Source organism: Salvia hispanica, chromosome 5 (assembly GCF_029641045.1).
Source record: "Salvia hispanica isolate PSC_SH4W2 chromosome 5, Shi_PSC_v1, whole genome shotgun sequence".
Lineage (NCBI taxonomy): Eukaryota > Viridiplantae > Streptophyta > Magnoliopsida > Lamiales > Lamiaceae > Salvia > Salvia hispanica.
The window spans coordinates 22846918-22989214 of NC_142696.1; the positions used below are offsets into that span (position 1 = coordinate 22846918).

Sequence of the window (142297 nt, forward strand, 5' to 3'; positions counted from 1 at the left end):
TACTCTCTTCACTTAAACTAACACATTAATTACTTAAATCACGTGCCCAAAAGAAATGCTCCATTACCTTAGGACGGAGGGAGTATGTTTGATGAAAATATGATTAGAAGTTTGCATAGTTGTGTCCGAGCCCAAGTTAATGGAGATGTGATTAGAAATGTCGTATTGTGTGTGGTGTAACTGGAATGTAGTAAAATGGGGTTAAATGTTGCCGAATGGAAACGAATTTGGCTCTTTCCTAACTCTATCTTCATTCACTTTGCTGTCTGTATACATGTTTTTGAGCTCCTGGTTTATATTAATCATGTCATCCTTAGCATCCTGTCATTACTTTACTCTTTTTAGTATAATAAATGTAAATGCATGGGAAATTGTCTGCTCAAGTACTTTTTTGTAACTTTACATGCTATGAAACATTCTTAGTATATCATTAAATTGTTGTATCTATACTGAGGGTCATATCATATTTTGTGCCACCATTCTTGTTTTCATCGAATGAAAATTGTCATTTACGATCCAAGAAAATATTATTGCTTTTTATTTAGGTCATTGGCTTAATAATTAACGTACGTGTCCTTTAATGAAGTGCTTATCCTATCACAACAATTTGACCGATAAACCGAACTCCATCTCTAAGCCATTTACCAAGAATAACAAAAAAGAATCTTGAAACCTGCTCCTGTGAAAACTAAACATAAATAAGTTTCTAATTTTTGACAGGTCCCCTTAAATGTCTCATATTTCTTTATTTGTACGATCTCCAATAAACGTCTCATTTTATTAGATCCAATACTTCGCTAATTTATTCTACTCATAATTATCTTACTCTCTCCATCCTATTAAAAATATGGACTTTTTCCATTTTGGATCATTTGATAAAAATAACTCTTTCTATTTTTGATGGTTTCTTTCACTCTAAAAAGGTGGTCTCCACTAACAATACTAAAATTACTTTTTCTTTTTATCTTTCTCTTACTTAATCAATTGTGCCGTCCCAAATGCTCATATTTTTATGGAACGGATGACTCCTTCTGTTCCTTTATGGTTGAGTTATTTTCTATTTTGAGAAGTTTCTTTAGAGCATCCGCAATGGTCGGTAGGCCAGCCATAGGCCAGCCATTCTCTCCTCTGCCACGTCAGCAACACTAAAAAAACCACCTGCCACGTCAGATTTAGGCCAGCCATAGGCCAGCCGCAATAAAAACAATTCAAAATATACTACATTTACGGAATTAAAATTACGATTAAAATACGAAATTAAATTTAGACACGTGTACGGGAAAATTCATTAATTGCATTTTAAAAAGTTACATAGATAAAAAAAAAGTACATGCATAATAAAGAAAAAAAACTATCGTCGTGCAGTCCTCCGTGCCCACAACTCTTCAATTATATCCTTTTGGAGTTGAATATGAGCATCAATCACTGCTCGGTGGTGGACAACTGGTGGAGGAGGGCGAGGTATCGCCTGCTGTTCCACCATACGCATGTACCGCTCCATCCCGCGGTTCATGTAGGCCTCCATAGCCTCGTTCATCCTCCGTTCGTACTCCTCAGGATCCCCACCACTACCGCTACCGCTACCACCCGCGTGATCCATCGCTCGATGATGCTCTTGAACAGAAAGTTAGAGAGAGAGAAAACTCGTTAAAACAAGTGGTGCAAATGAAAATGAAACGAAAATCGCGTTTATATAGGTTTTAAAAAATAAAAATAAAAAAAAAATCGGAAAACACCGCTGGCCGATCGCTAGCCGATCGGGCCCCTGCAATGGCGGCTAGCCGATCGGCCAGCGGATCGGCTAGCGACGAGCGATCGGCCAGCCCACGCCGATGCGCTCGCCGATTTCGCGCTGGCCGGTCGCAATGGTTCGGCTAGCCGATCGGCTAGCGCGACGAATCGGCTAGCCGGTCACTAGCCGACCATTGCGGATGCTCTTATGTCTTAGTAATGCTTAACTCACTTTTTCTTTCCTACTATATTCTCCCTCTTACTTGATTCTCTCAATTTTTTTTCTTTCTATTACGTTATCTACTCTTTACCTACTCTAACACACTAAATATCAATTTGAGTTGAGGAGAGATATCAAAATGGGTATATATCATTTTCATCCCTACGCTAATAATCGTACACTTCCGAATTACTACTACAATTAAACATTCAAAATTTAATTCATCTTGCATAATTCATAGTGTATTATCTCTGATATGGAGTATTAGGAAGAAGCAATTAGGGCACATATCTACCAGATCATGCAAAATATGCATGTGTAAAAATATAAAATTTATGAATCGACGTCGTCTTTAAATATCAAATTCATTTTCTGCCCTCTATCTGGACGTACTCAAACTTTTACTATCTTTTTGGATCATGTTTAAGCTAATATTAAAAAAAGAATTCAACTTTTATAGTAGTCCACTTCTCAATGCGATTTTAAAATATTTTACCCAAGGATATTGATGATTTTGTAAGAGAATGTTACTACTAAAACTGAAAAGCGAACTGGGCTTTCAATGTGTCATGGGCCCAAAAAAGGGCACAAAAATTCCAGTTGTCTTTTTTTCGAAGGATCGTAATATAGTACTACTAATAAATACTTACTCTGTATTTTGTAGGAAGAAATTTGTAGTAAGACCTCTCTCTACACAATCCATCATTTTCATCTATATATCCTTTGATTTCTTATTAAGTATCTCATCCTTTTTCGTGTTTTGTTATAATTTAATTTCTCCTATGCTAACGTACTAGTCTTAATACTATGACGAAGCTGAATCAGTATGATACTTTTTTCCCCACCCAATTAATTGGTGGTCTGAATTAACTATCATAATACTATAAAAAACCTAAAAGTCTTTAATAAAAAAAATAGAGTTGCAGAATATATATAAGTGAACATCGGTCAAGTTGCTACCTTATTAAATTCGGAACATTTGTTTTGGGAATATTAAGCTTGTAAAAATGGGGAGTTTTTAGGACAATATTATATAGGGATGTGTGAGTGAATGTAATTGTGTGTGTCAACATTCTCAAGAGAGGTAGGCAAGCTAGAATCAATGTCGTCCAAAATCGAATGATCCGAAAGCTTACAGCCAAAAGTGGTTGAGTACTAAAATATTTTACAATTTCATTTTCCCATTTCTTGATAAAATATATTCGACAATTGGTCAATAATTTCCCACATTATGATGTGGATCAACCCAACCACAGGGTGACACGTGCTTACTTTTTACATAAATCGAGTTAGGAATTAGGATAAATTATCCTCCTTCCGCCTCAATTGTATAGAAGACTTGGAATTTCACAAGAATTAAAAGAATATATTAGAAAATAATATTATATGCTTAATTTGCTATTTAGTATGTTTTGTGAGTGGAGAAAAAAATTCCTTTTGATTTTATATTTGTTAAAATTGATAGTAGTGGATTATAATTATATTATCAAACTCTTTGGCCTCGTTTATTTGGCAGGAAAGTAAAGTTGTCAAAGAAAATGATTAATAGGATTTTGATTTGTAGGATTATGATTTCTAAGATTATGATTTCTAAGATTATGATTCTTAGGATTTTTTATTCCGAGGAATGTGATTCTTAAAAATATGAATCCAGTAGAATATAATTCATGTGTTTGGTCAAAACTTAAGCAAATAACAATAAAAATATTGCAAAATAACAATTCCGTCAAAAATATGATTTTCTATTGCTTTTTTCATCTTCATGGATATGACGCAATTCTCTTTATTAATGTCAGAATTACTCATCATTATACTACTAGCAACTAAGATTCACTTTATATTAGAGTTATACATGAAAGCTTGAAGAAGGAATTGTTAACTCCATGAAATCTTGAAGAAAACTCCACGAAAGCTTGAAGGTACTGTAATTAACCTATGAGAATATAATGTACAGAGAAAGCAATGATGAAAGAATGAAAAAATACGCACAGAGACGAGACGAGAGATGCAGAGTGGAGGCATGACAGAAAACCGTTCTTTAGGCATGAGAGAAACCGTTCTTTAAAACTCCTAGATTAGGGAAAAAGAATATTTAGGTTTAAACAAGGAATAAGAATCCTCATATTTTATATTAAATTCCCTGATTTTAGGAATATGATTACTTTCCTTAATTTCTTATAATTCAACCAAACACATTAATTTAACAATTAGGAATCATTTTACTTTCCATATTTTCTCCAAACACATAAAATTAAAATTTTGGAATCAGATTACTTTCCCACCCCACAATCCGGTCAAACAAACATGGCCAAGATATGTTGATTTTAGTGTTCTCTATTAAGAGTAATGGGATTAACAACTCCTAAAATTTGTTAAGATTGCCTTGTATCTTCATACTTAGTCTCAAACATCCTTATGCTCCTTAAAACCCGTCCTATATATTCGTTCATCTCCATTTTTTCTCTCGTCACTTTAGCATTTTTTATTTTCCAGTCCCGGCACCTGCAACAACTCTTAAAATTTTGCCCTTAAAATCCACCTATCCTCATTTTCACCACTATTTTCATTTTTTTTTAAATTTTGTGTTATCAAATAAAATAAAATATAAAAATAACATAAATTAAAGTTAGGGAGATCGGAGTTCCGTTGGGAATTTTTGGGAAATTACCGGGATTCATTTTTTGCTTTCGTGGAAAAGATAAATGAGATGAGAGATGAAAAAATAGATTGGAGTGAAGGGGTGATAAATGGGATGAAAAATAATGTATTCCAAAAGTGAAAATAGTATAAAAAAAATAAAAAAAAAATTAAATAGTGTAAATCTCTCGAGTTTTTTTAAAAACTCAATAACGCATTTAATTATTGGCCTAATACTTAAAAGCACCCAACCATATGTAACACATTCGGTTTTAAAGAGTGAAATTATTAAAATAAGAAAAAGTATGGAATTAGCTAGATAAATATCATAAAAACACATCTTTGAGTCAAGTTTAGCTGCCATAGACAAATAGCTTAAAATAAATACTAGTACTAATGAACATGAAACACAAACTAGGTACACCACTGAGGTAGAATCCGTCATCTTCAGCTTTGATGAATCCTAGATTCTACGTGCTTTAATTGATCCTTGAGCTTCCAAGATGAATGATTCAAATTTTGCTAAAGCTAGGGTCTCACCCCAAATTCGAGCTCAAGTTCCCTTTATATAGTTGAGAATAAGTTGGGTTGAAATGACAAGAAATCTAGGTCATTCTGTTGAGCTGCAACCATCCAGTGGGTCGTTGGTTTACTTCTGGTACATCAAACATCTCCTAGCGCATCGCTGGGTTGGCCTTCGTGCGAATTCAGTGGGTCGCTGGGTTGTCCTTCATACGTCATCAAGTAACGAGTCGTTGGGATGGAGAATAAACCCACTAAACTTATCAACTCTATTCCCTTTCTTATTTTATTCTCGGTCCACTTAACTTATTAAACACTAGTTTCTTAAATCTTATATGAAAAATGCATTAATTAATTTAAGAAGAAGAGAGAGTATCAAGTTTTAACCTAACTTATTAATTTTAAAAACCATCAGTTTATGTGTACAAAGTTCAATTGCATCTATCATTATTTGTTTATTAGTACTTCACTAGAACAATCAATTTGGTGTGAAAGTACAATTGCATCTACACGTACATGAGTGGTACAATGCAATGCATGAACTCAATATATAGAATACCAAAACATTAATTGAATTTAGTACTCCCTATTTTAGTTTACTTCTGGTTGTTACAAATTTCCATTACGTTGAAATTGCCAGCATCAGCAAATTATTTGTTTAGTTTGGTTATGTGTAAAACGTCATATTTGTAAGAAATAAATGAAGATCAGTTATCCTATATGACAAATAGTATAAAGTTTATGTCAGAACCAAAACTTTGGTATTCCTATATAATTAATTAATTGTCTAAAACATTAAATGACCCGAATGTTCAAATTCAGGAATTGCAAATTGACACTGTATATATAGGCTGTTGCGACGTAAAAAAGCATTCAATTTCATATATGTAATCTTCAACTTTTTTTTTTGACTTATGATAATAACTCATTAATGCGTTTCAATAATATACAACACTATACAAATATGTATAAAGTGTACTAATTAAAATGCTAGTAGTTAGTTCAAGTCCGAAATGATTACTTTTGTCAATGAGGATCACGAATGAACAAAAAGGAAAAAGAAGAAAATATCTTTTGAGAGATTGAGATCTCAAAGAAAGGAATAATAACATGAAAAAAATATTTTTTTTACCTATCTTTTTGAACAACAAGGGGCCCCATGAAAGCTTTGTTTGCTAAAAGGAAAGATTCTTTTTTGCCCTTGTGTTGTTGTGCAAGTTTTAGAGAGAGAAAGAGAAGAGAGAGATGTATAGAATTTATAAGAATTTTTGGAGAAACGTGTGGGTCTCGACATTTCGAGGGCACCAGTCATCTATTGTTTTTCTTATCAACTCATTTCCTTTCCCTTTCTTTCCCTAAATTTTCTAAACATGCATTCTAATTTTTTATTATTTGCTCATCTTATCACACCCTATTTGATGCATTAATTGCGGTTGAAGCGTCAATTTTTATTAGCCTGTCAATTTTTAGGGGTAAATTCCCAAGAAAGCCACATTCCGTTCTCTTCAGATAAATTCTTTTTACAAACGGATTGAGTTTTAATTTGGTCAAATGGGAAAAACTCAACCTATTTCTAGAATTTTAGTATAAATTGGTGAATTTATCCAAAATTCAAACGGACAACTGAACTATCATGACAACAAAGGGAACCAAACCCTAAATTTTGTAGTATTGTTTTTTTAGACATATGAAATTTTACCATAAATTCATATACGTTCGAATTTTTACTGCATACATGGTTCTTAGCATCACATGTCTCGATTGAATGAAAATAGATAAATTATTTCGAACCATGCATTCCATTAATATCCATGTTATGTTTTCATTTAATTATTTAACCTCTATTAAAAATAGAAAAAGTAAATATGTAATTCTTTTAAATGTGACAATATGTGTATGCATATATTTATTATTCTTTTCGTCCTATTAATAACGATTCAAATTTATTTATGGATTATCCACTGATAATTAATGTTTCAAATCAAGAAATTACTTAAAAATTGTTTTAGGTTTTTGGCTTTTAAATTATTTAGGGAGAAAATGACAGTATATAGCGGGTCCCCACAACATCCACCTACTCTTCCACTGAAGCCAGTTGCCGTCAGTCGTCACGGGACGGCACCGTATAATTGAATATATTATTGTTATTAGTACTATTCCCAAATAATAATATAAAAATTGAAAAATATAAGTTTGGAATTTTATATAGCTGTTTCAAAAGATTTTTTAGGCTGAGAATGATCCAGAAAACAATAATGGCATAATCATTTTCACCGAATCCATGGCTGTAAAGCTTTTTAACTTTTGTTTTGCTAACCTTTTTGTGACTATCGAAGTTTGAATTCCACTTACTTTTACTGCCTCTACTTTTCCCTCCCCCAATCCCAAAATTCCCAACCTTCATTGTTGAATAGTTACTGCTCACTTCGTCCTTCTACGGTAGAATGTTTTTTTTTTAACACGCGATTTAAATAATTGTGTTAAAAGTGAGTTAAATGAAAAGAGAATAAAATAGAAAAATTAAAAATATAATAGATGAAAAGAGAAAATAAAGTAAGAGAGAGTAAATTAACAAAGAATAAATATTTTTTTTTATTGCTAAAAAAATAAATGATTTAGCTTCGATAGAACAACGCAGAAAGGAATATGACTCAGTTAAAGAAGGACGGAGGGAGTAGTTTGATTAATTAACTTATCCTAAAATACACATTAAACCAGCTTGTGAATTATAATCTTTTAATGTGCAAGAATATATATACTAGCTATATGCTATGTATTGATTTGGATTTTGGGGTGTTTATCTTGGGTAAATCTTAGTTTGATAACTTGGGGATTATATATTTGATCTTATGGTGAATCAAAACATACCTCGTCCATTTTTTTTGTCCCTATAATGTTGGTGTAACTCGTCAATTTCTTTATGCATTAAGCACAAAATTACATCGATTTATCACCATGTTATTTGAAAGATTATATAAACTATACCAATGACATCTAACGAGTTAACGTTGAAATTTCAGGGTTGAGAAAATGGACATTGAATGTTATTTATACAACAGTTGATAGTTTAAGATTTAATTAATCCAGAGACATTTTTAATAAAATGGATATAGTTTAGAGTTTGAAGTAATTTATCCATCTAAGTATTCTCTCCATCCCAGTATGAACTGATTCGTAATCTTTATTGGGGCGTCCTAAGGTAAATGGGGCGTCCTAAGGTAAATGATACAATATATATTTATTTCTTTTAGCTAAATTTAACCCTTTTAGTCTTTCATACTTTATTCGATTTACAATTATTTATTTTATTTTCACTATTATTTTATTAACTGTCCACTTTACTTAGTTATACTACACACCACTTTCTTAATAGTACTTCATTTGTTCCACATCAGGAGGTCTAGTATACACACCATATTAGATAATAGTCTTACTTGCACTATTCTCTCACCATTTCTCCACTTTAACTATTTATTAATATTATTTTCATAAAATTACGGGACTCCTAATGTGGAACGAAGGGGGTATCATATATATTTTCATAATTTTTATTATATTCTGAAAACAGTTTACAGTTATGAAAAATAAGCTAAAAGTCAATTATAAATTTGTATCATACTAGACCTAGTTTACAAAATCAGGTTATTTTAAAGACAAAAAAAAAGATAACTGAAAGGAGTGTCTTGTTTCGAAATACATTCAACAGAACTATATGTATTTATGGAGGTTGGTTTACTCCAAATTTAAAGTCTATTTTAAAAAAGTGTAAATTTGAGCACTCTTGATAATTGTATTCTTGCACTTGTCTCGAGTGCATTTCATCCAACATAGCACAATCTTCACAAACACACAAATTTATGATGTCCATCTTAACAAAGAACATCCATTTCAAAAATGTTATCGGATGTCGTCTTCCTCAATTTGTTACAAATACCAAAGTACTAACAAGTAACTTTTGCAACTTACAATATTACTTGTTCACAATTACTCCTTATATACGTATGTTATTCTCTTTTATTCCCACGAAACCTCAACATCTATCAAATTTCACATGATTAGTTATGATATAGAAATTAGTTTGTGCAACAAGATTTGCTTGATGTTTGCATTGCGCTAGCCCAAAAAAATTGAAATGCCATAACAATCATTACCCATATTTTTTAAGATTTTGCATTAATTGGCAAAATAAGACTTCGCACGAAATGCTCTAGTTTAATCAAAGTTATCATCAACAATAATTGCATTGGTATTGAACAAATAGTGATACATAGTAACACATTTAATACCTTTAATTCCATCTGTTACGCAAAAATAAAATAGATAGTTCTCATTTCCCATGGAATGTTTGCATCTGCGAAGTTTATTTATTACTCATAATATTGCAATAAATAAAAGTGAATTATTCTGGTAGACAGAGGCAAGCCCCTCAGACAGTCAATACGTACACAAGTAATATATGTATATATATATGTAGAGAGAGAGAGAGAGAGAGAGAGGGAGAGTGGTCCAATGTGAGTGTATGGCTGACCGACTTTAGAAGAAGCAGCAGGGGCAGCCGTGTAAGATAAGGAGAGAGAAAGAGAGAAGAAAATATTCTCCGGTAGAGCTGCATTTCATGGCATATGGTATTTTCTGCTAACATTCAAACAAGCATGCAACTCTAGCTACTCTTTCCAAATCTCTGCTGCACCTACTCCTCTCCTCTCTTTCTCTTTCAATTCAATTCAATTCAATTCAATTTCACCAATTCCCACACAGTCATGATGTCTGAAGATGGTCTAATGAGGGGCTACATCGGCCAGGATCCCAACCCTAATATCAATTCAAATTCAAACCCTAATCCCAATTCTTCATCCAATAAGCGCAAGAGGAATCTCCCAGGAACACCAGGCAAGCTCGATCTCATCAAATTAAATCTGGATTTCATTTCAATTCCCTCAAATCAAATCTAAACTAATGAAATCGTGCAGATCCAGATGCGGAAGTGATAGCGCTGTCTCCGAAATCTCTGATGGCGACAAACCGATTCCTCTGCGAAATCTGCAACAAGGGTTTCCAGCGGGACCAGAATCTGCAGCTCCACCGCCGCGGCCACAACCTCCCTTGGAAGCTCAAGCAGCGCACCAACAAGGAGGTCAAGAAGAAGGTCTACATCTGCCCGGAGAAGACCTGCGTCCACCACGAGGCGTCTCGCGCTCTCGGCGACCTCACCGGAATCAAGAAGCACTACAGCAGGAAGCACGGCGAGAAGAAATGGAAATGCGACAAATGCTCCAAGAAATACGCCGTTCAATCCGACTGGAAAGCCCACAGCAAGATCTGCGGTACTAGAGAGTATAAATGCGACTGCGGCACTCTCTTCTCCAGGTCGGTCTTTAACTTCTATTGGTTACACACTTGTTTCATAATTCGCAAATATTATAGTAAGAAATTTATTATTGTGTGTGCGTATAGAAAGGATAGCTTCATCACGCACAGAGCCTTCTGCGACGCGCTGGCGGAAGAGAGCGCGAGATTCAGCAGCCCCGTGGCGTCGGCGAATCTGAGTTTTAGGAATGAATTGTTGGGAAATCCCCAATTTTCGTTTAGGGCGGAACTGGAAGGCGGAAATCAGCTCAGCTTTGATCATAATAATATGCAGAAACCAAGACTGCCTCTGTGGCTGGACAGCGCAACACCGAACAATTTCGGTGCAGCGACGAGCTTGCCGGAGTTGGTGCAGATGGCGTCGCAAAATCATCAGTGGCAAGTACAAGCAGATCATAACCAAGTAGGATTCGGTGGCGCAAGCATTAATAGCATGGCGTCATCATCATCTGCAATTCCGATTCCGAGAGTACTAAAAGAGGAGGAACAAAACAAAGCAAATTTGTCCCAAGCCATAAATTCACTTTATTACAACGAAACAAACAATGCAGCAGCAGCTCAAATGTCCATGTCAGCCACCGCGTTGCTCCAGAAAGCAGCTCAGATGGGATCTACCAGAGCCACTGACTCCTCATTCTCCCCAGCCGGATTCGGCCTCATCAACAACGCCTCCTTCTCCGCCCAAAACCCTACCAGTCTTGGCAAACCTGATAATAATTTGATGGCGGCGGAGAGCAGCCTAACCCGGGATTTTCTGGGAGTGGGCGGGAATGATCAGATTCAGAACAGGCAGCAGTTTATGCCGGAAAACGAGCTGGCGAAGTTCGCGGCGGGGATGGAGATGAGCCATTACAGCAGGAATTGATTAAAAATGCAGGGAAAGAGAGGGTGAAAAATTAAAGAATTTACAGCTGCAGGTGGAAGAGGTAGAAACAGAAGAGATCTTGTGAAGTGTCAGAGGGGGGTGGGGAGAGGTACTGCATGTTGGAAGAGACGTGACAGAAGATGACATGGCAATCACAAGGCACAAATTCTTGATTCTAATGCACGTACAAAAACTCCTTTTTTTCCTTTCTAGGGTTTGCGTTACTTATTATATGCATGTATATATTTATATGGACCACCAAATTACTGTGTGCCCTGTGATTCATTGGGTTCACTGCTCTCTCTATATTCTGCATTTCTTCTATTAATAATTTCTTGCATTTTCGAATTTGTATCTAGCTCCTTCAGTGTTACAGTGTTTTGTTTGGCATGTTCTCATTTAGAGCACAACTCTACTAAATTTAGACTTTGACAGATTATAATTACTATAATAGCTATTTTGCAAAATTAGCAACGAATAATTATTTCTAACCATTAAAAAGTGAAATCTGCGGTGAATGTGTCTCTCTGGCTTGTTAGATTAATGCAGACATGGATTTATTACTGGAGGGGATATTTTTTTATTTAAATTAATTTTCATTTGAATTCAGTTACACGTCGAATAAATTAGCTAATTAACACACTTTTGTTCCATTTCATTTTGTTCTAATATCTTAAAAGGTTTTACTCAAGTCATTAATTATATGTACTAATACTATTTCATAAAAATTAAAGCTTATTTTGCTCTTTTATTCATTTATTTGAAATTATAGAGAGAATTGACAAATTGACTTTTGATTTTATGTTTGTAAAATCAATGGCATCAATAATACGGAGTACTTAATATTTTTGGGTATTCAAGTAAAATTAAGTGTATAAAAAAACTAATATTAATGTAGTTTAAATGAGATAATTGATAGTATGTCATATGTGACTTACTAATTAATCCTTTTGGTTGTTACTTTTTTGAAAATTATCAGCGACAATCTAATTACGAAGTATGATAATCACATTTTTAGAATCACGGATTTTTTCTATAAACTTTCAGGATCAATAGTTATTTAAATAATGAAATGTGTTCAATTTTTGGTCAGTTCAATAAAATTTAAGAAAAAATACTCGCAATTATCTTACCTGTATATCAAAAGAAGTCTTTTGGTTGTTATGGTTGAAATGGAATCATTTTACATAAATATTTTTCATTTCTATTCTTTTCTTATTTTTGTGAAATGGCAACGTTGCTTGAGAATTACCAAAAAGCATACTCCCTTCGTCCTGAAGAGTATGCACTTTTTTCTTTTTCGTCTGTCCTCAAAGAGTATATGAACATTCCAATCTTGGAAACTGTTCTATTTAATGAGGTAGGACTCATTTTCCACTAACAATACTTAAAAAACTTTAAATTCTCTATCTATCTCTCTCTTACTTTACCAATAATGCATTAAAACCTGCCCCGAACCCAAAGTTAATACTCTTTGTGGACGGATGGAGTAATTTTTTACCCGGTTCATAAATTAAATTTTGTTATTTAATTGTATTCTTTAAAATCTTATATATGACATTAAATATAATTTGATCAAACTTCATTATTAAATAAATGATTATTCTCTATATTAATTTAATTTAAAATATCTAGCAGTTGGTCATAAAATATCTGCAACTTACTTACATCAACACCTGACAGTTGACGAGTGAAGTTCTGAAGGCTCCTATTTTGAATCAAAGTATTTGGGGTTGATAAGACATATTTTCGTTTTCTTGTTTGCAAAATGATTAGACATAACATTATGCAGTAGGCCTACAACAACCCCAATTTCTTTTACCATAACGTGGATCCGGACCCTTATCTGAAACATGCGGCCCATATTTCATCCATTCAAAAAGGTAGCCCATTAATTAAAAAAAGAGTAAATCCATATGTAGTCTCCGTTATATTCATTATCCACAAAGAATAACTATAAATAAATGTATTTTTTTTATCCTAGTTATATGAATATATAATTCACCCATTAATACACTGCCCGAAATCAAAAGGATTAAAACCACATAAATTTCTTTGTGTTCTCCTGCAGTTTCCGGATGCATTTTTAAGACAATAATTTCCAAGTAATCATTTTTCGTATCCGAGGTAGAAAATAAGGAATATCAAAGGACCTAATATTGCTGGAGAAAGCTACAGCGATAAAACTGTTACTCCCTCCGTCCTAAGTCCTGACATAAGTGAGAAATATTAATTTTTGGAACATTTCAACTTAAGAGCATCTCCAATGCCGGCTAGCCGATTCGTGTCGCTAGTCGAACCATTGAAGCAGGCCAGCCCGAAATCGGCGAAAAAATCGGCGTGGGCTAGCCGATCACCTGGCGCTGGCCGCCATTGTGGCGTGCCGATCGGCCAGCGCCCTTTTTTTTTTTTTTTTTGAAAACCTATATAAACGCGATTTTAGTTTCATTTTCAGTTGCACCACTTGTTTTAACGAGTTTTCTCTCTCTCTAAATTTCTGTACAAGAGCATCATCGAGCGATGGATCACAACAACGAGTCCAGTCCAGCGACGAGTGGATCTCAGACTCCCACGGTACCCGTGGGATCTGGATGGGGCGGGCAGATGGCCCAGGGTTTAACGTCCCTTGGAATCAGCTGATGGGGATGATGGCCGGAGCGCAGGGGGGTGGGAACCAGGGGGGGATGCCGTAGGGTATGTCGGGCGGCGGACAGGCCAGCGGCGGGCAGAGGTGGGGAGGTATGGCCCCGATGCAGCAGCAGATGATGCATCAGATGATGGGGATGATGCCTCTCTGGCAAGGAGGCATGCATCCCGGGATGCAGGGGTCACCGAGGGGGGGGGGGGGGCACGGTCTATCGTCCCTCTATGGATTTTTTTACGGCTTCGTCTCACACGTCGACCCAGGTGGAGACGCAGTTCACTGGCGATGACCTTTTGTCATTGCATGACATGGGGATCAATCTTGGGGATCCGGACACTCCTGTTTCAGCGGGGCGGGCCGCGGCGAAGAAGAAGAAGACGAAGGGGAAGGCCAAGGCGGTCGGCGAGTCGTCGCAGCCCGCTATTGACGACACCCCCGCCCGGAGGAAGTGGACGGAGGATGAGTACGCCGGGTGGCCAAGGCGTGGTTGATGGTGTGCGACGATTCGCTGGTTGCGAACAACCAGCGGGTCGTCAACATGTGGGAGAAGATTAGAGCAGCCTACAGGAGGAACTTCCCGCACGGGAAGGACTTCAGGGCCGCGGTCGGAAGGGGTGGGAGCGCATCAGGGCCACGGTCGGCCGTTTTTCGGCCTTGTACGCCAACGCCCTCCGCCAGCTCACTAGTGGGCAAAATGAGGAGGACGCCCGGAGGATAGCGGAGAGTCAGTTCCCCTTGGCGGGGAAGTACAAGGAGTTCCACTTCTGGGAATGCTATGTGTTGCTGAAGGACTCCGAGAAGTTCTGGGCGGGTGCGACGCTGGGTGGCCGAAGAAGCAGGGACTGAACTATTCCGGCGACTACAGCGGCAGCAGCGGCGGATCCCACGACCTCCCCCCGGAGGCTGAGGAGTTTCCGGCCCCTCCATCCTTTGCTCGTCGCCCTCGCCCGGTTGACAAAAGCGGCCGCAACGGGCAGCGAGGGGAGGATCCCCCCTATCGACCCAGGAGGTCATCTCGGCACCCCCCCCCCCCCCCACGCGAGTACACCTTCTTCTCACGTCAAAAAACGTGGGAGCAGATGTACAAGGTCTTCCAAGATTGGAGGGCCGCCACTGACCCCACGGAGAAGATGTTTCTTCACTCAATGCTCGAGAGCATGCGGGTTGATTTGGATGCCGCGAGGGCACAGATGGGGGGTTCCGATGTGGGCTCAGATACCCCGGGTGGCGGCGGCGGCGATGGCGACGAGTAGTAGAGAGTGGCGGGGCTCGTGTGTGGAAGCCCTTTTTTTTTAAAAAAAAATCATGTATTTTTTTTTTAATCTTTGTACGTTTTTTTTAATGAAATGAATTAATTTTCCCGTATCTGTGTCATAAATTTAATTCCGTAATTTAATCGTAATTTTAATTCCGTAATTGTAGTATTTTTTTGAATTATTTTTATTGCGGCTGCCCTATGGTTGGCCTAAATCTGATGTGGCAGATGGATTTTTAGTGCTATTGACGTGGCAGAGAGAGAGAGTGGCTGGCCTATTTGGATCGTGGATGCTCTAAACGAGACATTCTTTCTTTGCAATAATTAACTTAATATACTTTCAGACTTTCTCCTCTTATCTCTCATATTACTGTATCCCCTCATCTCTCTCATTTTATTCTCTCGATTAATCTATTATTACTCCTTGTTAAAATAGAAATGTATTATATAGACTGGGACGGAAGTACTATTTCTTAAATTTTATTGGGACATGTTTCATTGTATGATGATAGGAGTAATATTTAGTGAGTGGAAATAATGAGTAAAAAGATTGCAATTTATAAACAGAACCACTCTTGGACTCAGCCATAATCTTTTCTGGCCCAAGTAACCAGCCCAAACACAACTATATATGGACTACATGCTACAAATATCAATCCTCCCAACTTTTATCACCTTATTAAACAAAAAGTATACATCCCTACATGGTAGTTAAACGACAATTATAAGATCAACAAATACTGAAATATTTCGCACCAATCGTTACACGTCTTGAATAGCATGAAAAATCAACATACACACAACAAAAGCATAAAAATAAAAGAAGTTACAAATTGAATATAAAATGAAACAAAAATGATGTAGCAATAATGAATCTCCTCACAAATGATAAAGCATCGCCACCACAGCTACTCCAAATCCAACAACTCCATGCACACGACGCCGATCACCCGCCGCATCCGACGCATCCGGCGAAGCCACGGGGCTATCCGCCGCCGCAGCCTTCTTCTTAGTAGCCTTGGGCGAAGTCGGAGCAGGCGTAGGAGACGGCGTGCCAAAGATACTCAGAGGGAGAAGAACCTTATCCACTTGATACACCGCCAGCTGGTTGTCGGTGTACATGGTGTTGGACACGGTGGCCTCGTTGACGCCGGTGGTGATGTTGACCTGGTTGCCGGAGGTGGTGACGTTGAGGGGGAAGGCTCCGTTGGCGCTGTCGCCGGCCTGGGTGCGGACGGGGTTGCTCACGGTTTGGAACTGCGTGGTGGTGAGGTAGGTTGGGAGGATGTGGAATTGGATGAGTGACACTTTCTGCTGGTCGGACAGGGAGTTGAGGGTGCCCGCGGGGAGGCTGGCGAAGGCGTTGTCGGTCGGGGCGAAGATGGTTAGCCCTTGGTTCGAGTTGTTGAGCTGTGTGTTGATTTGGTCTCCGATTTGGGTGATCTTGAAGAGGCGGATTAGGGTGGTGAATTGCCCGGCCTTTTCGAGGATTTTGGTCACGTTGGTTGGGCCGGCCGGCCCGGGAGCTGGGGCTTGGGCTAGGGTTGTGGTGGTGCACTGGAGGAGGAGGAGGGTGGTGAGGAGGAGGGATGTGGAGACTAGGGTTTGGTCCATTTCTCTTGAATTTAACTAGAGTTTGGAAATAGAGGAAATGGAGTGGGATGGTTTGTTTGTTGGAGAGATGTGTAGGGGGATTTTATGGGGATTGGGAGATATGAGACTCTTAGGTGTGAGTGGATTTTTTGTTGTGGTTGATTTTGGTTGATTAATTAGATTATTAATGCGTTAGTAGTAGGTGGAAGGTACCAATTTTAGTTAGAACAAGTGATTAGTGCATGGCCCTCCGACTGCAAATATATTAATCATTCAAAATTTTGAACTTTTAAATGTTTTATACTTCAAATCTTTACTTCTTGATGTTTTGGAAGAGTTTCTCATTACTACATTTGAACTTTGATACTAATTCACATTAATTGACTATTTGGATGTGCTTTATAGTTTATACCCTCGTGTTCTATAAATTTTTAAAATGAAATGGGTTTTAATGTATAACTAGTAAAGCTGGAGAGATAGAAAGAAAAAAATGATTGAATTATAGTTAGTGGAGAATGAGTCTCACCTCATTAACAAAAAAAAGTTTATAATTTTAAGAAATGGATCAAAATAAAAATAGTTTTTATTTTTAAAGTATGAATGTAGTTAACGAGTATATACAAATAAATATTGCGGCATAATTCTTTAAATTTTAGTAGAATCAAAAGGATGTGGCTTCTTCAATTGGCTTGAGTACCTATAAATTAATCAGAACGAGAAGAATTTTAAAAAATGAAAAGAAGTCAGTTTTGCTTTGAAATGAAGTAAGAAGATAACATTCTCTTAGAGGTGGGGTATTCTTCAAATTATCATTGCTTAGCTTTTACTTGTATTTATATGGATTATGTTTATGTCCTCGCAACATGCTTTGGATTCAAGTTTCTCTGGATTCATTATAGTGTTGGCAACATGGCCACTCAATACTCATGCATTTATTTTTTATTTATAGTATATGGATATTTAAATTGTTAAATTGGTCTATAAATCTACTAATGGTATATAATGCAGATGAAAATTTTAATTTCTTAAAACACTTGCCAGCTGAGTCGAAATGGGTGGAGGGAGTACTATATTATTTCATTTTTATTTATGTAATTCCCAACACTGCACCCTTTTGGCCCAAAATCATTACCAACTAAGCCTATGGTGCAATATGCAATGCATTAGATAAATATAAAATATTGATGAACGGATATAAGAGAACTTACATATTTTGTGTGTATATTACTTCTGCTTCAGAGATGATGATCATGATATAAAAGAGATCATTTATCTAATGATATTTTATGAGATATGACGCTATAGCATATATATAGTTAATGGGGCTATCATTGTAACTACAGCACAATTTTAAGATCATAATTAGTAAAATAGTGGCATGGCATGAGATTCTACAATTATTGGATATTAATTCTCTATATTTATACACTCCCATTTTATGATTCCTCTATCATAAATAACATATACTAGTAGTGGAGTACTACTTAAGTAGTTAAGTTAGCACGTGAACACAAAATGTTCCATCAAAATATTAAAGAGGAAGAGTAAAAGAATTATAAGTACTATGCTAATTTGAAAGATCAAATAATTACAATTTACAGATGATAATAAGACATAATACTCGAAACATTTGCTTTTCCCGTTAATTAAATATCATACAATTACTTTTCCCTGAATAATACTGTAAAAGATTAAATTGCTTTAGAATAAATCCAATTAGTTTTATTTCCAGTTGGCTGATAGTCAATTAAACTTTAGATATGATTGCTTGCCAAATTTAATTAAATTTGATGGAAGTGACATATCAACAGAAAAGGCTATTTCAATGTGAAAACATCTGGCAGTTGCCCCCTCCAAATTAATTGATTTGAATTTTCAGGCATTAATCGCTATAGGTGAAGTTTGAAATTCATAATAATTCAATGCAACATATATATGATTGAGAATGAAAATACCCATTATCACATAACAAATGTAAATAAAGACGTAAAAAAATACACTATTACCTACTTTACCACTTAGCCACTTTCAAGTTAATGTGAGTTGCCTGTTTTTGCAATAACTCACGACTAGAATATGTGAATTATAAGCTTTTGCCTCCAATTCAAAATGATGAGTATTTTTAGTTGTTTATTAGTAATTTGTTTACTATAATCACAATTACAAATATTCTAAGTTGTAAATTTTTTTCCAAATATGGACTTTAGTCATAGATTTCTTCTCATGCATGCCAGAAAAATATGTGGAGGCCCATTCCATAGTAGACAACGTACACTGAGATTTATTCAGTTGGGCCTTTACTATACGTATACAGCCTTTTTGTTTGCTGGATTGCTGGTAAAGATTGTATGGTAAATTCTAATACTATTTGGTTTGTCACTTTGTCCCCTGTTTAAAAAAATGAATTATAAATAATTAAGTTTGTAATTTTCATAATTATCTCATCTTTCATCTTTTTTGGCAAAATACATGATAATACGATAACCAGTTTTAATTGTTATTTTCATATTTTGCTATCATGTTGTAAAAAAGTCACTGTGGGTCACATTCCTCAAAAGACATGTAATTATAATGAGCAATTCGTGTTGGAAAGAATCAAATCACTATAATCAAGGAGTTCATCAAGGAAAACAAATCAACGGATTAATCGTTCATTCCTATATTATGAGATTTGATTACATAAATTTAGCATTCATGTATGGATAAATCAATCCTATAAAAAACTCCGTGCCGAAAAATTTCGCCTCAACTATGAAGAAACGGAGGATGTACAAATCATTAAACAGTTCGTATAATCATTTAAGAAATATTCTTGGCCCATTTGCGCAGCCCAACTAAAACGGACCAATTAATTTTTGAATAACATAGGCTTAGATGTTGGGTTAGCAAGTCAATAACTTCAAGAAGAATGGACAATTCGGAAATAAGACAAACTAACATCCTTGGATATTGAATTACTACAATGGTGTGGTTGATGACATTAGACTTGTATATCCTTATACCATCTTAAAGGTACACTAACATCTGAAATGAGATATGTATTTAGCTCTAATAGTACTCAAAAATCAATCTCATTTTTTGTTTTTGAGAAAAAAATATCTATCTTTAGGTTTACACTAAACCAAAATCTAAAAAAATTTCAAATTTTGTGAGTAAGATGGATATTAGATAGAGAATATTCTTTTAAGTTTGAGTTTAGTGTAAATAGTTGGAGACGCTCTTAACAAAATAATCAGGAAATGATCTTTATTTTTGGTATAGAGCAATTTTATATCCTTTGATCAATTGTTATTCATATTCAATATGAAAATCCAATTTATAGGCAAAAGTGCTAGTAAAAAATTGAACCAGTTTGTGATTACAAACAAAAAAGATTGTTCGCGTAACAATAGGAGAAAATGTTGTCATGATCGTTTTCGTTGAAGCATATATAATTGTTATGTTCATAATTTTAATGTTTAAATTAGAAATAACTAGTTTTTATTTTGATATTTAAAATACTTTAAAAAAATAATGGCTCCAACTACCGTCGGGGTCCCAAATAAATAAATAAAAATATTTTATCCTTTTTATATTGCAATAATTATTGAAACTAAAGTTGTTGAGCTGCATAAATTTAGAAGTAGCACCATATCTTTTTCGATTTTTATTCTCTGTTTTATCCATTTTATTAAATTTGGATGGAATAAGTGATTCAGGTAAACGAAGTTTGGTGACTTCGCAATCTAATTATGTGAACAGAAAAGAAACTAATATTGGAAATCAAGCGTTTGATTCATTGTAGTTGTTGAAAATTATTATATTAGGTACTATATAAAGTAATTCCTAAGTGATAATATCTAATAAATTACAATCTGTGTATCTTTTCAATGAGCTAAACTTAGTATTTTATTTATTTATTTTTAGATGGTGTGTCGCGACAATAATGAGAGTGTTTGGTTACAAATGTTTTGCTTGATATTTGAAGAATAAATAGTGCTCAATCTTACCGGTAAATTGACGTTTTTCCTCTTATAAATAAATAGTTTCAAACTTAAATTATTTATAACAAATTGGGTTTTACATAGTTATAATAAAATATAATTTTCAAACTTAAATTATTTATAACAAATTGGGTTTTACATAGTTATAAAAGTATAAAATATATTGAAGATAATATTTAAAATTTGTAAACAATCAAACATATGTATTCATTTATCTTTATTCTACTTTAAGGGCTTGTTTGATAAATTGGTAATGTCTAGATATAGATACTTATATGACTATTTCCAAGTGTTTGGTATCATAGTTAATCTATCATGTAAGCCTGTGTTATCTCTCTATGGCCCATCCAAGCTCGCAGGATTTTCCTTAAAATACAAGGATATGTATCTCACAAATTTGGTCAGATAGCATTTCTGCCTCATTTCTTGTCTACCAAACAACAACAAAAAAATCCTTATTTGAGCCTATCTTGACACGAAGCCCACATTTCTTATCTCACTTTGTAAATCTCCTTATATCCCATCTTTGTTATCAAACGAGCCATAAGTTTCATAGACTAAGAGATATAGGTAAAAAAATTAAATCAAAACAGTAATGGTCATCAAAATATAAATAGTGATTCAATGCCATATTAATTGAAGGTAGTTGTCGAATCTTAAATCCTACTTATGATTTTATCACCCGTAACATTCGTCAAGGTTGCATAATAAATGATAAATTGCTATATATGAGTATATTGGATTTTTTTTACAAATTACATAAAGAGAGATTGATAATTCATATTGATGCAATCATGAATATCAGAATGAATATGTATACTCAAATCCAATGACTCATGCATATCTCAATCATATCATATTCAAAAGCTAAGCCCCAAAATTATTCACGTATTCTCATCAGTACGACATTTGGAATGCGACATTTCCTGTCCATTATTGCAATCGTGCCAATTTCAGTCCATTACTTATTTTATTGTACCACCAAAAATATTGGTCAATTTTCATAGAATTGATTCTTCAAAAATTCAACTTATATACTAATCATTAATCAAATTAGTAATCAATAACTAACATTCAAGTAGTGAAGATCTCTTATCTATATACTAAAAAAAGATCTAAGCATTATATAAGCGGAGAGGTGAACGTATAGGGATCAAATCCCATCATTCACCTTTCTCAAAATTAACATTTTATATAACGGGGATTGATATTCTAATTAGTAAGTTCCCCAATCATTGCAAAATTTTATGGGATATTCATTTGAAAAAAAAATACGTGTCTACCTCCTAACTATTCGCAATTGATTGGGTTCAGCCACGCACTAGAAAAAAAGATTGATATGTGATATGTTTATAAACTTTATTTGAAATACTACATTCTAAAATAATTCAAATTATTAATGTGATTTTTTGCATAACAATTTACACATTATAAAAGATATTTTTTAAAAAAATAAGGGCTCAAACCCCGTGACCACTAGGGCCTATAGAATCAAGCCCAGTCGATTATATATAGATGGGTAAATTTCTTGGGATTAGGTGATGCCCATTTATTGTAGAGTTGCAATCAGACAACTATTTTCGGGTATATGAGGATCAATATTCAATAGATGATGTGTGATGCTCATTTGTTTTTGTTTTTTTGTTTTGTGCGATTTTAGATAGTAGAATGTTTATTTGTTGTTTCATTTGTTTAGTTACTTTTTACTGTTGTTATTTTAAATGGGTTCGCAGTGCAAGCTCGGTATTTTTTGGTTGAGTTTCGGTAACTGCTTTTTACTTATGGCAAGGCGTCATATAGTAAATAGAAAAAAAGAAGAAAACTAAGTTGATTGAATAAAATCATATGACTGCTAAGGTATTAAAAGGATAATAGTGATAAGTGGATAATCCAAAAAATGGTGATTAGTGGGTTAAGTGCACTTAATCCCTTTAACAATTTACTGGAAGAATTTAAGATCAAATCTATAAAGCTAATCAGTAATCTATCTCCAATGGAAACCATGATAGTTATATTAAAATCGAATTGTTGGTTACGTATTTATCATAAACTCCCTCAATCCATAAATATAGCAAACATATAGATGCTAACATGAATTTGAATACAAAATTGATGAAATTTAAGAGATAAAAAAAGTAAATGAATAAAGTAAGTGATAGAAAGACAAAATATAGATAAATATAAAAGGGAAATTGGTCTCTAAAATCACGAACTTTGCCTAAAAATTGGTATTTCCCATGAACTTTGAAATTGGTATATAATATCACGAACTTTGCATTTTGTTTGGTATTTCCCACGGCATGTTTATTACTATATTTGACTAACTTACGAGGCTTTTATCATACTTGACACAATTAAATCAACGTGGGTTTCAACGTAACTTTTTATGCTACATGTTATGAACTTAAAAAGTGGTTTCAAATATTATAAAACATATCACGGTTGCCTATGTTAAATAAGATTTTGATGAAAATATCTTATTTGAGTGAGTTCGGGAAATACCAAACAAAATGCAAAGTTCGTGATATTATGTACCAATTTCAAAGTTCATGGGAAATACCAAATTTTAGGCAAAGTTTATGGTTTTAGAGACCAATTTCCCAATATAAAATGGCGTTACAAACTGAACGTATTTTTTTATTTTTAGTGGTATGAGGCTAATTTTGATGGAGGAATGAAAATGACAAAATAACACTATTTTATTGAACAGATGTAGTACATAGTATTATAGTTTTTTTTTGAAAATATTGCAAGAATAGTTTTTAAAATATTGTATATGATTAAAAACTCGTATACTATAAATTGTCGAAGTTTTTAGAAGACATTGAAATGGATTAAAATATGCCTGCAAAAAAATAAAGAAGTAAAATGGAAATTATTCCAATAGATTTTATTAACAGAATTTGGCGCAATCCTAATTTTAAATTCCAAACCCCTTTTTGGGAATGTGCAATGCCCAGGTCGCTCAATGAGTAATTCCTCAGTCCGTGAACAGTATAGTAGTTATTTTCACATTGAACCACTAAACTATATGAATCATTGAATTAATTAGTTTGGGGTCGAAGGTAGTTTATTCTTTATTGGATAGATATGAATGAACAATATCCCATTAATTTGTTGTCGGCGAAATAATGAGTGGGGGGAATAAATTAGCCTATGAATTAAGAGAATTAAAATCTATAAATATGATAGTATTATGAAATAAAAACTTCACTAAAGTAGGTTTGGCCTTTGGGTCACCAACCCAATTTGTCTTTGTAGAGGAATAGTCTTCTGGTTTGAAATTAAGATTGGGGGGACTACACACATGTGACCACTTTTGATTTCGTGACACATCTTAAATTTAGGACCCACCCTCCATGCTTTCCTACAATTGGAAAAATAGGCAACCAAAAATATTATCCGAATAAATATTTTCTCAAAGCAGGACTACTGTATAAAATATACTACTTGCGTAAGAATTAATAAATCATAATGACATCGTACGATGCCAGAAGTTCGATCGTAGGTACAGTGGAATTAATTACAGAAAAAAAAACAGAAGAAATGGCAAATATTTCTAGTGGAGTATTTTGTTTAAAAAGTATTATCTCTTGAAAAATAATTAAATAGTTATATAATGTGGATGCTACAATTTTGTCTAGTGAACAAATTGCTTTCAACATCCTTTTAGATTGAAAATATTAAAACTTTATCTGGATAATTTTGCCCACTCTTGTCTTTTAATATAGCATTCACATTACTAGTAATATTAATTTATATTGCATACACGTTATCTATATTATATATTGTAGTGTATGAAAGTAATATCGTTCGTTCATGTATCATGAATACAAAAAAAATATATATCGTTCATTTGTATAGAATAGATAAATAATTCAAAGAAGATTGTCATTTTAGCTGACCTATTATTCCCACTCCATCACTGTCCCAATAAATTAATCCTTAATTCTTCTTTTTATTTGTTTCAAACTTTTTATAGTTTGATTTTTTTAATCTTCCAAGTACTAAAATAACTCTGTAATGTCGGTGGCCGGTGAAGATAATACTCCATAATAGTAGTAAGAGATGATGAATAAGAGCATAATTGTAGATATTGTACTTTTAAAAATGTTTAAACATTGGTAACCTGTGTTGCACTCATTCGATCTCGAGATAAAAATGGTATAAGTAATTTCCTAAAATCAAATAAATAATCCACTGTTATCAAATGAGTTTCCTAATTATTAACCGTATGATTCTGTTGCAATTCCGTGAGCACGATTGTCGTGTCGTTCGAGTTTCGAGCTTATCATAAAAATAGATTTATGAAATTATTTATTTTCCAATTAATTGAAACAAAACAGGCACCGTCACGCTTTTCATCTGATGCGCATTTGAGCAGCATTGCTGCAGAGGCTGGACCCAAAACGACGACGAAAACGTCACGTGGCGCAGCACTAGTTGGCGTGCCGTCGCCGGCGCACGTTAGCTATCTTCCGGAACTGTTTTCGGTTAAGACAAAGGAAAGCTATGTCACAAAGGGATAAGAATACAAGCGCTGAAAGTAACAAAACCCCAAATTAAGGAAACAGTGCAGGATTTTTCCAGTTCCTCCCTTTAAATAGCAGCCAAAATCCCAAGGACAGAAATTATTGGTGCAAGGAAAACGTGAGCTAGCAATGGCGGTTTCGTTGTACGGCTTGCTTTGTTTGCTGTTGCTGACGACGACGTCCTTCTGTTTTGGCGCCAACGTGACGTACGATCACCGCGCGCTGGTGATAGACGGCAAGCGGAGGGTTCTCGTCTCCGGCTCCATCCACTACCCGCGCAGCACTCCTGATGTTAGTACGGAGCTCGCATTTTTCACGCAGTTTTATGAATGGAAATGTGATGTTTTCCTTTTTTGTTCAGATGTGGCCGGACTTGATACAGAAATCCAAAGACGGAGGATTGGATGTGATAGAGACTTACGTTTTCTGGAATTTGCACGAACCAGTTCGCGGCAAGGTGATTGCTCATCTTATTTTAGTTTTTATGTTTGTTAATTTAAGTTTCGATAAATGCGATTCTCTCTCTCTCTTCCTCTTTCTCGTAGTTGATCTGGCTTTGTGGTGCTTTTTCTCTGGCATGAATCATGATTATCCCTAACTTGGATGTAGTATGTTTTTGTTTAATGGAGAAAAGGGGGAAAGTGGAGTAATGACGAAGAAAGGCAAAGAATAAGTTTTTCTGATTTTCCCGTTTCTTGATCGAAAAGTAGTGAACTTTTTCAAGTTGATTATTTAGTAATGTGGTTGAGTCCGCGTTTTCAATCATTGTTGTTGGGGCTATTGATTAAGATTTGTTTTGATGAGTAAAAGTCAATTATGGGAAGTGTGAAAGGAAGAAATAATACTAATAGAGGAAAGTGAGGCTTACGGTTTGAAAGTGAACTTTGCAGTATGATTTTGAAGGCGAAAAGGATTTGGTGAAATTTGTGAAATTGGTGAAGGAGGCTGGTCTGTTTGTTCATCTACGAATAGGTCCCTATGTCTGTGCTGAATGGAATTATGGGTAACTTAAAATTTCTCTTCATTTATATCTTGGTTTTGTTAATGTATAAAAATGAGGAGATGGTTATACTGATTCATAGCTGAAATGAGAGCTGCTAATCTATTTTTGAACAGTGGATTTCCCGTTTGGCTGCATTTTATACCTGGAATCAAGCTCCGAACAGATAATGAGCCTTTCAAGGTTGCTATTCTCGCGTCGCTTTCTTTCATTTTGATTTGGCTGTAATTGTTGGTTGTTTCTGTGAACACTAGCATAACCTAAAATACAATGGATTAATGGGATATTGCAGGCTGAAATGAAGAGATTCACAGCCAAGATTGTGGACTTGATGAAACAAGAAAATCTGTATGCATCACAGGGAGGCCCCATAATTTTGTCTCAGGTTGAATGCTCTAAGAATCATGTTTTAGCATCTTTATAGCTATAAGTACTCAAGGATCTCATCTATGTGCAACATTTCAGATAGAAAATGAGTATGGAAATATTGATTCTGCTTATGGTGGTGGTGCGAAACCGTACATAACCTGGGCTGCAACAATGGCCACCTCACTGAATACAGGAGTGCCCTGGGTTATGTGCCAACAAAAAGATGCTCCCAATCCTATTGTAAGTTCTGGTTTTCATACTTCAATGGCTATTTCAGCAGATGATGAATCCAAGCTAATAAACTACATTCCCTCCTGAATAATACAGATTGACACTTGCAATGGGTTTTACTGTGACCAGTACACCCCAAATTCCAATAACAAGCCAAAAATGTGGACAGAAAACTGGAGCGGATGGTACAACTTTAGAAATGCTTGATCATTGTTAAACTGCATTGTGGTTCTTTGTTTAGTATCTTTGGGTTGTCTAACTTTTCCTGCATGTGTTGTTAATAAAACACCAGGTTCTCTTCATTCGGTGATCCTCTGCCATATAGACCTACAGAAGATGTTGCTTTTGCTGTTGCACGCTTTTACCAGCTCGGGGGAACCTTCCAGAACTATTACATGGTATAATATATAGTTGTCCTTTACATTGGATATATGCAAGAACTGTCATATGAATTGTATTGCATTTTTAACAGTACCACGGTGGGACTAACTTTGGTCGCTCGAGTGGTGGACCTTTCATTACAACAACCTATGATTATGATGCTCCAATTGATGAGTATGGTATGTCATTCCTTTGTTTAGTATCTGTTTCTGCACTACAACAAGTTTAGGTTGTAAAATTTGATGAGTTTCCAATAGCTATTAACAACAATGTCTAATATGACTCGGACAGCCAGAGAGTATATTTTTTCTCTTGTTTCAATGTAATATTTTCTGATATGGATTCATGAATGTGTATTGACTGCTCTGTTTTAGGCCTTCTGAGGCAACCAAAATGGGGTCACTTGAAAGATGTACACAAGTCTATAAAACTTTGTGAAGAGGCAATGGTGGAAACTGATCCAAAAACCACATCTCTCGGTTCAAATTTGGAGGTATAATAACATCTTCTCCCTACAAGGTTCTACTCAATAAGAAGCATGTCTCTCTTTCGAATCATCATTACGCTACTCTTGGCTCCAACTTCTTGTTCTGGTCTTTCTTTCTGTTTAAACAAGGCATATTTTCAATAGCATTTTATTCACAAATTTCTATGTCAGAATTAAAATTATTGCAACTTCTCCTGAAAATGCAATTTTCTTTCTCAGGCTACTGTATATAAAACAGAATCAGGAAAGTGTGCTGCTTTTCTTGCAAATGTTGGCACACAATCGGATGCCACAGTGAAGTTCAATGGAAATTCCTATAGTTTGCCTGCATGGTCTGTCAGCATCTTACCTGACTGCAAGAATGTGGTCCTCAATACTGCAAAAGTATGCATTGCAAGCCTTCATATTGCATTTCTCCTTTCCGACCATGAACCTTGAAAATTTGATACTTGAACTCCAAAGCAATTGAAATTTTAACCTTCAATGTTATAATATGTCTAATAAGTCACTAGCAGATTTCAGTCAGAAGCTAATGGCACCTTTACAAATAACAGATAAACTCAATGTCAACTGTTACAAAGTTCGTTCATCAGTCTTCAGAAGATGGTGCTACGGAAACAGATGCATTCTCAGGTTGGAGTTGGATCTACGAACCTGTAGGTATATCCAGTAATAATGCATTCACAAAACCTGGGCTACTGGAGCAAATAAACACAACTGCTGATCAAAGTGACTATCTTTGGTATTCTCTGAGGTATGTATGGGAGCTTTTCAAAAAAGATACACTGCCGTGTTTTAGATAAAGCTCTTAAATTCTTAACTTTTTTCGTGATTGTTTCAGCATTGAAACGAAAGGGGACGAGCCTTTTCTTGAAGACGGGTCTCAACCAGTCCTTCACGTGGATTCTCTAGGCCACGCACTTAATGTTTTTATCAATGGGAAAGTTGCAGGTGAAGTGACTAAAACTAAATGAACACTTCTACTTTTCCCCCCCTATGCTTCTGCTATTCCGTCTTCTTCACTGCTTGGGGCTTGCTGTATATTGTACAGGTAGTGGCAATGGGCGAAACAGTAACCCTAAAGTCTCATTAGATGTTCCTGTAAGCCTTGTTCCGGGAAAAAATAATATTGACCTCTTGAGTTCAACAGTGGGATTGCAGGTATATATACACAGAGTTATCAAAAATCTTACAAGAAGTTTTACCTAATTCAAATATTTTTTTGATTCCAGAACTATGGAGCATTCTTTGATTTGAAAGGTGCTGGAGTTACCGGGCCAGTCCAGTTAAAAGGCCTAAAGAATGGATCTATAGCTGATCTGTCCTCTCAGCAGTGGACATATCAGGTCATTTTTTTAAACATAGTATCAAAAGTAGTAGCTTATATGTTTGTTGGAATATACGACGTCCTATTTCATCATTATTAATCTCGTGTGGAATGCAGATTGGTCTAAAAGGGGAAGGGCTAGGCCTTTCAACTGGAAGCTCCTCACTTTGGGTGTCCCAGCCTGCTTTGCCCAAGAATCAACCACTGGTCTGGTACAAGGTACATTTTCACCATGATATCCTTATGCAGATAGGAAATACTACATAAAACAGCCTAGTATTTCAATGTGACCATGTTGAGGATATAATCTCAATAAAATATACTCTGTGTGATTCAGACGACTTTTGATGCCCCCTCCGGAAGCAGCCCGGTTGCATTGGACTTCACAGGACTGGGGAAGGGTGAGGCATGGGTAAATGGACAGAGCATTGGGCGTTATTGGCCTACTAATATTGCCTCAAACAATGGCTGCACCAACTCTTGCAATTACAGAGGTTCTTACAGCTCAAACAAATGTCTGAAAAACTGTGGGAAGCCTACTCAGCTGCTGTAAGAGCTTCTTTTATTTATAAAAAACTTTATTTATCATTTCTCCAAGTGTTCATAATGTTTGGTGTTTCAGCTACCACGTGCCCCGTTCGTGGCTAAAGCCAAGTGGAAACGTGCTAGTGTTGTTCGAGCAGGCAGGGGGAGATCCTACAAAGCTATCTTTTGCAACTAGAGAGGTGCAAAGCATATGCTCTCGCGTCTCAGATTCCCACCCGATTCCTGTGGAAATGTGGCCTGCAGACGAGGAAACGAGAAAAAGGGCAGGGCCAACTCTGTCCCTGGGTTGCCCTCATCCACATCAGGTCATATCTAAGATCAACTTCGCCAGCTTTGGAACTCCTCATGGATCGTGTGGGAGTTTCAGCCACGGCCGATGCAGCAGCAAAAGAGCTCTCTCCATTATTGAAAAGGTCTTGCTGATTTATTTTGGTCTCAAACTATGCTGATTATTTCTATGATGGTGTTTTGATTTGGTTATGTATATATCGCAGGCTTGCGTAGGATCAAGAAGCTGCAGCGTTCAAGTATCGGTAAATACGTTTGGCGATCCGTGTGCAGGAACTGCTAAAACCTTAGCTGTGGAAGCTTCTTGTGCATAGTCTGTTACAGAATGAAGTTGTTCAAACAATTATTGAAAGAATTAAATAAAAAAGGGCAGCCTTTTCTTAGTAGGAAATTGATCATAACTACTTATAATAATCGATCTTTAGTGCATAAATGCAAAGTGATATATGCAGTTATACGAGTTTTCTTGAATGAACAGCCATAGCCACTTCACTTGAAGAACTACTACTGTAATGGAGTATATTTTAAATTATTAAATATTATATTGTTTAATTTATTTACTTATATTTAAAAATATCATGCTATACATGATAAAAAAACAATAATAAAAAATAATTCTACTGAAAATGTATTATAAATGTACTATTGTTCTATTAGACAATAACAGGGGAATAACCAAAAAATATTATACACAAATAACCTTATTTGTATAAATGGGTTTGAAATTTTGAATAATGGTACCTAATGTAAACTTAAATGGGTTTGAAATTTTGAATAATGGTACCTAATGTAAACTTGTGCTAAACATCCACAAAAGTGGACTAGCGCCCGCCCTAGTGGTCGGGCGCTAGTCCACTATTGCAATCGGTGAGGACGAGCGCGGAGCAGACGAGAGGTCAGGCGTGAACTAATCGGCTAGCCGATCGCTGGCTGCCTATTATGCAGCGAGCGATCGACTAGCCGAATTTTATTTAATTTATTTAATTTTTTATTTATATTCTATATTTATAACTTATTGCACTTTATTTTTTTTTAATATTTGATAAACACCAAATAATTAAAATAAATTAATCGTATTTATCAATAATATTTGCTAGGCCTGGGGTATTGGCTAAGTTGTTACTCGGCTAGGTGGCAATGGCTAGATGGTGGGAAAAGTATGATGATATGGCAAAGAGAAATTTTTGGCCGGGCTCAACTTTAAGTTTTACTTAATTATTACCAAACCCGCGAAAACTCCATCTGCATTCTCCATGTCATTAACCTCTTGTTGACATTTCATCATACAGTTTCCCTGCGAGCCCCGATCCGACCTCAATCACCAATTCAGCCACCTCCACCGCCGTCGTACCATCTTCTACGGTTTCAACATCTTCTCACCTCAATCCATCATTGAACATAGCCATTCTTCATCACCTTCCCATCAACTAACTGAAATTCACCCCACTTCCTACAATGTTCGCTCCTCGCGGCAATAAATCTCAACTCATCCAACCCAATAAACGCTTTCTCTATAGTCTGTTCGGTCCAACCCAATCCAATAATTGCACTCCTTCGTCACCCACCTCCCACACCCTCTCAAATTCAACATTCTTGTCCCAATTACGCGGTAAACCACCTAAAAATGCAGTCTTGTTCAGAAACCTATCTGCTGCATCCCATTCTACGCGAATCTACAAAGGCCCGATATCAAGAACATTGAGGAGGAGAATCAAGAAGAGAGAGATAGCCGCGGCGAAACCCGTTCTAAACGAGTCTCTTTTCCAAGCAGCAAAATCCCAACTCCCACCGAGATTCACTCCTGAAGAGCTGCACGATGTCATAGCCTTACTTGAAGATCCGCTAGTTTGTTTCGAGCTTTTCAATTGGGCATCCCAGCAGCACAGATTCAGGCACAATGCGTTGACATTTCACATTACGATCAAGAAGCTCGGTGCAGCTAAAATGTACGAGGAGATGGATTGTGTCGTTAATCAGGTGCTAGCCGTTTCTTCTATTGCTTCCGAGCCCCTTTATAATAGCATGATTTACTACTTCACCGAAGCTCGGAAATTGGTTAGAGCTGTCAATATATTCAAGCGTATGTGTGATTGTAGGAAATTGGATAGCAGGCCAACTATAAGAACTTACAATATATTATTTGCTGCGCTTCTGAGCCGTGGAAAGAATTCTTACATTAATCATATGTATATGGAGACTATTCGAAGCTTGTTCAAGCAAATGGTGGATGCTGGGATTGAGCCTGATATTTTTTGTCTCAATTCTATGATCAAAGGATATGTGCTTTCACTTCATGTCAATGATGCACTTAGAATCTTTCACCAGATGGGCACGGCTTATGAATGCCAGCCAAACTCGTTTTCGTATGATTATTTGATTCATGGGCTGTGTGCACAAGGCCGAACGCTGAATGCTAGAGAGATTTGTGATAGGATGAAGAAAAGTGGTTTTGTGCCTAGCAGTAAATCGTATAACTCCCTTGTGAACTCATTGGCTCTCGAGGGGGAGGTTGATGAGGCTGTGAAGTTCTTGTGGGAGATGGCTGAGCACCAGAGGTGGGCTGATGTCATCACTTATAGAACTCTCTCGACTGAAATGTTACGACAGAGAGGGACTAGAGAGGCTTTGAGGTTCTTGGACCTGTTGCAAGAAAAGAAACTTGTAGATGGGCAGACATATCAAAAGATTGTGTATGAACTCGAAGATAACTCTCATTATGAAAATATATGATTTGTATTCAGGTAGATGGCTGGACCGGTTTTTTCTAATAACCGTTGTGTAAGTCCTCCTGTTCATATCGTGCTGAAAGAAAGAGGATCAATAAGTTTAGTTATGCCAGTACAGGCGTTCGAGTTTTGGTTTGTTCTGTATTTTTATTTATAGTTCAAGAATCAAGATAAATATATTGTGTTTGCTTTTTGGTCTGATACTCCTGAGAGTCTGAGAGTCTGACTACAACTTGCCTATTCTTCATCATCCATGGTTCTTATAATTGACATAATGTCAAAGGCCTATGTAGAAATGACTTGTGTTGCTAAGAGTTCATTTCTTAAGAATGGGACCAGTGGGATCAGTCTTTCTTCCTTGATGTTCTTTGTTGGGGTAACCGTGTAAGTTAGCTCTGATGATTCATGTGGCCGAAGCTAGTACAAATGAGGGCCATCAAACATTCACCATCGCAGTTGACCCTAAAAATTAATATGTCCTGTGAATCTGTGATTACAAACAAAATGACTGGAGAGAAAACGGCTGCTTAACTTTGTTATGTAAAAGGATAGAAAAAGAATTTAGCATAAAACTCACAACAGGTACATTGTCAAAGAGATTACAAAAGACAATTTAGCTGGTACAAATGAGGACCATCAAAAATTCGCAATAGCAGTTGAATACTAAAAGTTACTGTATTTTATGTCCTGTGATTACAAACAAAATGTAGAGAGCAAATGGCTGCTTAACTTTGTTTTTGAAAAAAATAGAAACAACAGATCCATCGTCTCGGCCATTTGATATATGCAAGAACTTGTCGTATGAATTGTATTGCATTTTAACAGTACCACGGTGGCACTAACTTTGGTCGCTCGAGTGGTGGACCTTTCATTACAACAACCTATGGTTGATGAGTATGGTATGTCATTCCTTTGTCTAATATGATACGGACAGCCAGAGAGTATAATTTTATCTCTTGTTTCAAAGCAATATTTTTTGATATGGATTCATGAATGTGTATTGACTGCTCTGTTTTAGGCCTTCTGAGGCAACCGAAATGGGGTCACTTGAAAGATGCACACAAGGCTATAAAACTTTGTGAAGAGGCAATGGTGGAAACTGATCCAAAAACCACATCTCTTGGTTCAAATTTGGAGGTATAACATCTTCTTCCTACAAGGTTCTACTCATTAAGAAGCATGCCTCTCTCTTTCGAATCATCATTACGCTACTCTTGCTCCAACTTCTTTTCTGGATCTTTGTTGCTGTTTTAACAAGGCATATTTTTATTCACAAATTTCTATGTTAGAATTAAGATTATTGCCACTTCTCCTGAAAATGTAATTTTCTGTCTCAGGCTACTGTATATAAAACAGAATCAGGAAGTGTGCTGCTTTTCTTGCAAATGTTGACACACAATCGGAATAAAATAAAGGGCAGCCTTTTCTTACTTGACATAGTTATTTAAAATCCTCGATCTTTATTAGTGCATAGAATGCGAAGTGATATATACAGCTGGCTATTAATATGGAGTAGGAGTTTTCATGAAGGAGCAGCCATAGCCCATAGCCATTATAGCCACTGTGCTTGGCTTTCTCCCTCCAACACAAATTAAGAAGATTACATACATATGCTACCAAAAGAGACTAATCTCATCTTAAACAAACAATCTTTTGTTTAACTTACCTAGCTCTCTTTTTTTTACGGCATTGACTTTGATTAAATAACTATTAACTTCAAGTTGATAATATATATATGAGGAGTAAAGATGGTGCAAGCAGACTTCCTTTACGGACATTGCGGAAAGTGGAAACATGATCCAGTCTTGTTGCCAAACGCATCGGCAAGTTGCACATATTCAACCATAAAAATATGTGTGAACTGTGAAGAAGGAGAAACGTTTGATCGCCAATTCTTCCGTCCTCACCACAGATATGCATGCTGTAATGCTCCTACTCTGACTTCTTCTATGGCCGCCGCCGCCAGAGGGAGGGAAAGAGGGGCAGCCCTAATTTTCACCTGCTCAAGATGGCTGGGTCTTAGAATTCAAGACATTCAATTGGTGGGATGCTTATGTCTAATTACTACATTCAGAATCAAGTCACTTATGTGCGTTACTAGTGTGGGTGTTGGATTTTGCATAAATTTCCAACTTTGAATCAACAAATTTACCAGATTCTAGTATGGAATATATAATGAACGAGATCGTTTTTTTTATATTTCATGTTACTCTGGTACATTGATGCACTTTCCAGAGCATGATCAAATATCATTTGCTTCATGTGAGAATTTGGCTCGTTGATTCAATTTTTTACTATAGATTCAAATTAATGATTTTATGTAAAATTTGAGAATTCTTTAGAGAAAATCATGTTATTTTTAAAAAAAATACCACAAAGTTATGCTAATTTTTAAGTACTACTGCTCTATGTCATTAACATATTACTCCCTTCGTCCCACTTTAGGAGTCCCAGTGGTTGAGTTCAATACGAGTTTTAAAAAATATAAAGAAAAGTTAGTGGAATGTGGGTCCTATTTATTTTATATTAGTTTTATAATAAAATATGAGTGGAAAAAGGTTAGTGGAATGTGGGGGCCAATACCACTAATGGAATATTCTAAACTTCTAAAGTAGGACACCCAAAAATGGTAAATCGGGACTCCTAAAGTGGGACAGATGGAGTAATATGTACTCCCCTCCATCAGCCACTAAATGTCTCATTTTTTCTTTTTCGTTCGTCCGCCAATAAATGTCTCATTTCACTTTTACCATATTTGTTAAATGGATCTTACATTCCACTAACTCATTCCACTCACATTTTATTATAAAACTAATATATAAAATAGTCCTCACATTCCACCAGCTTTTCTACTCATTTTACTTCATAAAATCAAACAATTTCTTAAAATCCGTGTTGATCAAATATGAGACATTTAATGGCGGACGAATGGATCAATACTCTATTTTGATCACTGAATGGAGTATAGTACTTTCAACATGTGTCAAATAAAAGAAAGAGAATTTCAATGTAGTATAGAGTAATAAATTGTATTGGTATATGTGTTATGATAAAATTGTTATCATGGAGTATATATTTAAACTCAATTTTTAAATTAAACTAGTATCACGCATGTGCTATATACAGATTAATATATTTTTAAAAAAGAAAACAGAGTATGGAATAAAAATGGATGGAAAGAAACTAAAAAGATAACTAAAAAGAAAAAAATACCAATAAGTTTATATAATATTAAAAACAAATACGATGTTGGATCAAAATTGATATATAAAAATGATGAAAAAAACAAAAAATATAATTTAAAAAATGTTAAGAAAAGAAAAATATAATTAATAAAATGAAAAGGAACGAAAACATAATTAAAAAGAATAAAATTAGCCAACCAAAGAAATTGGGGAAACCTCGAGCTCACTGAGCATGGTGTGGGATGATTCCATGGCGTCAAGCTTTAAGAATTCCTCTTATGATAATAGCAAAAATGGCATACTTGAGTTTATAAGCCAAGGAGGTAGTATTGGATTGGGCAAATAGAAATTTGTTTAAGTGCAAATTATTATAGTATGAAAACTTACAAACTTAATCAATAACCACCAACTACTAATGTAAATTTGGAAGTGAGAAAAATGCACACATGGTGGAGTTGCCCCACTAATTTTAATTTATAATTTTTTTTTAACTTTCCACTCACTCCACTCTTTTAAATTTCTCCAAAACTCCCTCAAAACTCCCCTTTTATATATTGTATAGATTAACGGTTTCAACTTTCAAAGTGAAAAAATTGAGAATCTAATAATCATTCAATATAATTTGGAAACCTTCAAAGTGAAAAAATTGAGAATCTAATAATCATTCAATATAATTTATACTCCTACATATCTCGGGAAAAAAAATATTGGTTCACAGTTAAGCACTTAAATACTAGTACCCAAAATTCTATAGAAACAAAGTAAGAAATGTACAAAAATCAATCTACTATTTTATTGAGTACTACTGTACAGATCAAAGTTAGTTTCCCCAAAACAATTTATCACATACACCCCAAAAGATATAGCTTCAGGTTGTTATGATGATCCTACAACATGACTCAAAGAGTTAGAAATGTCTCCTAACTACTAAACTTAATTAATTTAGCACTATAGAGACAGTATATCGAAATGTTCCCTTCTAAAATTAATTAGTTTTACACTATTGAGACATATATCAAATGTCTCATTTGATAACATAACATAATGTAAGTTTTCTACCATATTCGAAGTAAATAGAGACAACTAGAGTTCCCCTATATATAACCCCCACTGATATGTTTAAATTATAAATAAATGTCTCATCCTCATAAGATTAAGGAAACATGTTAATATTAGTTTCCTGCTAGCTATATCCTAGTACTTAGAAGACAGAGATAATTAATTGTCCCCCAAAATCGAAGACATGTATTCTCCAGAAATAATCTCCAAACTAATTACAGCCCGTTGTGACACAAGTAAAATCCTAGGAAGTGTATGTATACTATATGGACATAGAGGCATGAGCCAAAAACGATCCTATTTTATCACTTTGTTAATTTGAGTGATGCTATGCCTCTAAAAAAATGAAATATAATTATTTTTATATATTTCAATTTTGTAAAATAAAATCCAAAATTTTGGCATTTATAAAATTGAAACCTTAATTATTAGTATTAGTTCACATTAAAATAATTTAGTTCTAATTTGGTTTTAAATCGACACATTTTTTATCCTAAATTTTGAATGTTTCGGACGCGTTCAGTTTGGTTTTTAATGAAATTATAGACAAGTTGGTTTGATTGGAGTAAAATTTAAATCTATAATCGCATGCACACCCCAATTTCTACTATATACTTTTGCTCTATAAAAGCAATCGAAAGTAAAAGAAGGCAGTAGATTTTATTTATTCACATGGATATGATCAAACACACACAACACGTTTGGTTTTGACATGCATAAACTTGACGTAAAGATGCATCAATCCAAAAGTAAATGCTGTTTCGATTTCCTATCTCAGATCTCCTCCTTCTCTCCTCTGCACATTTTCTTGAGTGCTTCATAACTTAATTAACGCCACCGACATAAAGCTTGTTGTATTACTTAATTGTATACGATATTTAAAAAAAATATATATATTTTGTGTATTCAAAATGTAAAGGGTTTCATGTGATCAGACAATCTTATTTAATGAGAGAGACAATAAAAATATAATGAGAAGTTCCAAATTGTAGCGTTGGCTGAAATCGATCGTACGAATGAAATGTTGCATTATGAAGCAAATACAAAGTTACGTAAGAAACCCAACCAAGACTTTTATGCAAGAACATGTTTTAATAGTGTGTTTTATGAAGATTGAAACACAATTAATCAAAGCCAACCAGGAAACCACTGTATTTCTCGAATAGAATAGTATCAACTAAATATCACCATTACTTAAGCCGAAACCCACGCCCATTTATCTCCAACCTATAAATCCTTCCATTGATCAATTCGCTAAACACAATTAAATCTCTTAATTACTACTGCTACTTGAAAAATGGAGGCTAGGAAGCTCTACTTTCCGGTGGCTCTCCTCCTCCTCCTCCTCTTCATCTTCATCTCAGCTGCGGCGGCCCAAGGCAACAGCGGCAACAATGCCAACAAGCAGAAGAAGCCTCCTAACGACGCGGCCTCAACCAACTACGAAATGCTTGAGCCGCTGCCCAAGACCAACCAGGAACGCGCCTTCTGCCACGCAAGAGGCAAATGCCACTACAAGACCCTCACCTGCCCGCCCGAGTGCCCCCAGCGCAAGCCCAAGAAGAATAAGAAGAACAAAGGCTGCTTCGTCGACTGCAGCAGCAAGTGCGAGATCACCTGCAAATGTACGCTCTTATTTTCTTGTCCCACATCCACAAATTAGTAACCCTGACTCCTCTATAAATGACCAGTCATTTATAGAGGAGTCAGGACTCCCTAATAATTGAAGTTTATAATAAAAGTATATATATATTTTATCAGGGAGGAGGCCTAAGTGCAACGGCTTCGGTGCCCTGTGCTACGACCCACGCTTTGTTGGTGGGGACGGAGTGATGTTCTACTTCCACGGCTCCAAGGGCAGCGACTTCGCCATTGTCTCTGACCACAACCTCCACATCAATGCGCACCTCATCGGCGCCAGGCCGGCGGGGCGCACCCGCGACTACACGTGGGTGCAGGCGCTCGCTGTAATGTTCGACGCCCACACCCTCGTGATCGCGGCCAAGAAGGTCGCCCACTGGGACGACCGCACTGACGCGCTGGCTGTCAAGTGGGACGGCCAGTCTGTGGCTGTCCCGACAGAGGGGGATGCGGAGTGGAGGACCAGCAGCGGTAGCGGTAGCGGGAGAGAGGTGGTGGTTGAGAGGACTGACGATGTCAACACGGTGAGAGTGACGGTAGCGGGGCTGGTGGAGATCGACGTTAGGGTTACCCCCATCGGCGAGGAGGAAAATAGGGTTCATAACTACCAGCTGCCTAGCGACGATGCATTCGCGCATCTTGAGACGCAGTTTAGGTTTGCGAATTTGTCTGATCGTGTCGAGGGCATCCTTGGAGTTACGTACCGGCCTGGGTATGTCAGTCCGGCCAAGAAGGGGGTGCTGATGCCAGTGGTCGGAGGCGAGGATAAGTACTATGTGCCATCGTTGTACTCGCCTTCCTGCAAACTCTGTATTTTCTCCAGACCACCTTCATCACCACTTGTTGAAGTAGCATGATTGCTTGTTGCATATAAATAAATTGTGTGAATTTTTGTAATTTGTTTGGATAACAAGCTGTGTTTGCTTGGTTGATTGTTGTGTTTGTTTCTGAGTTTGATGTACAATAATTGTTGCATAAATAGCAACGTGTATTTCTTATTTATGTGTGTATATACATGGCCCAGAGTGCTATTTTATTTACATGGGATTAATAAAGTTATTTGATTGAGAATTTGAGTTGAACATGTACAATAAAACAAGATATTAGATTAGATATCATAAAGTTCCAACTCCCATAAAACCTTATTGACAACAAAAGTAAAATCTATGTAATAGATTTCCAGAAAGGGTCAAATTCCGCATAGATGTTTGTGGAGCTTCTTGGTGTGGAAAATAGTAAAGATTGCTATTTGAGAGCGCAATGAACTACTTGGGCTAAATCATCCTTAAGCCGATCAATATAAACTACTAAAACAATTTACAAAGAGATATATTTTGTGGCGGTGAGCCCGGGCCCGATCTATCTTTGACAAATTTGACAAGGAAACACGCACCTTTTTGTCCTTGTTAGTAATGAATGATCGGGAGCTCATACTTTTGTGGATCGAGGAGGCTTAGATTGTCGGAGGACAATGCCGTGCTACTTGATGCTTCTTGGCTGTCTTCATCCAGCATCTTCAAGAAATAGCTGTGCCTGCACAGTGAAATTGTACGGTCAAGCAACTGAATAATTAAATGCAGAAAAACACAAAGCACAAAACAGACCATCTGGTATCTGCAGTTAACTCTGGATGAAAAGCAGTTGCTAGCAACGTTCCCTGCTTTACAGCAACGATGACCTTCTTTTCAGCTACAGCTGCTTCCTGGGGTATCATATAGTAATTGATGTTAAAATTTGAAGCTATGCATCAAAAGAAACTTATTAGAAACATATTGCGCTGGATTCTTTATTTTATAAAATGCAGAGGCCAACTGAAGAAATAAGAAGAAGACCAAGCATTTTCACATACTTCAGAGCTTAAATCTCATTGAAAACACTATTGTTTGAAGTCAAATCCAATGGTTAGGTAGCAACTAAACACTTTCTCGTAATCATAAACATATTACGTTCTACAGAATTACCAGAGTGTGAAGAGGATGGTTGATTTCATAATATTGATCATTGCACATATATTATATAGCTATATAGAAGAAAGTTTAAAGTTCTATACCACCCCATCACATTCCCTCAAGGAGGGGAAAACAATAGAAAGAGTAAATCAGCATTAAAATTGGTCAATATGAAGCCTGAAAAAGTGGTGTAATGTCCAAAAAAGTAGTAAATCTAGACACCTTGGTGTGCAAGTGCTAACCACCAGGTTACAGCCGGTTTTTCCATACTGTCACACACATACCCAGAAAAATTGTAGTCTGCAGTGATCATATGTTCCACCAGTAAAGTAAAGGTACTAAGGCTAAGATTAAGACTCTTAACAGATATTTTGCAGGAAAAGGGAAAGATCGTACAGGATAAACAAGCAGAAAAGATTCAAGTGAGAGCGCAAGAGGATTGACCTCTAAACTTTCAGAAGCATCACGTTTAGCAGGTCTATCAGATGGATGAAGAACTTCAGCCAATACTTGCACCTCTGGACCTACTTCAAGGATCCCTGGAGCACGAATAAACACACCTCGGAAGCTTGGGGGACCTCCTTCTTTGGCCACAATCTCAGGAACCGAGAGCTCTGCCTCAAAGCTTTGTATCTAAAAAGTTTCATGCGGATTATAAAATGATAATTGACTGTTGTCAAAGTGCTGGAAAAGTAAGGATGAATGAGCAGTTGAGACATATAACTGTGATAGGAGCATTCTTGGTTACAACCTTGCAGATTTACTTACCCTTAAGGGCACTTATGACGAAAGTACACTATAATATCTATTCTTTAATTTTGCATACTTGGTTTCAGAGAATCAAAATTGAAATAAACTATCTTCAAGAGGCTTATAAGTAAAGTCCCCCAAGTTTACAACGTATTTCCTCTAATTTTGACCAAATAACAGTACAAAGTACAAACTTCTTGATTAGTATACTATAATAATCTTATAATATAGTATCATCCAACCGCTTTAGACATTGTCTAAATAACATCTAACAAGATAAAAAAAAAATATCCTATTAATATGTAAGAAACTTAAATGTTTTAATGGACATTAGCAACGGATGACGGATGTACAGAACTGAGGAAAATGCAACTCATATCGTACCTGACTGCCAAAGAAGTTTCGATGAACTGTACAGTTAAGGCCACCAATAAGTTCCTGTCCACCAGTTTTTTGCCCTGCAATATATATGACATTTATGCAAAACCAACATGTAAAAGACATTATTTTGAAGTATGTAAACAAAATATAGACTCGAGATTTAGAAGATTGGACGCATGAATCTCAGAGATGTTTGCATAATCATACTTTTACAGAAAAAAGGTGACATAATGATACTGATCAGTAATTACATACCAACAGCTTTGTCAGCCAAAAAGATAAGGCCAGCACAGGTTCCCCAAACTGGATTTCCCATTTTCACAAATTCCCTTAGTGCAGGAAACTGCAGCAAGAACCAAATTAGCACAAAGATATACTCCACCATACAATCAGCATAACACAACACTGAACATCCAGAACTATAGGAAACAGTTCAGATTACAGCAAAGTTCTAAGAACCAGGAAGAAAGACGTATATTAGCAGTTCAAATACCAAGAAACACAACACTTATAGACTTGATGCAGCCTTAAAATATCCTTTTCTTTGTTCATGTTTGAATAAACATCACCAGACATATCATCTCTACTCAAGAAAAAAAGAGAAACAAACGTATATTTCCCACAGAAGGTTCTGAGCTAGAAGATGTAGCAAAACCAGTAACTTCCATGATTTGGAAGAAATCATGTAAAACAGAGACCTAGAACTGGATTCGGAATGTGTAAGACACACCACAAGCAAAGACTAGCTTCACTTACAATCAAAGAACTTGGACAAAAAAAATGCAGAGATGCCCTCTGAGTTGTGTATTGAATTCATATACTACTAACCCAGCTTTATTTTCTGAAATCGCCTTATTTTAAGCCAGAATCCAAAAACCTATAAACAATAAAGAGAGATCTATCCACAAGGCGAGATTTTTATCCGGGTATGAGGATTGAATTGGTCTACTTGTTTCACTACGGTTAACTCAGTAGTAGCTTTGCTCATAATCTTTACCAAACACAACCAAACGCATCCTCTTGCAATTAAAACACACAAGTTTATAGCTTTCCGAGAGAGGGAGAGAGAGCATACGAGGTTATGGTACTCGGCAAGCTTGGCCATGGTGGTGCTTTCGCCGCCAGGGATGATGAGGGCCCGGACGCTCTGCAGCTGCTCAGGTTTCCTCACCTCCACCCCCTTCACGCCCAACCTTCTCAGCACTGCAATACCACAATCATTAAATCGGAAGCCATACGAGTAAAGTGTTGAAGAAAAGAGGTATTAAATCAGCAGACCCACCCGCAATGTGTTCGTTGAAAGACCCCTGTAGAGCAAGAACGCCAACAACCATCTTAGCTGAAGCTGGCCACACAAGACGAGACGCTACGACTACGAGCAACGCCTGTGTTGCCAATTGCGGTGAAGAATCGTGTCAGACTCTTGCTTCACTCAAATATATTGATGATTTATGAATTTATGATTCGAAAAAGCCATTATATGCGAGCCAAAATTGCCTTCATCATTAGTCCGCCGCCTCCATAGCCACTTTTGGGCCCACAACGCACTGCTAAGATGGGCCATGGCCCAATAAGCAGACATAAAATGGATCATCTAATGCAAATCCTACGCCCATCTCCTATTCCACTCCTCACAAACATAAAAAATAATGATGGGTTTATTGCTCATGTTTGTAAGAGATGAAACAGGAGATGGTGGAAATCTCCTATTCCACTCCTCACAAACATAAAAAATAATGATGGGTTTATTGCTCATGTTTGTAAGAGATGAAACAGGAGATGGTGGAAGATTTGCATTGGGTAATCTCCACTGAGGTTATGTGGGTTTAGAACATTTCATTGTAGCAGGTTGGAAATTTTCTAACATATGCTTTTTGAGTTTTGAAGTGTTTTATTCAAGGCATTAACTCATGAATCATGACATAACTAGGTTTTGGGAGGCCTAATAATTGAATATATTTTTTTATGTAATGCAACTACATTTGTGAGTCTCAAGTGTTTTAAAAATGCTACACTGTTGTTAGTTAGGACACCTCGTAGTATTTGAGGTTTTTACAAAAAATCGCCACACATGTGGATTCTGCCAGCAAATGCTTTTCAAAAAGGTTTGTCAAGAAAAAAATACATAGGTAAATTCCGTCCGTTTTTATTCAAAGGTGTCAAAAATACATAGGTAAATTATGAATTTATTCTGTAAAAAAATAAAAATAGATAGAGATATTTTTGTAACATAGGAATGCCATATTTGTGTAGTGAAAACAATAGTGTTGAAAGTAGAGCATGATAGTGAGATTTAACATAGATCATCAATGTTTGGGACGGACAGATTGTTAGAATGCGAAAAGGAAATCAAACTGATTTTCATTAAAGCTGTTTACAATCCACTAATCATTTTCCAACCCACTCACTCGCTAATCTACCATAACTTTGCATTTAAACATTCTCTTATTATCAGATGCCAAACTTTATTTTATTTTTTCAAATTTTTTGATGTAACAATTTTCATCCTAAACTTTCTATCCACACATATCTCTCCCTCCTATGACCTCGTACCAATTGAATTTATCGTGAAATAACCACAAAACTGTGCTAACATCTGCATTTTCGTAAGCCCCTTATTGAACACAAGAAATTTCATATTTTTCGGTAGAATTAGATTGTTCTGGGTTAGGGCTTCTTTTTGTTGGATACAACACAGGTACAAATCGGCAATTGAAAAGAGAGTTTAATTTCCAATGATAATTGGATTTCAGGCTATTTACTTTTGCGTGGGTGTCGTTTTGTGGATATCTGGATACAACTCCTTTGTCATTTCCTTAATTTGACCTGAATTTAATTAGATTATTCTTGTTGTACGACTATTACTTTTTTTAATTAAAGTTTTGCGTTTAATTTTTCTTTGAAGAGAATAAAGGTCAAGGTGTCGTTGGCACAACAAGGCAAAAATTGAGGGCTAAGCCTGCACTAGTTTTCTAGTTTTGTAACTCATGAGAATAATTGAGCTGGACACTTTGCTATGTTGGCTTTGAATTGCAATGGGATTGGCTCCATTAACTGTTTCTTTCATTTCTCTGAATGGCATCCTCTGGAATAGCATAGCTGATCGCCCCATCGATACCCACTTCAATATTTCATATACACACAAGAAAAGGCAAGTCTTTGAAATGTCTGTTCAAAAGGTTAATGGCACATAGCTTCTACAATTTTAAATTATTCTACAATTTGAATTAGAGTGCTTTCCTGTTTCATTTCTAAATCTGAGGTCACTCAAGCAACATGTCAAGTTTTGATTTTTGATACCCTTTCCCTATTTCTGCAGGTTTGACTATCGAGTTTATTAGTTTTCAGTTAAATTTAAATTCGGGCTAGATTGTTGTTATTGCAAATGGACTGTTGTGGGTGTTTTGGTTTCTCTTCGAGGAAGCCAAAGAAGGCAGAGAGACCCTGTAGAGGGAAGCCCCACGGTACTTCACAGGAGTCCTTGTTGGATGATGATGATGTAGAAGATGAGGATGACGATTTCTATAATGGAGATATGACGGAAACTGATGAATATGATTTCCTGAGCCCAAGGAAGCGCTCTGAGGAGATCTTGATGTCCCTGCTGGAAAATGGATTGGTTTGCAGGGAGTTTCTTGTTAAGGAAACCAACACTTTGCTACGCTCCCAGGTGAGTTGTAGAAAATATGTATGTTGCATAAGCAAAAGGTTTATTTGTAGCGGAGTAAAAGTTTAGAAACTTGATAAGAAAAAATAGTGTGTCATGTGTGTTGTATGAAGTAATGCTAGTCAAGTCTTCGTGAACAATACTTTCTTTAATAGAAGGAGAGTGTTCCAAACGATATTGACTATCATTATGCCAGGATGATGATGGGAACAAGACAATCAATGAATATGTGCGTGAACATAAGATTGGTTCTGGCAGCTATGGGAAAGTGGTATGTATTTTGCTCTAGGTATTTTCCAATAAGTATTTGGTTTTTGGAAATGTAACATGTAATCTTACCTCTTCGGGAATGTTTAGGTTCTCTATCGAAGCCGTGTTGATGGAAAACATTATGCCATAAAGGTAATATCTTCTGGCATGTTTTTTAATCCTGTAGATGTTTGTATCAACTAAATCCTTGAAGCTTTGGTTGTTAAAATGGTTCTCTGCTATTGGGTTTTATTGGGGGAATATTTGACCTTCTACCTACAGAATTACTATAGTTTTGGATGTTTTGTTGCAGGTATTTAACCCATAGCCATTCTAGCAAAAGCAAGACTTGTTGCTTCAGACGTTATTGATGCCATTTTGCAAAATAAAAATCATTTTAAGAAATTGCTACTAATTCACATCATTACCGACTATACTCAATCCATGTGAACAGGCCTTTCACAAATCTCATTTGTTGAAGCTACGAGTTGCGCCTTCTGAGACTGCCATGACCGATGTTTATCGTGAGGTATTTGATACTTTATTGTGGCCACCAGATTTTGTTGATTTTCCTGTTTTCTTTTTTTCTAATCCTATATTATAGAATATTTTGCACGCTTTCGGTTAAAAAAAATCTTTAAATTTGCATCTATAGTGTTTGCTTACGAGACCATTAACTAGTTACATAATGCTAAATCATCAAAATAATGTTTTCATTATGACATGTGATGCCCATGTTTTTACTCAATCAATTCACATCTCTTTATTTAATTTGACTCTCCTTTAATAATGGTTGTTTATTTTTATCTTTATTGTTGCAGATAATTTTGAACATGTAGTTGATCATCCTATTCCTTTAATTTATTGCCATGATCGGCTTGTTCCATTTTAGTTGTTTGTTCATACTTATAATCACATGTTTTCAGGTCTTAATCATGAAAGTGTTGAGTCATCCTAATATAGTCAATCTGGTGGAAGTTATAGATGACCCAATAACAGATCACTTCTATATGGGTATTTTGCCATTACTTTATTTTATTGTTATTCTACTCCTGCTAACTTGACTTCTATAACTTGACGTCATAACAATTTGTTTCAGTTCTTGAATATGTAGAAGAAAAATGGATTTGTGAGGATATTGGTCCTTCATGTGCTCTAGGGGAAGATACTGCACGGAAGTATTTACGTGACGTAGTTTCTGGATTGATGTATCTTCATGCTCATGTATGTTACTAATGCCACTTCTTACAATATTCATAATTTGATTGGATTCACTTCTGAACCTCTAATTTTCCACTTCTCAACTGTTATAGTATATTACGTGACACTGTTTATGCATCTTGAGTTGTAAAATATTGTGTTATTTGGCATCATAATATAGCAGGGATTCCTAAAATATGTGATTTTTTCATATAATTTATTTAACCTCTCTTACTGTCTTTCACATTATTATGTAAACAGTAAGAGATCAATATAAACAAGAAACTTCTTAATGTTTTTACTATTTATCATAGGCATCAACTTTTTCGTTAGTCTAAAGCCATGGTGATATTCATCAACCTCATGCAAGATGTTAATTGTTAAGACTCCTATTGATCTTATATACAAAGAAGGTTTCACTTATTTTGATCTTGTGCATAAAACAACAAAAATTGAAAAATTAGTTGAGTCTTTGTACTCCACATCAATTGAGAAATTGCTAGCGTACTTTGCCTTCAGTTCTATATGCAATTAACTCTTCTCATAATGTGTGCATTATGACTTCCCCCCTCAACTCTTCCCACTTGGGTTAGTTGTTACTCTTCATTTTTCTTTAAAAGGTAACTATGTTGTTACTTCATCAGTTCCCATTAGAAGTCCCATTTTTTATCGTGCGGGTTTTAAGAAATTGTTTGACTTTGTAAATAAAAGTGGCAGAAAAAATTAGTGGAATGTGGGGTCTATTTTCCAGAAATAGTAAAAGTGAAATGAGACATATAATATATATGATGTCCTTGTATAAAGCTTGTATTAAATGAGGATGTGTTATGCCTTTAAAACTGCACTTAGAAATTGTTTTTATAGGCTTTTATTTATTCTATTTTTTTATGTGTGGTTTACCAGAATTAACTGACATGTTATTTTACTGTTTGATCTGACAGAACATAGTGCATGGAGACATTAAACCTGATAATTTATTAATTACTAGTTTTGGCACAGTTAAGATTGGTGACTTCAGCGTCAGCCAGGTTGTTGAGGTAAGAGAATGTTACTAGCCATCCTCATTGGTTTCATTATTTATATACGAAGTACTATGATTTTCATCACTTGGATCCATGAGTTCGCATGTTTCATATTTTTAATTTTTTGCAAGAATATAAGTATGAACATGTTGAGTCATTTACACACTAATTATTATCACAATTGTTGAATAAAATTTCTTAAATATTTAATGTTAGTATGTACTCACTAATTTTTGGGGTATCATTACCTATAGAAATAAACAAGTAATTTTTTTCCATAGGATGATAATGATGAGCTCCGTCGTTCTCCTGGAACTCCTGTATTTACAGCGCCTGAGTGTTGCTTAGGTCTGTCTTTTTAAAAACAATCTTGATACCAGATGTTTTTTCCATCTTATTGTAACCAATCTACCTTTCTTGTAAAATTAGGTGTAACCTATAGTGGAAAACTTGCTGACACTTGGGCTGTTGGAGTTACGTTGTACTGTTATATTATGGGGAACTACCCATTTCTAGGGGAGACTCTCCAAGACACCTATGACAAGGTGCATGAGTCTATTGCTTCAATATTGATATGTCTCTAATCTATCTGTTTTCTAACTTCAATGTTGCCTCTTTCAGATAGTGAATAACCCGTTGTTGTTTCCTGATGACCTGAATCCCCTATTGAGAGACCTACTCGAGGGTCTTCTTTGCAAAGGTTAGTCAGCTTCGGTTCCATTTTCATATTTTTGGACACTTTTGGATAATCAATTCCATCACTTCTTTCCAACTTATCACTTTGATATGCAGATCCAAAGCAGAGGATAACACTGGAGGCTGTTGCTTGTCATCCTTGGGTCGTTAGAGATGATGGGCCAATGCCTTACCACTTGTGCTGGTGCAAGTACGGTAGGCTGCAGGCAACAGAGGCAGCCTCCGAGGAGAGAGGAGAGGACACCAACTCAACTGATGTGCTGATTGGATCTTGTTTATTGTAGAATTTAGGCACTGTGGCATTTCTCTTCCGTTATATGATTACTGGACAAAACCAAAATCAGCTTGTACAAGAAATGAGTTGAAAAAGGCATTTGAAGAGTTAAACCGGTTAAAAACACTTATATAAGGTTGGTACTTTGATGTGAAAGAAACTTGACGCCTTTTTTTTCTGATAGAATATTTATATATTTCTTCCTCCATGTTATCTTGAATTGTTAGCAATAATGGGATTCTTTCTTCCGTGGTGGTCGACCAGTCGGCAACTCTCGTCCGGCATCTTTGAACACATTGTCGAATTACGAGCGGGCATGTTCCGGTGGCTTGTTGCATGAGAGTGTGTGAATGATAATAGTGCATGAGCCATGTCCCATTTGCTAAATTTCATCGAAAAAGGGCGGATTTGAAAAAATTACACAAAATCTAAAAGTTTGTACACCATCCGTCCCACAAACAGTTGATTAATTTATTTCTTTACTCTCGTTTTATCTCTTTTATTTTATTTTAATTCAATAAATATTATTTTAAATTCTATTTTCAAAAGAAATCAATCATTTACAACATGATGAAAGAAGTAAATTAATAAATTTTGAAATTGAGTGAACAGTAAAAAATTGTCATAATTTGGTGATACGTTCATATTGCATTATTACCCCTGATTTAACCACCATACGTTCATATAACGACCCAATCCAATAAGGTCTAACCCGAACCCGTCCTACTACCTTCAAATCCAAACACGACCCGCACTCGACATGAACCCGCTATCGACACGATATAATATGGGCTGACACGACACGATAACGACCCGAACATGATATTACATGATTAAAACCTGATATTACACGATTAAACATTAATTTTTAACCTAATTTACACAATTAAAATTCATTTTATACAATTTAAACCTAATTTATAAGAAATTAAAAAATTAAAGGAATATATATTTTTTAAATAATAATAAAAATAATAATATTATTTCTTAATGGGTTACCTATATCCGACCCGAACCCAGCCCATCCCGAAACTATCGGGTTCTTAATAGGTCAAGCCGATAAGGACACAGATCCAATAAGATTCGACCCCTATCCAATAATTTCGTGCGGATTCATATCGAATTATCGGGTCTTGTCGAAAGTTGTCAGTCCTAAATTTAACCCACTCGATATAAGGATAGTTCGGTCCAAAATTATTTTAGGGGTGAATCTGGGATTTTGTATTTGATGTTGAAACTGTGACTACAAAGCAAACCCTTTCAGACTTCACTGAAAGGTTTTAACGCTCAACCAGTTAACCCTCTCGAACTCAAAAACCCTCCAATGGCGGAAATCCCGCCAACTGAAACCCTAACCTCAGTGGAGCACCAGGATTCCACCGATCAGCCGAATCCGTCGGTGAGCCCTCCGCCTCCATCCGCCGAAGAAATTAACCTTCCAGAGAAGCGCAAGCGTGAGGTTGAGCCCGAACCGGAACCCTCAGCCGACAAGGCGAAGCACCCGCTGTGGAAGACGAGCCTATGCTCCTACTTCAGGAGGTCTGGCGAATTGTGCAGCCACGGCGAGACTTGCCGCTACGCTCACGGGGAGGACGAGCTCCGGCCGCGCCCCGACAACACTTGGGATCCCACTTCGGAGCGGGCTAAAAAGATGGCCAAAACTAATGACCAGGATAAAGCTGCTGAGGCGGGCGGCATAATGATGACGGAGGCGTTGGAGGAGGACGGGGAGGAGTCTTCTTCTGGTTTATCCAAATGTATTGTCAATTTGCCTATGAAGTGGAGTTCGGATAATTTTAGGCTTTTTCTGAACGACCAGGTTAGGTTGCTATCTATTATTATCTCGATGCAATTGCTTGAATTGAAAAATGATGATTGCTTAAGTTATTTATGTAATGGTTCTGCAAATCTACAACTGCTCTACTGAAAATCAAGAGATGCATCTTCTGTTAGTTTATAATCAACGAGTTCATTTGCAGTGCTTGATGCATATCATGAATCTGATAAAATTGTTGTAACAGGGCATCGTGTTCAAATCGGCAAAGAAAAAGAAAGGAATGATAGTTGGTTTTGTTACTTTCGAAAGTGAAGAACAATCTAAGACTGCTGTGGAGGTACATCCGAATATTCCTTCATAAGTTATAAATGTGTGAAATTTGCTTCTCATGTTCTTGGTGTTTCAGAAGCTGGATGGGCAAACTGTTGGAAATAATAGAACATTAAAGGTCTCGGATGTCATTCAAAGACCGTTTGAGAAAAGCAATAAAGCTGCATTGCCTGTAAAGCCATCTCCAGATAATGATGATGAGAATGACAGTGTACTTCCTAGCGATTCAGCCTCAAAGGCTAGAAGTGCCCGTGATGCTGTGACTCCTCTTGCTCACATGTCCTATTCTGATCAGCTCGAGCACAAGAAAAACTCTTTGGCACAAATCCTCAAAAGACTAGTTAGTATTATCATACTCACTCGATATGTTTTGAGTTACATGGAAGACTTGTTTTCTCTTTTCAGTAATATTACTTTAAACCTTCTGCAGCCCACTAATAGGAGTTTCGGATTGTATTTATTGTTAATAGACTCGAAATGCACGCAAGGCATGTCCAAATGGTATTTCACTTCCAGAATGGATCCTGAAGGCTAGAGAAATAGGTCCTGTTCTATTCATGTCTCAGAAGTTTAATAAAAGATTATGGTGTTGATAATTGTGTAATAGCATCATGGTAGAATCTGACAGAGAGGACATTATTGATATTAATGTTATGCCATGTTTCATTGTATTTGAACTTTATCAGTCTCTCTTGCTGTAGACCTAAGGCAGGATAGAGAGACTATGTGCAGATGGATCCTTTACCTAATATTTTTGCTGTAATTCAGGTGGTCTTCCATGCAAATTAGAGGGTATAATCGAATCACCCCTTGTTAATGGATACCGTAACAAGTGTGAATTCTCTGTTGGAAATTCTTTGCAAGGGAAGCACACAGTGGGCTTTTTACTTGGGAATTTCAGGTAGTCTCCTGTTAGCGAGCTATCATAATTACTACATTTTGTTCCCTCAACTTAAAATTATTTGGAAATTTTATATAGGGAAGGTGTGACAGCTGTTGAGGAACCCGTTGACTGCCCAAATGTTTCTAGAATTGCTTGTAAATATGCTGCTATCTTTCAAGAATTTCTGCAGCAGTCGTGCTTACCCATATGGAACAGATTGAACAATAGCGGGTTCTGGCGTCAACTTACGGTTTGTTTTTATACAAAAATTACTGTAAATGTCAAGTGAGGTTGTTAATTGTCTTAAAAATTGCTGAATTTGCTTCAACTCGTGATCCCAAAAAAAAATGCCATCCTTTAATTCAAACATTACTAATTAGAAAACGAGTACCTTAGGTGACTATTTATTGCCAATGTTTATATCTAGGTTCGTGAGGGTAGGAAACCTGGCCAGATTGATGCTGACAATTCCGAGGCTAGTATTTCAGAGGTCATGCTCATGGTTCAGGTTCGTTCCTAGTGGTTGCCTTTCGAATTTCATAAATCTAACTGTCGTCCTACTGCCTGAGTGACTGATTGTTGTACATATTCTTCATTGACTGTATAAGAAGACAACCTTCTAAGAAATCTGTTTTGGTAATTTATTATGAAGAGACTTGATTGGTTGATTGACTAGTTCAGTGTATTTCCCGATATCTTGTGTGATGCAGGTGTGCACCCTGGGTTCTGATGAAGGGCAGGTAAAAGAGGAACTTCATCGGTTAGCACAAACTTTTTCTGCAGGATCTACTGCAGAATCTCCTCCATTACCTTTAACAACACTAGTAATTCAGGTAAACCAGTAGCCCGAATTGATATTGTGATTTGTGTATGATGATCTTATCATATGTTTGACTGAGTTCAGGTTGCCATCTACGGAGTATAATTTTTCTTTTGTTTTCCATGGCATATTCTGCCATAAGGTAGGAGGGAGAAAATACAAATACTCCCTCCGTTTTTTAAAAATAGAAACATTTGAAACTGCACGGGTTTTAATGCACAATTTGGTAAAGTAAGAGAGAGGGAGAGAAAAAAGTAATGGAATTAATGTTAGTGGATTATGAGGCCCACTTTATTAGTGGTATAAGTGGTAAATTAATTGATGTATAGGGTGTAAAGATTTCCTAAAATAGAAAGTTGAAAGTTGCTATTTTTAAAGAACGGACTAAAATGGAAAGAGTTGCTATTTTTAAAAAATGGAGGGAGTATGATGCAACCTAGTTATAGCAGCTATGAGAAATTTGAAAATACTAATACAATTTTGTACTGTTGCGAGTCTAAGAGAACATCTATTGAAAAGCTTTCAGTTAGCATTTCCTTTCGTAAATATTGAGATTATTGAAAGGTAGTCATTACGTATCCTTGTCTCAGTTGCCACTGTTGTAATTTTGAACTAGGAATGTCAAATAGCTAATTAGCTATAATATGGAGCTCAGGGCAGTGCTTGATCCTGTTTGTGTTTTCTTTCAATCTCTTAATAAGTATTATACTTCTTTGTTAGTTGCCTGGGATTTCCTCCCAAAAATATCATTATCTGCACTGCAGTTTGTATACTAAATTCATCTTGTTTGGGTCAATTCTGCACGTAATCATGTCTGACATCTTTTGCAGGATCATACAGGAATATCGAATGCTGCACCATCCGATGCCCCTTTGCGGTACGTTTTTCTTCATAGAGGGGGTGATTGTGGACTGGAGATATCTGATGATGTCGTAGAACCAAGAATTCATGATCACATAAGCAATCTCCGGTTCTCTATATCTCCGTCTGCCTTCTTTCAGGTAAAATTTCTTGATTTTTTTAATGATCAGGCCATCTTTTCTTCATACTTCCTATAAGTTTGGCGCTTCTTCTCCCTAAAGAAGAAATCAAGCAAAGAATGAAGAGGACTAGTTTCTCTTATACCTCATTTGCTAATTCATTTCTAATTTTTTGCAGGTTAACACCCTTGCAGCAGAGAGGTTGTATTCACTTGCCGGGGACTGGGCTGACCTGGGTCCTGACACTTTACTCTTTGATGTTTGTTGCGGGACTGGAACTATTGGTCTGACTTTAGCTCACCATGTTGGCATGGTAATGCTTAAAATCCATTTTGAACATTTATTAATTGCATGTATTCCTCTAATTGGTGTTATATTGGCAAAGAAAAAAAATAGAACATTGAATTGGGAACGAAGGTAAGCACTCCACTTTATTCATATGGTGCTGCAATTGTATTGGGTTTGGGTAATACTCCCTCCGTTCTATAGTAATGGAGGCGTTTCTTTTCGGCACGGAGATTAAGAAAAATTGTGTTAGGTGAGTTAAGTAAAGTGAGAATAAAGTGGAAAATGAAAAAGGTAGAGAGATGAAGAGAGAAAAAAGTAAGAGAGGGTAAAGTAGGTGTGATAAAATGTGTTGACTTTTACTAAAAAGGGAAATGACTCTATTACTATGGAACGTACCAAAATGGCAAAATGACTCTATTACTATGGAATGGAGGGAGTATTAAATTAGATCATTCCTTGTAGTCTTGTACACTATCCTTTTGTTAGTTATTCAATGTGACAATTGATTTGGATTCCAATTTTAACAGGTCGTCGGTATTGAAATGAATGCTTCTGCAGTTTCAGATGCAGAAAGAAATGCGGAAGCCAATGGCATTAAAAACTGCAGATTTGTCTGTGGAAAGGTTGGGACTTATTTCCCTAATTATTTCTTCCCTTTTCATTTCTGGTTCGCCAATGTCTACTATGTCTATACTAACTGAGTAATGTGTATAATAGCCAAATCTTCTGTTCTAATGTTCCTTAATTTGTGACAAGGCTGAGGATGTTATTGGGTCGTTGATGAAAGAGTATCTATCTTTGCCTGAAAAGCAAGACGAAAACAGAGACACATCAGAAAATAATGAGTCTGAAGCCAATTCCGCTGAAGAAAATATAAACTCTGTTGATGGTGTGGTTGGAGCTGAAAATAGCTCTGTTGTTGTTAACCATGAGAACGGTCATGCTGTGAGTGGGTGTTCGAAAGATGAGGCTAAGTTGGAGAAGGATTCCACTTCACAAAGTAGTAGCAACCCAATGCGACAATTTAAAAATGTCGTTGCTATAGTGGATCCTCCACGTGTCGGACTTCATCCCACTGTAAGTGATCTTCAAGCATTTTTATGCATATGTAGTTCAGGCAAATGGTATCCATCTTTGAATTTTAGACTATCCATAGGAACGAACCTTTCCATTCCTCTGCAAGCATATAACGAAATGTTGCATGCCTTGTTACTCCATTCTTGCTATAAAGCTCTATCTAATGTTCTCGACAACTATTCCTGTGAATGCAGGTAATCAAAGTTTTGAGGACGCAGTCGCGTTTAAGGAGGCTCGTGTAAGTTTCTCCATCTATTATTTCATCAATCAATATTGTTGGTCTCTATTGTGTCCCACAATATATTTTGACTCCATTCTCTTTTATTCAGCTACATCTCCTGCAATCCTGATAGTCTGGTGGCAAATGCTATCGAGCTCTGCACGCCTTCACCCGATAAATCCGAGAAAGGAAATAATAAGAACAACCGGGGATGGAGAAATATGAGCGCTGCTGGTCTAGCCCGTCACAGATCCAAATCTATGCCCGAGTCTGAGCCATTCAAACCCGTGAAAGCGATGGCTGTCGATCTTTTCCCTCATACACCCCACTGCGAGCTGGTGATGCTGCTTGAGAGGTGAATAAGCTTAAACATGAGTTGATGAATCATCTACTTTTTTGGTATTCCATAGTTTCACATCTTGCTTGTTTTTCAGTTGAGTTATTAACATTTTATTTTCATTTACTAACTATAGCAGCTGAGACTTTTTGAGAATTTGTTACAAAACTTACAGTTTGATCATAAATTATTGCTCCACAATTTAATTTTACAAGATAAATAAATTGAAACATTATGGTATAAATGTGTAGTTATTTATAAAGCAGATTGTCCAATCTTTATGATCTGCTTTGTTATGAATGGATGAGTTAGAAACGCCTTTTTATGGACTAATATGCTTTTGCCACTATGTCTTGTCTATTGATTTTGTCACGTAATTGTTGTTTATTGTTATTATTATTTCTGGTCAATAATACCTGTATGATTACTTTCATCCAGCTCAAAATTTTCTCTTTAAGACCATTTGATTAGAAGATTTAAATGAAATCTAATTAATTAAATTTCTTAATGAAGAGGTGGTGGCACTGTGCGGATGTGTGGTGTAGTTTATTCCAAAAAATTTAAGCTGGAATGACTTTTCTTCCATAAAGAAAATAAAATGTGATAGATAACCTAGAAATGGTTGTTCGGTCTAGTTATCATTTAAATTGGGGTGATACGACATGTTTTTTGCTTTTATTAGAAAATAATTAGTGTTCGACTTTGTGTTATGAAGAAAAGCAAAAGCTGAGGTTGAAAAGAGTACTTCTTCATCAATACTTTTATATATATAGTCTGCGGTGTTGGAGCCATGTGTTTTTGCTAATAGTAACTACCAACCACCTTTATTATTGGTGCAACATTCCATCAGAAAAGTCCATATATTATTAAATCATCATTCACTATCAAATCAAATATTGGTCCCAACTTCTCATCAATTAATTTATTTTACACCGAATCATTGGTTATGTCTATCAAAATGTTAGATTTATCTTATCTACGTAAAATATGATAGTATAATATTATTTGTAAACCTAATCAATCAACGTGATATTGAATCCACCAATCTTTCGACTATTAGCCAAGTTTATCTATTTTATTGTTTATACTTTATATTGCCCACCAATTGTTCTTCCCCATCTCATTTTTTCTCTTTTAGGAGATGCATCATTGTGTGATTGATAACTTTTTACGATGAGTGGCCGGTCAAATCAAAATTTTAATTTTCAAATTTGTACTTTATCTTTATGGTGGCTTAAATAATATGAGCCACAAATCATGTTAAAACTATGTATTTTGTTCATATGCGTTAATCTTGATTTAATTTGTCACGTGCAATTAGTAAGCGTGCATGCATGTAAGTGAGTTATTCAAATTAGATTATATCATAATTTAAACAAACCCTACTGTAGTAGGTAGGATTATCTGACACGTGGAGTGGAGTTACATCTGCAACATATGTAATGAGTTTCTTACTGTGTTTGAATCAAGTCATCAACGTTAAAAAGTCAAAACTGAAGTTTAACATTAATATGAGGTACAGTGCCACTCACTCAAACCAAAACAATTGTTTATATATCCCAAAGGCTTGTAATTCTCATAGAAGGAAGAAGATTACAGTCAATGTAGTCGCATACTTAATTTGACCTTCTAAAGACTTGTTTTATAGTAGTACTCCTAATTAGTGGGGTAAAATATAAAATAGACACATCCACAAAAATAGAGCCACGTGGACAATACAAAAGCACTAAATAGAGTGAAGTGCAATAGTGCGGATGAGTTCAATGGGCTATTTTTAATCCCATTCATCACGTTCATTATATTTTAATTTGGTGTATGAAATTCTTGATATATGATAAAAACAAAATTTAACTAATTTTTACAAATGTGAAATAAAAAAACAATAAAACATTGCATCCACAAAAAATAATCATGTTTTTTTAATTTTGGGTCGTCCACCGAAATGAGTTTTTATCTACTTATAGTAAGTTTTTCTTTTTAATGAGATAACTCTCATTTTTTACTACTCCCTCCATTCCATAGTAGAGTCATTTTCCCATTTTGTACGTTCCGTGTAGTCATTTCATTTTTTAGTAAAAAATACTAACACATTATTTCACTATTACTTTTCATTTTCTCTTACTTTAATATATCTTTTCCTTTCTTCTACTTTATTAGTACTATCTTTTTTATTATTTTACATTACACATGTTTTCATAATCTCCATGTCAAAAAGAAATATCTTCACTACTATAGAACGGAGAATAATAAATTAATTACTCAATGTCCATCAATTATAGTCTTTTTGTCATTTTCCTCATTAATAAATAAATGTCTCATTTAGTTTTATACTATTTTTGTTAATAGATCTCACATTTCACTAACTTTATTTCATTCACATTGCATTATAAAATTATGATTCATCTTCACTAATCTTTTTCATCTAGCATTTAATTTTCTTAAAATCGGACAAAATTTGATGGACGAATATAATATTTTTTTATATTAATTTTACATTAATGTCAGAAGATTATTTTAGTGGAAGATATAAAAATGAATGCTGATATATTTATTTATTAATTTTTTTTTATGATTAAAGCGAGATACCTTTGAATACTAATGTATCCATTGGAAAACGATACATGAATTTGAATAAAAAAAGTGGCGAACGCAGTGTAAGCAGCAGCAGGTCTCTTGTTGTGCAGTCGTGTGTAGTAAATACAGTAGCATCGTCCCAACACCTACCTTCTTCCATTTATATCCACAATTCATGTCTTTCTCTCTCCTCTAACCACCTCTCCATCTCCTGCCCCTCATAAAACCTCCGATTCATTTCTCCAATTTCGTTTATCGCATACCGAGATGATGAGCAGCGCTCAACCACTTCCGATCGCCACTCAGGTAAATTCTACTTCTAAATCTTCTTCTCCTCGCCACAAATCTTCAATTTCTGCATTGGCTCATTGATTCTCAATCACTATTTGTATTTATATATGCGTGCAGTGCAGCACATATTCCCAATTCCTTCTGCCGTTTATATTTCCATTTTAGCGTCTATTTAGTTTCTTCAACTTCTATCCATTAGCTGAACAATTACACTGCAATAATTCCTGATAAAATGACCTCTCTCCTTTTTTCATGCTTTCTTTAAACTTCATTATTCACTTTACGAAGCTACTTGTTGCTTTTAGCATTTATACTAATTCAAGCTTTATTCTCAGATGGAAAAGCCTTCAGAAATGATGGAAGAAACATCGCAGGGCAAGGGCACGCAATGGAGGAAACCAAATCTTTTCCTGGAGATACCTACCAGAGCAGCCGACGAGTCTCCTCCAGAAGTCGTGCAAATAAACATGCCTCCGACTCCAATTCCGACTCCCAAGAGAGTGAACTTCCTTTTAACGCCTGATTTTAATGATTCATTACCAAATGAATCTTCTGAACCCCCCTCAGCCAGAGGGAAACCCTCTATCATGAGTTTTATGCCAAAGTTGGGCTTCAAACACCGGGGTTCGAATTCGGATGTGGACAAGGCTGTCAATGTTGATTCGAGTTCCTCCACTGTTGCTACACAAGATAAGCTATCCATTTCGCGTTCATGGTCGCTTACCAAGATTTTCACACCAAGGATTAAAAGGGCATCATCCATGCCTGTACCTGAGGTCCCAAATCAAAATTTGGAGAGTATTCATGGAGGAAGTGTTAACAGTCATCTCACAGTTGAGGTAACCTCTTAAGATTTCTTCCAGTAGTTTTAATAAAACTCTGCTTTGTGGCCTACTTATCTGGTAATGGTATGGACTTGTTGGCTGCTTGAGATTGGTGAGTGTACCTAACATATTTATGTTGGTTGTCTTGTTTTGTAGATTAAAGAAGTTGGACACATGTCTCGTTCGCATTCTCTTCCGGTCATTAACAAGGAAAATGGGATTCCGAAACTGAACTCTTTCTTTCGTGTGATTCCCTCAACACCTAAAGTGAAGGATGCGGAGTCTGAGGTGTCTGTGGCTTCAACAGGAAAAAATGATGGTAATCATAAAATATTCTAATTCAGATGCTGCATCTATTTGTACATCATTTGTGGCGTGTGTATGCATATGAAGTTACGGCTATTCTCAGAGAATAACGAAGCTGGTGGAGAAGACATACCAGAAGAGGAAGCTGTGTGTCGAATTTGCTTTGTTGAGCTATGTGAAGATGGAGAGACTTTTAAGCTGGAGTGTAGCTGCAAAGGCGAACTTTCATTGGCTCATCGAGAATGCGCAGTTAAATGGTTTGCCATCAAAGGTAACAAGACATGTGAAGTCTGCAAGCAAGAAGTTCTTAATCTACCAGTCACACTTCTACGCGTCCAAAGCTCTGTAACTGGGGCCACGGATTTCAGAGAAACAGAGTTCAATGGACACAGGCAAGTGGCTAACTGTATATCTGAGGCTAAAGTTATGTCATTTAATCTCAAAATAATCGAATGAGTACATTGTACCCCATATTATGCCGTTTCTGCTTAACTTCCTACTGCATGAAACTATCAAATGAAACTATGGCTGATATTCAAAATGTATAGAGTTTGGCTGGGAAATAGACATATAAAGAGCATTGAAAACTATGAGAAATTTGATTTGACCATTTTCCCTTCCTTTCCTGCATCTGAGATACTGCAGTCTGCATATCACACACCTTTTGTTTGGCGCACTGCCTTGTATAAGCAACGAACACCTAATATGTTATCTTTTGTAAGCGAGTGTAACCGTGTCTGTTTTGTTTCTTCAATGCAGAATTTGGCAGGAATTGCCTATTCTTGTCATTGTTGGTATGCTAGCCTACTTCTGTTTTCTTGAGCAGCTACTGGTAAGGTCGCGTGGAATTTATTTTCTGGAGACCAAGCACAGCATATAGCTCACTATTAACCGAATTTGTTTATGATGCAGGTTAAGAACTTGAAGTCCAGTGCAATTGCTATATCACTTCCAGTTTCTTGTGTGCTTGGCCTCCTCTCATCCATGACATCTTCAGCTATGGGTATTTCTAATTCTCAGTCCAAAAAGAGAGTAATGCTGGTGCTGCTAATTAGTAAAAGCTAATTATCAAATCTCAGCCAGAAAGAGCTAAGCATTCTTTAATATCTTGCAGTGAAGAGAAGATTTGTGTGGGCATATGCATCATGCCAGTTCATTCTTGTTGTCCTCTTTGCCCATATATTCTACAACGTGGTAAGAAATTCATTTTCGTAATGCAGATTTTGCATTCTATGGCTTGAACCAATCTTTAACAGGTTTTAGGCTATATCTCTTGATTTCTTGCGACCTGAGATATGCAATGTTATATGAGTGTAGATTCATGTGCAACCTGTTGTATCGATCCTTCTATCCACATTTGCTGGATTTGGCGTGGCAATGAGTGGAGCTTCTGTTATTGTAGAGATCATCAGATGGAGAGAGCGACGTTGGGCTACCACATTCTAGACCGCCTCATTTCTAGGCCTCGTGTCGGGGAATGAGTGTCAACAGTTGCAGCCGAAAATGGAAGTTTCTTACAGTATGATACCAATTGGTCTGTCTCATGCTAGGAATTAGGCCATGAAAAAAAGCTTTTAGCGAGGAAATGAAAATGTATATCTATTTTGTTCAAATTAGGATACCACTCCAACACTCAAATGGGCAGTGGAGACAGTTTGGAAGATATATATATGGAACGATCAAATGCGTGTTGTTTGAATTTGGAACTCATACAATATGTTAGGAGAATTGAAAACCCCATGCTCGAGATAAATACTGCCTAGAATTGTTGATGAATTCTTGTTATCTCATTAGCTTATAAAAATTGGGAAATAGTACAAAAAATGATTAAAACCCAAATTATCGTCGCAATTCGAAACTTAGCAGGAGGAAATTGCATATCCATCCGTGAATTTAATTTTGCAATTCGAGCGATGCGTGACATACTGGTCCCCTATAAAACGATTCATTTATTTTGGAGATGTCCCAAGAACATATTTAAATGTAACATTATTATTTCTATTCATTCAACTAATAAAATTAACAAAAAAAATGGAAATGCCTTGCGAGACAGATATGGACAATAGGTGTAAGGTGTGTATGGACAATAGGAGTAAGGTGAATGATCAAATACTAACTCAGTTACCGTAATAACTAATAACTAGTAGTAATAACTAATAGTACTATCAATTTTATATGTTAAAAATATCAACACAAAACATAAATTTATCAATCTTCTTGTGTTGATAAATTTATGTCTTTGTGTTAATATTTAAATTTACATATTGTATTGATATAATTATATTTAATAATTTTAATACACAGAATTAAAAGTTACTCCCCGGTGAAATCAGATGGGATAATGTGATCGGCATTTATATGACATGGGCCTCGGGCCCGGGAACAGCCCAACAGCAAGTAGAACACTTTGATTTTCTCTGAACCTTTTTTGAGTGTGATTTTGAAATAAACAAAAATTACTCACCCAACTCCGCCTCCCTCCCTGCGTCTACTACAGCGGCAGAAGCTTTTGTGAAATTAGCAGGAAAACAGAATTTAGTGTGTGAGGGAGAGCAAGGGAGCTCAGCTCGTAAAGCAAGGAAGGAGAAGGAAATAAGGAATGAAGATAGAACAAGTGCAATCAACCACAAAGAAACAGAGAATCGCAACTCACACTCACATTAAAGGCCTTGGCCTCCAGGTTATTCTTTTCAACTGGCTCTTCTTTCCATTGTCAATACTATTATGTTTACACAAATTTACAAGTTTCAGCCTTTTACGGTTTCGGGGGTTTATAAGCTCTAGGGTTTGTTCCTCCTGTATTAGCTTTACACCATTTAATTTGTGGGGAGAGAGTAGATATTTTGGTTTCTTTGCATAGTCACGTTTTGGTTTATCTGGTTCACTCTTGTTTTCATTAACTGATTTTATTGTTAATATATGTTGGCAGCCCGATGGAAAAGCATTGCCTTTGGCTGCTGGGTTTGTGGGTCAGGATTCCGCAAGGGAAGCTGGTGGCCTTGTGGTTGATATGATTCGACAGAAGAAGATGGCTGGCCGTGCTCTCTTACTAGCTGGTCCTCCTGGCACTGGAAAGACTGCGCTTGCTCTTGGAATTTCCCAAGAACTTGGTAGCAAGGTCTGTATAACTGCTCCTCTCTCCTGTATTCCTTTAATCTTATATACATCGAACTTGCTCTACACTTTGAAATCTGAAATTCTCAAACTAGTGCTTCATAAGCAAAAGGAAATTCTCTATCTATGTGGCCTGATACTGTGCTCACACTTGTCTTTCCAAATACTTTCCTCGACTTTAGTTCCCTCTCTGCCCTTTATACATGCATTGTATCGAGACATGAAAAATTTTCTGTTCGAAGAGAACAACATACTGTTTCAAAGATTATATGCCAATCAGGGTTGTTTATGCGTACTGAACTTATGTTTTACTTGTTTCCTTGTCTTTTATTTGGCATGTTCTACAAATCTAGTGTCAGTGTGCCATGCATTGTAAATACTAGCATCTAACTGTCTCTGTCTCTGGTGTTGATGTATGGCATATTACTCGTCTTCTGAAATGCAGGTTCCATTTTGCCCGATGGTTGGATCAGAGGTATATTCATCAGAAGTAAAGAAGACAGAGGTTCTAATGGAAAACTTTCGGCGGGCTATTGGTCTCCGCATTAAAGAAAACAAGGAAGTTTACGAAGGAGAGGCAAGTCTCATGTTATGAGAAAAGAATGTTGAAAGAAGTCGCTGCTATTTTGCAACTTTTACTTTTTTCGATATCTAACTTTTATATATTGCAGGTTACCGAACTATCTCCAGAAGAAACTGAAAGTGTGACTGGTGGTTATGGTAAAAGTATCAGCCATGTTATAATTGGATTGAAGACTGTAAAAGGAACCAAACAATTGAAGTTGGATCCGACAATATATGATGCCTTGATTAAGGAAAAGGTTTGTCTCAGTCTCAGATAGACCTATCCTCACTTGTGCTTTCTTTTAATAATCATGACAGTTTCACATACTGTTTAGTTCCTAGAGATGCTATATTTCAGTAATGTATTTTTCTATCTACACTAATCTGCTAAGGCAGTATAAAGATTCTAAAGGATGTTGTATGAACGATAAACCATTTATGACAGTAACACATCCTTTTCATTTATAATGAATATCTCTATGGCGTTAATTGATTCAGCTGCAAGATCCGTGTCTCTAACTGTAGGTAGCTGTTGGTGATGTGATATACATTGAAGCAAATAGTGGAGCTGTTAAAAGGGTTGGAAGGAGTGATGCTTTTGCTACTGAGTTCGATCTCGAGGCAGAAGAATATGTGCCACTCCCTAAAGGAGAAGTTCATAAAAAGAAGGAGATAGTGCAGGTTTGTTACACTGCCGAGCAAAGTTATTTTATAGCTATTATATACTAGATAAAGTGATGCACTACTACGGAAATTAGAAGTAACATTTAGAAGTACCATTCCACATATTCGTTTGCCTAAGTTTGTTTACTTCCCAGTCCTGCTATCTGTTGAAGTCACAACCTAAAACTTGGTTAAGTTGTTCTTGTGCTGATCTCATCATCTTCTCGTCCCGAACTTGAGTGGAAGTTTTGTTAAACCATGTCTTGTACACGTTAAGAGTATCATGCTTCTGGAAAGCGTGCTGGTTGTGTGATAGGCCATTGGCATTTAAAGTACAAAGATTGGTTGATGCTGCAGGTACTTGTTGTGTTCTTGGCATTATGGAGCTTCTAGACTTAACTTTTCTAATATCTAGACTTTTGCTTCGATCTCATCTTTAATGTTAGCAGTAGTCTCTGAAGTCTCTGATTCAGAGTGAAAATGTTTGAATATCTCAAGTTGGTTTTGCTTGATGAATGATGATGCATTGAGGCTCTATGTGATTTGATCACGAACATTTGAGTTATGTTTTTCGTTTAGTAAAGTGATAAAAAATTAATTTGTTTACATCTGTTCTTTAAGGATGTTACATTGCACGATCTTGATGCTGCAAATGCACGGCCCCAAGGAGGCCAAGATATATTGTCTCTGATGGGTCAGATGATGAAACCTAGGAAAACTGAAATCACTGACAAGCTGCGGCAAGAAATAAACAAGGTGTGTCTTAAAGCCATGACATGGTATTTGTAGCTTCTTAGGCCCTGGGTTTTGAAGCTGATTATTTATTTATGTTCATAATTCCAGGTTGTCAACCGGTATATAGATGAAGGTGTTGCAGAGCTTGTTCCTGGTGTCTTGTTTATTGATGAGGTCCTTAACTTGCATTTATGTGTTTTTTTTTTTGTTAAAATCATTTACTAGTTTATTTCTTTACCTTGACTCTATGCCTCCTCCTTTGACTAACTGTTTAAAAACAACTCAGGTTCATATGCTGGATATGGAGTGCTTTTCTTATTTAAATCGTGCTTTAGAAAGTTCGCTATCTCCCATTGTGATCTTTGCCACAAATCGAGGAATTTGCAGTGTCAGGTATGCAGATGAAGTGATATATATTTGTAAATATCCTTTAGAGCATATTTTACTTTAAAGGATTATATTGAGAATGTAGATTTAATTCATGCTTTCTCAACAGCTAATCCGTATATCAAAGCTAATATCATAACATTGCTTTGCAGAGGAACAGACATGACTAGTCCTCATGGTATACCAGTTGACTTGTTGGATCGGTTGGCTATCATAAGAACCGAAACCTATGGCCCCGCCGAGATGATACAGGTTAATCTCACAACAACTATTCTGTGGTGGTGCTGAATGGTCAATGTCTTGTATTGTGCTTTTATTATAAGTTGCTGATGCTGTGATATAGATATTAGCTATCCGAGCACAAGTTGAGGAACTCCAAATAGATGAGGAAAGCCTTGCTTATCTTGGAGAGATTGGACAGCAATCATCATTGAGGTTCTTTTTTCTTTTCTCATTATCTTTTATGGCTATCCACTACTCTGCATTCGAGCGTTAATTAGATCTAACGCTGGCTCAAAAATGTGTCGCCAGACATGCCGTCCAGTTGCTATCTCCTTCCAGCATTGTTGCTAAGATGAATGGGCGTGATATTATTTGCAAGGTACGATTGCACGTTTAACTCAACTTCGGAAAATGTTAGTATCAACGATTATGAAGTAATAATTGGTTGACTTGTACGTTGTTGCAGGCGGATCTTGAAGAAGTGAATTCTCTCTACCTGGATGCCAAGTCTTCTGCAAAGCTTCTTCAAGAGCAGCAGGACCGATACATCTCGTGAGGAACTTGCTGAAGCGAGATTGTTTCCACCGCTGCCCCTTGTCTTGTCTAATATCTATGCCGTCTCGCAGACCAGGACCTTGAATCTTTCTGGTTTTGTTGTTCTGTCCGCATTGATTCAGATGTGAATTCTTGTCTAGGAAATTCACTCAAATTGCTGGCATACATTCGGATTCGGATTAGTTTTTCCAATAGTCTGTCGATTATTTGGTGCCCCTTTTGAGGTCCTCTGTTTTATATGTCGATGGAAATTTTCATGTGTGGATTGAGGTGACAAATGAGTTTTCAAATATAAGTAATGAATATATGAAATATAAGTAATGGATATATGATTGATTGAAATAAAAGATGTCATAGCTAAAAAGTTGTGAATATATTTCATATCAAACAATAGAATGATATAGTATGTGGTAATCTATAAGGAATTGCATTTTTTGCGTATATATAGCGAAATCTACCTTTACTGAACACGCGAATATCACTTCACAGTTCACACACACACGCAGGCGGTTGGGAGACGGGGAAGGTTGCACGATAGTGATGGAAGTTTTGGGAGACGGTGAAGGTTGGAAGAGGAAGAAGCTTGATGTTGAAGATTACCTCGATTTCATTGACGACCGCGATCTGCCTCTCACCGTTGGTCAACTTCGCGAGGTGAAACCGAGCCTCTTTCTCAGTTTTTACATGAATCACTGCCATTGTTCCGCAGTTGTGTTGATTTTTGCATTTCTCTTTTCACCCGATCCTAAATCTATTGGTAGTATGAGTTGAATTTTAAGTGCGCTCTGGATTTGGATTTTAGTTGTGCAATCGGTGAGATTTACCGAGATTTTGGGGCTGAATCTACTCGCATTTTGTTTGGCAGGTCATTAGCATGCATGGGTTCAAAAAGATCGAAGCTCCAAAGGCACGACTAGTCTACTACTATCACCTCTTTAAATTGGTAGTGTTTTTACGATTTGGATTTGGAATGTGATTCAGGCGATTCTGATGGAAATGGTTTCAACAATGGAGTTGATGGATCTCCAGCGGTCGAGCCTGCTAGACGGCGTATCTGGCGATGCAAGCTTAACCCTCAAGGAAGTGAAAGACGACCTGAAATCTCTGAGCTGGCAGGACTGCCACGTCACATCTGTTCTCACCTACGGCGCCGGCGGTACTTGCCAATCCTCCGCCGGCGTCTCACTGAAGCGGAGAAGGGCGAGAAGGAAGGTGGGTAAAGTTGCTATTGAGGATTCTGTCGTTTCTACCACTGGTACTAGTATTGTAGCTGAGAGTACCACCGTTAAGTCGGAAACCTAGTTCCTTATGCTATTTGTCACCGGAAAGGTATTCAACTCGATTTTGTAGGCTGAAAATTACTATTAACATGTTAATTGTGGTTTTTATTATATGCATATTAAAAGTTTCTATATCGATGAACGCATTATTCGTAATAAATACCTAGCAATTAAATAGTTTTGCTAAATGTTAGTACTAAGGCAAGTGGGTCAGTACCTTGACGGCTTGACCAAACACAAAGAACAGAATAACATTTGAAAAAAAAATCATTTCTTTATTAAAACAATAACGTTTAATATTAGCATATACTATTTGCACAAAAGCAAACACTAATTTCACGTACTACACGCCTTTCTCGTGGCCGTCATAATCCAAATCCTTTGCATCTCCATATACAAATTTTTTATTAAAAAATGCCAACTACTGAAAAATGTACATAATCTACTTATTTCAAAGTACTACTACTAGATCAATTTCTCCGCCAACAAAAAATAATGTTGATAATATGCGAAAATATATATTTTTTTAATATAAAACTAGTACTCGTAAAGTAAAAGAAAAATAGGAAAAATGTTAAAATTTATTATGTATAGAATTAGATTACTAGTGATAAATACCAAAATGAAAAAAATAGAGTTATGTAAATTTCATTCATTGAAACTGGAGTAAAAATATTTGCAAGCGAAGGCTGTGATAATTGGTCGTCAACAGTCTTACTTACTTAATGCATATCAAAGGCAGAAGTCAAAAACGGCGTCCATTTAATAGTAGTATTAGTAAAACTTCTAAATGAGGCGTTAATTAGTCAGTTTGTGTCAATTTTAAATGCGCCGGCAAGCATGAGTTACATTTAAATAATCTTTAATTGGATATAGTCTAGCCCCACATATTCTAAAGGTAGACTCGTCTAATTTTTACCACCATTTTAAAAAAAAATCAGATATATAATTAAACAGCATTAGTTAATATTGTCATACAGTGTGTAACTGATCTGTCAGATTCCAAAGTACTCACAAGATTATAAAGAACAAAAATAAATTAAATACGTATATGCTACCTTTTCCCATGATTCCACGACTTTCAATGTTGTTAGGTTTCATAAATTTGTTTTGGAAGTATTTATAGTTGGTTGATAAATGTGTTGTATGTAATCAATTTTTAAAAAATCATAGTTAATCCACGAAGTTATCGATTCATGATTCAACTGATTGGATTCATGATTCAACTGATTGGATTGAGACAATCCATAAGATCAAATACTTATTAAATAATTGTTTTATCAGAATATCTTAACAACAAATTAAAAGTAAGAAAGTAAAGACTGTTCAAGTAATTTTTATGCTATAATCGGATTGAATAAGGTACACGACTGAATCGACTTATCTAATAAGAAGTTTAAAACATGGTGGATAAACTATATCCCTATATGAATACTAGTACTTGAAAAGTCTGCAATCCAGTGTATAGTCAAACAAAAGTAATACTCCTAATTAATAATATTAGAGATAATTAAGTGTTTCCTTAGTAAGTGATCTCTTATTATATTTAAAATACTAATTTAATTATACTAAAAAATCAATCACAAATTATGTATAATCTAAAATCAAAAGTGCGAGTAATATGAACGCAGGGAGTATAAAATATGCAAATCATAAGATGGTCAAGGTTAATAATCCATTTGCAATATTTGCAAGCTAGAAGTATTATACTGTACAAGATATTTGTTGATTTCCAGTTCTTCTGACCTAGATTATGCGTAGGCAGATATAAGAATAAATCATTTAATAAGCCTAAATACATGTTTGTTGAATATAGATGCATTCCGAAAATTTGTTGCACATTATGATAGAACCATAGACATTGCCAAACAAATTGAACAGTATCACCTAATTTATAATAATAAAAAAAATCAACAGCACATACAAAATTGTTAATTTATAATTGCACAAACATTTGACTCGAAAGCATACCAAATTTGAATTCCAAACTTCGACCCAATTCTGAGGAAAATAACAATACACTACTCTTTAAAGCGTCCATCAATTATTGACTTATTATTTTAGTTGTTTAATTCTTGACTAGAACATTTCTGACTTCAACAATTCTTTAAAAATAATGTGTAAAACGAATGCAATTGAATTTATTTATTTAATACAGTATGCATAATTCATTTAAACCAAATTAAATTTTATGGAGTGACACGTGGTCGCCACAATTGTTGCAAATGGAATCAGCCTAACTTTGTAATATTTGCAATCAAGTCCTTAAATTCTATATACCAATCTATTTTAATGCTTTCCTAAATTCTATAATTTCTAGCTGTTATCTGATTTCTAACATACTAATTCCATCAATTAGAGAATATAAAAAATAAAAAATAGAAATTAATGTTAATTAGTGAAATAACTCGGGTATTTTAGGGTGGTTCAAAAGTAAATTAAAATGAAATTAGAGGGGCTGAAAAGCAATATTTTGAAACTCAAAACATCATCGATTTGCACAGTTGTCAGTTGGAAAAACTAGAAAAAAATATTAATGGCTACCAGAATATGTAAATGACGATGCTGATGAACTGAGTTTTTGTCTGCTTATGAAATTTGGTTGTAGCTTTCATAATCCTTCGGCCTATAGCAATTATAAAACCTCCTAGCCCGGCTTCACTATCTTTCTGAATTTTCAGCTCCAAATTATTTTTCGTTTCAAATTCCATCCACCACCAGTTCATCTCTTTCTCGATTCTTCCTTTTGGCCGATTAGTGCTAATCGTTTTCTCATCTGTAAGTTTCTGGCTTCACTGAACCGTGGTTTCAAGTTCATTTATCCAGCAGATCCTCGTTATTCACTCTTGCACGTTTTGGAGCTCTTATTTTGTAGTATTAATTTATTCTTTGCGTGTCTAATCTTTTGAGTTTTTCATTGTTTATTTTTGCGTGAAAAGCATGGAGATTTTTTTTGGTTTTTATTTATTATTGTGGGGTTGACTTGATTTCGTGTTCATTTTACCCTGTTTTTTGGCTCTTGGAGTGGGGTGAGTGCGTTCAATTTGGGCGATTCAATCAATTTGAGAAGTGAGGTGTTGTTAGAGTTGTCTGATTTGTTTTTATCATGCTATATCTATGGAGTGTCTTTGATTAAAATTGTGCAGGCTAACAGTTTTTGTGCTGAAAGTTGATAGTTAATTATTTAATTTGTTTTGTGTTGGTTTAGGAGGGTTAATTATTTAATTTGTTTTGTGTTGGTTTAGGAGGGTGGAATTTGATACTCTGCGGAGTAAAATGGCGACTGGAGCTGTTCCAACTTCGTTTACCGGTCTCAAAAGCCGGGATCATCGTGGCTTGGGGTTCGGAAAGAGTTCCGACTTTGTTAGAGTTTCTGACTTGCAAAGGGTTAAGTTTGGCAGGAGCAAGGTTGCAGTGATAAGAAACTCAAGCAACCCTGGTTCAGAAACTGTTGAGTTCAAGCCAGCATCGGAGGGAAGCCCACTGTTAGGTATCTTCTTCTTATTTGCTATGCTACTACTTCTGGATTCTGTTCTTTAAGATACGATATATTCGCTTTTTTATGACCAGATTGTGTGTGGACTTATATTCGTAAGTTTGAGTTTGGTCTAAAAGCATTTTAATCCAGTCACTCCTTAATATATTGATTCGCAATGATGTGGTTGGGTTAGACATCTGATCCGTCAAGTTTGTGAATGCAGTTCCCAGGCAGAAGTATTGTGAATCCATACACAAGACAGTCCGGAGAAAAACCCGCACAGTGATGGTTGGAAATGTTGCTTTAGGTAGTGAGCATCCCATCAGAATTCAAACAATGACTACCACAGATACAAAGGATGTTGCTGGCACTGTTGAGCAGGTTCCACTATAACTGTTTATTAGTTCTCTTCTTTTCTTAATGTATAAATTGGAATATTATCTAGAAAACATGCCATGTAGAAGATAATTGATCAATCTCCAGTGGTTTTTATGTTTCATATCGTAAACTAATTCTGCATTTTGTCCTGTTGTAAGATGTGAAATTCTGTTGAGAATTATTTAATAGAAGATTTCTAACTATTTTGTGTCTTCAATACTTTTTTTTGCAATCCTTTTTTTTGCCTTTCATTCATCTCATTGAACCTTCAACCTGCAGGTTATGAGAATATCAGATCAAGGAGCTGATCTTGTTAGAATTACGGTGCAAGGAAGGAAAGAAGCAGATGCTTGTTTTGAAATTAAGAATACCCTTGTTCAGAAGAAGTAAGTTTTATATTGGGTTGAATCATAGTATTCATCACAACTAATGCAAGTAAAAGTATTTAATAATTTATACCTTGCAGCTACAATATCCCTCTGGTGGCTGACATTCACTTTGCTCCACCAGTGGCTCTGCGAGTTGCTGAATGTTTTGACAAAATTCGTGTTAACCCAGGAAACTTTGGTACTAAATTCACTACCATATGCTTCTTTGAAATTATATTTCTCTATGAGATACAAATGGTTCAAGTGTCAGATCTAACTCCATAATATATTTTAGCTGATAGGAGGGCACAGTTTGAGATACTAGAATACACTGATGATGACTACCAGAAAGAACTTGAGCATATTGAGAAGGTCAGAGATAGACTTCACTTGCTTTGCTTCATTTTATCTTGCAAAAGACTTGTCTACTTCTGAGTTATAGCCATCTATTGTTATCCAGTATTTTGTGAGAAATAATGATCCATCTTCTTTCCGTGTATTCTTAGGTTTTCACTCCTTTGGTTGAAAAATGCAAGAAGTATGGCGTGGCAATGCGCATTGGAACCAACCATGGTAGTCTTTCAGACCGCATTATGAGTTATCATGGAGACTCGCCCAGGGGAATGGTAAGTACCTACCTATTTCAGCACTTGGAATGAGTTATGAACCTATACTGGTTCTGGTGATGTATATACCTTCGCTCGTGCAACAGGTGGAGTCTGCATTTGAATATGCAAGGATTTGCCGAAAATTGGACTTCCATAATTTTGTGTTCTCAATGAAAGCAAGCAACCCAGTTATTATGGTTCAGGCGTACCGCCTCCTTGTAGCTGAAATGAATGTTCTAGGATGGGATTACCCATTACATCTGGGAGTAACTGAAGCTGGTGAGGGTGAAGATGGAAGGATGAAATCTGCTATAGGAATCGGAACACTCCTTACAGTATGTCCTTTTACATGCTTTTACTCAAAATAATATAATGCAAACATTTATCCTGTTTTCTTAATTCAACTTTGACAAAGAATCTAATATTTCTAATTTGTCTTAATAACAGTCTAATGACAGTACTTATGTAGTTAAATTATTAAAACTTCACTTGCATCTGATCTATGTTGATGCAGGACGGCCTAGGTGATACCATTAGGGTTTCTCTAACTGAACCTCCAGAGGAGGAGATAGACCCCTGCAGAAGATTGGCTAATCTTGGAATGAAGACAGCTGAACTTCAGAAAGGAGTGGTATGACCTCAATGTTGACTAGCTATGTTTGCTTCTATAGTCCTAAAATGTACTTACACAATTTGGACCTTTTATTGTTGTTGGATTCAACCAGGCACCATTTGAAGAAAAGCACAGACACTATTTTGATTTCCAACGTAGAACTGGTCAACTTCCCATTCAAAAGGAGGTCAGATTTTATTTCTATGGTTTATAATGAATCTTTTTAATGAGTTCCTGGAGTATCAGATCTCATGATCGCTGATATTGTTTTTCCCATGCAGGGTGAAGTGGTTGACTATAGAGGTGTGCTTCACCGTGATGGTTCAGTTCTGATGTCAGTTACTCTGGATCAGTTGAAGGTTTGCTGCTATGCTCTTATCATATATCTATATTTTCTTGACTAAAGCGATCCGGCCTTTTTTCTTTTCGATGATGATGTGGGAGATAATAGTGACGTTTTCTTTCTTTTCCCCTTGGTCTGGAATTATTTACCTTCTATTGTCCTTTTCATTGTCTTTTACTTTGAGAATTTTGCATTTTTGTTGATTTTCTTATGATCCCTATCTTCCACTTTCCCTTGTAGTCACCAGAATTGTTATACAAGTCCCTTGCAGCAAAACTTATTGTCGGAATGCCATTCAAGGTATGCTCAAAGTTCCACTCTCTCTCAAGGACGCATTATGCTCAATTTTCTTTGGGGAGATCTCATTTAAGAAATTAAATACTGATACAGGACCTAGCCACTGTGGACTCAATCTTGCTGAGAGAACTTCCCTCGCAAGATGATAAAGATGCTGTAAGCCTCCTTCTGCTAACCATAAGACTATGCATTAAAATAATTCGTTTCATATTCTAGTGTGTGTGGGGGGGTGTTTCTCTTCATATTACCAGAAAGATATTGTTGAATTTTGAAGCTCCAAATTTCTTTTGGTGTTCCATAAGCCATGCTAATGACTTAAATCACCTTTTTCTCAATCTATGACCAGAGGTTGGCACTCAAACGTCTGATAGATGTTAGCATGGGAGTAATAACCCCTTTATCAGAACAATTGACAAAACCATTACCCAATGCTTTGGCCTTGGTAACTCTCAAGGAATTGTCATCTGGTGCTCACGAGCTTCTTCCAGAAGGTACACCATGCATTATAATGCCAAAAGCTTTCTAGGTTTTCACATTATTAAAATGCTAGTAGTCATGCTAATTTACCTATGTTGATTCAGGTACACGTTTGGTAGTCTCTGTGCGTGGTGATGAACCCCATGAAGAGTTGGAAATTCTGAAGACTACTGATGCTACCATGATCCTTCATCACATACCATATTCAGATGAGCAAACCAGCAGAGTTCATGCTGCTAGAAGGTAGTTTCTGAGACTATTGGTCCCGTTATTGGCATTTTAGTTTTAGCAGTGAATCCCTGTACGTTTCACCCAGTCTTCTTAGTTGAGGATCTTCGTCTCTGCAGGCTCTTTGAGTATCTTTCTGAGAACTCGCTGGACTTCCCAGTTATTCATCACATAGAGTTCCCAAAAGGAATCCACAGGTATCTATCCGGCAAATTGAGTTTATTCTAAGTGAAATTCAGATTTCAGATCATAGCTGACATTAATTCTTATATGGGCAGAGATGACTTGGTTATCGGTGCTGGCACCAACGCAGGAGCGCTTCTGGTAGATGGACTAGGAGACGGTATTCTATTGGAATCCCCGGATCAAGAGTTTGAGTTCCTCAGGGATACTTCATTCAATTTGCTACAAGGCTGCAGAATGAGAAATACAAAGACGGTTAGTATATTGGTTGCATAAGGAAGAAACCAAATCAATATAGCTGAAGAATAATCACATTTCCTTTTCTTTGTGGAAATGATATCAGGAATACGTGTCATGCCCATCTTGTGGAAGGACATTGTTCGACCTTCAAGTGATTAGTGCAGAGATAAGAGACAAGACATCTCATTTGCCTGGTGTTTCGGTAATTAATAGTTCCTCAACACTAAGCTCAACGAATCAATATTCATCGAGGGTGCATTTATCTTCGAGAAATCATATGTAGTGTACGTGTAGCATCTAAATCCTCCATGTCTTCTTTTTTTATTTCTGTACAGATTGCAATCATGGGTTGCATTGTGAATGGCCCTGGAGAAATGGCTGACGCAGATTTTGGCTACGTTGGCGGTGCTCCTGGAAAGATTGACCTTTATGTTGGCAAGGTAGGCCTAGTCCATGAGCTTTCTTTCGAAACTTATGTGCCTAAACTGAAACAGTGATAATGTGATGCTTGAATTTACAAAACCATGAATAATCTACATAGAAAGCATAGGATGAACTAGAATTTGTATTAATGAAGAAGAAAAGAAAAAACCTTTATGGCAAAAACACTGTGAGGTCTATCTATTCCTCTCTTGTTCTTCAAATGTTTGCTCCTGGTGTTGCATTTGTGACAAGTCTTGTGTGTTTCAGACTGTGGTGAAGAGAGGTATCGCAATGGAGGGTGCAACAGATGCACTGATCGAGCTGATCAAGGAGCATGGTCGGTGGGTGGATCCACCAGTCGAGGAGTAGAGGTCATAGGTTCTAGCATTGAATTTCTAGAGAAGATCATCTGCTGCTCAAAGCAATACTTGTGCATGAGGATGTGGTGATATAATACATATTTTGTGTTTTTTCAATATTTATGATAAGCTCCTTTCACTATTGTTGAAAGAAGAGCCTCATACCATTAGTATGACTATAAAATAATTGAATGAATGCAAGAGAATGATTTCATCACTGCCCAGTCATCATCATCTTCTGTGCATATCTGTTCGCTTTTGAAGATTAACATTTCTCTAATTCACTCAGTTGAGTTATAATTAGAGCCAAAGTTTGTCCCATGTCCTTCACGGAAAACGTTGTACCAATGAATCAATGACATAACTTCGTTCTAAAGGGAAAAAGATGTAGATGTGATAGAAATTAAAAAAAAAGTGTTACTGTAATTGCAATTTTTTAAAAATATTGGATACTCGATTCACATAATTTAGATATAAATCCATTAAAAATTTGGGCAATTACTTAATGAAACGGTGTTGATTAGGATGCTTGTTTCCGGTAAAAGATACTGCTTGCCTAGTGTTGGTGGATTTAGGAAACATTCACTAATATTTTAAGAGATAATAATTGATAATATCACCAATTTAGATTATTTTGCGGTCATAATAAATCTTACATGTCATTTAAGTGGACATTGACATAACATCTTATGTGGACATTTACGTGACATAACTAACTTTATAATAACTTAATTAATATGATTAATACCAGAGGCCTAATCAGCGGATAAAAGAATATTTTATCATAAATTAGACCATCTCCAACTACCAAAACTCATTTTTGCTATAGAAAATTTCTCTTACCATACACTAAACCCAAACTTTATTTTTTGGTTTTCCGATGGAAATATGTCAAATATGGTGCTACCGTAAAAATTTTGTGATACATATACTAAGAAATGGTGTAAATTTTGAATTATGTATAAATGATTGGAGTAAAACTAATTTTTGATGTGACATATACTCTAAAATGAGTTTTAATATGGTATATATGATTAGATGGCCTTCGAACCGATTAAATTAATTTCCCGAGATCTGCCGTTTACCGTGTTATGAAAATCATTTTTGGTGTAGAAAATTTCTTTAACACCAAACTCAAACCTATTTTTAGGTATTTCTATGGAACAAACGCTAAATGTAATGTTACTACAAAAATTTTGTGAGACATATACTTAAAAATGGTGTAAAATTTGAATTTGATGTAAATGATTTGAGTAAAATTATTTTTTGGTGTGATATAAACTCGAAAATGAGTTTGAGATTAATATAAATAGTTGGAGATGACTTGGTTCCGTGATTAGTGACTGGATCGGAGATTGAGCTAAAGGATAAGGTTATCTCTCTCTTTCTCAATTTAAAAATTTGTGTAAGGATCTGATTTTTTATTTTTTATTTTTGTCGTTTATTCGATGTGATATGCAGATTCAAAGAGGGCTGTTGATAGGCTTTACAAGAGTTTAATCATGGATGATGGGAGGATTTGTGCTTGCTCAAGGAAATACTTGTTTGCATTCGAGAGAAACGGAACCATCGCGTGGGCGCTGCACTTGAACTATACTTGCAGTTCGAGTATAACTCCGGTTCATGGAGGATCAAGCAAGGCAATGAATCAATCAATCCATTGCATTTGTATTTCTTAAAAAAGAAGAAAAAAGAATTCATTTGCTGATGAGTATAATTTACTATTTGCAGATATATTTAGTTGCAGAGAACAAAGTACTGAAAATCTATCCTCCAAGGATTGGAACTAATGAAGCTCCTGTGGAAGTATTCTTCGAATGTGCAGAAGAGATCATTGGGATCGCTGCAAGCTTATCGAGCTCTTGTGTGCTCATCAATGTCAAAAATAGAGGGCTGTTTGCTTATCGCTTGTACCCCATGATGACTCGAACCCCCGACCTATTGGTTAGAGGGGAAGCGTCTTACCTAGGGACGGATCTATATGGCTTTCACAAGGGGCAAATGCCCCACCTAGAAAAAATTCATGTATGCTATTTTTAATAGTTAATTTTATTTTTGCCCCTTCTTAATGTATTAAAATATCTTTATGTATAATTTTGCCCCATTCATGTAGAATTCCTGGCTCCGTCAACTGATGCGCATCATTGTCGAATTGTGATTCTAATCTATCGCTGTAGCAGCTGCTAAAAGGCTGGAACTCAAGTCTTATTGGATAAGAAATGTGAACTACTACTAGATTCCATCTCAACACTTTGATATGCAATGAATTAAAACGAAGCGTCTTCTCTAACTCTAAGATTGAGGATTTCTGGGTTTGTAGTTGGATTGAAGGAGGGAATACAATGCAATAATAAAATTGATTTTGAGATCTGCAGGCAAATACACGTGACAACATGCTGTCGAATTGCAAAAAATACAATTTCTCAATTGTTGTATTCACTGCCTTTCCAAGATTCAATATCCGATTCCTTTGCATTTGAGAAAAGGATGCCCAAAGGTTGAGAAAATTACACAAAATCCAAAAATTTGTGACTTAATTAACTATTTAAAAATTTCTTAAATTAGTGATATCAACAGCTCATTTTAATGGTAGTATATTTTTTTATAGCTAGTATATTCACATTGTCCAACCCATAGCTAGAGATCCAATCACATTATCCTCGCCTACATCTACAACTACATGCATGCATGATGCAGACTATAATTTTCATGTTTCATTCCCGTATTTAATGCACTATTTTGGGCAATGAAAATGGCAGACTCGAAAATCAGCATGAATGAATATGAAGGAGTAGAATTGCACAACTTTTTGTAGCATAGTAATATTCATAAAGAATAAAGCAAAATTAAAGTCTGAACAGTCAACACTAACCAATGAAACAGAATAGCATCATAAATCAACATGTTTTTGTTCATCTACAAAAAATCTGTGTGATCGGTGTAGCTGTAGCGCGCGCGGCGGATGTTCCGCTGCCTCTTCTTGTACACCACCGCCGCCATCCCTACCACGCAACCTGCAGCAATCACTCCAACCGCGATCCCCGCCTTCTTTCCTCCGCTCATTCCTTCCGACTCTTCCAAATCGCCCTGCTCGGCCGCAGGAGACGGAGACTCTTCGTAGTCGCCGTCTTCATGCCGTGGGAACGGCGCCGGAGATGGTGAATTTGGAATTGGACGCGACGGAGGAGAGTTTGGCGCCATTGAAGGTGGGGAGATAGCTAGCTGCGGAGACGGAGAAGGGGAGGATTGAGGAGCGTGTGCTGAGAATGTGGAATTGGGGAATAAGAGGAGAGCGAAGAAGATGGTGATTAGAGGAAGAAGATCTGAAGCCATATTTAATTTGGAGACAGATCTGAAGAAAAAAGTTATACAGAGATTGTGATAGAAGAAGAAATAGTTGGATGAGAGATAGAGAGCGGTTTCTTCTGCACTCTCACTTTAATGTGTTAGTGGGAAACACCCTATATATACACATAAACTCCTTGCCTATATAAAAATATATAATCTCACTTTATTAGATAAAAAATATTTTAAATAAAAAAACAGAGAGAGTAGTAGTAAAGTAGTAATGACGGAGGATAAAAGTTTCAGATTTGTGTCCAACGTGATGCAGTCTTAAAATTTATATTTATTTGCCTATAAGAAAATGGTGAGAGGGGCTAGCTTTAGATATAAGGAAAAGAGCCAACTGAGTTGCCCAAATATGTTGACTTGTTATCCTTATTATCTTAATTACTTTCATAATATTTTACTAAACGTATATTAAAAATATCTAATACTACCATTACTGCATTTTAATGAAATGAACATTATATAAGAAATTTGAGAGAGTTAATATTAATAATGATATAGCAGTAGCACCCAACCCACCTTATTATGTGATGTACTTTGCTTACCCTCCAAATAAAGTTTGTAATTAAGGAAACCGACTGTGGCTTGAATCTTAATAATTTCTTAAACTGTTGAATTTTAATTATTTAACACTCCTATAACGTTTACAAAGATCAAGAACGATCCATCACATATTTTTCATAAATAAACAAATGTTTAGTCAACTTCTAAACGTTAAAATCACAAATGTTAAGTCTGTCACATGAGGTTTTCTTACAAATGAGTTTTCCTTGTCACCTTTGTCAAATACACTCATTTTTCTAGTGCGATATTACATTCCAGTTTAAGTAAACTCATAGATAAAAAAATGTTACTTCACTGTAATAAATTCACTCAATTTTCAATTAACTTTATAACAGTTTCTTTGATCTATGTCAATCCAAAATTTTGTTTAGTAAAAATGGTGAAAAGGACCTAAATATCCGAAAACATTGCAAAAGTAACTCAAAATTGATGAACACTTTGTTCACAAATCTCAGTAGGTATTTTTACTGAGTTATCGAAAAGTGCATATATCCTAGAAACATTTTCTGTAGTTTACTCTATTTATGAAAATTGAAACATTGCTAAAATTTCTGTTCAAAATATTTATAGCTAGCAAAATATCTACATTTATGTTCTTAATTAGAACACTCATATAAATGAAGTAAAAAAGATTAACTGGACTTTGATACTCTTAAGCCGCGCTCTAAATCAGTAATATTAGATACCCCATTACTATTTGACAAATCAAATCTAACAACTTATAAGCTCCTTAATCCAATATATTTTTTCACAGTTCTCTATCGAATTTGTAAAACTGAATTACCCAAACACTTGAAAAATGTATAAACCTTTGAGATATTATATCTTATAATCTCTTGAAACATTTCATAACTTGTTGGAACTTATAAGTTATCTAAAATAAACTTAGCAATGTACCCTTGGTCTAAAAACTTGATCATATATAACCAAAACTGGTAATTAATTATTCAGCTTCCTATTAGCACAATCAGACTAGAGAGACTTTGTCGAAATTGAGTAAATAGTGTCTATAGCTCATCTTTGACATCACTGGAGGAGGTCGTCGCATCTTCCTTGGTGTGAGAATCGTCAGATGACGATGCCGGAGACGAGCTAGGTTTAGATAGCTTAAACGGGACAGAAGCATGCTTCTTGATGAACTTGTAGAACGCCACCACTGTTCGCTCGGACTCAACTGGAATCTGCAAAAGTCGAAGCAAACGCAGGTGTAGCTCGTACAACAGCCAAAAAAAAAAAAAAAAAAAGAACGAGGCAAGGTATTGGTTATATGGCTTACAGGATCGGCACTCTTCTTTCCTGCTGGGAAGAAGACAATTGTGGGGTATCCCTCAGCCTGCAAAAAATGTATGAAAAACCTCAAAGAATTGACGGTGATACTAAAATATGACACTCAAATCCAGGAAGGAGGCTAGTCAAAATACCTTGGCTCTGGGGTGTTCATTCGTGGTTCCATCCATTTTCGCCACGACTAGAGATTCAATACCACGCAAGTGGTTGGCGAGTTTGTTGTATGTTGGTTCGAGAGATTGGCAATGACCACACCACGGTGCATAAATCTACATAGTACAGGAAAATATGTTAGTGAACTAGAAAACCAATCATCACAGAAGCTATCGTGCTACGGTCAATGTCAATATTGCTACCTCAAGAAGAACATCTTTAGACTCATCCAAAACAATATCATCGAAATTGTCCCCAACAACAATTTTTACGTCACCATCATTCTGCAACATGAAACATTGGAGAAAAGTTGATCAGAACACTAAAATGAAAATTTTAATCAGATTAAAAGAAGCAGCCAGAACTAACATTCTCGGGAATTGGGTCTGATTTGTAGAATGGTTTGAGCTTGTCTTCAACAAAAGCCTCCCCGAATGTCTGATTAAGTGAATAGAGTGGCGTCATCAAGACAAATGACATTTCAAAAGGCGATGATAGTTGACTCGCATATATAACAACACACAACATGAAACAGAACCAACATATAAAAATGCAAATAAGAGTATTTCTACCTTTATTGTCTCTAGAGTAACTTCCCCGTCAAAGATAAATTTCTTAGTCTCCTCACTTGCAACATAGCCCAAAATCTGCAGGAAGATTAAGAACAATTGACTATTCGAAGTTTCCCAATAGGTAAGGCACACATAAAGAAAAAGAGAAGTTCAAAATCAAAGTTACTTTTGGATCGTCTCCAGTGATTCCAAAATAATCTGCCACAGGCTTCCCTACTTCTTCATTGCCAACATCCACATATACAAATATCAGCTGCAGTAAATTTTGAACAGGTTATGAAAAAATAGATATAATATATAAATTTGGTAATATTAGTAAAAGTCATGATCTTGATATATGAACTGTCATTAAGAGTACTAATTTATTTTTTGAGAGTTTGAGTATGCTCTTGGAGCATAGTGGTTTTATCAATGTCAAACATAGAAAATTCCATGAAAGTGATATACTATTATGTTATATATCCAAAGGTTGCAACTTCTACAAATTGGGCAATAATATTGATGAAAAAAAGAAAAAAAATCGTACTAGTTTAATAGACAAAATTTACTCCTATGTGAAATCCCCAACACTGCTGTTATAGATAGATTGTTAAAAGGCAAACATTACGATACCTTTCCCTTGAAGAGATTTGCAGCTTCTTGAAATGCTTGAAAGGCCTCTTGTGAGTTATTAGACGTGGCAAAAAGCAAAACCTGAGTTTGTGATGTAGGAGCTCAGTTTAGTAACAGTGACAACATAAAGCCATACAAATGAAAATTGAAACATCACAGAGAATGCCAAAAGACAGTTGTGCGGAGGTTTTACTATAAATATACATCCTTGTAACTGACCTGCTTTTTTATTGGACTCTCAAATATCATTGAGGCACTTTCTCTGCTAAAAGTGATCACAATAGGAAGTTTGTTGGCAGAGACGAATTTAGCTATTGCAGACTTTTTGAATTGGCCATCTACACAAAGTATCAAGTGGATTAATTCAATCAGAACACCGGCTAGCAGAAAGCTGAGAAAAAACAGGTGTATATCGGTTACTAACCAAAATGTGTCACTTTCTCCGCCTCTTTCTTCAATAGGACTATTGCAGGGCGCTTAACGTCAGCTTCCAAGTTAAACAGCTTTGCAACATTAGGATTTGCAGTTTGGTAAAAGTTAACATCATCATCAAGCTTTGACGCAGCTGCAAACTCTTCACTGTCAGGACCCTGTTGCAAGCAATAAGAAATCATGTTTAGAATGCTTTTGTCTCATAGGGGATACTCTATCCTACACCTGATAATTTACTCACTCATGGGAATATAATCAGTTTGCAAATATATATAAGAAAAATTACAGCTTTATCACAATTCACAAAGGAAAAGTATAGACAAAAGAAAAACATGACCATATTAAGAAGGCACTGTTAACTGAACAGGGAAGTTTATAGATTTAAGCAGATGCGTAGACACTATCATCAATATATCATAGAAAAATCAACAATGTAAACATGAGCGGAAAAGTAACTATGTGCACAATCCCGCATATAATCAATTAATACATTTATAAGAAAAAAGGCCTAGGTAAGTAAGTAGCTTACCACCAATGAGTCGAGGAAGGCCAGAACAACCTTCTCCTCAGACGTCAATATACGCTCGGCATCCTCTGTTGTAGTTATGTTAGATACGCCAGGTCCAGTTTTCTTCTTGATCCAGGTAACAATAGCATCCCTGCACCAAGATCAACCTTTTATTTTAAAACTTTTGAGAAGAAGAAGAATCACAAAACAATTAAATGTCAACCTCGAATCATCATCAAGCATATAATCAAATGCAGAGTGCTTGGACAGTTATTTATAGTCTGACCAGCATTCACATGTTAGACATGACAAAAGAAACAATGCATGATAAGATGTAGTGCTACTAGCGATGAGGTATCTAAGAAAGACAACAGAAATTGAACTACAATTATTAGCTCACAATTATGAACTCAGGCCTTGAATTTGAATTCATCCAAAACAATTTAGCTAAGAATCTGATGCAGTATTTGGTGCTAAAAAGGCTAATTTGAAGTGGATTCATGTTGATAGAACTATGTTGAAAGTCCTAAATTGGATGCCTAAAAAAGTAGGGAAATAAACTACTCCTATATTCCAATTCTTCAATAACATAGCAATACACTAGTTCTGTAATTCGGAAAGTACACAAGAATCCGCAATTGAGAAATCTAGTTCGAACGCTCTCACTGGCAAATCAAAGTGAAAAATCGAATTAAAAATTACAAAAAGACTCACTTTGTACGTTGACCGGTGTAGGTTTGGTGCTCCCCATCCACAAAAAACAAAACAGTCGGAAACCCCTGAACTTCATAATTCTCCGCGAGCGCATTCTCCACCGTCGCGTCGACCTTAGCAAGCTTCACATCCGCATCCTTAAGCTCGGTAGCGGCGGCGGCGTACTCCGGCGCCAGCTCCTTGCAGTGGCCGCACCAGGGCGCGTAGAACTCCACCATCACATACTTATTCTCATCCACGAAGCTGCTCAAATTGCGGTCCGTCAAAACCAGAACATCCTTGTCATCAATTGCAACACCCCCTTGGTCGCCGTGGCCGAAATCGGAAGGCACATCGAAGTCGTCGTAGTTCTCGAAGTCCTCATCTTCTCCGTCGTCGGAGTATTCGTCGTCGGAGAGAGGATGGTCGTCGGGCACGGCGGATTCCGGCTCCTCGAGGAAGCTGAGGTCTTCGTCGTCTTCGTCGGCGGGGGAAGAGGCGAAAACGGGGGTGGAAAGGAGGGAGAAGAGGAGGAGAGAGGCGAGTAGGAGTGAGAGAGTGAGGTTAGTCGTCGCCATCGCGGATGAGTTTGGATCTTGGTAGATCTCGGGTCAGATTTATGCCCGCGCTGGAGCGTCTAAAACTGCGTCGTTTTGTAATTTAGAAAGAATGGACTTATATACTACTCCATATGAGGAATTCGAAATTAACCAAACCCAACCCCATCAAGAATATAATGTAAATCGGCATTATTAGCCTTCATCCTCAGGTAATACAGTTATTGCCATTGGTGTAGGTAGAAATCATCTAAAATACTACTCCCCTAATAAATGAGAAATGGACAATTTTCTTAGTACTAGTACATCTTCTACTACATTAGGGTTTAGGAGATTGTGGTGTGAGTTTCATAAATAATTAATCAAAATGATGGAATCTAAGGGAAGGGTTGTGGATGGCCGCATTGCCAAAGCCATACATCATCACAAGTGTCGTCATTTATTTTCGATCGGCTCTTTTTTTCTTGTTTCTCCCACTCGTTTCTTCATATCTCACCTTGTTTCTTTCAAATTTTCGCCTCCTACAACTCATACAGCCTTCTTCATTAATCTAACACTGTGACATGTTGATGAACAATCCATGGAATTCAATTGCTAATATTTTCAAAAATCCAGTGTTGAACTTTGAATATGCTACTATAAACTTCCTTGCGTTCCAGCCTACTTTAGTTTCAATTTTTTTTGGCTCTGAATTCTGATAATCAACATTAAGGAAATCATGATATAATAATGACTTTAAGCTTATTTTTATGCTTTCTAATATTTTAAAATAATTTCCCCTCTTTGATACTACTGTCTCATAAAAAAAACTCCACATTTTGAAAGAAAAGAAAATCACCCAAGAGAAGCAATATTTGAAATAAGCTTTTCTTGGTAACTGTATACTCTTTCTTGCGAGCTTTGGCTGATAATATTAAACTGTTGTTGATTCTTCTGAATTATTAATAGATAGTGAGAAGCTAGTATTTTAGAGTTTTTATATTCACATACTTGTGTTGAATCTGTTTTTAAGATGAATTAAGTGTTAGTCAAGTATATTCACATACTTACTATATATAGACACCAATATAGTTCATTTCACATTGATATTTCTGTTTACATATACCTTGACTATTTTAGCAAAGATAATTAGTACTGGATGCAATTTCCTTGTTATTTTATTTAACTTGTTTTAACCATCCAAATCCATTTTCAGTTCACTCCAATTGGTGTGTGCAATTGTTCACTAAATTAGATTGACAGCATGATGAAATAAACAGCTAACTGTACTAGATAAAAAAAGTGGGACAGAGATAGAGAAGAAAAGAAATGTCTAGCATGCCAAAACAGAGTCCACCACCGAGCTATTATATGGTCTAACCACATCACACATGATCGGGTTGAAGACCGTATTTGGCTCTCTCTGCATTGACTTGCCTCATAAATATCACATAATAAACTCCTGCCATGAAGAGTATACCAAAAATGAAGCCTACAGGGATCCCAGCTATGCCACCAGCTGCAAGAGCTCTGGATCTCTCGTGGGCTGAAGCGGACTGCCTCGTTGCAGCTACGAAAGAGCAGTCTGGTAAATTACACAGGTTTATGTTTGGCTGTTGTGTTTTTGGGTGAAAGTACACGTACATTTCAGGGGATAGCACGATAGGGCTATTGTGGTCCTCGAGGCCATGGACTCGAAGTTCACCTGAGGAAACCGAGAGGACGAAAAGAGCGACAAAGACTAGAGAAGAGGCCATATGATATGATCAGGTTAGATATGTTTGAATGTGGACTTGTGCTTTATAGAGGAAATTGTTGCTTGTAATCGAATCTAGTCTTGGAGTTGGCTCAAGGGATATGGGAATTAATCATGTTCGTACTGACTTTAATCATCCTTCTTTATTTATAATCATGATATAATGATAATCTACATATTTTCATGATATTTCATTACCTGGATTTTAGGCCATATTGTTGTACTAGTATGTAACAAAATGTGCAGCATCAAATGGACTAATATGAAAAAGTTAGCTTGAAGAAGCAGTAAAGGTTGATAATAATGGAAAGGATTAATTGGGTGCACTTGTAATTGGAATTCCCTTGCATCGTCACCTGTCCACAAAATTATTACCAAATGTAGTAAAGCCATTCCATTATCCATTATCCACTAACCCCAATTAAGGTGAATGTGTCCCAACACTTTTGCACTTTGTTCTAATTACATTTTCACTTTTATGAATATATGTTTATAGGTGATGATGGTTATGATACCATTTGTATCACAATCTAGATTCATAAATCTCATAGGTTACCTTTTCACCGGTAGAAATTAAAAATTATGTTTATATGAATGCTTTTTATATATACATTGATGCTTCTATGTTTAGGCTTCCCAAATGCTTCTTTGCGACAATTAATATTAATATAAAAATCAATAGTCTTGATTGTATAATCTTCGAGATCAGTGATGCAGTTATGTTTTGCATGTCATACGCATATCTAGCGTTCATCTTTTCATTATTCCATACGGTTTCAATATAGTGTGTGTAGATTATTATTTTACATAGTATTTCCTAAGTTTTTTTTTTTTTTTTACATATTTCCAAGTAATTGAGGTGAACTTTGCTCCAAAATATTAAAGTGGGTAGTAATAATTTACATACTTATGATTTTTCTAGGCCCAGTTTTAAGAAAAATTAAATCAAATAATTCAATTAGCAGGTATTCTTGTTTTGGATGAAGGCCCAGAACTACACTGGAGAGAAACTTGGACTGTTTCCGGGTCTTTCTTTAGCACACACAATCTGAAAAAAATGTTCTAATATAAATAAAATATTAATGATAGGAATCATGTGTTTAAGATCGTCTCATGAATATTTGTGATTGTGGTTAAAATTTGCATTCAAATATGATTAAATATTAACATACTTAAAGCCACTCTGCTGCTAACCAAAATTAAATTACTCAAATTTTTTACTTCAAAATAAGTTTTGATGAAGTCTTGGTCTTCTAGGTTAAAGTGAGAAAATAATTTCTAATATTTAATGTGAAAAGCATTTAAGTCTCTGAAAAACCAAATCATTCCAAAAACAATTTTTTCCTCATTATTCTAGTAATAGTTTATCAACAAACTTTTATACCTATGCATGCATATGAAGTTACTAGCTTCATTAGTCATTACCAATTTACCATTGTTCTAGTCTTTTGTGATATAAGTGAACTATAAAATATTGACTCTGTATAATTGGGTTTGCATATTTTCATAGTGTAATTTATTGGTACCAATAAGCCTCGGACATGGAGGTAATCACATTTTTTATCCTTTTTCATGATTTAATATGAAAATACTCGTAAATAAAAATGCCATCAATTATTTATCTAGCTGGTAAATTAGGACCGACCATATCATCACACACTTTTAATTAATATCAACCTTTCTTTCTTAAATCAAAGTTATCTTCATTCTCCACCACAAAAATTTTTGTAGTGACGTGTGTTTTATGATGGTAATTAATTAGACTATTATCGCATCATATCAACAACCTCGAAATCCTGCATAAGCAACAAGATATACTGGAATCATTTCTTGTTAAAGTTACACATTGAAATTGTATAAATTTATTAAATACACTAACAAATAAGCAATAAATCATCAAAACATCATTTCTAGATAAAGATAATGTATAATTGAGTCCCTTGTTTTACACTATATAATATAATGACGGTTCTTGAAGTTCCTTCCACAACCCATTTGTATTATGCGGAATATTTATTTGGGATATAACTTTGGTTTTTTAAATTCGGGGCAGACAAACAAAATTTCTTTTGTTTATTTTGACGGTTCAAAATTGCAATGTGTCACTTCTCTAGCTAGTTCGATCGACCAAAAAGAAAAAAAGAACTAATAGTGGATTTAAAAATTAATTCATTTGTGGTTATTAATCACACACAATGACACAAAACATATCTTCACAGTAGATCTTACTCTATTTTGGTTACAGCGCCTTACATTGTATACGAAAAATGTGTCACGCTTTATCTAGAAAGATCAATGTGCTCATTTATATAATTTAAATGTGTAATTATTTGATATAGTAACTTGAGTAATTGGTGAGCATCTTATAGTACTCCTATTTAATTAATGATGATTATAATCTTTCCAAATTATCAAATTAAGCATATATATATGTTATATGTATGTCAACCGTGCGAATTGGTTTATCATTATTTGCATTTCTTGGACACTAAAGATTTACACCAAAGGAAATGGGAAACTGAAGATTGAAAGATGGCAAGACATTTAGACACTAACTTTAAAAGGAATTTCTTGTTTAAAGATAACCGAGATATTTATTGGTGATCAAAAGGAGAAAATACAACAACAAATCTTCGATACAAGGAAGCCAAAGAAATTACAATGGATCAAATGTGGATTAAAAAGGGACAGCATAAATGGATATTTACAATGTGACTGTAATTTTCTCCTCGGATAATTATATATAATTAAGTTCACTGCTTCTGAAAGATCCCAGAGCTTTAATGGCTCCTGCCCTGAATATGAATTGGTGGTAGAACGCCCGATGAATGGTCCAACCCAGAAAATCCAGTGTATTTAGAAAAATTATTATACAAAATTGCTAACACTACTACATATGTTTGTACTTGAGCTAGCTATAATCTTATCTTAGTAAAATTAGTTACTCTAGAATATATGCATTCATTTGAAACAAATGTGAAATGAATTAATTACCTGGTCATCCCAGACTTTTTCTTGGTTGTAGATGACGGCGGCACCAAAACTCCGGTGATGGGGATGGTGGCCAGGCAAATCCAACGGGAACATGGGAGTCTGGTGCACTTCTCTTAGGATGAGTAAGGTGCCGATAATCTCAGCGCTTAAGCCGACGCCCGTGTTGTAGCCTTGGGCGAGCTGGTTTGCGCCGCCGCCGTATGTGTTGAAGTAGGATTTCTGGAAGGCCTTCACCAAGCCTACGCCACCATGTACATAACCGCCCTAATCAGCGACACCTTTAAGCCGGCGGTGCAGTAGACGAGGATGAAGATCATGCCGCCGAACGCCCAGGCGATTCCGCTGCTCTGGTGCTTGTAGAATGGTGACGTAGAGGAAGAGAAGGACCATTTGGTGAGCTCGTTGAAGTCCACGAGTCCTTGGCGGAGAACTCCGGCGCCGCGTGTTCAACGTCCTTGGTCATGGCTGTGTGATAAATTATATGATAATGAAGATGAAGATGGTGGTGTGAACTGTGAAGTGAGTATTTATTGAGGGATTGTAATTTATAATTTGATTAATTAGCTTTCCTTATTTGAGTAATTAAATATGATTAACGAGAAATTAGAAGGCGACAATTACAGGTAAATTGTGGGTTTTTCTTCGCTTGCACGGCCCACAATCTTCGTCATCAAAGCCTATCTATGCTCTTATAATTTGCTTTTATATATCTATATGAAAATAATAAATATACACGTATTTTCCCTGGAAGATAAGGTATCGAAATTTTAAAATTGTGTCAACGGTTATCAAGGTCTTCCATGAAACAATGCTATTGATATAATGAAATTAAACGTTTTCTAAATGAAAAAGGAAATCATACTTAATAATTAATATTAATTGTGGTATGTGATTCTGTGTGAAATGTCAATTTGATCAAAATTTATGCTCTATTTTAATCAAATAATGGTTGCACGAAGTAAATAAATACAAGAGGAAAAAAATAGGGAACACACTATCAATTATAGAACACAAATTCGTCTAATAATTAATTTCGCAGTTGAATTCGTTGAATAATAGTATATCTGTGTAAAAAAGAGATTTTATATTGATAGTCATAGCTGGAAGTATGTATAATCAGCTATTATAATTTTAAAATGGTCATGTTTTGTCATGATCTCAGCTTAATTAGGAGTAATGTACCATGTGTGTGACAGATTTTGGCCAGAAGAATTTATCTGTGTATTATGTTTAAAATAGTCATGTTTAAAAAAAGGTTTTCCTACAACTTCATGCATGTAGCCGTATATTACTATGATTTTTCGTTATTATTGTGTCTTGGGCCCCGATATTATTAAGTTTATTAATTACTCCTACTCTTTATATTCTTAAAAAATATGAATTTTTAAAGATACACGAATTTTATAAATAAATATTCAATTCATGGCCTGTGATCAATTTTGGGTTATATAGGGATGATACATGATTAATAAAATAATTATTTAATTTAATTATTACCTTGGCTGTACCAGTTATCTAATCACTTAAATAAGATGATTACTTTAATTATAACCTCAACTGTAACTTCATTATTTAACAAATACACAAATTTTAAAATACTTTCACAAAAATTATTGTATCCTCGAAGACTCAATTCTTTTATTCAAAAATTGCTCTTTGTTTTCTAAATACACTTGCAGAAATTTTTATTTTTATTTTTTTTCTATTTCACATACATGTCTTTGTACACACTCCAAAAAAATAGTATTTTTTAACATTTTCTATCAACTTTCATAGTACAAAATATGAAAAAATATTTGTTAGGAGTGCTTTTTTTTACTTATCTTTTTTATTCATAAAAATTTACGACCGCTACTATTTAACACCCATACTACTAATTAATTACGTGCTGGTTCATTTTTACTATCTTTAAAAATAAATATTTAAGTAATTAATAAATAAGTTATTATGAATTTTGATAATATTAAATGTGTAAATATCCGTAGTAAATTTAATTTGAAAACTCCACTCTTGATTTTTAAAAATCTACTACTTGGTTAATGTCGTCATATCTCGCCATGTTGATCCGCCGTATACTCCCTCCGTTCCAAGATAAGTGACTTGTATTCCTTTTTGGGGTGTTTCACTATAAATGACCTATTTTCATTTTTAGCAAAAAGTCATCTCTCTTACTTTATTCTCCACCTATTTTATTCTCTCTTCTCTCCTCTATTTTTCCCTCTCTCATACTTTACTCTCTCCACTTTAACTTATTTAAATATCATTCCTTAAATCCCGTGCCCAAAAGAAGTAGGTCACTTATCTTAGGACGGAGGGAGTATATTCGTATGGCTGGTTTTTGGTCAGTTGTGGCAAGCCGTCATACGCCATTAACAACATTGATTTTCACTATAGCTGGCAATTGAGTCTTTAATTTTTGGTCAATTTTTATTTGGTTGTACTTGTTTCGAGTCTGAATTTAATTAAGTATTTCAAAAAGTTGGGTTTTTCGCATGAACTTTAGAATTGATAAATAATATCACGAATTTATCCCGGGTTTATTTTTTCTCACGAATGAAAAAATTCCCACAAATAATATTATGATACAGATTTTTTTTCATAATTTCTCGACAACAATTTGAGAGCTTCAAGTTTTTCAATCTTTGAAGATAGTTTTTCTTGAAGCACACCATCCAAAATTGTTCTTCAATCTATTAAAATAACATGAATTTTTTCATTTGTGGGAAAAACAAACCAAAAATAAAGTTTGTGGTATTATTTGCTAATTTTAAAGTTTGTGGGAAAAAACCAATTTTTTGAAAGTTTGATGATATTAGATGTGAATTATTAGATGTCAATGCCTCTGTTGTGAGTTTTGCTCTGCTGGAGATTGCCTCCCAACTTTGGTGCAATTTAAATAACTTAATTAGGTAAAGATGTAAAATGACAAGAGAATTGGCTATGTAGGAGGAGGAGGACCGAGCATGGACCCGCCCTGTCCTTAACAAATTAACACTACCCACTAACAACCCGACATGACCAACTCTTATCATGATGAGGACACTAATTACTTCTGGTTTAGTCGTGAAAACAGTAACCTATTTTCGTTTTTGTGTAATACGAGTACATCATTTCTTTTCAATTTATTTTCATATTCATGGCCATAACTCCACCATCTGTCCACGATTAATTCCACATCATTAATTAGTACTAGTATTAACGCACATATTTCCTTCACGTTTTCTTGTAGTTAAGGGCGTTAGTAGTACTATTTTTTGTAGTTTAATTTCTTTTCATTTAAAAAATCATTTCTATTTTTACATGATAAACCTTTAATTAATAGTACTCAATATTTTTTTCTATTTTCTGAAAGCATTACTTTAATTCAATTGTTGTACTTAGTAATTAAATAATGATCAACTTCATTGAAAAACAATAGCTATATACTCTCTCCGTCCACGAATAGGAGTCGCATCTCTTTCTAACACAAGTTTTAAGACATGTTAAGAAAAATAGGTGAAAAAAAGTTTATGGTATATAATTTTAAATGATACTCGTGATCAGTAGACTGAGTTAATAGAATGTAAGGTTTTTTTACCATTTAAAGTAATAATGAACCGAGAATCTTATTCGCGGACAGATAAAAATGAAAAAATGGAACTCCAATTCACGAACGAAGGGAGTATTAACTTATATTAAGAACAGTTTAGTAGGATAGATAATTCATTTGTCTTGGTATTTTATGACTACGAATAATCTAACTAATATGTGTATATTTATCATTCTAACTACAGATTAAACGGTGGTTCGTGTTTTGGAACCAAAGCTCACATCTTTTGAATAAGTTGAACTCCATCGAAGTAATAAGAATCGAACGCTCTAGAGTCTAGCCAAATGAACTATTCGATGAATGCCCACTTAATATAAATATCTATTCATCCTTTTCAAGCATAAGTACTTTTCTCACCACGTGTTTTTCTCTAAAAACATCGTGATACATACATATGACATATGAGTATGATATTTTTCAAACAATAAATGTAATATTGTGGTCATTACTATCGGCGCATCTTTATTTAACCAGGATAAAAATGGAATTGTTAAATGTGTAACTCTTGTTCCACATTAGTTTGGTGATAATCTCATAATCTATATAAGTGTGGATAATCATTAGTTTGGTGATAATCTCATAATCTATATAAGTGTGGATAATCATGAGATCTTTTTAAGGGGTGAGTGATTCATTTCTAATATGGTAGTTGAGATTTTTCTTGTCTCTTATCTACCTCACGAGTGGAAGACCGATGTTCATTCCGGTCCACATTGATGATGATTCTTATCTCTCGTCTTAGTTTAAAGGGGTGAGTGGTTCATTTATAGTAGGAACCCCATAGAATTGCCACCACTTGGGTGCGGTGGTTACCGAGGACTCATCTTGGGTGATATACCATCTCTTGGGCTCTCTCCGGTCATCTCCTTCACCATCAGAGTGAGTGTCATCAGTGGATAGGAATCGTCAGTTCTGGTTTATTAAGTCGAAGGAGATTCTAGCGTTTCTGTATGGAAATTGGGAGTGGAATGTGAGAGTTTCCTTTGTGGTTCGGTTCGTGTATTGTAGCGACGGTGGTTAGGTGGTATGTGGAGGATCTAGCTAGGTTTTGGTGGTCTATGTCTGTGCGACACTGAACCACAACATTTGATACATTTGTGTTATGGGATGTGTGTTTCTTACGCGAATCTTGATTTATTCGATGAAATACTTATAGATCTGTAAAGATCATATGCATTCTCATACAAACACAAGCAGTGCATGTGTATACACAATCTACGGTTAAACTAAATGTTCTCTGTGAAGCGCAACTTAATTAGTTAGATGCATCTCCTACACCCAAGAGATCCAGTTCACTATGAGAGTAAATGTGGGATAATTATTCAGCTTCTGTGAATAAGCAAACCAAATGTTCACTATCTCCTTTATACAGTAAGTAGAATAGTAATCAAACGTATTCAAGCTTCTAAAAAGTTGTTTTTATCATACTTGTATGCAAAATTTAACTTGTATAAAGAGTATTACAAGATACTTTTTGAGTACTACTAGCATTTTCGTAGGCATGGAAATAAAACCACTTTTCTGGTAAATACTCATATGCCTCTATGTTATGATTCGTCAGCTGCTACTACTACATTTGGAACATTTGGAAATTGGCACGAGATTTTGCATAACGTTGCTATGTGAGTTATGAATAAAAGTAAAATAAGAAAGATGAAAAAGTAGAGATAGAGTTGTTTTCATTTTAGAAACGTTTCATTTTTAATGAAACAGAGAGTACAAATATTTCAAACCATTTCCACCAATTCCATACTACGCTAACTAATTAACTAGATCCGAGAAACCTTGTTACATACATCTGCCAGCCTAATAAAACTAAACACAGACACGAACACAAACACAAACACATATACGAACACGGCCTCTTCTCCTAGTTAGTACACAAAGAAGCTGGCAAAAAAGAGGGGGAGAGTTTGGCAAGCTGCATTACACTACATATCTCTTTCGTCGGTGAACTGTTTAGCAGCATAGACAAGAAACGCTGGAATCTCTCCACATTCACCTCTCTCTCCTCTTCTCCTTCTTCTTCGTCTTCGCGTATCGTCTCAAGCTTCGGGGGATGGCTAGGTTTCTGCGGCGACACAAGCGGCTCCGGCGCTGTCTCCATGCATTGCCCGACCCGACCCATATCTTTGTTCCTTTCCTTCTACTTTATCGGAATCATTACATGTTGGACGGCTTTAAATAGGCGATTTGGAGATACGAAAAAATATCTGCAATGGACAGTGAAAAATCATTAGAGTGACTAACGGTAATCACAAGCTACACGCGTCGTTGCTAAATTGCAATTCCAAGAAATGATGCCACCCAATGAATATGAAGTTTTTGGCTTCTACTGAAGATTATGACAGCTAGTTTAGCTTCAATCAGACCGAGGGTTATTGGCCTGTATAATAGTTTAACGAACCTTAAACTCTTCGAAAAAATGGTCTTGGATGGCTCTAGAAGTCTCTATGAATTATTCTAATAGATGCTTATTTTGACCATTATTTAATGGATGTTCAATTAGTATTTGTGTGGTTTCAGAGATATTTTTAGCAACATAGGTTAAAATATTTGATCATCTTAAAGATAAAAATAATCATAAATAAAAATAAGATCATCTTTTTCAAAATATTTAGCGTCTATCTTTAATCTTTAATACTAGCAAAATGAATATTTAATGCATTTACTAACTCTCTTGGAATTTATAATACTCCCCTTATCCCAAGATAAGCGAAACATTTTCTTTTGGACACGAGATCTAAGGAATTGATATTTAAAATGTTAAAGTAGATACAGTAAAGTATGAGAGAAAAAAAGTATAAAAGTAAAGAGATAATAAAGTAGGTGGAGAACAAATGAGAGAGAATTTTAAGCTAAAAAGAGAAATGACTCGCTTATAATAGAAAATAAAAAAAATAAAAAGAATATAACTAGCTTGTCTTAGACGATGAAGAAACAAAATTTCCTTGAAATATACTACTACCACAATTGTTCAAGAAGCATAATTATTGGTCATAAAATAAGATGTTGTAAGCTATGGGCTCTTTTCGTTTTAAAAAGGTGAGGGATCTACCATATCCAAAATAGAAAAGAAAAGAGTAGTATTGTTTATAATTATCTCTTAGAACTGAAAATTTAAAATTTAAAATGAATGCCTAAACATTCTTCAAGAGAAGATTGTCAAACACGGTGCTATTTGATGGAGTCCCAACTAAACAAGCACGCGTAGGCCAATATAAACGTGTCAAAAGGAAATTCTGACGTGTGAAATTGGAAACTTGTATATAAACATGTCCAAAGGAAATTCTTAAATTCTGACGGTTCAGAATAATATCCATCTTTACAGCACCTCAACGCTTGATTGAGAACGGATCCTCTGCTTTTTTTACAAAACAGAGCACAATTTGTTACTGCTACTCCCTCCGTCCACGATTAAGAGTCTCATGGTGCGAATTTTAAAGAATGTTAAGAAAAGTGGGTGGAAGAAAGTCAGTGGAATAAGGGTCTCACTTGTATACAATGGCGGGGAATTAATAATCGTGGGGTCGAATTAAACAAGATACTTCTCCCTCCGTCCACGAATAGGCGTTCTGTTTTTCCATTTTAGTCCGTCCGCGAATAAGAGTCTCAGTTCACTTTTAACATAAATGGTACATATTTCACTAACTCATTCCTCTTACATTTCATTTAAAACTATATATACAAGTGGGACACATATTTCACTAACTTTTTTCCATCCACCTAACATTTTTTAAAACTCGTGCCGCCAATAAATGAGACATCTAATGACAGACGGAGGGAGTAATATTAAATATATTTCTTCAAAAATAAATAAAATGTAAATATCACCATCTTATGTTATGCGGTATAGTTTACTTTTCTGAATAACGATTCAAATTTTTTTCATTGAGAATAATTGCAAACACCTCCATCTCATTCTATACCATCTTATTTTGCAGCTCTAACTTAACAAAAACACTCCCACTCCTTAAACATATATTGTATCGTCTAGTGGTATAAAATAAGACCAATTTAATCAATTGAAAAACGAGATAGGGATTACTGATAACACGATCAATCCTCTAACAAATTTATAATTCATATTCTATCTTGAATAATTTATCTCATGCTATAGCATTTTGAATTTAGTCTCATTGATAAGGCAAACAAAACAATTAAATCAATAAAAGAAAAAAAAACTCAATGCTTTATGAATACTCCTTATTAGGCGTTAAAGAATAGGCATTATGCCACATAAATCTTTTGTATTCTCGTGTATTAGCAGTAATCCACTATATGTAATATTTGTTGGAACTTGTGCCAGCTTAATTAATAGATGAGGTAAGGCCCATTTTGTGAAGTCCAATTACTAGATAAGAATTCAACAATTGTCTCTATCATCTTCTCCGCATTAGATTTAGCTCGCATCGAGCTAGAGACTTGGGGGCAGGAGAGTTGGCGCCGTGGGGTCGGCAGTTGAGGGAGGGTAGTATCCGGCGATTCTACGGCAATGGTGGTGGGGTCGGCCGACCCTATCCGACTCCACCTGGATCAGCCACTGTTTGTATATATTAGTTTTAAATGATATGTGAGTGGAATGAGTTAGTGGAATATGGAGTCTCTTTATTATTTATGATAATTATTTACCAAGACTCTTATTTGTGGAAGGATCAAAATGAAAACGAGACTTTGTTCATGGACGGAGTGAATATGTACGAAACACAGTAAAATATATTGAACGTGTTTCTATTCTTGGTTATTTCATTGTTTAAACGAATTCAAGAGGGCAGTTGAGAAGAGTTACTTGGGAATTGATTCTAATCAATCTCAAATATTAATGTGATTTAGAAAATCAATGATACGAAGTATATATAACAAATGTTTTAAAAACGTGATTTATTACGTACAAGTGAATTATTTCTTGAACACCTTTTTTAGCATACACATTAATTAATTTGGAAATAATATAATAATGCTCGTATTAACATACTTAAAAACAAATATTGTTATCAAACGCTTCATTTATCCAGACTCTAAGTCACACATTTTTCTTTTTTTCGATTTTCTCATTCATTTTTGTTCATAGAACTATAGGGTTACGCTAACGTGCTAACTAATTTACAGTAATAACTAATAACTTTCAATTCAGTGTATTAAAATTATTAACACAAAGACATAATTATATCAATGCAACATGTAAATTTAAATATCAACACAAAGATATAAATTTATCAATGTTCTTATGTTGATAAACTTATGTCTTTGTGTTGATATTTTTAACATATAAAATTAATACTAGTTATTAGTTATTACTATAACTTAGATAGTATTTGATCATCCCTAAATAAGTTATTTATTTTACCAAACATGCGCTAAATAACATATATCTAAATACAAAAACATGATATTTTCTACTTTATCCTTAATTTATTCTCTCCACTATAATTTCATGCCAAATAAAAAATTATCTAGTCGGAGTGGCATGGAGGGAGTAGTAAATTTTAATCAAAAATTTAAATTAAGAGTGAACTATCATAATAGACCATGACTTTGTCAAAAACTGCATCAAAGATCCCTAAAAAAAATTTATCACTTTTTTTGTCCCCAGAAATCACATTTTTGGTAATTGTAGTTCTTTTATGCCCCTTTGCATTTTGCAAAAAATCTCCTAAATGTCATGGAGGGCATTTCAGTCTCTGAAAATAACAATTTTTGTACCTCCTCAATTGTGCAATTTTTTGGCCAATTTAGTTAGTTTTTGTATAGTATTTCCTGACTCCCTATCTTCCTTCACCCCTCTAATCTCCCTAGTGTCAACCTTATCAGTGTTCGAGTAGTTCAAAAGGTGTTTATGAATGCTTTTGGGGAAGCACCCAATGTTGGGGAGAATATTTAATAGATAAAAACTCATTTGATTGCCGAAATTCGCGGCGGCGGCGGCGGCGCGGTCCTTAGCCGATTAATCAAGAAGCTCCTTAACGAGGACGTGAACTTAGCCAATGAGTTTGTTGCCTAAGGTGCGACAGCACTTGGTATTGAAGACCAGCACAAGGCAGTTTTGCAGCAGCGCCGCCTCCTCGATGGCCCGCGAACTACATCGGAAAAGTCCAGGTGGGGTTGGCCTCGCTGCCATGATCAACTGGTGTTTGTCTTGGAAACGACGATGTACACATCCATTTTCAAAATTAAATCACCTTGTTCACATCCGCCGCAAAATGAAGCGTCAGTTCTAGAGTTGGGTTCACCATTTTCTTTGAAAATCTCAACACAAAGAAGGAAACGTACGTATAATAAAATCCATTGAGTTTTAGTGATAGTAGAGACTAGAGAGAGAAGGAATCCTAATACTACTAAGATTTTCTACAATTCAAAATAAATTGCAGTAGGATTTTTTAAACCGAAAGGTTCAACATCAAACATTCACATTATTGATGCCTAGGGTTACATTAGTCTTAACATACTTAAAAAGATATATTCCTTCCGTTCCATTAAAAATGACTCACTTTCCTTTTTGGTTAGTCCCAATCAAAATGACTCATTGCTTAAAAAGAAAACCCTTTTATCTCTACTTTATTCCCTCTCTCTTCCTTTACTCTCTCCACTTAACACACAAAATAAAGTTGCATAAAATCCTGTGCCATCCAAGGAAGTGGTCATCTTCCTTGGGACAGAGGGAGTATAAAATTTTTCTAGAGACCATCGGTGCATTTTTCAATAAAATCAGAGAGTAATAGGATAGTTTAATCTTAAATTAAACTCAAACTTTAAATAATAGTAGTATTTTCTAGCAACACAATTTTCTTAGTCACAAAACCTCAAATGGTAATTTGTGTATGATGTTGTATAAACCCAAAAATAGAGTATTTATTAGTCAGAAACCAAAAAAAGGTTAAAAAACTGATGCATAGTTAACACTCCATCTGCCATATATCTATGCAAGGCGTAAATGCATCAAAGGTATAATCTTAAAAAGTACCAAAACAGAAGATAATCATGCACAGAAACAAGTAGCATCACAACTATAATCTCACTTTCAGTCAAAACAATATTCCCAGAGTAAAGGGAGTAACGAGGGGCAACTAAGAGGTGTCTGAACAATATACAAACAAAAACCAATTTGCATTCACAACGACAAACGAGCTGAGGAAATATGAAAGAGATAAACATAAATAGAATATCAACCAATAATATCAAAACAAAGATGCATCAATGGCACATAGATCACAGTTATTAAAAAGGAAGACTGGAACATAGGCAAACAAATTCTAGTAATGCAAAGGTGTAATGTTTGCTACGTATGCAAGGCACAAATAGAATTTTTTGACATAAAAATAAGTGCTTGTGAATAACAAGGCGATTTCATACAGGTACCCATTACTTCTAAACAGCCACAGGCAGCCGAAAGAAATGGCAAAACTAGACTAATACCAACATTCTCTTAAACAAACCAAACGTAAATCATGAGAAACATAGCATGAATTGCAAAAAATGTGGGTTCATCAGATCATCAAATATTTAATATTGTAAACCAACTCCATGAAACTTTTAAGCACATTAAGCAACCTATGTAGTTAATATGATGCAGACTACTAAATAGTCGCACCACGAGGCCAGCATTTTATAGAACGTACATGGACTCGTTTCTAAATTGAAAACACAGATATTAATCTGAATGTAGAAATTAAGATTGCACAAAAACAACAATTAACGATATTCCAATAATAACGTGTATAATCACAACTAACAGCAATTAACTTATACATGTAAACAACTTTCAAACAGAGGCTCAAGCAACAAAAACAAAAGAGATGCAAAACACATTATAGTAATATAGCAAAAACGATAGCATCAGCATATTTCATCTAAATGTCGCTGTTTTGCATCACAAGATAAAGTCGGATAAAAAAATCCATCGGAAAAACCAAAGGAAAACAATTAGCTAAAACAGAAATTCATATTCGACACAAAACCTTGAGCTCAATCCTGAGGGACTTCCACATCGCCATCGGTAATCTCCTGCTGCAAATCCTTGGGATCCTTCCCATCGACGGTGCAACCAACGGAAACGCAGGTTCCCAGGATCTCCTTGACGGTGCCAGAGAAATCCTTGGCCATGGAGCGCGGGCTCATCACCTTGGCGATCTCGAAGACGTCATCGAGCGAAATATTGCCGTTGTGCTTGATGTTCTTCGTCTTCTTCCTGTCGCGCTCGGGCTCCTTGAGCGCCTTGATGACCAAGGCGGCAGCGGAGGGGACGACCGTGACCTTCGCCTGACGATTCTGGACCGTGAGTTTGACGGTGACGCGGAGGCCCTTCCAGTCCTTGGCAGTTTCCTTGGCGATGTCCTCACCGATTTTCTTCGGGGAAAGACCGAGTGGACCGATCTTAGGGGCGAGAGAACTGGCGGCACCGACCTCTCCTCCAGTGACGCGGACGTAAACGTCGACGATCTGCGTTGGATCCATCTTGGGCGCCATTTTTGGTTGGTGGCGGTGGCTGCTGCTGCTGCTAGGGTTTGAGAGAGAGGAGAAATGGAGAGGGCGAATGAAGTGAGGTAGGGTTTTACTCTTTTATAGAGCTGTTGAAAGGCTGAAAAGCCCAGTATTTCACTCTGGGCTCAGCCTTCACTTTTGGATTCTGTAATTAATTTAATTCATTTGATTGGGTCATCAGATATTGCCTTTTTGCAATATACACAACCGACGTCGTTTCCACATGTTAAATTAATCATATTTTACCAATTTTCAAACTTTGAATTTCAACATATATGTTGGTCCACTCGTTTATTTGTAAATTAGAAATTAAAATACGGAGTACTGTCTGATATCGGAATTTGAGTTCAGTATATTTACAGTTTGGGCCCAATCGATTCATCATGTGAGTAATGCAAATGCAATTATTGTCATTAGCCCGAATTCGATGGTTGCCCCAATTAGCCCCTATTAAACCAAATACAAATCTGGCTAGCCCATACGAGCTGATGGGTTAAGCATGTCAGTCCGACAGGTTGGTGCTGGTGGGCTGGCCCGCTGGGATGTATACAAAATACTAGTATTAATTATTGTCATGAGTTATGCTCTTCCATTCGAACTATTCCTCCGAGTTTTCTTCTTTTTTCTCAAAAAAAATGGGTACTCTCTAGTCCCCTCCCTGTCTGCCATTAGGAGTCTCAATTTTCCATTTTAGTTTATCTATCATTAGGAGTCCCGATTAACTTTACGTACTATAAATGGTAGGTAGACACCACATTCCATTAACTCGTTCCACTAGCATTTTATTATAAATCTGATATATAAAATGGGTCACATATTCCACTATTTTTTCTATACACTTTCTTTTATGTTTCTTAAAACCCTTGTGTAATTCAAATGGAATTTCTAATGGCGGATGGAGGGAGTATGTCTCTATGTGAAACATGAACGAAAGTTATCATTTCTCCAACTAAAATGAAAAATATAAACACTTTTATAGGTTTGTGTTAAAATGACACCGTGACACCGCTTATACAGCAATATTATAAACGCTACACAACAATATTACAAACACTATACAACAATCTATAGTGTGTCGGATATTGCTGTTCAAGAAAAATTGTTGTATAAAGACCAGCATATTGCTGCCCGTCTTTTTTCAGTTTTTTTTTTTTTTTTTGCCACGTGGCAGCTTATTATTCGTCCACGTGTACAAATGATTGGCTAGAAATGGTGGTATGGTGTTATTTTAAGGGGTGGTGGCACCCTAACATCCACCACTTTTATATATAAAAAGTACTAAGAGCATGAATAACCCTGGCCCGGATTTGGGCCGCAAGTCCCCTCCACGTCATCATTCCCTCAAATTAGGGGTTCCAGGCCACAACTCATCTAACACCGCAGGCCACAACTCGGCCACAACTCAGGCCACAACTATTCATCTGCACTATTCACAACATATTTTAATCGTAAAATAGAATACATTGAACAATTAAAACCGAGAAAATTCATTGTTCAGTCGGAAAATAGAAAATTACAACATTGAAATTTAAAAATTCGAAAAAAAAAAATTTAAAACATAAGTCAATTGCGGTTCCAAATTTCTTCAATTAGATCTGCTTGGAGGCGTGTGTGTTGATCTTCTTGGCGCATCGCCGCTGAACGGGCCATGACATTGCGCACGTCGGGAGGAACACCTTGCACGGCCGGATCGGTGACAGTGTAGCTACTGCTGGCGCTGACGAGCGGATCGTCGCTCCAGTCAGTGGCGTTGTCTCCCTCGTCCTCAACGATCATGTTATGTATTATGATACATGCATACATGATGTCGGCGATTAGCGGACGGTGCCAACCACGGGCCGGTCCCTTCACTATAGCCCAACGTGATTGGAGAACTCCAAATGCGCGCTCCACATCTTTCCGAGCCGCCTCTTGCTTTTTGGCAAACAACTTCCTCCTATCCGTAGTCGGACATGTGATGGTCTTCACGAACACGGGCCATCTAGGGTAGATCCCGTCTGCCAGATAGTACCCCATAGTGTACCGACGGTGGTTGGCCGTGAACTCTACGGTAGGCGCTCGCCCGACACACAAGTCGTTGAACAATGGAGACCCGTTCAACACATTGAGGTCGTTGTTCGACCCAGCGACTCCAAAGTAGGCATGCCAGATCCACAACCGTTGGTCGGCAACGGCCTCCAACACAATCGTTGGATGCGAGCCCTTGTGCCCGCTAGTGAATGCTCCTCTCCAAGCCATTGGATAATTCTTCCACGGCCAGTGCATACAGTCGATGTTGCCCAGCATCCCCGGGAAGCCGTGCCTCTCCTCGTGCATTCGCACCAATCTGCGAACATCGTCGGACGTTGGCTTTCTCAAGTATGTGTCCTTGAATGCTTCGATCACTGCCCGACAGAATTTGGCTAGGCAAGCGCGTCCAGTATGCTCGCTCACATGGAGGTACTCATCAAACATATCTGCAGTTGTTCCGTAAGCGAGTTGGCGGAGGGCGGATGTGCATTTCTGTAAAGTCGATATACTTTGCCGCCCGACAGCATCGAAGGTTTGCATAAAGTACGCGTCACGAGCCACAACTGCGTTGACAACGCGCAAGAACACAATCCTCCGCATCCGGAACCGGCGACGGAACATCTGATCACTCCATCGAGGATCTGCAGAGAAATAATCCATGAAAAGCCGCAAACCAGCTTGTTCACGGTCTCAATGGATATACATCCGAGTACGCGGTACCCGGTCGTGTTGCTCGTTCCACGCTTGGATAGCAGCTTGATAGCGTTCCACATCGTTGTTGATTTCTTCTTGGATTGCGGGCATTGTCGTCTCTAACATTCGAGCCATTTGAGCTTCGATTGCTCGTTGGCCTTCACGCCGAGGATTCATTTTTCGAATTTTATGGTGAGTGAGAGGGAATGAAGTTGAAATGATTTGAAAATGGATGGAAGAGTGATATTTATATATTAATTTTCGAATTAAAAAAAAAATAAAAATCGGAGGGGACTTGCGGCCCGGCCCGGACGCAAATAACGCCGGGACGGGCCGCAACCGATGCGGCCCGCGCACGCATATCGCCGGCCTGGACGTGACGGAGGGAGAGGCCCCGGGACGCAACTGCGTCCTCGGGACCGGCCTGGGCCGAGCCGCATCGTCGTCCAACGCTAAACACGGGCCGGGACTCGCGAGTTGCGGCCCGGCCCAGTAGCGTTATTCATGCTCTTAAAGAAATTATTATATTTTCTTATTTTATTACGAATTTGATACATTATGTTGTTTCTACTTTATATTTTAACTTTTTTAATTTTAATTTGTGCTAAGTACTAGTATATTTCTATTTAAAGTTTATTTTATTAATGATTTAAATGTGTATTTTATTATTTATAAGAATATAGAATTTTTATATTAATAAATAAATAATAGTATAATTTTAATTAACAGTAGGAGTAACTCATTAGCTAAACCAAAATCCGAATATTTAAGGTTAGGATTATAAATATTTATCAACAAGCATACACCCGATTTATCTCGCACTCTATACATAATTAATTCAAAATTTAATGAATTGGTCCAATTGACATCCATACAATCACTTACTCTTATATCGAAAACTATATTCAATCACTTACTCTTATATCGAAAACTATATTCGAAAAAAGCCTAACAAATTGAATACGAATCAAGGTTGAAATTTCAACCACTTGTACAAATAAAATCGGAAGAAATAACGCAACCCTAGTGAAATAGGAATGTTATACATGAATAAACTTAAAAGCAAGTTACCAAAAATCATAATATTTGGTTAAATTTAGATCAATCGCATAATTTTGAAAATAGTTAATTGCATAATATTGATTTTTTCCTTAATTGTCTCGTGGATCTAGATTTAGGAAAGTCTAAACTTATAATATAATGTTATATACCAGTAAAATCAATGATTTTTGTAAGTAATATACTCCATCACTAAATAATAGTAAAGTTATTTCATTTTTTGCACTCGTTTTAGAATAATGATAATAAATAGTTAAAGTGAATACAGAGTAAAGTAAGAGAGATAGTAATTAATGCAGATAAGACTTTTATCTATTTTTTTTATTTTATTATTTCTCTACTTTAACTATTTAACATCATTTTTCTATAATAAGTGCTGAAAATAAAATGACTCTACTAAAAACGGGGCGTACAATTTGGAAGAAAATTTGATTTTGAGTCCACGTCATACACAATTCCTCTTATTGCAAATAAATAGTAGTACAATTTAGAAATATTGTTAAAATTATGATGTAACTGGCAATTTAAAAAGTTCCGAAATTTACCAGAATTTGTCAAAACTATATAATTTTTCCAATAAATTGTTCTTAAAATAATATCGTGTACTGGTGTGTAGAAGTTATACTAATTCGCATTTAGCCAATAAGAATGAATGAGTGTTTTAGTAGAAGTTTAGAAGATAGCAGCTTGCTGACAATAATGCAATATTTGTCTGTAATAAACAAGGTGTTTCTTTCGTATCCTCCATTGCCTAATGACTCGAAAATGACATGATAATATTCGTATTTATTTCATAATTAATACGGAGTACTAGTTTATATTGCAACACTGATAATATTCATTGAGTAAACATCATGTACAAAATATATGTACTACTACTATAAGGGGAGTGTTATATTGATAACTCAATGCTTAATTACTAACTACAATTCAATAATTGCCATTAGATATTCAAATTAAAGGCCTAAATCATCAACCACGAAATATCAATACGACCAACAAAAAACGTCAATAAAGCTATATGATTAATTCCAATAAAAATCAATAGGGGTATTAATGTCAAGTTAATTATAACTAACTTTTAAAAAAAATCCCAAAACTTTAAATTCATATAACATATATCAAATTAATGATAATTTTATAAGGATTCCAACGATATACTACATGCATATGTTCCGACGTCAAAATTTGAAAAAAAATTGAATTTTTTTTTTGAATTTTCGTATTTTTTACGAACAGATTTATGTCAATATACCTTACATAATATGTCAATATTATGCTTGTAAAATGTCAATACGAAATTGAGTTGACATTATTATGTCTTCGTGTTGATGTATTTCATACACTGTATTGATATTGTATTTCTAAACCCTAAATTTGATAATTGCTATTATCTTTTTAATATTAAAAACTGAAAAACGAAATTATACATGGCAAATTGGAGACCACAAGATTTTTAAAATCTCATAGTCTTAAATTAGTTATAGTTAGCAACTAAGGGATGAGTTAGCAATTGATCACTCCCCATTGCTACAATATATTAGATATGATACAGGTATGACTGTATGATCAAATGATATTAAAATTGATAAGATATTATTGGTTATATTTTTAAAATAGAAAAGTATTAAAGTACACTACTTATAAATGCATATAACAAAATAAATACGTATGGAAAAGCATAATAACCCCTCTTATTAATATCAGAAAGAAAAAGAAAAAAAGGAGGTGCATTAATTGTTTCATTTCATAATTGACTATTTAAAGGTAAACAAGCTTTTGGCTTTAAGATATAAGTACTACTGTACTATATAACAATAATTGCATATTAACAAATATAAAAAATGAAAATATGCAACTTGAATAAACTTTAAGCGATGCATCATGGCATGACTTTGCCACTTTCCACGAACAAGTTGCATAAATGTTCCTCAAACATAGACACTAACACTCGATTAAAGTTTATAATCTTCACTTCATTGAGGTGTCATTGCAATAATTTTGAATTTTTTTGTAAGACCAATTAAGATTAGTCTTGAGTTGAGGATTACTTTTTGTTGAAAGTGACGATTATTTTTGTGAACCGCAAAGCTTGTTACATATTTTTCAAAACAATTATGAAAGTTTTTTGTTTTTGTACGATTTGGACTTATTTCAGATATTTAATGAATAGTTTCCAACACTTATATATATTTATTTTACATGGTTAAATAATAAAGGGAATATAGATCATAAAAAATGGAACATATTTTGTGGAAGCATAGATCGTCTATTTATGCTATAAATATCACAAAATAGACGATCAAATTTTAACATCATTTTTGAGTATTTATTGTGGTTTTAATTTGTAATTTTCTTTTTCTTTTTTCATGTCTTTCTCTTATATCATATAAATAATATATTTATAGTGGGTCTTATTTATCTTCAATAAAGAAATTAATTTTACAATTTTTAATGTTTTTTTATCACTTTACAATTATTTTTATATTTCTAATCATAATATTAAATATACATGACAAAAATACAAAAATAATAAAATAATAGTAATAGCATGGAAGAATCATAGAGAGGTTCATGAATGGTGCTCAATATATCGATCTTCTCACACATATAAGAGCATCCACAATGGCGGCTAGCGCACTGGCTAGCCAATTCATGTAGCTAGCCGGTCGGCTAGCCGAATCATTGGAATCGGTCAGCGCCTTTTCGTCGAGAAAATAGGCAAGGCAAGCACACGCCGATTTGCGAGCGCTGGCCGCCATTGCAGGATCGCGATCGGCGAGCGATCGGACAGCGCTATTTTTTATTTTTATTTTTTTGAAAAATTTTGAAACACTATATATACGTGATTTTAGTTTCATTTTCATTTGCACCACTTGTTTTAACGAGTTTTCTCTCTCTCTAAATTTCCGTACAAGAGCAATATCGAGCGATGAACAACAACAACGAGTTCAGTCCGGCGACGAGCGGATCTCAGACTCCCACGGTACCCGTGGGATCTGGATGGGGGCAGATGGGCGGGATGGGCGGCCAGATGGGCCAAGGGTACAACAACCCTTGGCAACAGTTGATGGGGTTGATGGCGGGCGCGCAGGGGGGATGCGGGGGGGGATGCCGGGCGGGGGGCAGGCAACGCCGGGGGGGGGGGAGGTATGCCCCAGATGCCGCAGCAGATGTATGCAGCCCGGGATGCAGGGGTCACCGGGGGCGGGGGGGGGGGGGGGGGGACACGGTCTATCGTCCCACTCTTGATTTTTTGACGGCTTCGTCTCACATGTCGACCCCAGTGGAGACGCAGTTCACTGGGGATGACCGTTTCTCATTACATGAGATGGGGATCGATATCGGGGAGGCGGACACTGCCGTTCCGGCGGGGGGAGTAGGGGGGTAGTCGGGTCGCGCCGAAGAAGAAGAAGAAGAAGAAGAGCAAGGTGGTCGGCGAGTCGTCGCAGCCGGCTGTTGACGACACCCCCACACTGAGGAAGTGGACGGAAGAGGAGTACGTCGCCCTGGCCAAGGCGTGGTTGTCGATTTGCGACGATCCACTGGTTGCGAACAACCAGCGGATCGTCAACATGTGGGCTAAGATTATAGCAGCCTACAAGAGGTACTGCCCGCACGGAAAGGACTACAACGGGGAGGAGTGCCGGAAGGGGTGGGAACGCATCAGGGCCGCGGTCGGCCGATTTTCGGGGTTGTACGCCAACGCCCTCCGCATGATGCGTAGTGGGCAGACTGAGGAGGACAGCCAGAGGATAGCGGAGAGTCAGTTCCCCAAGCCGGGGGTTTATAAGGAGTTCACCTTCTGGAACTGCTATCTGGTGCTGAAGGACTCCGAGAAGTTCCGGGCGGGGGTCGACGCTGGGTGGCCGAAGAAGCAGAAGCTGAACTATTCCGGCAGCGACCCGCCCTCGCCCGGTTGGCCAAAAGCGAGCGCAACGGGCAGCGAGAGGATCCTCCCCCCTATCGCCCCAGGAGGTCTAGTCGACAGCCCCCGCCCATCCACCCGCGTACACCTTTTTCTCGCGTCAAAAAACGCCGGAGCAGATGTACACGGTCTTCTAAGATTGGAGGGCCGCCACTGACCCCACGTAGAAGAGGTTTCTTCACTCGATGCTCGAGAGCATGCGGGTCGATTTGGATGTCGCGAGGGCACATATGGGGGGCTCAGATGCCACCGATGTGGAGGTCCCGGGTGGCGGCGGCGAGGACGGCGGCGACGACGATGAGGAGTAGAGAGAGGCGGGGCTCGTGTGTGGAAGCCCGGTGTTTTTTTTTAATTATGTACTTTTTTATCTATGTACCTTTTTTTATTTAAATGAAATGAATGAATTTTCCCGTATATGTCTCGTAAATTTAATTCTGTAATTTATCGTAAATTTAATTCCGTAAATGTAGTTGTTTTTGAATTATTTTTATTGCGGCTAGCCTGTGGCTGGTCTTAGGCTAGCCTATTTGATTAAAATGATGATGTGGCAGGTGGATTTTTAGTGCCGATGACATGGCAAGGAGAGAGAGTAGTTGGCCTATTGCCATTGTGGATGCTCTAATATCAAGTACGAGTCCACCGTGATACTTTAAAATTCTACTACTACTTATTTGTAAATAAATAAAAAAAAAAAAAAAAAAAAAAAAAAACTAGCAGGCTATTTTTATATGTACCAACAAAATTGCTTCAATCTTGCATTTTTAATCGATATGAAAAATTTAACATTAACTCAAATTATGAAAGTATTAAAAAGTCCTGAAACATTTCGATTTATCTATTAGACAGCCAACTAGTACAGTAGTACTATCTGTTTAATTAATCACATGAAACTATAAAAAGATTTAATGTATTTAAATAATCACATGAAATTATTAAAAAGTTTTAAAGGAGATATCTTCTCTTCCTTTTGCATTAGTGCTTTGAAGGAATCATTAATTGCGACGGAAATAAAAATGCCATTTTGGCATAATTATACTACCAGCATTTACAGCTAATCCCTCTTCCGATCTTCATGTTACCTATCATAGCACATGGAGTTAATATATACGTTCCCGATATAATCCAAATTTAATGGAAAAATAATAATAAGTGACGTGACATTCCCTCCGTCCTATGAAATATGACTCTTTCCATGGAGGAATGTAAAAGAGATAAATAATGTACTAGTAACAAAGTCATTTTCAATTTTAGTTCTAATAGGTTATATTGATTGAGACAAATTAAAAAGGAAAATGTGTCATCTTTAGTGGGACAGAGGGAATACTACTACAAAGCAAGATCATGGTTATTTACTATTGTAAACAATGAATTGTTATAAATTCTAAAATTTTGTTAAAATTTATTTTTATTCAACAAAAATGACAAATACTCCATCCGTCCACGAATGGGAGTCCCGGTTCATAATTACCATAAATGGTAAATAGATCCCACATTCCACTAACTCATTCCACTCACATGTCATTTAAAACAGATGTATACAAGTGAGACCCATATTCCACTAACTTTCTTTCACCCATTTTTCTTAACATGTCTTAAAACTTGTGTTAAATAGAAATGAGACTCTTATTCGTAGACGGGGAAAGTATTTTGTATTCGTTTTCTACGACTGTAAGGACTAAGGAGCGTGTCACTTGCCAAACGAAAGAAAAATCAATTCAAAAATAAATAAGAGACGTAACAAATACAGAGAGGGAGTAATGAATGAATAGTGACCGATGGATGTGGGTGTTTTTAATCTATAATAAAGGGACAATGTTGCAACAATATATCTGAACTTCTCAATCTATTATAAAACAATATTTTAACAACAAATCGAAGTTTAATTTAATAATTTAGGTTTCTATATTTGGTTTATGGGCACAACTAGTGCAATTGCTTCAGTCCATATTTACAAAATTCATAAATTTCTAATTCAATTGACATATACAGTAATAAATAGATTTATACTACCAAAATAAGGTTATATTAATAATTTGATGTATTAATATATATTAAATTAATAAATGTAGTATGTGGACAAGTTAAAAAGATTTATTAGCTGTTAACCTCATTTTTTATTTTTATATTTAAATTTTCTTTCTATTATTTTAAAAATTTGAATTAAAGTAGGCACTAATTATATTTATGGTTCTAAAAAGTTAAAAAATCATACACAAATCATAAATATATGACCACAATATTATGCACTTTCCATGTACTATATATGCATCCATATATTTTAATTAAATGCATAAATAAACTTATTTTTTTCAAATAAACTAGTTTTTGATTGTACAAAATTTGGTCACATAGATTTGTTGATTTAATAAATATATTAGAGTTAAATAAGTGTTAGTACACTATTAAGTGTTCTCTTTTTACACTACTAATTTAACTACATTAAAAAAATCAATCCCAAATTAACGACCTAAAATGAATAGCAAGTCACGAAGAGAGTCAAAAATTTGGAAACTAAAACTATACGAATTAAATATATGTGACCTAGCTTGTCCTGTTGTCCATAAGCATGTATCTATATCAGAGGGGCTGATACTACTAACAAATACCCATCAAAAGTACATACAGTATTATTTTCAAATATATGACCTAACTAATAAAGAATATAAATACTACTATTATGAGTACTACCTAGCTAATGGGACTTTAAGAATCACTTTATTTGTAATTATGTAGGAATATTATGTAGATATATCATAGTGGCTTTGGTTCACACTTCACAATCTTAAATAGGACCTCTAAATCCCACATTGTCCCCCTTAATAAGATACACCTCAATTATTAACTTAAATTATTAAGTCGAATCACTAAAGTTTAATATATTCAACTAATTGTTTCTCTAAAGCAGCATCAACAATTGCAATTCTAGAATATATTGCAGTTGTAATATACTACTACTACTACTACTGTTTTTGTATATTTTGTGTGTAAGATTGGTTTTTATTTTATTTTATTACTCATTATTACTACATTCGCATATCATCAAATAAAGTAGTAGTACTATAAATTAATTCCTAACCTATACACGCATTTATGAGAAATAATGAAATAAATTTTTTATTCTTTGATACATTTGGTAGGAAAAATAAAATAAAAAAATTCATCTATATTTAAAACTATGTGACCAATTAAACTCATCTATGTTTGAAACTGCAAACATAGATGAACATGCACTAAGAAATCAACAACAGTTTTTAGAGAATCCACAATGGTCAGACTAGTGTCCATCCTAGTGGGGTGACTCGTGGTTGTCACATCAACATTTATTAGTCCAATCATTCCTTTAGTAGTGGTTCCGTCCTAGTGAGGCGACGACTAGTATTATTTATTTTTCTTCATATATTATAAATACCAAAATTAAATATTAAATTAAAAAACAATCAAAACATAGATGGATGTAGCGTAAGATTTGACTTCTCTCAGGTTGCTTGTAGACCAACTTTTTGAAAGCTCTATACTTAAGTAGATTATGCCATAATAATTGTATTAGAACAATCCATTAAAATAACTAGTATTATACGTACAATTTATCCTCGTAAAACTAGACCATGGTATAATAGTATTAAAAATTTTCGTGTAGATTTCTACTGTACTGGACACATGCAACTGAGATTTCATTAAAATTCTTATAAAATAAAGTAAAATATTTAATTTAATGCATGGCATGTTAAAAAAAATTAAATTAGAAAGTTATATAAAATTTAATTTGAAAAGCAAAATTTTTGAAATATTTAAAGATTTTTTTTGAGATATTTAAAGATTGTTATTAGTCACAGTGCAACACTGTTGAAGGGTGGAAAAAGGGCAGTAGGGCGTGGTGATGTGTGGGGGAGGGAGCATCTAGTTGCCCCAGGCAGGGTGATTGGCGGTGTTGGACGGAGCGCGACGTCGCTGCTTGGGAGGGTTGATAGGGATGTGAATTTGTCCATCCTTAACTAAATAGTTAGGGGATTGATCCCTGTAAAGGGGGTATAAAGCAACCAACTTTAAATTCTTGGGTCAGTCATCTCACCCTTTGAGGTGCCTACAAATGACTACAAATCAGTGCGGGGAATAATTATTGGACCTGCCGATGGATACTCTTGGTAATTAGAGCATCCACAATGGGGCGCCCTATACTCCGCCACATCAACATTTTATCATCTGCTCAATCTATCTGCAATGGTGCGCCCTATAGTCCGCCCTATAGTTTGAACTGGTACTATTTTGTATTTATTTTTTATTTTTTATGTTTGCAGATATGTCAATTATTAGCAAAATAATTACTATAAATAACACTACAAATTAAAAGCAAACCCTATATTTACTTAATTAAAAAAAAGTAACAACGATAGGAAGAGTGGAGGAGTGGAAATAGAGATGAGGAAAAGAATGGATTGAAAGGTGTGAAATGATGTAAAAATGTGGTGATATATATAGAATAAATTTTTTAAAATGAAAATGTGTTGCATCGTCCGACCTATCCTCCGAACTCCTGCAATTGGGCAGAAGATAGGCCGGGGGATGCAAAAAATGATTAATCGTTCGCAAAGGACGCGTAGAGCGCTGAGGATTGGGGAGCATCCTTCGCCCCCGCAATGGCAGAGGATGCATCAACGAGCTATCCTCCGCTCCATTATGAATGCTCTTGCCAACAAATCTTTTTGATATTTTTATCCTCGATATCAAAGTTTTCGGACTAGTCTTATTGGGAACTTATTAAATTATTGAACAAGAAAGTTGTTTGTATTTTTATTCTTTCCATCCTTAACTTCTTAATGAAAAAAAAACAATGAAAGCGATTTAATAACACTTTATTAAGAACAATAAAAAAATATTTCGTCCCCTAAAAATAGAAACTTTAGAAATAATATGAGTTTTAATATAAAATAAATAAAATAAGAGAGATAGAAAGAAATACTTCCTCCGTCTCAACTAAATTGAGTCCTATTCCTTTTAGAGATGTCCAAGTACCTAAGGGTTTTTACTCAACTTAGTTAGGAAGGAGAAAGTATGTGTTAGTGGAAAATAGATCCTATCTTATTAGATAGAAAAAAATTTACTAAAATTGAAAGAATTTTTATTTTTTGGGAAACATAGTGATTAATATTTTAGCCACAATTTAACAATAAAATTATAGGTTTAAGACATTTATTGAAATAAGGAAACTAGCCTTTAAATAAAAAAGGAGTTCAAATGTATAAAAAATACTATTGACGAGCAATATTACTTCCTCTGACCGTCAATAAGAGTAATATTTTGTTATTTTAGTTCGTCTACGAATAAGAGTCTCAGTTCATTATTACTCCCTCTGTTTCACTATAGTTGAGTCATTTTACCATTTCGGAAAGTTTCTTTATAGTTGAGTCATTTCCTTATATGGTAACTTTTTTCTCTTTCTTACTTCACTCTCTATTACTTTATTCTCTCTGCTTTATTAACTTTATACTTTATTCTTTCTACATTTTACTCTCTCTTACTTTTTTATCTATTTATTTAACACACTCAATATTCATTTCCAAAACTCCGTGCCGAAAAGTTTTGCCTCAACTATGGCGAAACGGAGGAAGTACTATAAATGGTAAGAGGTCTCACATTCCACTAAATCATTCAACTCACTTATCATTTAAAATTACTCTTTCTGTGCAACTCAAGATGGTCACATTCTTGAGTGGCACAGAGTTTTCGGTGGAATAGTTGAGTGGGAAAAGTGATTGAATATTTTAATGAGATAAGAGGAGCAATGGATTTAATTCCAAATATAGAAAGTGGACATTTTGAATGGGACAAATTAAAATGGTAATATGGACATCTTGAATGAATGAAGGGTATAATATATATAAATGAGACTCATATTTCACTAACTTTCTTCCACATATTTTTTTAACATTTTTTTAAACTCGTGCCGGATAAAATTGAGATTCTTATTTGCAGACGAGGGTGTATTAATTAGTTTAATCCAAAAATGGGGAGTAGCATAGATTTCCGAGTAGCGTTAAAAGAGGGCGAAGATAACGACAAAAGGAGAAGTCACCGTTTGTCGCGTTTGATAATTGGAGCAGTAGTGTAAAAAGCCAGCTGGCGCGAGCAGAGCGCTAGATCCAAAAGCCCCACAAGAGAGACCCCACTTCACGTGCCATGACGCCCCCATTCCAGTGGTGTGGCCACGTGGCGCTAATCGACACGTGTTGGATTATCTTGGAGAGCGGAAATTGGGACCTGTACCAGGTGAATTGCATTTCGACGTCGCGACAAAGTTAAAACCCTCTCGTAATAAGACAAAATATTGTTTTCCTATAATACCCCCACTTGTCTGACAAGTTTTCATACTATTACAAATATCTTCATTTAATATTTACGCATATGGAGTATATGTTGATTACCGAAGATTGCAACTGATTGACCTCTTCGTCTCACTCGACCTATCCACACTCTTAGTTAGCACGAAATTTAAGTAGAGAAAAAATATACTTTAATTGAGTATTTTAATAAAAAAAGAGATATGAATTTATTTTAAACTATAAAAATAATATCTTAAATTAGGCAAACTAAAAAGGAAATGGGATGGAGGAAGTACTATTAGTATAATCAAAGAAAAATATGAAAGCGAAACGTTTTTAATTCGTCTTTCAATTATTCTTCCACATTTTTTATTTTGTTAAACATATTAAAATTACAATCAAATGGTTAAAATGCCCTCTAACTTTGTGGGAGTATATATTTGCTCCCATTACAGAAATGAATTTTATGAATTTTTATTCATAAAATATTATAGTTTTATATTTGTTTATTGTCTCATTTATTTGAGAGTAATGTTTGTGTGTGTTGGTGTAAAGATAAAATGGTAGCAGTAGAAAACATATCTTGAAATATTGTTGAACAAATTTACATCTTATTTCAAGTGAAATAAGGTATATTCCCTCCGTCCCTGAAAAATATGAAATATTTATTTTTAATTCATTCTTGAAAAATATAAACTTTCTAATTTTAGAAACTTCTTTCTTTCTAATAAGGTGGGACTCATTTTTCATTTTACATTTTTTTTCTATTTCACTTTGTTGGGACGGACATAAAAGGAACACGCCTCAACTTTTTGGGGACAAAGAGAGTATTAAAATTCGTGTCAAACTAAACGTTCATATTCTTTGAAGACAGAGGGAGTAGTGCTTTGCAGTTTCTTTTTCTGCCTTAATGTTCAAGGAAGCAATTCTACTAAACAAGGAAAACCAACATTTTTGTCCCCAAATGTGGATCATGTTGAACATATTCCCCGATGTGGGGGAACTTGGCTACTTAGTGTAATTTTTATTCAAAGATATACTTTAAATATATATTCTAAAATCCGTACAGCAGTTTATTAAAATTGACAGCGCACATTTTGCGTCTAGCTTTAATTTTATTATGTTTTGTTTTTAATAATTACTACTAGTAGTTTAATGGAGTGGTAAAAATAGTTAGTAGGAATTTTTTATTACAAAAAATATGTATTATTGGTGGGGACACACACAGGTTTTAAGAAAAAAATACTGCTCATGTTGCAAGTTTGTGACATAAAAGCATTCACAAGGTAAGTTTCCAACTTCGGTGCATCTTTTATCAATAGGTCATATTAAGTTGATTTAGGTAGTGTTCTGTTTGTTAGATAAAATAGTATTAGAATATAATTTAGGATTGAGTTGTGAGATTATTTTAATTATATGGGATTAATTATAACTAATTATTATGATTATTTATTTATGATTAAGTTTTGGGATTGAATCTCATAAACCAAACACACTATATATTTAATCTCGAAATACAATCTTACAAACCGAACACCCCTTAGTATACTATTTATTTACTCCACGACAATATAATACTAGTAATTTGTAGTAGTAAAAAATACAAACGAGTCTTAGAAAAGAAAATGGGCATCTGGAGTCTTCGGCTCTCTTTACCACAATGGCAGTAAGCCCTCAAACGGAATATATATACTGATGCTCAATATTTTGGAAAAGTGTAAATTTTTGTTAAACGCGAGATACATGTAGAGTTCAAAAATAGGGTGCGAGGTCATATCTCTAAGCGAAGGTGCATATCATGGGGAAGGGGAGTGATCAATTGCTAACTCATCACTTAATTGCTAACTACAACTAATTTAGGTCATAGGATTTTAGCAAACGTGTGGTCTACAATTTGTCATGTGTAATTTTTGTTTTTATTAATAAAATAAAAAAAGATTAAAAAAAACGTCAAATTAGGGTTTTAGATGAAAATGTCAATATAGTGTTTCGGAAATATCAACACAATGCTTTGAGAATGTCAACACGATGCTTTAAGAATGTTAACCCATTGCTTATATTGACATTCTACATGTATTATATTGACATATTTATATAGTATGTTGACATTTCTGCTTTACGAAAAAATTGAAAAAATTTTGAATTTTTTTTCAAATTTTGACGTCGGAACATATGCATGTATGATATAGTTAGAATCCTTATAAAATTATCTTTAATTTGATATATGTTATATGAATTTAACGTTTTGGGATTTCTTTTAAACGTTAGTTATAACTAAACATGTAGTTAATTGACATTAATACCCCTATTGATATTTTATGGAATTAATCCTATGGCTTTATTGACGTTTTTTGTTGATCGTATTGACATTTCGTGGTTGATGATCTAGGCCCTTAATTTGAATATCTAATGGCTATTATTTAGTTGTAGTTAGCAATTAGGTATCGAGTTAGCAATATAACACTTCCCCATGGGCGAATATATAGTTATTATTATTATTAAAATGATTTATAAAAGTTAGTAAGAATTCTAATTAATTAATGATAATGGCATATTCCCTTTTATCAACAAAATCGAGCAGTTCTTTGCATAATATCCAACTTTATCGGATTACATAAAGAACATGAACATATATTATTAGAAGATATTGTATTTTGTGTGAAATAGCATAATTACATCATCCACCGGTGAAAAAATTGTATAGTGTAAATCTATAAAAGTCTACAACTAGCCTTATGTACAAAGTACATAAATACATCTATTACAATGAAAATAGTGGTCGGTTGAATAAATAGAGTGAATTATGGTTATTATTTGGACGTGTATGCCTTTGTCTCGTTTTCAAATACATAATCATACTCATGCATGAGATAACAACTTTATTTGTAAGCATTAATTTTAATCAAAACTTTTTGCATTAGTACTTTAAACAAGGCAAATCGGGAATAAGTTACACTTTAATAAGATCACACGAATCAGGATTTTTAATTAATATTCATATTTAATATAGATAATTCTAAGCAAAAAAAATACAAATATTTTCTGAAATATAAGATCATACTATATACTATTTTTTAAAATTATAATAACAATTAATATAAAAGAATGTAAAACATGCAAATTATTGCAACAAAAATCAAATTTCATTCGTATAATTAAGTAATGAAAATATGTTCAATAGGTTTAGTCACGTGCACAATTTTATTCTATAAACAATTAAGAAATTTTTAAGTGTAACAATCTTCAAAAAGTCAAAATAAAAAATCTGAAAAATTATCAACAAAACTAAATTTTTTCACAAATACATAACAAGTAAGGATCGATTTGGTAACTACATTTCATTTATACTCAATCCGTTCTAAGTTAGATGGGTCGCTTTTTTTTCATACCCCTTCTACAAAAGTGACACTCTAAATAGTTAAAGTGGGTGAGAAAGTAAAGTACGAAAGAGAGAGTAATTTAGAAAAGACCCGTCTCTATAATATTCTTTCTCTTATAGTATTTATATCATTTTTATAAAACGAGTGTAAAAAATAAACGACCCAACTATCTTGGGACGCAGAAAGTATACTAATATATGAATTTATTATGATATTACTTGTTTGATTTGTGAGTTAATTTTACCCTTAAACGTTTGTCAATCCTCTGACCCAGTCACATTCATCTTAATTTCCACATTTTATGATATTAAATTAGTCTACTAAATTGGTGAATTTATTTAACTGCCCAAAAGTCCAACTCAACTAGTATAGTAATAGGTACCAAATTATAAGTAGAATTACAGTTGACTAGTAATAGTTTTGACTACACCATTTGAACGAAATAATCTATAGTACTCTAGATAATATCTAAAATCAGTTACATAAGAAAATAAATTGTCTGAATACACACCATGATATATTGAACCAATAATGTTTTGTTTTCATATTTGAAAGTCGGTGCCAAATATAATTCATTGATGGCGATTGGCGGGGTATTCATGAATAATGAAGGAAATAGACTTAGTTAAGAGTAGTAGATTATCTATGACCAACGCAAATTCACACTAGGTGAACCGCCTCATTAATTGAAACATTGTAACTTTAATCCCCTTAATATATAACACAAGTTGCACTTTATAAACAGTAAGTATTGCCTTAAGAGCATCTCCAATGCTACGTAGGCTAGCAATACGCCAACAATAGGTTAGCCATTCTCTCCCCTATCACGTCAGCAGTACTAAAAAATCTACCTGTCACATCAGATTTAGGCCAGCCGCAATAAAAATAATTTAAAATATACTACATTTATGGAATTAAAATTACGATTAAATTACGGAATTAAATTTACGACACATATACGGGAAAATTAATCCATTCCATTCAAAAAAAGTACAAAGATTTAAAAAAAAAGTACATGATTTTTTTTTTTAAAAAAGGGCTACCACACACGAGCCCCGCCACTCTCTACTCCTCATCGCCGTCGCCGCCGCCGCCGCCGCTGCCGCCACCCGTGGTAACTGAGCCCACGTCGGAACCCCCTAGCCGTGCCCTCGCGACATCCAAATCAACCCGCATGCTCTCGAGCATCGAGTGAAGAAACATCTTCTCCATGGGGTCAGTGGCGGTCCTCCAATCTTGGAAGACCTTATACATCTGAGCCCGCGTTTGGTTACGCGAATGGAGAGTATACTCGAGTGGGGCGGCGGGTGGGAGGGCGGAGGACTGGACCTCGCGGGGCGATAGGGGGGATCCGCCCCTCGCAGCCCGTTGCGTCCGCTTCTGTCCAACCGGGCGGGGGCGACCAGCAAATGAAGGAGGGGATGGAAACTCCTCAGCATCCGGGGGGAGGTCGTGGGATCCGCCGCTGCTGCCGCTGTAGTCGCCGGTATAGTTCAGTCTCTGCTTCTTCGACCACCCAGCGTCGCACCCCGCACGGAACTTCTCGGAGTCCTTCAGCAACAAAAAGCACTCCCAAAAGTGGAACTCCTTGTACGTCCCCGCCAAGGGGAACTAACTCTCGGCTATCCTCCGGGCGTCCTCCTCATTCTGCCCACTAGTGAGCTGACGGAGGGCGTTGGCGTACAACGCCGAAAAACGGCCGACCGCGGCCCTGATGCGCTCCCACCCCTTCCGGACCTCCTTTCCGCTGAAGTCCTTCCCGTGCGGGCAATGCCTCCTGTAGGCAGCTCTAATCTTCGCCCACATGTTGACGACCCGCTGGTTGTTCGCAACCAGCGGATCGTCGCACACCTCCAACCACCCCCTGGCCACCCAGCGTACTCCTCCGTCCACTTCCTCCGGCCGGGGGTGTCGTCAACAACGGGCTGCGACGACTCACCGACCGCCTTGGCCTTTCCCCTCGTCTTCTTCTTCTTCGCCGCGGCCCGCCCTGCTGGAACGGGAGTGTCCGGAACGCCGAGATCGATCCCCATGTCGTGCAATGACAAAAGGTCATCGCCAGTGAACTGCGTCTCCACTGGGGTCGACGTGTGGGACGAAGCCGTCAAAAAATCCAGAGAGGGACGATAGACCGTGTCCCCCCCTCGGTGACCCCTGCATCCCCCCATACTGCATCCCCCCCTGCATCCCTCCCTGCCACATCATCCCCATCATCTGCTGCAGCATCTGGGGCTGCATCTGGGGCATACCTCCCCACCCGCCGCTCCCCTGCCCCCCGCCCGGCATCCCCCACGACATACCCCTCGGCGTACCCCCCTGGTTCCCCCCCTGCATCCCCCCCGGCGCACCGGCCATCATCCCCATCAACTGCCCCCAAGGGACGTTAAACCCTGGGCCCATCTGGCCCCATCCAGATCCCACAGGTACCGTGGGAGTCTGAGATCCACTCGTCACTGGACTGGACTCGTTGTTGTGATCCATCGCTCGATGATGCTCTTGTACAGAAAGTTAGAGAGAGAGAAAACTCGTTAAAACAAGTGGTGCAAATGAAAATGAAACGAAAATCGCGTTTATATAGGTTTTTAAAAAAAAAAAAAAAAAAACAAAATTCGGGCGCTGACCGGTCGCTAACCGATCGGGCCGCCACAATGGCGGCCAGCGCATCGGCCAGCCCACGCCGATCGGCTCGCCGATTTTTGGCTAGCCGCCTCCAATGGTTCGGCTAGCCGATCAACCAGCGCCGCGAATTGGCTAGCTGATCGCTAGCCGACCATTGGAGATGCTCTAATAAAAGTATCAGTGCATCATTAGACAGAAAAGCAATCTAAACCATATCATTTCTCACCAACGTTAAAAAATAGATGGTGGCGCATCTAATTATTTCTTCAAACATATAGTATTACTTTTATCAGGAAAACGAACATATTCGTTGATTAATTTGAAGTATTTGTTACAAGTTTGCGTCTAGATCTAAAAATTGAGCAAATATTTATCCATTGACATTGATGCTCCATTTGTTTCACTATTTTATATGCGTAATTTGAATGCAAAAGTGATAAATAATTATCCAATGGACCCCCACCATGTTTAAAGTGGTACAAATATCAATATTAAAAACGTACTTGTACTATCTTTAAAAATAATGTACTAGTACTAAATAAAATACTTGAGGAGCTTATGAATAATCTAACAATTAAACTATATGGAAGTGGGACAAGTGGGTGTATGTGGTGAAATTCCGCAGTTTAAATAATTTGCACAAAACTTACTTCGCGATAAAGTAACTAATTTGTAGAGTAAATTAATTTATTAATTAATCCAACCTGGTTCGGATAAAATGGAAAACTACGTGGCATTTATTTTGTTGTTTTGGGGCGGGGGTAAACCTGGTATATCGCATCGACTGTAACTGCGAAGAAATTAATTCTGAGAGAGAAGAAAAGGTGATTTGTGAATTACAGATTTTAGATTTCTGTGAAGAAGAAGAAGAGAGAGTATTGGGGGAACCTTATCCATTCCAGGCCCAGCCCTTTATTTTTATTTGACACATCCCTTTATAAAAGCAGATCAAAACCTCCATTTTAAACTATCAAAATTGGCAGAACAAATTCTCTCTCATCATTTCACAGTTCAACAACCACACCCGTATAGAGAGAGGAATTAGTCAGCCTCCCCCAAAAAAAACAGAGAGAATTTATTCATCAGAGCTATATATATATGGCTGCATCCAAAACCTATTGCGCTAGATCAAACTACCGATTCCTTCCCAACGATCAGGCTCTCACCAGCGATCCGATGATCTTCGAGCTCGACGAGTCCGACGTCTGGAGCGCGGCGGCGCGCTCGCAGTCGCCGGAGATCCGCAAGGCGAGCGATTCCAGAATCTCGAGGAAATCGTCGTCCGCGGCGGGCGGCGGCGGTCCGTCGTCGCTGCCGGTGAACGTCCCTGACTGGTCGAAGATACTGAAGGATGAGTACATGGAGACTCGCCGGAGAGACAGCGACGAGGATTACGACGAGGAGGACGGCGATCGGATTCCGCCGCACGAGTTTCTGGCGCGGCAGATGGCGAGGACTCGGATCTCCTCCTTCTCGGTGCACGAAGGGATCGGGAGGACTCTCAAGGGGAGAGATCTGAGCAGGGTCAGGAATGCGATTTGGCAGAAAACTGGTTTCGAGGATTGATGATTCAATTTTATTTTTAATTTTCGATTTTATTTTCTATTTGTCCTTTTACGGTTTATATTCCTCAAAACGCCTCATTTTGAGTTGACGGAGGCGGGGCATGGGAGGATTGTAATTCTAACACTTGAGATTGGGGGAAAGGAAAAACAAATGATTTTTGGATTTATATATGAATATTTTAATATCTGAATTCTGAGTTTGGATTGAAGAATTTGGACAAAATAGTGGGACAGATGCAAGCTGAAAAATGAGTACGAATTTTGGGAAAAAGAGGGGCTAATCTTAAAGCGTGTTTCTTTGTGAAAAGATAAAAAGATGCTTCACTATTTGCGGTGTTTCTTATTTATTTCTATTCATTACTTTTAAATAAAGTCGTTGGCTTCCCAAATGAAAGACAAAGTCCGTGTCCATTTATTGGCAGCAGGTTTAGTTTATCTTTATACTACTCCCTCCGTTTCTTTATAGTTGAGGTGAAATTTTAGAAATGAACGTTGGATGTGTTAAATAAATAGATAAAAAAAGTAAGAAAGAAGAAAAGATAGAGAGAATAAAGTATAAAGTGAATAGAATAAAGAGAGTAAAGTAAGAAAGAAAAAAGATTTACCACATATGAAAATAACTCAATTATGAAGAAACTTTCCATATAGAAATATAACTCAACTATGAAGAAAAAGAGAGAAGAGTAACTTCTAACCACCTTAGGGATAAAAGATATGCGTAGCAATTTCTATTTGGAGTGTTAATAATAAATAAATAATTTTTTTATTTTAGCAATCACTCTATGTATCTATTTTTTCAGCAAAGTACACAAAAATATCAATGCGATAGTGTATATTGTATTTCAGTTTAATATCAATACGCTACTGTATACTGTATTTCCGTTTCGTCTGAAAAAATATGTTATACTCCTTACTCTGTTTGTGGTTCGTAGAAGGAAAAATAATTTGGGGTTCGTTTAATTTATTATGGATACTTACTGGCATAATCCTTACTGTTTGTGCGGAAAAGTCAAGTGGCCAACTTTTATATTGTAAACTCACTCAAATTATGTGGATTTCGAATGATTTAATCCAAAGTCATCTAACTATTATAGTACTACGGTGAATTCCAGGAAAGACAAGTAAAATCAAATGCTGGTTTCAAGGAAAGAGAGCATGCTCTCCCTTATAGACTATAGTACAACTACTTTAATTATTCCTTCAGTTTTATAGATTATTTCACATCAACCTAAAGTAACAATTTTTTCAACCCAATTCTATATTATCACATAGTACAAAATACTGCTACTCCGTAGTTTGCTTTTATAATTGATTCATTCAATAAAATTAGTCCATTTCATTTTTAGCAAACTTTAATTTTAAATAAGATGAATTTCATTCTTCGTTAATAATATTTCATGATTTTGTATTCTTTGTTAATAATATTTCATCAATTATAATTTGTGTTGTTCTTGATTCATAGAACAGAGGGAATACATAATACTACTAGTATATGCTTATTTAGTTACTACCATATGGTATGAAGTAGGAGCTAATTTATTTAGTATATTTATTACTCTCTTTGTCCCATAATAAGATCATACTTTTCTAATTTGGTCTGTCACACAATAAGAGTCGAACTTCATTTTTGACCATATATGATAAATAAGTCTCACATTCCACCAGCTCAATTCACTCACATTTTATTATAAAATCAATATAAAAAAATGGATATCATATTCCATTAACTTTTCCAATCCACTATTTTTTACTACATTTCTTAGAATTCGTACTACAATAAAAATGATTCCTATGGATGGAGAGAGCAATATAATAAGATCTTATATTTTCATATATTATATGATAACACGTCAGTCTCAATAATTCTAAATTATACATGGAACAATGATCAAATTGTTTTTTAGTTACAAAATAAAAAAAGTTACTACTCCCTCCGTCCCAAGGTATTAGACCAACTTTCTTTTTTGGGATGTCCCAACATATTAGACTCATTTCCCTTTTTAGCAAAAAGCATCTATCTTATTTTATTCTCCACCTACTTTTTTCTCTCTTCTCTCCCCTACTTTTTCCATCTCTCATACTTTACTCTCTCCACTTTAACTATTTAAATATCAATTCCTTAAATCATGTGCCCAAAAGAAGTGAGTCTAATACTCCGGGACGGAGGGAGTACTACTATTTGATTCTCCCTCAATAAAATATTCTTATTTGTTATAGCAATAACTGTCTTTGTCGGACGCAAAAGAATACCGACTTGTTAATTTGTCACATTATTGGCCATCACATTAAATTTGAATCATACTTGCAACATACTGGCAAAAATAATTTCCAATTATTGGATATTTGAAGTGAAAAAAGTAAAACAAAAATAGATATATAACGTATCCGCCAATGGGAAAAAAGCATAATCTTAAAAATAAAAAAAGTAAATGGGCCAATGAGATGGAGATGATCGGAGCCGTTGGATCGTACAATGGAGTTGGGTGGGACCCATGAACTGGACCGCTTAGTTGACTGTAATTATCGAATGGAGGTGGCGTTGTGTATGGGTTCACGCGTCGCCATCGCGCTTTATTGTGAGAAGGAAATGGAGTGTCGCCGTTAACGCCGTCACTATTGACGTCAACTACTTTGTTTTATTTTCACTTAGGATCACCCCACTAGCTTACCCCATTCTAAAATGTGAAATAAATATCGTCAAATTTTATCTATTTTTGAGTTTCTCTTTTACTTACTTGTATAACATCATCCAGTCAAAATATCAAATAATTGAGCTTTGATAGGAGTATATTATTTTATGATTTGGATATACTTACGTATAACGGACTGTTATACTTTTTTGGGAGTATTGATGTGACTACTCATAATTTTTGTTCGACTTTAAAAGATGAAGCGATGCGTTTTAGTTAGCAATGATCCATTTAAAGTGATTTTGATGGGTTAATGAGCATAATAATACGACTTCTTCAAATTGTAATTTTCCAATAAAGTGATTTTGATATTTAAGCGTGTTTTATATTGATATTTTAGCAGTTTTTTGTTTCTTTATATATTTCGCGGATAAGATCCACTCAAGTTTCTCATTCATAAAAAAAAACAATTACTCCATTGGAATTGTTACTGAAACCCTACAACGCTAATATATATGGAATAACATGCGACTGTGGGCCAATAGACTTATAGCATCTTGATCATGTATGATGATGAAATTTCAACAAATTAGTTAGTGGCTATAATTTTAAAGATAATTCAATCTGGAATTATTTTATACTAATAGTGGAAGTAATTACTAGTACTATATATGTTGAAGAGCCTAGTGTGGCAATTAATATCACAACAAAAATAAATGAGAAATTAATCAATCAGTCAGTAGCTAGCTAGATAGACATGTGAAATAAATAGATAGTGAAATGCGTATGGACTGTGGACATTTTTTGGTAAAATAATTATAGTTTTAAGGCCATGTTTAATGGACAGGACTGTGGTGTGGGAAAATAATCTGATTCCTAAGAGTAGCTCCAAAGGGCGCCCACGCCCGTCCCATATGCCCGTCGCATGGGCTCGCCCGTCCTCCCCACTGGCGGGCGGACGTTCCGTTCGGACGTCCGGTTTGTATATTTATTTATTTTTAAAAAAACTATATAAATAGGGCTTGTTGAACTTCATTTCATTCACACCACTTGTGTTGACAAGTTTCTCTTTCTAAATCTACAAATTTCATTTCTACTACAATGGAGTACAATAGGAATTCCCCCACCACGAGCGGAGGAAACACACCCCCGATTCCCACCGGAACAGAGGGAAATTTTGCGGGGATGAATCCCCAATTTGCAGGGATGAATCCACAAATGACAGGGATGACTCCCCAAATGTTCTACAATATGTTCCAGTGGATGAGTCAGATGGGTGGGATGATGCCCGGGGCAACGGGGATGGGCGGTACGCCGTCAAATATGCCGGGGGTGGGTGGGATGATGCCAGGGGCAGCGGGGATGGGCGGTACGCCGCCAAATATGGCGGTGGGTGGGTCGATGCAGCACAGGAGCCCGAGGACGCCTAGGGAATCTGTCTATCGCCCATATATAGATTTGTTGGCCGACGATTCCCCTAGCACTGTTCCGGAGACTCAGTACGCCGGCATTGAGACTTTCTCTTTTGAGGAGCTGGGAGCGGAGTTGGGGCTATCGCCGATCCGTGAGACTCCCGATGAGGCGGAGCCTGCTGCAAGGGCAAGAGCAGAGACAAGGGCAAGGCCAGGGGCGGAGGTAGGGGCAAGGGCAAAGTCCCGACCTCTTCCTCGAACACGGGGGCAGATGAGGAGGGTGAGGATGAGGCGGAGGAGAGGAGGACGATCTGGACCGTGTGGGAAAATGCCGCACTTTTGAAGTCCTGGGTCGGTGTAGTAGAGGATCCCTATGTCGGGCCGAACCAGTATGTTGACCGATTGTGGCTTCGCATTAGTGAGGCCTACCGCATATGCAAACCGTCTGGGGCGAAGCCTCACACTTCCGAGCAATGCCGGAAACAGTGGCTTCGGTTGAGGCCTAAGCTCAGTCATTTTGCCGCCCTCTACCAAAACAACATGCGCATGGCAACCAGCGGCATGTCTGAGGATGATGTGAAGAGACGAGCCTTGGCCCAGTACCCCGACAAAGAATTGAAGTTCAAAGAGTTTGACCAATGGGAGGCCTTTCTCGTGGTCAGGGAATAGCAAAAGTTTGTTGTGGGTGTCGACTCGGGCTGGAAGCGGACGAAGATCAACTCTTCCGGTGAGTACAGCAGCAGTGCTGGTTCGCACGAGCTCCCCGAAGCCGAGGAAGTGGCCCCGCTACCACGAACAGACTCTCACCGTCGTCGTCGCCCGATGGGGCAAAAGGTTGCGCAACGGATGGTGAGGGGAAGCGGCAGCGGCAGCGGGTCCTACGAGGTCGAATCGAAGGCCCCAGAAGACCCAGGTAGCGACCGTCTCGCCCGCGCGCAGCTAACGAAGACCCTGATGCAGAGCACGAGTAAGTGGTTTAACACCCACGAGCCTGTGTTCAAAAGGCTGTGCAAGGATGTGGTCAATCAATGTCGGCGCGATTTATGAATGCCACCCATTGATGATTATGGCGTCGATATTGGGGGCGGGCACGTCAGAGGCGGCAGTGGCACGGGCGACAAGGACGAGGACGAGGAGGAGTGAGAGCCGAGGGTATTATGTAATTTTATTTTTAAATAATGTAATTTTTTTTAATTATGTAATTTTCTTTAAATTATGTAATTGTTTTTTTTAATTATGTAATTATTTTAATGAAGTTTTCGAATTTTCCCGTATTCCGTGTCGACATTTTAATTCCGTAAATTTTAAAGTTTGTAAATTGAATAATTGCGGGAAGTCCTAGTGCAGTGGGAAGTCCCAGTGATGTGGCAGTGGAATGGGAAGGGCTAGTGATGACGTGGGAGACAGTTATGTGGGAAGTCCTAGTGGGAAGTCCTAGTGGGAGGGGTGCCACCGGAGACGCTCTAATTGTTAAATTAATGTGCTTGGTTGAACTATAAGAAATTAAGGAAAGTAATCAGATTCCTAAAATTAGAGAAATTGATATAAAATATGAGGATTCTTATTCCTTGGCTAAACTTGAGTATTCTTTTTCCCTAATCTAGGATTTTAAATAAACAGTTTTCTCTCAAGCCTAAAGAACGGATTTCTATCATGCTCCACTCTGCCGCTCTGCATTTCTAGTCTATGTGCATATTTTTTCATTCTTTCTTCTTTGCTTTCCCTGTATATTATGTTCTCATAGGTTAATTACAGTACAATTCATTCTTCAAGCTTTCATGGAGTTGGCAATTCGTTCTTCAAGCTTTCATGTATAACTCCAATTTAAAGTAAAATCCTTAATTAGTTGCTAGTAGTATAATGAGTAATTCTGACATTAAAAAAGAGAATTGCGTCATATCCATGAAGATGAAAAAAGCAATAGGAAATCATATTATTGACTGGATTTTTATTTTTGCAATATTTTCACTATCTATTTATTTCATAATCCTAGAAATCAAAATTCTAGTAATCATTTTTCCTGACAATTTTACTTTTCTGTCAAATAAATGAGGCCTAAGGGTTAATCATTTGTAAAATACTCCATCCGTCCCAAATAATTCGTCCCATTATTCCATTTCGGTACGTCCCACATAATTTGTCCCACTTCACTTTTACCATTTTTGGTAGTGGACCCCATATTCCACTAACTCATTCCTACTCACATTTTATTATAAAACTAATACTTTAAAAGTAGGACTCACATCCCATCAACTTTTTCTACTCACTTTCCATTACATTTCTTAAAACCCGTCCCAGTCAAAGTGGGTTGAATTATTCGGGACGGAGGGAGTATATTACTTGCTGAGACTAGTGTGAGCAACTAATATGACAAAAAAAACAAATGAGAAATTAAACAATCAATCAGTAGCTAGCTAGATATGTGAAATACGTTTGGACTGTGGACATTTTTTGGTAAAATAATTATAGTTTTAAGGGTTAATTATTTGTAAAATGTAACGATTCTATATTTTGCTAAGCCTAGTGGAGGCAATTAATATCACAACAAAAATAGATGAGAAATTAATCCATTAGCTAGCTAGATATGTGAAATAAATAGATAGTGAAATACGTTTGGTCTTAGTGACATTTTTTAGTAAAACTAATTATGGTTTAAGGGAATTAATCATTTGTAAAATATTGTGGAAAATTATTCAGAAGTTCGAAACCAAATAAAAAGAAAAAAATAGTGAGAATGTAGTTTTGACAGTTAGTGATAAAATGCAAACTTATATATTGTACAAACTCAATTCTTCAACACAGCTTCAACACTGTTTCAATACAATATCAATACAGTGTAAAATTTCAAGATTTTAATGTCAACACAGTATCAACACAATATCAACACAACATCATTCATTGACTACCGTTGAAATTCTATTGACATTTTCCCGTTGATGCTCTTTGTGATCTGTTGACATTTTTAATGGTCCAGATCATAGTTTTGAGTTTGTACGATATTTAAAATTTTCATTTAATCACATTATATATATATATATATATATAGGGAGATGATCAAAACAAGTATGTGTTTAAATCCAGAAATGCAGCCCAAATCTTGGCCCTAGGATTAGATGATCTAATGGTCAATAATTAACCCAAAATACGGAAGATCATAATTAAGTAGTTTTGGGTCATATTATAAGATTTGGGTTTATGTCATGTTAAGATCATTTTAGGTCATGCTTTGTTAGCATGACCTAAAAATAAACTAACTATGACCTAAAAATGCCTTACGTATGACCGTGTTATGCATTTCTGTATTTAAATCTGGTCTTCATAGATCAAAACCCTATATATATATATATATATATATATATATATATATATATATATATATGGTCCTATTCTAATGCTTATAGCACCCTAATCCAAATCAAGACTAAATCTCCACCCTTAGATTTTAAAATGAGTGGATGAGATTAAAGCTCACAAATCTCAATAAATAATAAACAAAATATCAACAAAAGAGAAATATCGTCATTATGTTATCATATGATAATTGTCGTGAGTGTTTTTTTATATCAACATTGTGTATTACAAATATCAACAATATGACATTAGAATATCAACATAAGGACAAGAAAATATCAACACATTTTTATTGAGATTGGACATGCATAATATTGAGATTTTTTGTTGCATTTGTTGATAAAAGCTGCTTATCAACATGTACGAAAATTGAAATATAATTTATCAAATTTCATCACCCGAACATCGTCGGAACATATGCGATTGAGATCTCGTTGGAATCCTTATTAAATTATCTTTAATTTGATATATTTTTTGCGAAAAAATAATTTAAATTGAGAGAGTTACGTAAATTTAAAGATTTGAGATGATTTTGAGGAGAGAGAAAGTAGTTAGTTATAATTACTACATATAGGATTTGACATTAATACCCTTTTAATTTAATTAATAATTATTTAAATTTAAAATATATTACACTTGATATTATATCAACCATAAGATCTTCTAATCTAATGGTTAAAAATTGGTCTCAATTTTGGATTGATAATTAGTTAGCAATTGATCACATCCCTATATAGGGAAGCATTAAGCTACTTTTACCCCTTTAGATACTATTTCCTTCTTAATATCATCCATTAGATTGATGGAATGGATGGACTAGATTAAAAGAAGAGATATAATCCCGTGTTGCATTATTTAATCGATTTGGTACATTATGGGGGTAGAAAAGTAAAAATTGCAATAATATCTTAGGTTACTAAACTGCAAATCCTAATTAAGCATGATTTTTGGAACAACAATTGGTATTCCAATTCCACTCCCTCTCTCTCATCACAAACGTCTCCCCCAACTCTTCTCTCTACCAAAACCCTAGCCGCCCCAAATTTGCTGAGAAAAAACGATTTGCCGAGACCGAGCAAATATTGATCGAAGTTTTCTACAAAAGGCAAACAATCGACCGACATTTTATACATTCTGGTATTTTTTTCGCCGCCGTTTCACAGTAGAAACCTCACGACGTTGGCGCGCGACCATCAATGTCAAGTCGACAACAAGGTAGGGTTTAAAAGTTTCAATTTTAGGTAATACCCAGTTTTAATCGTCGATTTGCAGTGTTATACAATTTCATAGTCGACGATTCAATTTTTTCTCCCAAACAATTTATATGGTTTTGCTCGCACCCACGTTTTGGTCGAAATTTTTGTAAATCATGAAATCATATGCATTTTTGTTAGAGCTCTGTCCATTATTGAAGTTTGTGGTTAATTCATGGTTCACAATCGTGTATAGGACGATTTTGTAGAGGAATTCTTATCTAATTTTGATTTTTGGTCCGTCTCACAAATCAAGCATGACGAAAAGAGGCCGACTTTTCAAAAGCCAATTATGCATTATTTGGTTGTTATGGTCCAATTCTTGCATTTTCAATATGTATTGTTTGTGAGCCGGTGAGCAATTTCGAGTGCCAAATATGCCTGTAATTGAGTGAATGTTGTATTTATTCGTGCATTGTTTGATGCAATGTTTACATTATTGTAGGAATTGTTGTGCATTTTATTTTGTTTGAAGCTACATTATGGTTTCTGGTTGGGTGACTGTTATATTATTCTGTGCATCATTTGACGGAATGTATATATTATTTTAAGATGTTTTGTGCATTATGTTCTTGATGGAAGCTACATCCATCTGTTTGATATCCTGCCTGTAAATGAGTGAATTTTGTATTTATGTGTGCATTATTTGCTGCTATTTGTACATTATAGTAAGGAGTGGTGTACAAAAGTTTTTTGTGTTTTTAATTTTCAATTGTGAATTATTTGCTGCTATATGAACATTATTGTAGGGAGTGGTGTACATTATGGTTTTAGTTTTAATACAGATGCTTTTGATTTTAAACAGGTCAATGGTTGAGAGAATGTAATATTCATCGGTACATTATTTGATAACCTTTGCACATTATATAGTTAGTGTTGTGCATTAATGCGATACATTACTGATTTTTGGACAGCAGCAAAGCAGCCAAGGTTGGATATTGACAAAGCAGTGGTTGATGTTCTTCCACTTGCAATTGCGCAAAAGTTCAGGGAGAGATTGGCTGTACAGCAAAGGGTCGAGGCTAGTTGATAAGGCTAATTTCATGCATCGGTTATATGGTGAAAAGCGTTACATTTTGCTGGGTCTAACACGTTTTCTAAGCCAGGTGTGTGATAGAATCGCTAGATCGAGGGAATGTTGAAGGAAACAATCTAGCGAAGGAATGAAGTGGAATGAGCAGACTTAAAAGGAAAAGAAGGCGTGACGGAGGGAGTCAGTAGCTGAGGGCAATAAAGTCTATCTATACCTCGCTGGGCCCCACTCCAACGCCTATAAATAGAAGAGCATGCAACACACAAAAGGAGGACGCTATCACTTTTTTTTTGCTCACTCTTAGCTTATACACACAACACACACTTGGGAATGGGAGATCTGGGGTAGTTTGGGTCACGAAGGGTTTCATTTCTTCAGAAGTTTCAGTTGCAACACCGTCCGCGTGTGGGCGAAGATACAATCTCTTTAAATTTTAGTTGTTTTTTGCACTTTTGCGGTCGAACTTCACTTTTGGGAGTCGACTTGGCTGTTGATGTTACTTGTTATCCTTTCGCTTCTGTTGGTTTGCGTTTATTTGTGATATTTCAAGTTGATTTACGTAGATCTTGCTGCTGAGAGTTTATTTTAACAAGTTTTATGTCGATCTCTGTTTTTATTTTGATGCTGTGGTACTTGATTTGGGAATTTGGTGATAGATCTGTGGATCGTTGATTTATTGGAGGTTGTCGTTAAAATCTAAAGTTATGAAATGTTTCTGTTGGTTGGAGTTTGTGTCGGACGCTTGGATCCGGAGTGGATTTAGCGTCTGAGGTTGGATCCAAAGTGTGAAAGGGGAGTTGTTGGATGGATTTGAGTTTTCCGCTTGTTTTCCTGTTTTACTTCGTCTAGCATCTCTGGATCTGTTTAGTTCTTGTTGTTATGCATCAAATTGGTTTAGATTTAGTTTGCTCAGCTCTGATTTCGTTCCAGTTGTTTTTCTTATGAGTTTTTACGCAATTTGGTTGAAGAAGATGATGTCGCTGTTAGTTAGTACCGGAGATAGTTATTCTGCCAGCTTTTCGTCCGTACTCTGCTTTTTTTTTTTAGTCCTGGTCCCCACAGTCAGTTTGTTACCCAGGTCTAGGTAATTAGAGTAGTTTTTCTTTTAGATCTAGTGATTGTGCGGTTAATTTTCCTTGCATAGTTTTCTTTGTTGCTTCGCCTAGGTCTAGTTGTTAGCGTAGCCGTTTTAAAAGTCCCAAGTCAAGTTTATTTTTTCCTCAACCCAAGAAAAATGCGTGGCAGCAGCCAACCCCAAAAACAAGTCCAAATCCTTGAACACGATTATTACGCATCCATCTCTGTGGGATCGATCCCTACTTCCCTATACTAGGTTTAGTAAAGTGGTTGAGGGGTTTTTTTTGAAAGAGTGCTCTGTGTGTCCGACGACCAGGATTTCCTACGACCAACGAGTTCCTAGACCGCGTGATCTAGTGGATTTGCTGGACCAAGGGAACCTGTTTATTTCCTTCTGTGCGCACCGAGAAATAAATACCGACTTTCAAATGGCGCCGTTGCCGGGGAAGGATGGCGTTTATTGTTATTGCGTTTAAGGATTTGGTGTAAATATTTTAATTTCTGTTATTTTCTTTCTCCTTGACAGTTTATGAACGCAGGCTTCCTTTCTGGAAGTTGGGCGAGCTCATCTGGGTCGGGGAGTGGCCAATACAAGTGGCGAGTCAAGGAATCTACATCTACCATCACCAGATCAGGATTGAGGACGGAGGATCCATTCCCGTTCGAGTCAAAGAGTGAAAAAGAGTGGAATTCGTCGACAGAGGAGAACCCGGAGTCGTCAACAGAACCAGAGCATTCCGAGACCGAGGAGAAGGAAGACCCGAATATGGCTCATCTGATAAATCCCGATCCAGAAATAGGGTCGCTCACCGCACATCTCGACGGTGAACCCGCTCATGCTATAGTCTCGAACCCACGACGGAGGTCAATCGATATCAAGACGAATGTACTCGGAGTAATACCCACTTTCTCTGGACGGAGGAACGAATGCCCCGAAGAATTTTTGAACGAGTTCAGTAAACTATGCAGCATTCAAAAACGACCCAACGAGGTGATAAGGCTAATTTCATGCATTGGTTATGTAGTGAAAAACATCACATTTCTGCTGGATCTAACAAGTTTTGTTAAGCCAGGTGTGTGTGTAGCGCTAGATCCAGGAGATGCTGGAGGAGGATATCTAGCGAGGAGCAGGAACGGAATCACGAGGAAAAGCTAGAGGAAGGAAGCCAAAAGCTGAGGGCAATCAAGTCAATCAATACCTCGCTGGGCCCCACCTCGAAGCTTATAAATAAAGGAGTGCGCAACAAGAATGGCAGATCGGTTACACTCCACACACAGTCACACTCTTAGCTCACACACACACACTAGGGATATGGGGAATTCTGGTGGTTAAGGGAGGTTTTCGTTTTCGTGAGTTACGTATCAGTGCAACACCGTCCTTTTGAGGGCGAAGAAACAATCGTTCTTTTATTTTCTGTTTACTACTCTGTTCCGTCTCGAACTTCACTTTTGGAAGTCGAGCTTGCTGTTTTTGTTGCTGAATCAGTTTATCCGTTCTATTTACATTTGATTTACTTTGATGAAGTTAGATTTCGTGTTGATTATTATGATGCTTGCTATTTTGGTTTGTTTATTTGAGATGTTCTCTTGAATTTGTTGCTGAATATTTTAGGAGATTCGAGAATCGTGGTATTGAAGTTGTGTTCGGTTGGATTTTTGTTCTGATGCTTGGATCCGGAGTGGATTTAGCATCCGAAGTGTGGATCTGAACAGGGGAGGTGAAATTTGTGCATGAAATTATGGGAAATTTTGTTCTGCCTGGTTTGCTTCGTCTAGCAGTTTAATTTCCGTCGTTGTTTAGTTTTCTGTTAAGATTATGCCTCCGATCTACATCTGAGTTTGTTTTTCTTGATCTCTGCATTTATTTGTGTTCGTTGAAGAAGATGAAGTCATTTTCAGTTGATGCTTTAGTTAGTTAGGCTGCAGATTCGATTCTGTCCGTACTTACCTTTTTCAGAGTTTGGTCCCCACTTGTTTTAATCTCCTTGGTCTAGATATGTTCGTAGAAGTCCCAGATCTAGTAGTTGATTTGACTTAGTTCTTATGCAAAATTCATTTTCGCCTAGATCTAGCAGTTAGCATAGCGTACTTTATTTCCAAATTCACTTAGTTAAATTCCTCAACCCAAAATATGCGTGGCAGCAGCCAACCCAAAAATAGTTTCCAATTCTCTACGCATGTATTTTACGAGTCCATCTCTGTGGGATCGATCCCTACTTCCCTGTGCTAGTTTAGTATCTGTGGTTGAGGGTTTTGAAGGTTTGCTTGCGTACCAACGACCAGACTTCCAGTCTTGTGAGTCTCTAGACCTTGTGATCTAGTTGATTTACTGGATCTAGGAAGTGTGTAATTAGAAATTGATAGGATACAGCAAGCAGAAAATCAACTCTTCAAATGGCGCCGTTGCCGGGGAAGAGGAATCAATGCAGTGTTATTATGCTTTGAGGAGTTGTAGGTCTAGGATTGTATCGCATGAACTAGTGGATATAATACGGCAGATTCCCTTAGGGAGAGTAATTGAAAATAGGAGGTATTCCAACTTAGAAGCCTGATTCTTTAGTAAGCCGAACCAATCTGAATGAAGCAAGAACGATAGTAAATGCCTTTACTTGCCTAGTTGTGAAGCCCTACTCTAGAGGTGAGTTATAAGCCTGTGATAACACTTAGAGCTAACACATGTCAAAAGTCTGCCACTGAATGCTGAAGGAAAAGAGAAAAGAAAAAAAATAATAAAAAAAAGGGAAAGGAGAAAATATATAATCGCAAAAATTTGGAGGTATAAGCTGGACGAAGTCCAGAGGAGGAAATAAAAAGAGAGAAAAAAATCAAGGAGGTATAAGCTGGACGAAGTCCAGGAAATCAAGGAGGTATAAGCTGGACGAAGTCCAGGAAATCAAGGAGGTATAAGCTGGACGAAGTCCAGAAAGAAAAAAAAAAAAAAAAAAAAAAAAAAAAAAAAAAAGAAAAAAAGGGGGATAGTGACGGAGGATAGAAGGAGGAATTCTCATAACCCGAGGTTTCAGTGGTTTGGCAATAACTTAAGAGAGAATCGGTCCTAACATCCCTGGTAAGGAATGAGCGATCGAGTGAATCTAACAATTGGGGAAGTAAAAGGCTATCTTGACGAGCTGACAGATTGGCTAGGTAGAGGGGAGAAAAGGGCCTATTTGGAGGAGTGCAGCCTGTTGGATTGATCTTAATCTTGTGGGGACGGTTGCCTAAAAGTTGAAACCAGTTCATGCATATGTGTTTATATGTTTTCATCCTATGTGATTATGTACTCTTTGTTTTAGTGTCTAGCTTTGCCTCAGTTGTGTCTAGGTGTAGGAGTTTTGTCTAGAGTCTGTAGAGTCGGTCAAGGGGATAACCATGCTTGAAATTCGCCTTATTCTTCTTTTCTTCTTGTCTTTATACTTGAGGACAAGTATGGTTTAAGTGTGAGCAGTTTGATAAGGCTAATTTCATGCATTGGTTATGTAGTGAAAAACATCACATTTCTGCTGGATCTAACAAGTTTTGTTAAGCCAGGTGTGTGTGTAGCGCTAGATCCAGGAGATGCTGGAGGAGGATATCTAGCGAGGAGCAGGAACGGAATCACGAGGAAAAGCTAGAGGAAGGAAGCCAAAAGCTGAGGGCAATCAAGTCAATCAATACCTCGCTGGGCCCCACCTCGAAGCTTATAAATAAAGGAGTGCGCAACAAGAATGGCAGATCGGTTACACTCCACACACAGTCACACTCTTAGCTCACACACACACACTAGGGATATGGGGAATTCTGGTGGTTAAGGGAGGTTTTCGTTTTCGTGAGTTACGTATCAGTGCAACACCGTCCTTTTGAGGGCGAAGAAACAATCGTTCTTTTATTTTCTGTTTACTACTCTGTTCCGTCTCGAACTTCACTTTTGGAAGTCGAGCTTGCTGTTTTTGTTGCTGAATCAGTTTATCCGTTCTATTTACATTTGATTTACTTTGATGAAGTTAGATTTCGTGTTGATTATTATGATGCTTGCTATTTTGGTTTGTTTATTTGAGATGTTCTCTTGAATTTGTTGCTGAATATTTTAGGAGATTCGAGAATCGTGGTATTGAAGTTGTGTTCGGTTGGATTTTTGTTCTGATGCTTGGATCCGGAGTGGATTTAGCATCCGAAGTGTGGATCTGAACAGGGGAGGTGAAATTTGTGCATGAAATTATGGGAAATTTTGTTCTGCCTGGTTTGCTTCGTCTAGCAGTTTAATTTCCGTCGTTGTTTAGTTTTCTGTTAAGATTATGCCTCCGATCTACATCTGAGTTTGTTTTTCTTGATCTCTGCATTTATTTGTGTTCGTTGAAGAAGATGAAGTCATTTTCAGTTGATGCTTTAGTTAGTTAGGCTGCAGATTCGATTCTGTCCGTACTTACCTTTTTCAGAGTTTGGTCCCCACTTGTTTTAATCTCCTTGGTCTAGATATGTTCGTAGAAGTCCCAGATCTAGTAGTTGATTTGACTTAGTTCTTATGCAAAATTCATTTTCGCCTAGATCTAGCAGTTAGCATAGCGTACTTTATTTCCAAATTCACTTAGTTAAATTCCTCAACCCAAAATATGCGTGGCAGCAGCCAACCCAAAAATAGTTTCCAATTCTCTACGCATGTATTTTACGAGTCCATCTCTGTGGGATCGATCCCTACTTCCCTGTGCTAGTTTAGTATCTGTGGTTGAGGGTTTTGAAGGTTTGCTTGCGTACCAACGACCAGACTTCCAGTCTTGTGAGTCTCTAGACCTTGTGATCTAGTTGATTTACTGGATCTAGGAAGTGTGTAATTAGAAATTGATAGGATACAGCAAGCAGAAAATCAACTCTTCACGAGGCAACAGAGGAGGACTACCGTCTTCGAGCAATCCCGTTTGCTCTCAAAGGGGAGGCGAACACTTGGCTGCTAAGGCTCTCACCGGACTCGATCAACACGTGGAAGGACTTTAAACTAGAGTTTTTGGATTACTTTTTTCCGTCCAACAAGACGAATGCCTTGAAGTAGGAGATTCAGGAGTGCAAGCAGGAATGCGATGAGTCTCTGAGTTCTTATTGGTCCCGTTTCAAGGGGCTGCTGGATGCTTGTCCGAACCACAGGATGATAGAAGCGGAGACTTATTGTCTGTTCTACGAAGGTGCAAACCCTGAATCCAAGGACTTGATGAACTCCTCGAGCGGGGGAAATTTTACCAAGAATAAAGCAAGTGAAGCTCGGGAAACCTTAGGAAGGCTGATCGAGGCGAAGAAGGCCTATGATAACCCGCGAAGCATATTGAGGAGAGGATCAGCCAATGTAGTAATGGAACAAAAAGACAAGAAGGTGGAAGATAGGATCGATAAACTGTAAAAAGCCTTGCTAAATGCAATCGAGAAATACAATCCGCATGCTCCAGTGGAAATTGAGAAACCCCCTGGTTAAGAGGAAAGACAACTTCAACCGTACTACAGTCAGCCCTGCGAAGGGGAGTGCCAAGCTCAGGAAAATTCGGTGGGAAGTTGGAATCCCGACGGAAGTTGGAACCAAGGAAGACAGAGGGACGCTCCATGGAGGACTCACCCAAACTTCAGCTCACGAATTATGCACACCCTCCGGAGAGGCAGTCCAACTGGCCAGGAAAAGGTCAAGAGGGGCAATTGCAGCTGGGGTACAGGAATCAGGACCATACTAATTGGGGAAATAGGAATCAGAACAATCCAGGGAGCTCCTATGTGCCACCTCATCAGAGAAATAACCAAGGGAACTACCAGAATTCCCAACCAAATCATCAAGGGAATCAAGGGTCTGGTAGCCAGTACAACAACCATCAGGGAAATCAAGGGTCTAATAACCAATATAACAATCATCAAGGTAACTATCGTCAGAATCAAGGTCAAGGACCGAATTCTGGTCAATTCAACTCCAGACCATAGAGGAGTTTGGATGACATGGTCCACGATCTAGTGAATTCGCAGCAGTTCATGCAGAGTAACCTACACTCCAACAATGACGTGGTGCACAAGTTACAAGATGTTCAGTCTGAACATAAAGCCGCCATGGATATGATGGCAAAGCAACTGTCCTAGATTGCAGTCTCCTTAAATGAGATGCGAGGAAATGAAAGGAAACTTCCTGCCACCGTCAAACCGCTAGACCGAGCAAACATTAGTCAAATCACCTTGAGATCTGGGCGGGGTTATGAAGGGCTGACGTTGGAAATTGATGAGAAAGTGCCCATGCAGGCTAGTGAAGGAAAACAGAGTCAGCTGCATCAAGAGGAAAGCGCTAGACCCAGGAAAATCCTTATTCAGGAAGACCTCCAGAAGGGAGATTTAGGGGGATCCCTACCTCGACCAAGGGACCCGTTCTTCCTAGACCCCGAACCTGAAGAAGTGAGTAAAGAAGGAAACAGTGGAGTTGATGGAACCCAGGTTGGGACTTCCACCAATGCAGTAAAGCGACCAAAGCCATTTCCATACCGCGGGGAAGCGAAGAAGAAAAAGGATGATACAGAGGATCTCATGGAGATTTTTAGCAAGTTGGAAATCAACATGCCATTCTTGCAAGCCCTAAAAATGCATGCTTTCAGCAAGTTCATCAAGGAGTTCATTGCAGGGAAGACCAAGCCAGATGGGAAGATTGTGATCGGGGAGAATGTGTCTGCTGTGATACAAAAGAGAAGGATGCCCTCAAAATGCACCGACCCAGGTATGTTCACATTACCCATCTCTCTAGGGGATATCAAGGTCGAGCATGCTATGTGTGATCTAGGGGCGTCAATAAATGTTTTACCGCTTTGGATTTATAAGAAATTGACTGGAGTGAGGATGGTTGCTACCAAGGTAGTGATCCAGTTAGCAGATAGAACTTGCATCTGCCCTGAAGGAGTGTTGGAAAATGTTATAGTCAAAGTGCATGATTTTCTATATCCTGCTGATTTTTATGTGATCAAGATGAATGATAATGAGTCTGCTGAGTCCAGTGGGGTACTTTTAGGGATACCATTTTTGCGTACCGGTAAGACCATTATCGATGTCTTTGATGGAACAATTTGCTTGGATTATAACGGGGAGAAGTATACTTTTAGCATAGATGAGGGGATGAAAAGGCCTTTAGATGTTGAGAATCTCTATGCTATTGATGTTATTAACCCCTTGGTCCAAGAGTATCTTGAGACGAAATTGATGTAGGAACAAATCGACAACTCGGAGTTGAGTCATTCGATTGACAGAGAAGTTGTGGGATGGTGTGCATCAATAAACACAGCAGAATTGACAGATGAGGAACTCATGGAGGCCATTATGGAATTCTGCAGAAGTCCCGAGTCAACTAAATCTAAGGGATTAGCTCACGTGGATAGTCTGGAAAAATCTCCTGGGTCTGGGAAGGAGGCATTACCAGAAATTGCGGACAAAAATCCCTTGCCCCAGGAGACGAATGGAACAAAAAAGGAACTGAAGACACTTCCACCAGGCCTCAATTGCGCTTACTTGGAGGAGGATGAGACATTTCCGGTAATAGTCAACAGCAACCTGACCAAGGAGCAAGAGAAGGAGTTATTAGAAGTCATCAAAAGAAACAAGAAAGCAATAGGATGGACTCTCTCAGATTTGGTAGGAATAAGTCCTGATCTTTGTATGCACCACATTCGTTTAGAAGAAGGTGCGAAGGCTCGTCGAGATGCACAACGGAAACTGAATCCGAACATGCGAGAGGAGGTCCTAAAGGAGGTGTTAAAATTGCTTGCCCTAGGGATCATCTACTCCATTCCAGATAGCGAGTGGGTCAGTCCTGTCCATATGGTACCAAAAAAATCTGAAATACTGGTTGTTAAGAATGAAAACAATGAGCTGGTACCCACCAGACTAGTGACAGGATGGAGGATGTGCATCGACTACAGGAAGTTGAACGAAGCCACAAAGAAGGATCATTTTCCCCTACCTTTTATTGATCAGATGCTGGAAAGACTGACTGGCAAACAGTACTTTTGTTTCCTTGATGGATACAACGGCTATTTCCAAATCTACGTTAATCCAGAGGACCAAAGGAAAACCACATTCACATGCCCTTTTGGTACCTATGCATATCGAAGAATGCCGTTTGGATTGTGTAATGCACCAGGAACTTTCCAACGGTGTATGATGAGCATCTTCTTGGATCTGTTGGAAGTATGCATTGAGATATTCATGGACGATTTTGCCGTATATGGGAACTCATTTGATACTTGTTTAGCCAGCCTTGATCTAGTGTTACAGAGATGCCAACAGAAGCATTTAGTGTTGAATTTCGAGAAATGCCATTTCATGGGTCACGTAGTTTCTGAGAGAGGTATTCAAGTAGACAAAGCAAAGGTGGATGTGATATCAAAATTACCATTCCCTAAGAACCAAAAAGAGGTGAGAGGCTTCCTAGGAGGTTTATCAAGGATTTCGCAAAAATCGCGCAACCACTCACTCGGTTGTTACATAATGATGTGGAATTCGTCTTTGACGAAGGATGCGAAAGGGCGTTCCAGTTGCTTAAGGACAGGTTAGTATCAGCACCAATTATCAGGGCACCAGACTGGAACCATCCTTTCGAGATAATGTGTGATGCGAGTGATTTTGCTGTGGGAGCTGTCCTAGGACAGAAAATTGATGTAAAAAGCTATGTGATCTTCTATGCTTCCAAGACGCTGAACCAGGCTCAGAAAAATTATGACACCACGGAGAAGAAAATGTTGGCTGTCGTATACTCGTTTGAAAAATTCCGACCCTACCTCCTTGGGTTGAGGGTTATAGTCTTCACGGATCACGCGGCGATTAAGTACTTGCTGGCTAAGAAAGAGTCTAAGCCGAGATTAATCCGTTGGGTGTTACTCTTGCAGGAGTTTGATTGGGAAGTAAGAGACAAAAGAGGGACGGAGAATAGAGTAGCCAATCACTTGAGCAGAATACATCAGGGGGAAACAGAAGAGGCCATACCCGATGCCTTCCCCGAGAAGCATTTGTACCTTCTGGAGAAACTTCCTAGACCACTTAATTGGGAAGCAGTTTTGGCTCTGACCGGTCTAGGGGAATCGGATAAGGGGAAGCGCACACTGAACGCAGAACCGTGGTTTGCTGATTTAGCCAACTACTTGGTCACGGGAGAGATGTCAAGTTCAGACGAAGTTTCCCGGGCCCAGAGGATGAAGATTAGAAGTGAAGCTAAATATTACTTTTGGGACGACCATTACCTGTGGAAAATGTGCTCAGATCAAGTGATTAAACGCTGCATTCCCGAATGGGAACAAAGAGATGTGTTAATTCATTGCCACACCTTAGCATGTGGAGGTCACTTTGGACCGAGGAAGACAGCGAGGAAAGTCTTGGACAGCGGTTTTTATTGGCCGACGCTAAATAGGGATGCCTTTGAGTTCTGCCAATGTTGCGAGAGGTGCCAGCAGACGGGGGGAATTTCAAGAAGGGACGAG

The 142297-nt window shown here is 36.4% G+C and overlaps 14 protein-coding genes, 1 long non-coding RNA gene and 2 pseudogenes across 31 annotated transcripts; 12 read left to right on the plus strand and 5 right to left on the minus strand.

The window, feature by feature from the left end:
- Positions 1–9585: 9585 nt before the first annotated feature.
- LOC125189195 (zinc finger protein JACKDAW-like) lies at positions 9586–11692 on the plus strand. Its single transcript, XM_048086461.2, has 4 exons — positions 9586–9735; positions 9869–10000; positions 10081–10477; positions 10565–11692. The coding sequence occupies exons 1-4, from the start codon at positions 9726–9728 to the stop codon at positions 11340–11342; spliced, it is 1317 nt and encodes a 438-aa protein (XP_047942418.1). The 5' UTR covers positions 9586–9725; the 3' UTR covers positions 11343–11692.
- Positions 11693–15889: 4197 nt separating this feature from the next.
- On the minus strand, positions 15890–16949 carry FLA12 (FASCICLIN-like arabinogalactan-protein 12). The gene has a single exon (XM_048083273.2). The coding sequence runs from the start codon at positions 16853–16855 to the stop codon at positions 16121–16123; it is 735 nt and encodes a 244-aa protein (XP_047939230.1). The 5' UTR covers positions 16856–16949; the 3' UTR covers positions 15890–16120.
- An 8174-nt stretch (positions 16950–25123) lies between these two features.
- On the plus strand, positions 25124–30361 carry BGAL8 (beta-galactosidase 8). The gene is made up of 19 exons (XM_048083205.2): positions 25124–25640; positions 25711–25806; positions 26240–26352; positions 26466–26532; positions 26642–26734; positions 26815–26958; positions 27046–27134; positions 27242–27347; positions 27422–27509; positions 27705–27823; positions 28037–28201; positions 28372–28571; positions 28659–28768; positions 28869–28978; positions 29050–29163; positions 29262–29363; positions 29482–29693; positions 29767–30103; positions 30185–30361. The coding sequence occupies exons 1-19, from the start codon at positions 25479–25481 to the stop codon at positions 30290–30292; spliced, it is 2535 nt and encodes an 844-aa protein (XP_047939162.1). The 5' UTR covers positions 25124–25478; the 3' UTR covers positions 30293–30361.
- Positions 30362–31198: 837 nt separating this feature from the next.
- Positions 31199–32890, plus strand: LOC125186761 (pentatricopeptide repeat-containing protein At2g27800, mitochondrial-like). Its single transcript, XM_048083206.2, has one exon. It carries the CDS (start codon positions 31434–31436, stop codon positions 32706–32708), a length of 1275 nt encoding a protein of 424 aa, XP_047939163.1. The 5' UTR covers positions 31199–31433; the 3' UTR covers positions 32709–32890.
- A 5334-nt stretch (positions 32891–38224) lies between these two features.
- On the plus strand, positions 38225–39665 carry LOC125189205 (uncharacterized). Its single transcript, XM_048086479.2, has 2 exons — positions 38225–38573; positions 38710–39665. Exons 1-2 carry the CDS (start codon positions 38246–38248, stop codon positions 39444–39446), a joined length of 1065 nt encoding a protein of 354 aa, XP_047942436.1. The 5' UTR covers positions 38225–38245; the 3' UTR covers positions 39447–39665.
- Positions 39666–39675: 10 nt separating this feature from the next.
- PDX2 (pyridoxine biosynthesis 2) lies at positions 39676–43127 on the minus strand. Its single transcript, XM_048086480.2, has 7 exons — positions 42952–43127; positions 42745–42872; positions 41925–42012; positions 41673–41746; positions 40983–41171; positions 40194–40291; positions 39676–40122 (listed from the first exon to the last, which is right to left on the minus strand). Exons 1-7 carry the CDS (start codon positions 43001–43003, stop codon positions 39996–39998), a joined length of 756 nt encoding a protein of 251 aa, XP_047942437.1. The 5' UTR covers positions 43004–43127; the 3' UTR covers positions 39676–39995.
- A 913-nt stretch (positions 43128–44040) lies between these two features.
- Positions 44041–48937, plus strand: LOC125186648 (serine/threonine-protein kinase GRIK1-like). 12 transcript variants are annotated; one of them, XM_089059622.1, is made up of 13 exons: positions 44041–44367; positions 44575–44848; positions 45094–45339; positions 45533–45607; positions 45694–45738; positions 46040–46114; positions 46512–46599; positions 46685–46809; positions 47727–47822; positions 48089–48155; positions 48237–48352; positions 48429–48507; positions 48600–48937. In XM_089059622.1, the coding sequence occupies exons 2-13, from the start codon at positions 44705–44707 to the stop codon at positions 48785–48787; spliced, it is 1344 nt and encodes a 447-aa protein (XP_088915748.1). In that variant the 5' UTR covers positions 44041–44367; positions 44575–44704; the 3' UTR covers positions 48788–48937. The 12 variants fall into 12 exon arrangements, with proteins under 12 accessions (XP_088915748.1, XP_088915749.1, XP_088915750.1 ...); XM_089059623.1 differs by having other exon boundaries at positions 44041–44275; XM_089059624.1 differs by having other exon boundaries at positions 44042–44367; positions 44575–44824.
- A 1084-nt stretch (positions 48938–50021) lies between these two features.
- LOC125188948 (zinc finger (CCCH-type) family protein) lies at positions 50022–55733 on the plus strand. The gene is made up of 14 exons (XM_048086068.2): positions 50022–50596; positions 50799–50891; positions 50961–51224; positions 51355–51427; positions 51653–51785; positions 51864–52017; positions 52195–52275; positions 52478–52600; positions 53418–53588; positions 53746–53880; positions 54383–54478; positions 54612–54932; positions 55127–55170; positions 55262–55733. The coding sequence occupies exons 1-14, from the start codon at positions 50102–50104 to the stop codon at positions 55509–55511; spliced, it is 2433 nt and encodes an 810-aa protein (XP_047942025.1). The 5' UTR covers positions 50022–50101; the 3' UTR covers positions 55512–55733.
- A 2419-nt stretch (positions 55734–58152) lies between these two features.
- On the plus strand, positions 58153–61183 carry LOC125188950 (uncharacterized). Of its 2 annotated transcripts, none has more exons than XR_016130854.1 (8): positions 58153–58369; positions 58690–59193; positions 59335–59497; positions 59588–59876; positions 60244–60316; positions 60397–60516; positions 60599–60678; positions 60802–60819. XR_016130854.1 is itself a non-coding variant. In XM_048086070.2 (8 exons), exons 1-8 carry the CDS (start codon positions 58331–58333, stop codon positions 60928–60930), a joined length of 1368 nt encoding a protein of 455 aa, XP_047942027.1. In that variant the 5' UTR covers positions 58157–58330; the 3' UTR covers positions 60931–61183. The 2 variants fall into 2 exon arrangements, 1 of the variants encoding a protein (XP_047942027.1); XM_048086070.2 differs by having other exon boundaries at positions 58157–58369; positions 60397–60487; positions 60802–61183.
- Positions 61184–61912: 729 nt separating this feature from the next.
- Positions 61913–65981, plus strand: RIN1 (P-loop containing nucleoside triphosphate hydrolases superfamily protein). The gene is made up of 12 exons (XM_048086069.2): positions 61913–62164; positions 62414–62602; positions 63044–63175; positions 63270–63419; positions 63688–63843; positions 64447–64581; positions 64669–64734; positions 64847–64953; positions 65100–65199; positions 65291–65382; positions 65479–65548; positions 65636–65981. The coding sequence occupies exons 1-12, from the start codon at positions 62084–62086 to the stop codon at positions 65723–65725; spliced, it is 1368 nt and encodes a 455-aa protein (XP_047942026.1). The 5' UTR covers positions 61913–62083; the 3' UTR covers positions 65726–65981.
- A 132-nt stretch (positions 65982–66113) lies between these two features.
- LOC125188952 (uncharacterized) lies at positions 66114–67115 on the plus strand. The gene is made up of 3 exons (XM_048086072.2): positions 66114–66378; positions 66590–66631; positions 66706–67115. The coding sequence occupies exons 1-3, from the start codon at positions 66265–66267 to the stop codon at positions 67024–67026; spliced, it is 477 nt and encodes a 158-aa protein (XP_047942029.1). The 5' UTR covers positions 66114–66264; the 3' UTR covers positions 67027–67115.
- Positions 67116–69560: 2445 nt separating this feature from the next.
- Positions 69561–75216, plus strand: HDS (4-hydroxy-3-methylbut-2-enyl diphosphate synthase). Of its 4 annotated transcripts, none has more exons than XM_048085164.2 (20): positions 69561–69782; positions 70250–70494; positions 70706–70863; positions 71140–71246; positions 71327–71427; positions 71524–71600; positions 71735–71854; positions 71941–72171; positions 72351–72467; positions 72562–72636; positions 72731–72808; positions 73033–73092; positions 73183–73245; positions 73436–73580; positions 73671–73809; positions 73914–73991; positions 74073–74232; positions 74321–74419; positions 74553–74657; positions 74908–75216. In XM_048085164.2, exons 2-20 carry the CDS (start codon positions 70281–70283, stop codon positions 75007–75009), a joined length of 2229 nt encoding a protein of 742 aa, XP_047941121.1. In that variant the 5' UTR covers positions 69561–69782; positions 70250–70280; the 3' UTR covers positions 75010–75216. The 4 variants fall into 4 exon arrangements, with proteins under 4 accessions (XP_047941121.1, XP_088914847.1, XP_088914848.1 ...); XM_089058721.1 differs by lacking the exon at positions 69561–69782 and adding an exon at positions 69815–69878; XM_089058722.1 differs by lacking the exon at positions 69561–69782 and adding an exon at positions 69834–69852.
- Positions 75217–76260: 1044 nt separating this feature from the next.
- On the plus strand, positions 76261–77130 carry LOC125191221 (uncharacterized). 2 transcript variants are annotated; one of them, XR_016130561.1, is made up of 3 exons: positions 76261–76371; positions 76461–76639; positions 76731–77130. It is a non-coding gene; the product is annotated as an uncharacterized LOC125191221 (long non-coding RNA). The 2 variants fall into 2 exon arrangements; XR_016130560.1 differs by lacking the exon at positions 76261–76371 and having other exon boundaries at positions 76378–76639.
- A 2576-nt stretch (positions 77131–79706) lies between these two features.
- Positions 79707–83787, minus strand: LOC125190917 (protein disulfide isomerase-like 1-4). Its single transcript, XM_048088340.2, has 12 exons — positions 83193–83787; positions 82500–82629; positions 81963–82128; positions 81758–81876; positions 81539–81619; positions 81093–81179; positions 80927–81001; positions 80724–80792; positions 80558–80638; positions 80336–80470; positions 80191–80247; positions 79707–80095 (listed from the first exon to the last, which is right to left on the minus strand). Exons 1-12 carry the CDS (start codon positions 83747–83749, stop codon positions 79922–79924), a joined length of 1731 nt encoding a protein of 576 aa, XP_047944297.2. The 5' UTR covers positions 83750–83787; the 3' UTR covers positions 79707–79921.
- A 4248-nt stretch (positions 83788–88035) lies between these two features.
- Positions 88036–88932, minus strand: LOC125190203 (aquaporin PIP2-2-like; annotated as a pseudogene).
- A 10925-nt stretch (positions 88933–99857) lies between these two features.
- Positions 99858–100581, minus strand: LOC125190341 (large ribosomal subunit protein uL11x pseudogene; annotated as a pseudogene).
- Positions 100582–121414: 20833 nt separating this feature from the next.
- Positions 121415–122262, plus strand: LOC148926461 (senescence regulator (Protein of unknown function, DUF584)). Its single transcript, XM_089058247.1, has one exon. The coding sequence runs from the start codon at positions 121629–121631 to the stop codon at positions 122094–122096; it is 468 nt and encodes a 155-aa protein (XP_088914373.1). The 5' UTR covers positions 121415–121628; the 3' UTR covers positions 122097–122262.
- The last annotated feature ends 20035 nt before the right edge of the window (positions 122263–142297 follow it).

Excerpts from the sequence above, each read along its gene's own strand:
- LOC125189195 (XM_048086461.2), top strand. Across the intron at positions 10,001-10,080 it reads GAATCTCCCAGGAACACCAG|ATCCAGATGCGGAAGTGATA; the intron begins GCAAGCTCGATC and ends GAAATCGTGCAG. Across the intron at positions 10,478-10,564 it reads TGCGGCACTCTCTTCTCCAG|AAAGGATAGCTTCATCACGC; the intron begins GTCGGTCTTTAA and ends GTGTGCGTATAG.
- FLA12 (XM_048083273.2), bottom strand. The coding sequence starts at position 16,855 with ATGGACCAAACCCTAGTCTCCACATCCCTCCTCCTCACCACCCTCCTC.
- BGAL8 (XM_048083205.2), top strand. The coding sequence starts at position 25,479 with ATGGCGGTTTCGTTGTACGGCTTGCTTTGTTTGCTGTTGCTGACGACG. Across the intron at positions 29,164-29,261 it reads CTCAGCAGTGGACATATCAG|ATTGGTCTAAAAGGGGAAGG; the intron begins GTCATTTTTTTA and ends TGTGGAATGCAG. Across the intron at positions 29,694-29,766 it reads GGGAAGCCTACTCAGCTGCT|CTACCACGTGCCCCGTTCGT; the intron begins GTAAGAGCTTCT and ends TTGGTGTTTCAG.
- LOC125186761 (XM_048083206.2), top strand. The coding sequence starts at position 31,434 with ATGTTCGCTCCTCGCGGCAATAAATCTCAACTCATCCAACCCAATAAA.
- LOC125189205 (XM_048086479.2), top strand. The coding sequence starts at position 38,246 with ATGGAGGCTAGGAAGCTCTACTTTCCGGTGGCTCTCCTCCTCCTCCTC. Across the intron at positions 38,574-38,709 it reads GTGCGAGATCACCTGCAAAT|GGAGGAGGCCTAAGTGCAAC; the intron begins GTACGCTCTTAT and ends ATATTTTATCAG.
- PDX2 (XM_048086480.2), bottom strand. The coding sequence starts at position 43,003 with ATGGTTGTTGGCGTTCTTGCTCTACAGGGGTCTTTCAACGAACACATT. Across the intron at positions 42,873-42,951 it reads TTTCAACGAACACATTGCGG|TGCTGAGAAGGTTGGGCGTG; the intron begins GTGGGTCTGCTG and ends GTGGTATTGCAG. Across the intron at positions 40,123-40,193 it reads TTAACTGCAGATACCAGATG|GCACAGCTATTTCTTGAAGA; the intron begins GTCTGTTTTGTG and ends TTCACTGTGCAG.
- LOC125186648 (XM_089059622.1), top strand. The coding sequence starts at position 44,705 with ATGGGATTGGCTCCATTAACTGTTTCTTTCATTTCTCTGAATGGCATC. Across the intron at positions 45,608-45,693 it reads CTGGCAGCTATGGGAAAGTG|GTTCTCTATCGAAGCCGTGT; the intron begins GTATGTATTTTG and ends GGGAATGTTTAG. Across the intron at positions 46,115-46,511 it reads TGACCGATGTTTATCGTGAG|GTCTTAATCATGAAAGTGTT; the intron begins GTATTTGATACT and ends ACATGTTTTCAG.
- LOC125188948 (XM_048086068.2), top strand. The coding sequence starts at position 50,102 with ATGGCGGAAATCCCGCCAACTGAAACCCTAACCTCAGTGGAGCACCAG. Across the intron at positions 50,597-50,798 it reads GGCTTTTTCTGAACGACCAG|GGCATCGTGTTCAAATCGGC; the intron begins GTTAGGTTGCTA and ends TTGTTGTAACAG. Across the intron at positions 51,428-51,652 it reads CCTGAAGGCTAGAGAAATAG|GTGGTCTTCCATGCAAATTA; the intron begins GTCCTGTTCTAT and ends GCTGTAATTCAG.
- LOC125188950 (XM_048086070.2), top strand. The coding sequence starts at position 58,331 with ATGATGAGCAGCGCTCAACCACTTCCGATCGCCACTCAG. Across the intron at positions 60,488-60,598 it reads CATGACATCTTCAGCTATGG|TGAAGAGAAGATTTGTGTGG; the intron begins GTATTTCTAATT and ends AATATCTTGCAG. Across the intron at positions 60,679-60,801 it reads CCCATATATTCTACAACGTG|ATTCATGTGCAACCTGTTGT; the intron begins GTAAGAAATTCA and ends ATATGAGTGTAG.
- RIN1 (XM_048086069.2), top strand. The coding sequence starts at position 62,084 with ATGAAGATAGAACAAGTGCAATCAACCACAAAGAAACAGAGAATCGCA. Across the intron at positions 63,420-63,687 it reads ATGCCTTGATTAAGGAAAAG|GTAGCTGTTGGTGATGTGAT; the intron begins GTTTGTCTCAGT and ends CTCTAACTGTAG. Across the intron at positions 64,954-65,099 it reads CGAGGAATTTGCAGTGTCAG|AGGAACAGACATGACTAGTC; the intron begins GTATGCAGATGA and ends ATTGCTTTGCAG.
- LOC125188952 (XM_048086072.2), top strand. The coding sequence starts at position 66,265 with ATGGAAGTTTTGGGAGACGGTGAAGGTTGGAAGAGGAAGAAGCTTGAT. Across the intron at positions 66,379-66,589 it reads CCGTTGGTCAACTTCGCGAG|GTCATTAGCATGCATGGGTT; the intron begins GTGAAACCGAGC and ends TTTGTTTGGCAG. Across the intron at positions 66,632-66,705 it reads AAAAGATCGAAGCTCCAAAG|GCGATTCTGATGGAAATGGT; the intron begins GCACGACTAGTC and ends AATGTGATTCAG.
- HDS (XM_048085164.2), top strand. The coding sequence starts at position 70,281 with ATGGCGACTGGAGCTGTTCCAACTTCGTTTACCGGTCTCAAAAGCCGG. Across the intron at positions 70,495-70,705 it reads GGAGGGAAGCCCACTGTTAG|TTCCCAGGCAGAAGTATTGT; the intron begins GTATCTTCTTCT and ends TTGTGAATGCAG. Across the intron at positions 71,855-71,940 it reads GAGACTCGCCCAGGGGAATG|GTGGAGTCTGCATTTGAATA; the intron begins GTAAGTACCTAC and ends CTCGTGCAACAG.
- LOC125190917 (XM_048088340.2), bottom strand. The coding sequence starts at position 83,749 with ATGGCGACGACTAACCTCACTCTCTCACTCCTACTCGCCTCTCTCCTC. Across the intron at positions 81,877-81,962 it reads GGAGAAAGTGACACATTTTG|ATGGCCAATTCAAAAAGTCT; the intron begins GTTAGTAACCGA and ends TACTTTGTGTAG. Across the intron at positions 80,793-80,926 it reads TTACTCTAGAGACAATAAAG|ACATTCGGGGAGGCTTTTGT; the intron begins GTAGAAATACTC and ends TCACTTAATCAG.
- LOC148926461 (XM_089058247.1), top strand. The coding sequence starts at position 121,629 with ATGGCTGCATCCAAAACCTATTGCGCTAGATCAAACTACCGATTCCTT.